We start from the raw sequence: 115065 nt of genomic DNA on the forward strand, positions 1-115065 counted from the left end.
TCCTTTCTGGACTACTCTTCATTTCTAACTCTCTCCATATCAAGGACTGGTGCTACTAACAGAGAGAAATCTGTGAAGTGGTGAGATGTCACTATCAACCTGATGTTGTTATCCAGTCCGTCCTCAAATCTTCTGCATTTATCAACCTCTGTCGGCATCAACTCCAATACATATCCGCTAAGTCTCATGAATTCCCGCTCATATTCGGAGACTGTCAGCTACCTCTGTCTCAGTGCCAGGAATTCTCTCCTTCTGGCCTCCAAGTACACATGACTTACGTATTTCTTTCTGAATTCAGCCAGAAAAAACTCCCAGATGATCTGTGCAGGCTGTAATACTCTAGATACTGTCACCCACCATCTATATGCATCCTTCTGTAGCAGTGACAGAGCACACTCCAACTGCTACTCTGGGGTGCAGTGCAATTGCTGCAATACCCTCTCTGTCCTCTCTAGCCAATACTCTGCTGTGGCTGAATCATCATCCCTCTTACCTCTAAAGTCAATTGCCCCATACTTCCGCAGTCTCTCTAGTGGAGATCTGTGTACAGGTTGCGGCTGTGGGGGTGGAGGTGGCTGTACAGGTGGTGGTGGTGGTGGCGGCTGTGGCTGTGGAGGTGGAGGTGGAGGTGGCTGTGGCTGTGGCTGTGGAGGTGGAGGTGGCTATGGCTGAGGAATGGCTCCAGCGACCTGATGGAACAGCTGTGTCATCTGTTCATAGAAGGCTTGCTGTGCCCTACTCACAGTACCTCTAGATGACTCCGCTCTACTATCACTTCTCCCCTGACTAGAAGCAGGTGCGGGTGTGTGACTCCCTACTTCCTCCTCTATCGATCCTGGAGGTCCGTGCTCTGAAGGATCAGATGCCATCGATCCTATAAAACAGACAAAGAAACAGATCTGCATTAGTGTCACCATGACTCTATTTAAAGATCCATGCATGTGATGCACTCTATCTATTTCTAACTATTTAGGTCTAGGACCGCCTAAACCTCTGCTCTGATACCATTAAATGTGATGCCCCTTACCCGTCTACTGTATAGCTGAGCAAGAAGTGCCACATTCGGTGCCGGAGCACCCTATCTTGTTATATCATATCTATTGTAAACTTTTGAATGTCATTTAAAACATGTATTTTATGTGTATAATTTTTTTTTCTTTTTTTTTTGTAACTTATTTCTATGGAGACCCGAACAGAGCCTCCCCTATTTTATTAGCATCTGGCGAGTTCCACTAATCACCTGTTAACATGTCCATATTCATTTCACACATTTCCATATCATATTCTCTTGTATCATATCATTTACAATTATTAATGAGATCTAAAAATGAAGTATCATCTATTGCATTCATATAGAAATTCATAGATAATAAATTACAAGTTTTCATTTCAATCTCAAAGTTTAATTACAAGTCTAAAATGAAATACATCATGACTAAACATAATGAACCAAAATACTAGTCTATACATAGGCCCTACCAAAATACAAAAGATCAGTGAGGTGACTCTGGACAGTGGTAGATCTGGTCGAAACTCTGTCCGAACACTACTGTGGTGGCTGCTGTTGTGGCGACTACTGATCTTCAGTACCTATGCGATGGAAAATCAACGCGTTAAGCATAACGCTTAGTGGTGCATAATTTATAATAATAATAATTAAACAATTGAATTTATATCTGTAAATCATGATTTCTGGGTCTTTTACGTTTTTATTACTAGGACATTAGTCCCAATTTACATATTCATATCATTTTTAATATTTAATTAGCCTTATGAATATTTTAATTATCATATATAGCATTTTTCCTATGAGCCTTTCTTTAGGTTCATTTTGATGTGTTATCTTTATCTAGGAATTTGACTAGGTTAAGATATCTATTTGGTCACACTTCCTTCATAACAAATGCTCCTCTATATTTAAACTTGAATTTCAGTTTTTGAATCACTGAATATGGGGTTATAGAACTCAAGTTATGGTCAAAATACCATAACTGGTCCCTTTGCCTCTAAGCTGTCCAGAATTTACAATTCCTGGTCAATAAACTTTGACCAATCATTTGATCATTTTATGGTCATTTTTAGACTTAGGTTCCTTCACAATATATGTTCCTCTATGTCTTAGGGACTCCCATATACAATTTCATAATTTTTCAAGCTTGGTATAGTGAGTTATAGTTAATGTATTAACCTGGACTCTTAATTCTATAAAGGCAATAACCAACTTCAGGGCAGTATGTTTGACCCTCTTTTTAGGGTCTTTACACTTAGAATTTGGCAAAGGTGTCTCAATCAATATTGTAGCCCTAAGTATCATGTTTCCAGATCATATTGGCACATCTCAAATGGAATTTCCTAGTGGGAGTTATGGCTAAATGAACAACGGGTATCAAATGGCATTCTGGATTCAACTTAACATTTTCCAGATTTCAATTCCTAATTTTGGCTAATATTTTCCCTAGGATGCAATGATTTCTAGAGCTTGGTCAAAACATAAAAATTATTGTGCTATGTTTTATAAAACTTTTGGCACTAGTTTCGCTTAATTTGCAGCTTTGGAGACCAAGTTATGGCATTGTTACCAAAACTGGTCAAGCATACTAAAGGAATAATATTTTGGATAATTTCTGGGTTGGCAGTTTTAGTGACCCAACTTGTGCTAACAATTTGACTTGGTTAAAGGCAAAACTGGGTCAAGTGGTCTTCATGAAAAGTATAGCCCTATGTCTAAGCTTTCCATTAATGTAAACTTTAGGTCATTTGAACCAGTATAGAGAGAGTTATGACCAAATGAACACGTACTGTTCATTTGGTCATTTTCCGGGTTTCAGTATTTGGTCATCCGGGTTTGGGCAGAGAATTGGTCATGATTTTGGCAAAATTTGGGCATGATGTCTACATGAAAAATGGGATATTTTGAGTCTATTTTCACCTCCAATTGGCCTCATACCAATTGGAGTCACATATTTTCAGTTATGGGTCAATAAACCCACTAGACTCATTAAGTCCAAACCTGCAGAAAATTGAACACTCCCAATATCTCAATTCCTTCAACTTCCTTACTTCAATTTGCATGCAATACACTTCTATAAGCAACAATCTCAACTCAATAAGTCAATTTCAACATTTACACCAAGTCCTCAAGCATTTCCTATATTTTCTTAACATTTATTTCTTCAATTTATGCCTCCTCACTATAGTCTAGGTGTAGTTCTAGATATTTTGACTGTCCGAATAGACATTAGTCGTCAGAATAGTAAAATGTACAGACTACCTATGGTGAGGGCGTTACAAAACGTAATATAAATTTATAGTACACATCTTTATTTTATAATATTTTTCATAAATAAATTGAACATAAAACATTTATAAAAAAAATAATTATCATATTGATTTAAAAAGATAATTATATTAATAGAGCATTTAATTTTGTCAATAAATAAAAAATAAACTACACTTAGTGATTATTTATTGCCTTTTTACAAGTTTAATAAACATGATTTAGGATATAATTTATATTGCTGTTAGTGTTATTGTTGAGAAAAATATATTTTTAAATATATTAGTTAGAAAGTATTAAAAAATTTAAAATTAAATAAATTTTTATCATAAAATATTAAAATGATAAAATAATTTTTTAAAAAATATTTTTTAATAAAATTTAAAATTTTAAAAAATAATTTGGACCTCGAAGCTCACATCATCAATTCATAGAATTTGGAACCAACGTACATTAAATTATTTACACTTTCAATTAAGGACTCGTTTGACATTGCTATTAAAACTGCTGTTGAGAAAATCACTTTTTTAAATATACTAGTTAGAGAGTATTAAAAAATAATTAAAAATTAAATTTGATCAGTTTTTGTCATAAGAATATGAAAATAACAAAACAGCTTTTTTCAAACTATTTTTTTCAACAACATTTAAAATAGTGCTTTTATTCAGAAAAACAGTTTTAGCCTTCAAAACTCAATGCCAAACAAGCTGTAAGTCAATGGAGACAATGTGAAGAGTCATACATTCATAGATGTTTATATATGTGTGTGTGTGTGTATATATATATATATATATATATAATTATGCAAACAATTTTCAATGTGATGTGATCATTTGAGTATAAAATAATTAATTTATGTATTATACTTAAAAAATATACAATTGTTTTTGGTGATTCTTTGGTGATTAGCTAATCTATCATTTTAATTACACTTTCAATTTTAATTTTAAAAGTGTTGTTTAATTCGTTAAGTATTGTCTTTTAATTTTAAGCTTTGTATTTCTTTTTCAACAGTTAAATTTCAAATTTTATTTCAGTACATACAAGCTCTTTAATTTTAGTCTATATCTATTTTGAGTTCAACAATGCATTTCATAATGAAATTGCATTCAATGTAGTTAGTTCATATTTGATTTTAGAAGTTAGAAAGTGCATTTTCTTGATTCACCTACTATCTAATATGCCCATAGGATTCAATCTATTAGCCAATTGATTGCTTTCATAGCAAACACAAGGGGCAATGGGAACAAATTGAAAGTGAGAATGAAAATGAAGGCATAAATCAAGCTAAGGCAATTTCATGTTTTTTAACCATTATCTTTTAATTTCAAGTTTTGTATTTTCTTTTTTGACAGTTAAATTTCAAATTTTATTCAGTATATGCAAACTCTTTAATTTCAGTCTACATCTATTTTGAATTCAACAATGAATTTCATAGCAAACTGTGTTTAGTGTAATCAGTTCACATTTTATTTAAAAATTAGAAAGTGCATTTTCTTGATTAATAGACCTATTAACTGACATGCTCATAAGATTCAATATGTTAGCCAGTTGATTGTTTTCACAATTGATGGGTGTCAAATCCACCAGAAATTAAATTAACTGAAATCACCAATTATGAAATATTTTCTGCAGCAGTTGGTAAATCCAGGTCGAACTCTAGAGACTGAATTATTAAATTTCGTGCACTTGTGTGTAATGGAAAACGAAAGAAACAAAGATTGGGGGGGGGGGGATTTTGTAACACAAAATCAGAAGAAATCAGATATTTAAGAACTAAATATGAAAATCTCAATTTAAACAAACTTCAGTCCAAGGTAATTCGCATTCCAATGCATTGATTTGATCATAGACAAAAGAAATACAATTATCTCTTATTGAATACTTAACGTAGATTTACCAAACAGCAAGGTAAACCCCTGACTTCCCTATACTCATCAATTCGAGCGCAGCACTCTTATTGACTCTAATTATTAACTGAATTGGTATTAAGCAATCCTCATCAAATTAATAACTGCTTTAAGAAAAGGAAGTAGTTAAGCTGAACAACAATTTATGAAGCATAAATCATTTAATCCATCCTATTGTTTCCTTAGGTTATTATCGAAAACTTGGATCCTTAGGTTATTATCGAAAACTTGGATCATAATCAATAAAACCTAATTGCTACTCATGTTCAATCTTACACAACAATTACGGATTATGAAGATGAACTAGCAATTGATCAAATTAAACAATTAACTAATAGGCCTTTTTAACAAATCATTCAATAGATCAAAAACAATTAAATCAGAAAACAATAGATATTCAAAAAGACATAAATTAAATTAAGAACCTGGTCTCACAAATCACACATAAGAACTTGAATACCTTGAACTGAATTAAAAACTTAGCCACTCAAGTTCATGGCTTACAGAAAAATAAAGAAAGATAAAGAAGAAATCTAAAAAGAGAATGGAGAACAAATGTCTTCTGTGGAGAACGAAGGTCTAAATTGAGATGCCCTTAGCTGCTGCCCAAAGACGTATTTATAATAAAAAACCTAATCCCAAAGATAGGAACCAAACTAGAAAAAGTTTTGAAATTCAAAAGGCAGATTTTTAGCCTACATTCACGTCTCTGGAATCAAGGCTAATTTTCAGTGACTTTCTTTCCGAATCTGCCTCTGCCCTCTTTAGGAAAGTTATAGCCTATTTCTTAGCTTTCCAACGGGTATTAATTCGCCCAAATCCGAGGTCTATAGCCCAAGCTATGGCCCAAAAATCGGGACTAGTTCAGACAAACGGTCCAGCCTATAGTGATGACTTCATTGCTATTTTTTACAATTAAAATGGCCTCATTTCGCATTCAGCCCTTCATAGAAGTTGTAGAGGTGGTTCTTAAGGTTCAATTGGGCTTGGCCTTGCTTCATTTGGACATCTGAAACTCCATATACAAAATAAATGCCAAAACTAGTAGTGACACATCAAGTCTAGGCTTTTTTCATTAGATCCATAGCTCATTTTGTCCACCTTGGAGACTGATTTGGGCTTTGGTCCCTATTTATCTTTTGAAGTGCTCTCTCTTAGCTTTTCAATGGATTAAACAGCACTCAATTTGGAGACCAACAACTTTAGAAACACCTAAAAAATACAGCAAAAGTCAAATGCTGAAAATTTCTCCATTTAACACAATTATTCTACAACTATCTAAAAATATGCCTACATGATAAATATATTTTAACCAACTAAATTAAACATAAAAACACACTAAAAACATTAAATGTGATGAGAGTAAACTTAATAAATTATGCACTTATCAACAGCAAACACATGGGGCAATGGGAACAAGCCTGAAAGTGAGAATAAAATTAAGCATAAATCAGACTAAGGCAGTTTCATGTTTTTTATATGTATTTTAGTCAAAGTGACATAATTAATAATTAATAAATTACATAATAAGAGATTTCTTTTACAATAAAAATAATTAATTTTATAATAAATAAACTAGATTTTAAAATCCCTCTATTCTCTTCCCCCTTTAAATATGGATGAAGACCAAAATCTTCTCATATTTTATTAAATCATTTTTTGATGCATGTGCATACCCCAATTGTCTCCATCATGATGAAATTTCGAATTTGAAATTGTAACACCAATTAATAAACACTGACAAGTGACTATAAATTAAGAGAAGTAGTTTATTAATATAATTCAATTTAATATTTAAAACGTTAAATATTTAAAACGTTAATTATTGAAGATGAATGTAATTTGTACGCAATATTTCTTTAGAGTTAAACAATGCGAGATAACCTTAAGGTGACGAATAATTTATTATATATTGGTGTTAGGGTGTTGGGTTGCAGTTCCAATTGGAGTTTATTTAAAAATTATAATCGTATTGAAATTTTAGTATAATTTTAGTTTGATTTTTTCTTTTTTTAATTTCAATTAAACTTGATTGTAGGTTCTTCAATTATAATTTAGTTCGATATAATTGTAATTCGATTCTTAAATTTTTTAAAATAATTTTTATAATTATTTCATAAAAAGTCATACTTATATTAGCATTTAAGTTTTGAAATAAATTGTTAATATATAATATATCATATAATATATTTTTTAGCTACTTTTAATTATATTATATAATATAGTACATCATATAATATAACTTTTATTTATTTAATAGTATGTAATCTTTAACTACAAAATATAATTATAAATTAAGCATATATATAATATAATGATACACTTATAATTAAAAATTATAAGGTGATTTAATATATTTATAATTAAAGTTTGTAAGAAAAGATAGAGAAAAAAATATAATGTTAAGCTGTATGTAGTTCATATATATATAGTAAATATATAATTATATTGAAAATAGAAAATAGATATATAATTAGATTTCGATTTTATTTTAGTACGATTTTGATTCGATTCTTAATAAAAAATCAAAATCAAATCAAATCATCAAATAAATTTAATTCGATTCAGAACTCCAAAAAGCACATCCTTAATTAGTGCTAGGCTATTTATTAAGAAGCATTCTTATCTCATTAGAATTAAAAGTGGCAAACAAGTTAAATAGGACGAATTCAAAATATTTTAAATTCAAATCTTATTTTTCTTTTCTATGGATTATTTTTTTATATATGGGGTTTTCCTAAGAATTAATGTTTGTTTATTTTGAATTATGAGTTAATATAAATTATTCTATAAAGATTTTCGGCCGAATTGAAATCGAAGATTATGAATTTTAAATTAAAATATTAATTAAAAAAATTATTTATTTAATTTTCAAATTAAATTCAAATATTTTTAAATTATATTATTCAAAATCAAATCATTTCAAAATAGTTATAAATTTAAATAAATTAGAAATCAAATCAGGTCATGGGTTTGTATTTGGGAATTTAGGGATTTTGGAAATATTTGTAGTGTTTAGGGTAATTTTATAACCTCAATTATTTTATTATTTTTTTAATAACTTCTCCATGTTAGCACCCTTAATTTATGTCAGTGTGATTGGAGTTTACGCTCTTATTTTTGAGATTCAAAGGATATATATCTTTATTCCATTTTATAAGAGTTGAGGTGTCTATGTCATGAAGTTCTTTAAGAAAATTCGGGATGAAATTATATATTCGGCCTAATTTTAATGTTATAATTAAATAGTGCTGATAGATAAAAGTGACATTAAATATTAATAAGATTTTATAAAATATTTTATTAATATTATAAGTAATTTAATAACTTTTATAATGTTTTTATATTATTAATTATTTTTATTAATTTGAATAAATTTAATTATTTTTCTACTTATTTTTTTATTTTAACTTTAAGGCCATGTCTTTTGTCTTTAAATGGATCATCATCTTGTAGAATTCTTACTCTTATTAATTACTTTAGAGGTTACAACTATACATATATATATATATATATATATATATAGCAGCTACTAGATATATAGAGGAGGTGCAAGATATACACTTAAGGTTATCCTAAGTTATTAGAGATAGAGATAACAACAAATATGATATTTTACAACAAGATATCAGTTGTAACTATTGGATAAACCTTATCACACCCCCTCAATCCGAACTGGGAAGAGGTCGGATTGACAAAAGCTGACAAAGGGCAGTATGTCTTGACCTTGAAATGGCTTTAGTCAAAAGATCAGTCGGTTGATCCTTAGATGCAATGTATCGTATCTGGAGCTGCTTTTTAGATACAAGATCACGAACAAAGTGGAACTCAACTTCAATGTGTTTGGTCCTGGAATGAAATACGGGGTTGCTGGCTAAATACGTTGCTCCGACATTGTCACACCATAATGTGGAGCAAGTAGAGGAAGAAAAACAAATGTCTTGTAAAAGAGATTGAAGCCAAACAAGTTCCGTTGTAGCTGCTCCAACTGACCTGTATTCCGCTTCAGTAGATGAGCGGGCAACTGTGGGCTATTTTCGAGTTGACCAAGATACAAGGTTGGTGCCTAGGTATATTGCATAGCCTGAAACAGACTTGCGATCTTCTGGATTTAAGGCCCAGTCTGCATCAGCATAAGCACTAAGGTGAGGAGTGAAAGATTTGCGAAGGAACAGACCATAGTGTTGAGTATGCTTTAAATAACGCATAATGCGTTTGCAAGCTGACCAGTGATTTTCAGTTAGCTCATGGAGAAATTGAGAGACACGGTGGATGGCATAAGAGACATCAGGTCTGGTCAAGGATAAATATTGAAGTCTGCCGACTATGGTGCGATATAAATGAGGATCAGTTGCCGGACTGGAATCTTGTAAGTGTAACTTGGTTTTGGGACATGCTGGAGTAGCGATACCATTGCAATTCGCCATATTTGCTTTCACCAAGAGATCATCAATATATTTACTCTGAGTGAGTAAAAGACCCGCTGTTAAATGATGAACTTCTATCCCAAGAAAATAGTCTAACTGGCACATATCTTTTAACATAAAGTGCTATTGAAGAGCACTAATCATGTCTGAAATAGCTTTTTCGTTATTCCCTGTGATGATAAGGTCATCAACATAAACAAGACACAACAATCGTGTAGCACCAGAAGTGTAATGGAATAGAGTAGTATCAGCTGTGGATGACTTAAAATGTAGGGCAACTAGTGCTTCTTTAAGTTTTGCATGCCATTGACGAGGCGCTTGGTGAAGACCATATAGACTGCGATTTAGCTTACACACATAATCGGCTTTGTCAACATCCACAAACCCTTGCGGTTGACTCATGTAAACAGGTTCATGAAGATCACCGTGTAAAAAAGCATTCGACACATCTAGTTGTCGAAGAGTCCAGCCATGCGATACTGCAATTGATAGCACAGTTCGAAGTGTTGTGGGTTTGAGAACTGGAGAAAAGGTGTCAGTGAAGTCCACCCCCAGGCACTGATGGTATCCCTTGGCAACTAACCGTGCTTTAAATCGATCAATGGATCCATCCGATTTTTGTTTAATGCGATACACCCATTTATAGCCCACAACATTCAGTTCTTCTATTTTGGGTACCAATGTCCATGTATTGGTTTGAACCAGTGCATTTATTTCATCAGACATTGCTCTTCGCCAGTTTTCATCTAGTACTGCTTTGGAGTAGCATGTGGGAACAAGTGGTAGAGGAGTTGTAGCAGAAAAAGCTTTGGGTTTTAGGTGTCCCATTTTGCTACGTGTAACCATGGGGTGAGTATTTGTGGATTGAGGTAAAGGAGGGTCAGGTGGAATAGCAGACTCAGATTCGGGATATGAGGAGAGATCAACAACGAGAGGTAGACCAGGTATGGAAGTAGGTGGGGATGAGGTGTAGCGGGATAAAAGACGTGATGGAGACAGTGAGACATTGCTGGTTAGGATAGATAACGTGGCTGGAGGTGGAGGAGAAGGTTCGATCAGTGGTGAATTTAATGAGGACTGAGGTGGTGATAATGTAGATGAGACATGTGGTTGTATTGGATTTATTTTGGGAGGTGGGCCTAATATTCCAACTATAGTGTTTGGCAAAGAAGATGGGCATGATGAATTGGTGGAATGATACATAACAGTGTTTGGTAGCAAAGGCAGTGGGTACGGTGAAGTAGTGGCCACGGACTGTAGGTGCAACTTCTTGAATATTCTTATAAGGGAACACATGTTCATAAAAAAGAACATGTCGTAAGATACGGAGTTTAAATGAAACAGAATCTAAACAAAGGTAGCCCTTATGCAATTTACTGTACCCTAAGAAAATACATGGACTAGATCGAGGAGAAAATTTATTTGGAGCATACGGTTTTAACCATGGGTAACACAAACACCCAAAGACTTTTAATTCCTTATAATTAGGGGGTTGTTTAAATAATAGTTCATATGGGGTAATTGATCCAGTAGGAATAGAAGGTAATCTATTAATTGTGAAAACAGTTATTTCGAAGGCATAATTCCAGTATTTATTTGGGACAGCTGAGTGAAGTAAAAGAGCTTGACCTGTTTCTACAATATGACGGTGTTTGCGCTCAGCACAACCATTTTGTTCAGGGGTGTGAGGGCAAGACACACGTTGGGTAATTCCATTATCCCGCAAATAACTGGTTAATGATTGAAATTCTCCCCCCCAATCAGCTTGAAATGACTTTAATGGTAAACCAAAATATCGTTCAACAATGTGATGAAATTTGATGAATATGTTTAAGACTTCAGATTTCTGTTTCATAAAATATATCTAGTAATAACGAGTAAAGTGATCATAGAAAATCACATAATAATGATGTCCATCGACTGAAGGTTCAGGAGATGGAACCCAGACATCAGAACTAATAAGTTGCAAGGGCTGAGTAGTATGAGTGTGTGACTCAAATAAAGGAAGTTTATGACTTTTACTAATGTGACAAGAATTACAAGGCAAATCAGAACCAGTTTTATTAACAGGCAAATTATTAGAAGATAAAATCTGATTAACAATTCGAGCATTAGCATGGGCTAGCCGATCATGCCAGACACTGAATTGCACAAGATGAGCCTACAGAGATGACAAAGAGCTGGTTTGAAGAGGTAACTGGTAGAGACCATTTTCACTCCGGCCTTGGTAAAGAACCTGTTTGGTGGAGATATCCTTCACAAGAAATTTTTCAGGATAAAATTCAAGAGAACAATTATTATGAGCAGTAAAAGCAGAAACTGAAAGTAAATTATGAGCAATATGTGGTGAGTGCAGGATATTTTTGAGAAAAAATTTACGATCATGAATATGAGTAACAAAAGAACCAAAGTGAGAGATGGGTAAAGAGCTACCATTGCCAATAGTTATGGTATCTGGACCAGTATAAGAATGAGGGTGAACGATGTTCCCTTCATCAGCTGTGACATAAAAGTTTGCACCTGAGTCGACAGTCCAAGCTTGAGTAGGATGAGATGTGTTGGAGATAAAATGAGACTGAGGGTTGAATGGTGGTATAGCAGAAGACATTGTAGATTTAGGTGTGGGACATTGACAGGCCAGATGGCCATGACCGTTGCAGTTGTAGCAAATGGTAGTGGAACTGGGAAAAGTTGTGGTGGGAGAGACTGGATGAGTTTGTCCATGTCTACGTCCTTGACCCTTGGAGAAACCTTGCCCACGAGAGGGGGCAGCAGCAACTTGAGCCGTGGGTAATACAGAAGAATCAAGAGAGAGTTTCTCCATCTTTAATTGGCTCTCTTCGCTAAGCAATAAAGCAAACAAATCATCAAAGGAAATTGCTGAATTACGAGCCTCAATTGCCCTGGTGAAAGGACGAAACTCATAACCAAGGCCTTCCATAACATCACTGACGAGGGCTTCTTCAGATATAGGACATTGTAAGGCAGCGAGTTGGTCAGAGATAGACTTGGCACGTCTCATGTACACCTTAATAGAATCCTCTCCTTTGTGTAAATGTTTAAGTTGCTTGCCCAACTGTTGCATTTGGGTGCGAGAACTAGTACCAAAAATACTATGTAACCTCTGCCAGGCTTCTTTAGCTGTAGTTAGGCCAATAATCTGTGGAAGTATATTCTCAGTAATGGAAGAGAATAGCCAGCTAAGGACGAGCTGGTCATATCGAAACCTGCTAGCATAATCAGGATTGTCAGAACCATCAGCAAGTTTGGGGTTTGGAGGAGTGACTGTAGGAGAGATATGCGATGCAAGATTGTGACTATTCAAAAAGGGGAGAAGCTGTGCTTGCCACAGCAGATAATTTGTGGCGTTAAGTTTAATATTCAGAAAAGGTGAGGCATTGGGATAAGAGACAGTACTAGAATTAGAGGCAGAAAGGGAGGAGGACGGCTGAGAAAGGAGTTGTTGTTCAGTAGACATGGTGCCAAAATGCTGTAAAGCTCAAGGCTCAGATACCATGTAGAATTCTTACTCTTATTAATTACTTTAGAGGTTACAACTATACATATATATATAGCAGCTACTGGATATGCAGAGAAGTGCAAGATATACACTTAAAGTTATCCTAAGTTATTAGAGATAGAGATAGAAATAACAATAAATATGATCTGTTACAGCAAGATATCAGTTGTAACTATTGGATAAACCTTATCACATCCAAGTTCTTTAATTGCAGGCCATGATTTCCAAGTCAAAGTCGATGGTTTTGCAAACAATATTATTAATATTAAGGAAGAAAACAACAAAGTGGGAAAAACCAGTCGATACAAAAGAAAAAAAAAAAAAGAGTCGATGCAGCATCCAGATGGACAGATCCCCCACACACCCACTTAAATGCAAAGCCGGCCCTTGTCTCATGTGCGTGGACGTTCTTGCACCAAACGTGGAAAAAATGAAAATAACAAGGGACCAGGCCGAAGTAATTACAGCCAAGCCAGGAGAAATTGCTTAGGCGCATGGCCTAGGTGCGCGTGCTTTCTCCCCACAGTTGAACCCTAGCACTATTTAAGACAAATTTTACATCTGTTAAAGGATCATTAGCCGACACCCCACAACGCTGCAGTGGAGATAGATTAATTTGGATTTTGATTTCTCTACTATTATATGTGAGCTAATTCTTATCTATTGATATTAACTTGACATTTTAATTTATTTTATTTTTCAATTCAATGCACTAATTTATTGTGGAGTTTAACGCATTTGAATATTTATTATTTAAATAATTTTGTTCATTGATTGCCTAGGAAGAGAAGTTTAGTGAATACGAAAGAGCAATAAATTAAACAACCTTAGAATAATAGTTGGGGAGGGAGCAAAAGACTTGACTTGTGGAATTTATATTAAATAATTATGGGATCTAACGAATTAATTAGAAATTATTATTTTTATTCAGGACCAGATAATAAATTTTAATTAATATATTTAATACCACTCAGAAAAAAATATTAAATAAATTTTCTTACATTAGATAATTAAAAGTGAATTATATCAGTCAAATAGATTAAATTGGATTGGCCCAAATGAAATTAAGACTATTTAGTGCTTATCATTATTGGATTTGGGTTGTGTGATTGTGATTATCTTAAATCAATTTTTAAATTTTATTTTTTTATTAATTATTTTGTAAATCTTTTTATTTAATAGTTAAAATAATAATCAGATTAAATAAATTTTTGATATTTAATCACATCAATAATTCACTCATTATTATATTATTGATGACTTAAGTTTTTTTATATTATCCCTTAAAAAGATTATTTCATAGTAATAAATGGCCATAAACTAAGCAGTTGAATGATAATAATTAAAATAAATAGTAGCTTTGCGATAGATATTTAATTGATAATTAAGTGGTGGTTGATGGAAATAAAATTAATTGTAACAAATTCAAAGACTAATTGTAACAAATTCAACACAATTACAACTCGTACCCACTTTACAGAAAATATAATTATGATAAAGATTCATGATGATAATGAATATTATATAAATCTTAACATAATTAGCGATTAAAATATATTTATTATAAAAAACGATCCTTTGTCTCCGCCCCGAATGACATGTTTAAGTTCAATGCAATCACAACTCATACCTATTCTACCAAAAATAAATAACTAGTTTGCTCGTATGTTGACCATGTCATCGAGGACGGAGACAAAGAATAATTTTTTATAATAAATATATTTTAATCGCTAATTATGATAAAATTTATATAATATTTATTATTATTATAAATTTTTAACATAATTAATAATTATAATACAATTAAAATAAATAACTAGTTTGCTCGTATGTTGACCATGTCATCGAGGACGGAGACAAAGAATAATTTTTTATAATAAATATATTTTAATCGCTAATTATGATAAAATTTATATAATATTTATTATTATTATAAATTTTTAACATAATTAATAATTATAATACAATTATTATATATAAAACGATTATATTTTAAAATTTTTAAGATATGAAGAGACTATAGATAATTTTGACATCTCAAATATTTTTAAAATTATTTTAATATATAATAAAATTATTTTTTCATTAATTAATTTTTAAAAATATGTTTTAGCTTTTATAAATATTTAGAAAAAAAATTATATTAAACAGGTGCAATATGTTTTTATTTTTTATTAATTGATCGCTTAAATTTTATATTAATCTCTAATAATTTATATTTTATTATTTAAATTGAAAAATTAAAATTATTTGGTTGTCATTAAATAAGTATAAAAGTTTAATTAAAAAATATATTTAAAATTTTTTATTGGTAGTTGTTATTTTATGAAAATTAAATAAAAATTAATTTAATAATTTCCTTTCACATAATTTAAAATTAGTTGAGATTTTTCTATTTTTATTTTTTCCTAATGATTTCCTAGAATATATATATATATATATATATATATATATATATATATATATATATATATATATATATATATATATATATATATATATATATATATTATAGCTTCCTCTCATACAAATTTTGAATTGATCAACTTAAATATATATTTATTTTTATGTGATATATTTATTTTATTATTTTACTAAATTCTAATTTTCATATATTTTTAATTTTAATAATTATTTTTTTAATTTTATGCTATTATATCATATAATTAGTTATTTTGGATTTATATTTTTTTTTCTTTTAAATCTGTAAAATTTAAATAAATATATTATAAAGTTATATAATAATCAAAACTATATTTTATATTACTTATATTTATTATAGAGATTTTATTATAATTTTTCTTAAATCAATAAATAATTTTTAGAATTTAATATTTTGTATTATTTTTATCCATTATATATTTTATAATAGATGGTCATTACCACAAGCAATTGCAAGACTATGCAATATGGGTCAAGGTCAGTACCACGTGCAAGTGGAAGACGAGGCAGCATGGATGAGTATTGCAATTCCATATTTATATTATTATTATTAAAATCATTATATTCCTTCACAGGTGGTGACGATTATCTGCATGTGTCCTCATCTGGTGGTGGTGGTTATTAGGAATAATTATATAATATAACGGTAACATATATGAAATAATAAATATATAAGAATTAATCATATACAAATAAGTAAATTTTATAAAATTATAATTACTAGATAACTACTAAGTAAAATAAATTTTAAATAAGATATTTAAATTTAAATATTATTTAATGTTATTAATATTATAAGCAATTTTATAAATTTTATAATGTTTTTATATTGTTAATTATTTTTATTAATTTGAATAAATTTAATATATTTAATTATTTTCCACTTATTTTTTTATTTTAACTTTAAGGCCATGACTTTTGTCTTTAAATGGATCATCATCCATGTTCTTTAATTGTAGGCCATGATTTTCCATGATCCTTTAACAGATGTAAAATTTGCCTTAACTAGTGCTAGGATTCAACTGAGGAGAGAAAGCACGCGCACCTAGGCCATGCGCCTAAGCAATTTCTCCTGGCTTGGCTGTGATTACTTCGGCCTGGTCCCTTGTTATTTTCATTTTTTCCACGTTTGGTACAAGAACGTCCACGCGCACGACACAAGGGCCAGCTTTGCATTTAAGCGGGTGTATGGGGGATCTGTTCATCTGGATGTTGCATCGACTTCTTTTTTTTTTTTTTTTTTTTGCATCGACTGGTTTTTCCCTCCTTCTTGTTTTCTTCCTTGATATTAATAATAATAATGTTTGCAAAAGCATCAATCATAGGATCTAACGAATTAATTAGAAATTACTATTTTTATTCAGAACTAGGTAATAAATTTTAATTAATATTTTTAATACCACTGAAGAGAAAATATTAAATAAATTAAATTATTTTTTTTTCTTACATTAGATAATTAAGAGTGAATTAGATCAGTTAAATAGATTAAATTAGATTAGCCCAAATGAAATTAAGATTATTTAGTGCTTATCATTATTATATTTCCATTGTGTGATTGTGATTATCTTAAATCAATTTTTAAATTTAGTTTTTTTATTAATTATTTAGTAAATATTTTTATTTAATAGTTTAAATAATAATACGATTAAATAAATTTTTGATACTTAATCACATCAATAATTCAGTCATTATTATATTATTGATGACTGAAGTTTTTTATATTATCCCTTAAAAATATTATTTTGTCATAGTAAATGGTCATAAACTAAATAGTTGAATGGTAATAATTAAAATAAATAATAACTTTGTGACGGATATTTAATTAATAATTAAGTGGTAGTTAATGGCAATAAAATTAATTGTAACAAGTTTCAAGATTTCATTTATTATATATGGATGTATTTTTCGGTCATACATATGAATAGATTAGTTATTTATTTTCTATAGAGTGGGCACGACGTTGAACCTGTCATCAGGAGAGGAGACAAAGAATAATTTTTTATAATAAATATATTTAAATTACCAACTATGTTGAAATTTACATAACATTTATTATCATCATGAATCTTTATCATAATTATATTTTCTATAGAGTGGGTATGAGTTGTGATTATGTTGAACCTTAAGCATGTCATCGGAGCGAGACAAAGGATAATTTTTTATAATAAATATATTTTAATTGTTAATTATGATGAAATTTATATAATATTTATTATTATTATAAATTTTTATCATAATTAATAATTATAATACAGTTATTGATAATTTTAATCTCTCAAATATTTTTAAAATCATTTTAATATAGAATAAAATTATTTTTCATTAATTAATTTTTACAAATATATTTTAACTTTTATAAATATTTAGAAAATAAATATATTAAATAGGTGCAATATATTTTTTTTTATTAATTGATCGCTTAAATTTTATATTAATCTCTAATAATTTATATTTTATTATTTAAATTGAAAAATTAAAATTATTTGGTTGTCATTAAATAAGTATAAAAGTTTAATTAAAATTTAATTATTTAAAAATTTTTATTGGTAGTTGTTATTTTATGAAAACTAAATAAAAATTAATTTAATAATTTCCTATCACATAATTTAAAATTAGATGAGATTTTTCTATTTTTATTTTTTTCTAATGATTTCATATATATATATATTAGCTTTCTTTCATTTTACTCTTTGTCATTTATTTTATTCTAATTAAAAATTATTTTATTTACACAGGTATAAGTAAATAAAATTATTTATCTCAACTCTCATACCAATTTTGAATTCATCAACTTAAATATATATTTATTTTTATATGATATATTCATTTTATTATTTTACTAAACTCTAATTTTCATATTTTTTAATTTTAATAATTATTTTTTTTTTTAATTTTATGCTATTATGTCATATAATTCGTTATTTTGGATTTCTATATTTTTTTCTTTTAAATTTATGAAATTTATATAAGAATTTAACATAAAACTTTGATGTTACTTATTTTTATTTTTTAAATAATATAATTTATATTATGAAGTTATATAATAATTAAAATTATAATTTATATTACTTATATTTATCATAGAGATTTTATTATAATTTTTTATAAATTAATAAATAATTTTTATAATTTATTATTTTGTATTATTTTTATCTATTCCGAGAATTTAACTTAAAATTATTTAAAGTGGAGAAATAGAAATTACATAATAGATTTCAAATTTTTGTGATAAAAATTTAATTTAAATTGAGTTGAAGTTGTATTATTTTTATCTATTGTATATTTTATAATAGATGGTCATTACCGCAAGCAATTGCAAGACTAGGCAACACGGGTCAAGGTCAGTACCACGTGCAAGTGGAAGACGAGGCAATATGGATGACTATTGCAATTCCTTATTTATATTATTATTATTAGGGGATGGAAGTCTCATATTTTGCCAAATTTAAATCATTATATTCCTTCACCGGTGGTGGCCGTCAGCTGCATGTGTCCTCATCTGGTGGTGATCATCAAGAGTAATTATATAATACAACAGTAATATACATGAAATGGTAAATAAATAAAAATTAATTATATATAAATAAATAAATCTTATAAAATTATAATTATTAGATAAGTATTAAATAATTTTATTTTAAAAATTTAATAACTAAAATTATTTACATATTTAGCTCCTATTAGCTTGTTATTTCATTTAAACTACTTGTATGAAATTAAAGTTTCATATAATTTCTCTTAATTAACTTTCTTATCTCCAATTATATTTTTCACAGAAAATTATTATTTGGATTTAATTAATTATGAAATTAAATATAACATATATATATTTTTTACGAGAAATGTTTTGATAAAAAATTTAGTAATTTATTAATAAAAATCATAAAATAAGTATAGATTAATTTTTTCATAAGATAAAAAAATTACAAATATAAACAATTAACTAAATCTTCTATTTAGAGATGAATTAGGTAAAAGAGAATAATCTTCTTTGATGTAATTGGTCCTTTTTTATTTTAAACGATAAAAAAAAAAAAAAATCTTCTATGGTATTGCTCTTTCGAAAACTTACTACCAACCATCAATGGAGGAACAAACCGCACTACTAGGCTTCATTAATAAAAGAATATTACTCATATCAGATAATCCAAAGTTTCTAATTAAAAGAAATCAACAATCCATGTTATATTTTAAACTATCAAAGAACTCATTTAAATACTGCCAAAAAAAGATGTTTGTCTGTCTAGCCTTTTTTTTTTTTAATTTCTATTTTACTTCTACATTTTGGTGATTTGCTGCTTTCTTTTGTTTGTTTGTCTGGTTTTTTTTTTTTTTTTTTCTTAGCATATATTTCTCTATGTTGGTTTCTTTGGGCTTATTGGCTGGGGTTTAGCAGAGAAATATATGTTAAGTTTTCCTAACACTTTTATATTAATCAATAAATTCTTTGCTTAATATGAAAAAAGATAAATATAACCTAGAGAAAATAAGAACCTAGTAATGGGAAGAATAGGACCCAGCAATGTTAGAAAGAGAACTTTAAATCTATTCTTAACAAACACGAATCTAAGGAGAAAAATTCAAATATATTCCAAACAGACGAGGTTCTGAGAATTTATTAAAAAAAACTAATGAAAAATAGTGAAACAAATAAAGAAAATCAAATAAATAAAGAATCTATCTGAGAGTAGCCACTGGTGAGAAACTTATCAGTGACCACCAAAGAAAAAGATCTAAAAGAGAAAAAGAAAAGAGGAGAAAAGAGAAGAGGAGGGGAAACATATTTTATTTTGTAAAAAAGAGTACTCTAGAAATGCAAAACATACCTTAAATAAGATATTTAAATTTAAATGTTATTTAAATAAATTTGTAAAAAAACAAATGAATCGAAGAGTAGAGCATGCAGTCTGCCTAGTGGTTAATCTACATGCTCTATCGATATTATTCAATCTTTTAAATTCTTTGTATTATTTTTTATATAAATATTTAATATTATATAAATATTTAATATTATTTATATCAAAATATAATACATTAAATTATATTTTATTTTTGACCTTATTTTCAATTAATGAAATATCATTTTTATTTTATAAAAAAAAATAAATTGTCATTTAATTAGTAAGATAAGAATTTGTTTATTTCTTTTTAATAGAAGGCCATCGAATCTGAACTATAAGATAGTAATGTTAATTGTGCAACTCAAAATAATATTTACCATAATAACCGCCCTATAAGGGAATTGCTTGTTTTGAAATTTGAGCCCAGAATTTTTTTTCTACTCAAGCGGACGTAGCGCTTGAAATTTTAGACAATTTTTATTGGTAATTCTCTAATTTTATTCGTATTTCACTTTCATTAATTAATTTTAATTTATTATTAAAAATTTTTAAATTTTAATTTTATTCTATAAAAATCTTTCTAACCTGCTGTGCTGTAGCAAGTTTTTAGATTAAAAAAATAATAAAATTATCTTTTTATTTTATTTTTTTACAAACTTAAAAAAATATTTATCATTCCAATCACAATTTGAACTTATCATAAAAATACAAATATCATCACAATATTTACTTATTAGAAAGATTTAAAATTTACCTTTCACTGAAAACTATCAAAATTACATTTATAAATATCATACTATAATTAGAGGAATTTTTTAATATAAAAATCTGTTATTACATGTTAGAGATATTTTTTTATTAAATAAAATTAAAATTTAGGAATTTCTTAATAATAAATTATAAGATAAAATTTAGAGATAGACTATGAAAATCACCCATTTTAACCAATAGTTGATTAACAAATCATTCGCCCAATTACTGTATCTAGCTAAAAATCTTGAGACACTACGTTGCTAAGTCAATGTCTAAATTTCATTTTTAAAAAATGAAAATAAAAGATCATTGGCTGTTCAATGAGAATGCTTTTCTATAAATGGCCATGTTTTGATCCTTATAACGACCATAAGCAGGCCTTGTCTTGAAATTCTCAAAGAAATGGCAGCGCAAGTAGAGCATTTGGCAAGCAACATGGAGCAAGAGATTTCTCGTCCATTGGCTTACTTCCCCCCTACCGTGTGGGGCTGTGACTTTGCTTCACTTCCTCTGTTTAACTCCGTAAGCCAACATTCAAACTTTTCTTTTTCTGTTTAATTACATGTAATATAGATAACTTGTAATTTTTGATAATCGAAATTATAATTAATTATAATTACAGCCGATTGACTCAAAAACTATGTTTCTCAACCTTCATGCAGGAAATTGAATCATATACTAAAAGGGTGGAGGTGCTAAAAGAAAATGTCAGGGACATACTAATGTCTTCCAAGAAAGATTTGATCAAGAATATTGAGTTTATCAATTTATGATGTCGTCTTGGTATATCATATCACTTTGAAAATGAAATTGAGAACAACTGAATCATATTTTTAATGCCGTCCATGATGATATTAATGATGACTATGATCTTTATCATATAGCGCTTCTGTTTCGAGTTTTAAGACAACATAAATACAAAATATCGTGCAGTAAATGATTATTTACAATAAAAATTTATTGTATTTTATATGTTTCATATTTCATCTTATAAGTTGGGTCCATTTAGGCAAGAAAAATCTCTCTATATATAAATATATATTATTGCTTAATAAAGGTCAATTGTCAAAATGAAAGACGCAAGAAATAATGTGACCTACTAATTAATGAAGTTGGTTGTATGAAGTGGGTGGTGTTGTGATTTGTTAATCAGATGTGTTCAAGAAATTCAAGGACAGCGATGGGAAGTTCAGTAAAGCCATATCCAATGACGTAAAAGGAATTCTTAGCCTTTACGAAGCAAGCTTTGTGAGTATGCGTGGAGAAGATATTCTAGATGAAGCAATTGCTTTTGCAAGGCCACTCTTGGAGTCTCTGGCTATGCAATCAAGCCCACATCTCGCGAAACACATAAATGATGCCTTAAGCATGCCTTTTCACAGAGGCCTGCCACGAGTAGAGGCTAGGAAATTCATCTATTTCTACGAAGAAGAGGAGTCTCACAATGAAACTTTACTTAAGTTTGCCAAGTTAGATTATAATCGAGTGCAGTTACTGCACAAGCAAGAGCTAGGTGTTGTCTCCAGGTACACTTTGTTTGAGAGATCAGAGGCAGATATGTTTTTATGTGTATATGATATTTACATTTGATATTGTTATTTAATTGTGTGTTTGATCAGGTGGTGGAAAGAATTGGATCTTGCAAAGGATCTTCCTTATGTAAGAGACAGAATTGCGGAGGGATATTTCCAATCAGCTGGAGTTCAATTTGAGCCTGACTTCGCTCTTTCTCGTATACATTTAACAAAATGTATTCAGATACTGGCATTGGTAGATGATACATACGATTCGTATGGTACACTTCAAGAACTACAATGCTTTACAGATGCACTGGAGAGGTTTCACATCCTTGCCACCTAACTATTAACCTCTTGTATTATTCATTATGTGTATCAAATTCCTCCTCTGAATCATATTGTCTCTCATTTCCATTTCACAATTCCCAGGGGCAACTCTGATCAGCTACCTGCAGATTATCTGAAGATTCTTTACAAGGCGGTCTTAGATTTTTTTGAGGAATTGGGGGATGACGAAGGCAATGAAGGAAGATCCTATTGTATCAATTATACAAAGGAGAGAGTAAGAACTATATCTCGCGCCATGATTTGTGCTATCAATATACAATTAATTAATCTACGAATACGAACTGATTTTCTTTTCCTTTTTCTTTTTCTTGCTAAATATATGCATGGATTAGTACAAAGAAGTGGTGAGATCTTATCTTGTGGAGGCACAGTGGTTTAATGATCGCCATTTGCCACCATTCAATGAGTACATGCATAATGCATTAATCTCATCCTGTTTTTCCCTACTTCCGCCAGTAGTCTTCCTTGGAGTGGAAAAACTTGCAGGGGTTAAGGAGTTTAAATGGCTAGAAACTAACCCAAAACTTGTTGAAGCTTCCAAATTCTTTGGCCGTTTACTAAATGACATGGTGGCCCGCAAAGATGAAGAAAAGGAAGGACACTGTTTAGCTGGAAATTGCTACATGAAAGAATATGGTGTCTCAAAAGAGAAGGCGATGGAAGAGCTTCGAAAGATGTGTGACAATGCATGGAAGGATATGAATGAGGAGTCCATGAGGCCAACTGCTGTCCCAATGCCTCTTATCACGAGTATAGTAAACCTTGCTCGTATGATGGAAGTTGTTTTCCAGTACGATGATGGATACACCATCGCCTCAAGCTTGAAGGACCATGTCACGTTAATGTTCGTGGAACCAGTACCTGAAGACTGAGATATGTGCTTTCTATGTAGTTTCTTGCTTTTGTTTCCTCCTTATATAGGTGCTATACATAGAAAGTCCAATAGTAGGAAAAATAATAAAATAAGTCTGCACCTTTTTCTAGTCCAAGAAGATGAAATTTCTTGGTGGAAAATAATTATGTGTATCTCTTTCTTAATTTAATTTATATGCTTGTGGTGAATGAATTCCTCCTATAATAAAATAAAAAAATGTTGTGCATACCTTTCTTTTGGAAGTAATTTGTATTTCAGTCGCACTCAATAATTTGTCTATAAATATATATATATATATATATATATATATATATATATATATATATATATATATGATTCTAATAACGTGTAACACCCCAAAATTTTATTAATTATGAGTATTTTTGATATTTTAATTTTATTTGAATTTTAGGAATTTTTTTGAGATTTTTCGGATTTTAAAAATCGGGTTCGATTTTCCGAAAATATAAACTTTGATGATTTTTTTAAAATTAATTTAAAGACCACGTGGCAAAACTAAAAATATATTCGGAGTCTACGTATTTTTCTGAGTTTTCGGGAATTTTTTCGGAATTTTTGGACCTCGTTTTCGGTCCCGAGGCAGAGTAAAAAATTCAAAATTTTGTATTTCGAATCGAACCGGCCGAATCGAACCGGACCGGATCGGACCGGTCGAATCAGACCGGTCTCTTCTCTTTTTCTTCCTCTTCCTCCCGTGCGCGACGCACTCCCCTTCTCTCTCTCTTTTCTCTCTCCTCCTCCTCGGCCACCGCCTCCCTGCGTCCTCTCCTCGCGCCGCCTCCCGGTCCCCGGCAGCCGCCTAACGGGCCGGAACGCGCGATTCTCCCTGCGCGCGCGCCAGCCTTCCTCGGCCAACCGCCGATCCGCCACCGATTGGACCGGGTCTTGTGTCCAAAATCATCTACTCGGCGAGAGCTTTCCATAGACACCAAGAACGCCAAATCCATCGAGCGGATTGTCCGATTTTTGCTCGGAAGATTTTCGCCATTTCACTTTTGGGCTAGATTTCTCGAAAACCGTGAATCCCACGAGAAAACCGAGGCTACCAGCACGCTCCACTCGACGAGGGCTTCGCGGGATATTAATTTCAAAATTTTCCGACAACATTTTTCGGTGGGTCCCACGGAACTTCGCAGTGTTTTTCCGAGCATTAAATGAGCTTAGAAAATTCTGAAAAATTTATGTACTAACCCCCGTGTTATGGGCTTCGTAGGTATCCTCGATTCGCGGAAATTCGGCGATTGATCGGTTCGCAAATTTCGGGCCGCATGCACTGCACGGAAAAGTCTCCGAATTGGACCGAGGTTTTGGCTAGCCCCATTGTCGACGCCCCGAGCGCTGCCTCAAGTCGGAATCGGCAAAGGTAAACCCGAACCTTGTTTTTACGTAATTTTCTAGTGCTTAAATAGGATTAAAAATCCATAAAATATTCGTGGTAGCTTAGAAAATTACGATTCTTTTTGCAATAGCTTAGTAATATTGCTAAGGACCGTGGGGCAAAGTTTTATAATTTTTAGAGCTTGTTTGGGCAGTTTTTGCAAAAATGATCAATAATAAGGACTAAATTGAAATTTTGCGCATTGTGATGGATGATTGATTTGATGGGCCCAGGAGGGGCTGTGTGATATGATTGAACTGTTGATGTATGGATTGTGAATATAGAAGTGCGTTTTTAGCCCTTTTTCAGGTTGGGTAGGTCCTAGGTATAGGGGAGACTCACGATTTTAAACTGACGACTTAGGACGACTTGATCTTTTCTTTGTTGTATTGAGTCAAATTTATTAAATAGATGTAATGTAATTGTCAGGTGAGCTGGGACAGCCTTCTTCCTCCGCCCAGCCACCACAGTGATTTGTCGTCAAGTCTGTGAGTAAAATATTAATTTTAACTGTAATTTCGATATTATTATATGTTCAGCATGCCCATGCATCACTTATATGCATATATTTATGTAGTTAAACTCTAGGCACGAATTATGTTGCATTGATAACTGTTAATGTGCCATGAGTGTTGTTGTGGTAATTTGGAGGCGGTGTGCGTGCGTCGGCGTGCGTGTGATGTGGTGTGGACTATGGATAGGACGGGTAGACACGGCTTGAGTTCTTCATTGACCCGGTCCTTCGGGTAGACACGGCTTGAGTTCTTCATTTGGGACCCGATTTGGTATTTAAGTGGAAGTCCGAATGAGTTCTTCACTGGCACCGTTGGATTTAAGAGAGTCAGATAGGATCGGCTCCCATATACTATGAATGATGTTACAGGTGTGTGAGTGCTCCAAATTACCTTTTGATGCTATGATGTGAATATGGTGTAGATGTTGCATTTCACTCTAGAGGTTGCATTAGTTGCAGATAGTTATAGAGATTATAGTTAAGATTGATATTTTACTCTCTGAGTCGAACGCTCACTCCTGTTCAAAAATTTTTACAGGCCACAGGAGGATATTTTGTTCTGGGTTAACCTGCTTTTCTACCTCGCAGGTTGTTTATCAATATTGTGTAATTTTAATTACTCCTAGAATTTCTGCATGTGTTAGCAGTATTTATTTGAAATAGGTCTTTAAAATTGTTATCATGTTGTAACTGTAAAATTAAATAAGTTATGAATTTTGATGGATTGGATGATGGAGCTGAGCACCCATTAATTTTATGTTGATGAGTATGTGGAGGTTGAGCTGAGCTCCCCAAATGAGTATATATTGTTTTTACAGGTCTGGTGAGTCAAAAAACTCCCCGTTGGAAAGTCCATTTTATGGCCGGACTCTGTCCGTTTGTTTTCTTGAAATTGGGCCCAAATGGGCCTTAGAGTTGGGTTAATGAATAGTTAAGGCTTACTACGGGCCTCGGGGGCTTTAGGCTGGCCCAGGTCCTAGTGCCGGTCCGGCCCATAGGTTGGGTCGTGACAGATGTGGTATCAGAGCTTAGGCTCCAGATTCTTAGGGAATGTTGTCTAAAGTGTTGAGAAGAGTCTAATAGGAGTCACATGCGGAAATATAGGGTCCACATTCGTCTTGCATTGTCATCTTTGCTTCTAGTTTCTGCTCCATATGTTATGTATAAATATGAGTCTATAGAGTCAGATAATATGCGCTTTGAATTTTGTGGGCTAATGTCTTGAATTTCAGAAAATGTGTAGAAGCGGAGAGCCGCATCGCACTGTAACCAGATGTGCCCGACGAAGTGTCGGCACAGGATGAGGCGCCTGCCCCGAGGAGGCGGGGTAGGAGGCCTAGAGCTGCTCAAGTAGAGGAGCAGCCAACCCCAGTACAGGAACAGTCCTTTATGGCACAGGGTCCCATGGACCCCATGGCAGCTACTCTAGCTGGTCTGCAGAGAACCATCGACATGATGGCTCAGTATATGGTCCATCCTCCACAGCAGCAGCAGTCCACCGCACCAAGAGAGGAATCTTACAAACAGATCATAAACTTCAAGAAGTTGGTGCCCGGTACTTATGATGTGTCAGACGACGCATATCGGTTTTTGGATTCCTGCAGACAGGCAGGAACAGAATTACAGTTGACTGATAGAAGATTGATAGAATGTATGCAGCACGTCATGGGGCCCATGCCTAGGCAATGGATGAATGACTACGTGTTACCTCGGATGGAGGGTTTGACATGGGCTCAGTTTGTGGAACTTTTCATCAATCGGTTCGTGCCAGAAAGCTTCAGAGATCAGAAACAGTGGGCCTTTGAGGCCTTAAGACAGAATGGCGGTGCAGTAGATGAATATGCTCTGCACTTTACGAATTGAGCAGATATGCCCTGCAGCGTAGCTACTTAAAAGATGAAGGTGTAAAGATTCCTAAAGTGTCTTGACAGAGGTATGCGAACTGGCCATGATGTCCGATCTTTTGATGTGGTGGTGGATCGAGCGGACATATTGAGGTTAGCTATCTTTGTGGATGACAATGGAAGAGCAAAGAAAAAGCAGGCGAGAGGGTTCTTCAGGTGTTCCCCACATGGGTACTATGGATAGTGGTGGCCAAACTACTTACAGAGGAAGAAGCAGAAATAAGAGGAGTGGTTTTAGACACAAATCCCGAGGGTTCAGACCAGGGTACGGATCCAGCAGTGGTAACAGTTCAGGGCAAGGCAGTTCTGGCTCTGGTTCAGGATCCTCTTTGGCACCGTGTGCACAGTGTGGAAGAGGACATTCAGGACCTTGTTTGATGGGGTCAGGAGTATGCTTCAGGTGTGGCCAACCGGGCCACTTTGCTAGAGATCGCCCGTTTTGATGAGCCACGATGGGTTCACAGTTACATTGCAAATGTTCCTCGACAATTGTATCCGGTGCTTCCAACATGGCAGATCGATTCGATGGCCACAGGCCGAGGACAAGGGGGACGTGGAATTGGAGGCAGATCAGGAGGTAGAAGTCAGTATCAGGGTTCTGCCACTCAGGGTAGGGGACAAGCTCGAGTTTTCACCCTGACCCACCAGGATGCTCAAGCTTCAAATGCAGTTGTGGCAGGTATTCTTCTGGTCTGTTCTTATGAGGCTCGTGTTTTGATAGATCCGGGTGCTACGCACTCATTTGTCTCCCCTGTGTTTGCCATGAGGTTGGGTAGAAACCCTACAACTTTAGAGTGCCCTTTGTCGGTAGCTACCCCACTTAGTGACAACATAGAAGTAGACATGGTATTTCCGGGTAGCCCAGTGGTAGTGGATGGAAAGATCCTCCCAGCAGACTTGGTTCCTCTACCAGTAATGGATTTCGATGTAATCACGGGATGGGTGGTTGGCAGCTCATTATGCCACCTTAGACTGCAGGAACAAAAAGGTGTATTTCCACATACCTGGTGTGGAAGAGTTTAGCTTTGATAGTGACAGGAGCGTGGCTCCATATAATTTGGTGTCAGCAATTAGTGCTAGAAAAATGTTGAGGCGTGGATGCCAAGGGTATTTGGCATTGGTAAGAGATACATCTGTAGAAGGTGTCAGCATGGAAAATGTTCCTGTTGTCAGAGAATTTATGGGTGTCTTCCCAGAGGAGCTTCCAGGGTTGCCACCAGGAAGGGAAATAGAGTTCTGCATTGATGTTATTCCGGGTACAAACCCCATATCCATGCCACCTTACAGGATGGCACCAGCAGAATTGAAAGAGCTGAAGGAGCAACTACAGGAGCTTTTGGACAAGGGTTTCATACGTCCGAGCACTTCACCACGGGTGCTCTGTTCTATTTGTGAGAAAGAAGGATGGGTCATTGAGGTTGTGTATTGACTACAGACAGCTGAACAAGGTGACTGTGAAGAATAAGTATCCACTTCCTCGGATCGATGATCTATTTGATCAGCTCCAAGGGGCTAGATTCTTTTCCAAGATAGACCTGCGATCAGGCTACCATCAGTTGAGAATCAGGGATGAGGACGTGTCCAAAACGGCTTTCAGGACAAGGTATGGTCATTATGAGTTCTTGGTGATGTCTTTTGGACTCACTAATGCACCAGCAGCCTTCATGGACTTGATGAACAGGGTGTTCAAGCCATTTTTGGACCGTTTTGTCATCGTATTCATTGATGACATTCTGGTATACTCTCGGACCGAGGAAGAACACGTGTGGCACTTGAGAAAAGTGTTGCAGACTTTGAGGGAGCACCAGCTATATGCCAAATTTTCAAAATGTGAATTTTGGCTAGAAAGCATCTCATTCTTGGGACATGTGGTTTCTAGTGACGGCATTCAAGTGGATCCCAAGAAAATTGAAGTCAGAATCGATTGGCTTAGGCCTACAACCATCGAGGTGCGAAGTTTTCTGGTTTAGTGGCTACTCTGAGCGTTTTGTGCAAGATTTCTCCAGGATAGCGGCTCCCCTAACTAAGTTGACCAGGAAGAATGTTCCATTCATTTGGACAGATGACTGTGAGGTGAGTTTCCAAAAGCTCAAGGAGTGTCTAACCACTGCCCCTGTGTTGACACTACCTGTGAGTGGTGAAGGATACACCGTGTATTGTGACGCCTCCAGAGTTGGCCTAGGGTGTGTTTTGATGCAGAATGGAAAGGTAGTGGCTTATGCTTCAAGGCAACTGAAGAGACATGAGCAGAACTACCCCACCCATGATTTGGAAATGGCGGCTGTAGTCTTTGCACTAAAAATCTGGAGACACTACCTGTATGGTGAAGTGTGCGAGATATACACCGACCACAAGAGTTTGAAGTACATCTTCCAACAGAGGGATTTAAATTTGAGACAGAGGAGATGGATGGAGCTTACGAAGACTATGATTGCACCATCCAGTACCACCACACTGGGAAGGCCAATGTTGTAGCAGATGCTTTGAGCAGAAAATCTTCTGGTAGTTTGGCGCACATTTCAGCAGAAAAGAGACCACTGATTCAGGAGGTACATGAGTTGATGGATCAAGGTTTAATCCTAGATCTTTCAGATGAGGGGGTATTGTTGGCTCACTTTTCAGTGAGGCCAGACTTGAGGGACAGAGTTAGAGTTTCCCAGCACAGAGACCAACAATTGATGAAGATCATAGAAAGAGTACAGCAAGGTGAAGGTGGTGAGTTTGGATTTGCCAATGATGGCGCCCTAGTGCAAGGTTCTAGGATATGTGTGCCCGATGTGGACAATCTCAGGAATGAAATCATGCAAGAGGCACACTACACATCAGACAAGATCCACCGTGTTCCACCAAGATGTACCATGATGTGAAAGATAGCTATTGGTGGAATGGCATGAAGAGAGACATAGCGGACTTTGTGTCCAAGTGCTTGACTTGTCGTAAGGTGAAGTTTGAACACGAGAGACCGTCGGGGAAGAGCTCCCTATCCCGAGAATGGAAGTGGGAAATGATCACTATGGATTTTGTGGATCGTTGCCTCGTACCACGCGAGGATATGATTCGATATGGGTAATTGTGGACCGCTTGACCAAATCAGCTCACTTCTTACCAGAAGACTACATACTCGTGGCACGGATGCGGCTCTACATTCGAGAAATAGTCAGATTGCATGGAATTAAGCTTCCATAATATCGATAGAGGGCCCCATTCACTTCTCGGTTTTGGAGAAAGTTGCAGAGGCACTTGGCACACTGATTGAACTTGATGCGGCTTTCCACCCTCGAGACAGACGGCGGTCGAAAGGACAATCCAAACATCGAAGACATGCTCCGCATGAGTGTCTTGGATTTTGGAGGTCAATGGGATGAGCAGCTAGCTTTGGTGGAGTTTGCCTACAACAACAGTTATCACTCCAGCATAGGGATGGCACCCTATGAGGCATTATATGGAAGAAAGTGTAGGTCTCCTCTGTGTTGGACAGAAATGGGGGAAGCGAAAGTGCATGATGTAGACCTAGTGCAAGACACCTCGAGGTAGTTCCTTTAATCGAGGAACGATCAAGACAATTTCAAGATGGCGTAAGAGTTATGCAGACCCCAGACGGAGGGATGTGGAGTTTGCAGTGGGCGACTATGTATTCCTGAAGGTATCTCCAATGAAGGGAGTCATGAGATTTGGAAAGAAGGGCAAGTTGGCACCTCGGTATATCGGACCTTTTGAGGTTACTGATAGAGTTGGAGCAGTTGCCTACCGGTTGGAACTACCACCCAACCTTTCTCACGTTCATCCCGTGTTTCACATCTCCATGCTCAGGAAATACATTCCCGATCCTTCTCATGTACTGCAGCCGGATGTGATAGAGCTAAAGGAGAACTTGACATTTGAGGAGCAGCCTGTAGCCATAGTGGACTACCAAGTGAGACAGCTGAGATCCAAACAGATCCCTATGGTCAAGGTTTTGTGGAGGAGTCAGTCAGTGGAAGAGTGCACCTGGGAGTCAGAACGGGACATGCGTAGCAAGTACCCGTATTTGTTCAATGTATAATCATGTGTTTTATTCTGCCTTGTGTAAAAATTCGAGGACGAATTTTCTGTAAGGGGGGAAGAATGTAACACCCCAAAATTTTATTAATTATGAGTATTTTTGATATTTTAATTTTATTTGAATTTTAGGAATTTTTTTGAGATTTTTCGGATTTTAAAAATCGGGTTCGATTTTCCGAAAATATAAACTTTGATGATTTTTTTAAAATTAATTTAAAGACCACGTGGCAAAACTAAAAATATATTCGGAGTCTACGTATTTTTCTGAGTTTTCGGGAATTTTTTCGGAATTTTTGGACCTCGTTTTCGGTCCCGAGGCAGAGTAAAAATTCAAAATTTTGTATTTCGAATCGAACCGGCCGAATCGAACCGGACCGGATCGGACCGGTCGAATCGGACCGGTCTCTTCTCTTTTTCTTCCTCTTCCTCCCGTGCGCGACGCACCCCTTCTCTCTCTCTTTTCTCTCTCCTCCCCTCCCCTGCCACCGGCCAGCCGCCTCCCCTGCGTCCTCCCCTCGCCGGCGCCGCCTCCCGGCCCGTCGGCCAACGCCGCCGGCAGCGGAAAAGCGCGATTCTCCTCGCCTTCCTCGGCCAAATTCGGCCGATCCGGCCACCGATTGGACCGGGTCTTGTGTCCAAAATCATCTACTCGGCGAGAGCTTTCCATAGACACCAAGAACGCCGAAATCCATCGAGCGGATTGTCCGATTTTTGCTCGGGAAGATTTTCGCCCATTTCGACTTTTGGGCTAGATTTCTCGAAAACCGTGAATCCCACGAGAAAACCGAGGCTACCAGCACGCTCCACTCGACGAGGGCTTCGCGGGATATTAATTTCAAAATTTTCCGACAACGTTTTTCGGTGGGTCCCACGGAACTTCGCAGTGTTTTTCCGAGCATTAAATGAGCTTAGAAAATTCTGAAAAATTTATGTACTAACCCCCGTGTTATGGGCTTCGTGTAGGTATCCTCGATTCGCGGAAATTCGACAGTTGATCGGGTCTGCAAATTTCGGGCGAATGCACCGTTCTGGAAAAGTCTTGAATTGGACCGAGGTTTTGGCTAGCCCCATTGTCGACGTCGAGCGCGTTCCCGAAGTCGGAATCGGCAAAGGTAAACCCGAACCTTGTTTTTACGTAATTTTCTAGTGCTTAAATAGGATTAAAAATCCATAAAATATTCGTGGTAGCTTAGAAAATTACGATTCTTTTTGCAATAGCTTAGTAATATTGCTAAGGACCGTGGGGCAAAGTTTTATAATTTTTAGAGCTTGTTTGGGCAGTTTTTGCAAAAATGATCAATAATAAGGACTAAATTGAAATTTTGCGCATTGTGATGGATGATTGATTTGATGGGCCCAGGAGGGGCTGTGTGATATGATTGAACTGTTGATGTATGGATTGTGAATATAGAAGTGCGTTTTTAGCCCTTTTTCAGGTTGGGTAGGTCCTAGGTATAGGGGAGACTCTGCCGGATTTTCGGCACGACTTAGGACGTACTTGATCTTTTTCTTTGTTGTATTGAGTCAAATTTATTAAATAGATGTAATGTAATTGTCAGGTGAGCCGGGACAGCCTTCTTCCTCCGCCCAGCCACCACAGTGATTTGTCGTCAAGTCTGTGAGTAAAATATTAATTTTAACTGTAATTTCGATATTATTATATGTTCAGCATGCCCATGCATCACTTATATGCATATATTTATGTAGTTAAACTCTAGGCACGAATTATGTTGCATTGATAACTGTTAATGTGCCATGAGTGTTGTTGTGGTAATTTGGAGCAGTGTGCGTGCGTCGGCGTGCGTGTGATGTGGTGTGGACTATGGATAGGACGGGTAGACACGGCTTGAGTTCTTCGCTGGGACCCGGTCCTTCGGGGTAGACACGGCTTGAGTTCTTCGCTGGGACCCCGATTTGGTATTTAAGTGGAAGTCCGAGCCGAGTTCTTCACGACACCAGTTGGATTTAAGAGAGTCAGTATAGGGGATCAGCTCCCATATACTATGAATGATGTTACAGGGTGTGTGAGTGCTCCAAATTACCTTTTTGATGCTATGATGTGAATATGGTGTTGATGTTGCATTTCACTCTACAGGTTGCATTAGTTGCAGATAGTTATAGAGATTATAGTTAAGATTGATATTTTACTCTCTGAGTCGAACGCTCACTCCTGTTCAAAAATTTTTACAGGCCACAGGAGGATATTTTGTTTTGGGTTAACCTGCTTTTCTACCTCGCAGGTTGTTTATCAATATTGTGTAATTTTAATTACTCCTAGAATTTCCGCATGTGTTAGCAGTATTTATTTGAAATTGGTCTGTAATATTTTTATCATGTTGGACCTGTAAACTTAAATATGTTATGCATGTTGATGGATTGGATGAGGGAGCTGAGCTCCCATTTATTTTATGTTGATGAGTATGTGGAGGGTGAGCTGAGCTCCCCAATTGAGTATTTATTGTGTTTACAGGTCGGGTGAGTCAAAAACTCCTCGCAGGTAAGACCATTTTATGGCCGGACTCTGTCCGTTTGTTTTCTTGAAATTGGGCCCAAATGGGCCTTAGAGTTGGGTTAATGAATAGTTAAGGCTTACTACGGGCCTCGGGGGCTTTAGGCTGGCCCAGGTCCTAGTGCCGGTCCGGCCCATAGGTTGGGTCGTGACATAACGAGTGAATTTTAGAATTGAATTTTTTAATTTAGAAAGTTTTTGACCTATATGAACATATAACTTAATTGATAGAATCTGGATTGAAGTGGATTGATATCTCTATGTATTTATATTATTAAAAAAATAATTGTAAATTAATGAAATTTAATTTAATAATATTAAAGTTATTTTTTTATAATTATGAGTGTTGAATTAAAATTTTAAATAGCATTTAAAGGGTGTTTGATTTGATTCAGAACATATTTTTTAACTTATGAGTCAAATTAAAAATAAATAGTTAATAATTTTGAAAAATTATTTAAATAAAAAATTTGTAAGTAGTTTAATTATTTTGTTAAAAAGTATTTAAAAATAATTTAATTAGTTAAAATAATTAAAGAAAATGTGTAATTAAGTGTTATCGTTGTTAAAATAGAATAATTTTGATATTTTTTAAAAATTAAAAAAATAATATAACCTTTTACTTGATAAAAAAAAATTATAATTCAAGAAGTTAAAAGGAAAATTAAGTAAAATTTCAATTTAGCAGTAAAAATGAAATTATTTAAAATCAATGCAAGAATATAAATCTCATTGATAATTTTTATTTAGTGGAGCCATGATATTTTTTCGATAATAATAAAAAAAAAAGTAAAAGTTTCATAATATGTAAGCTTTATTTCATGATAAATGATAGATTAAAAAAAAAAAATTGACACCCAGATAACGTGTTTCGAATTAAAACAAAAATAAATCCATTTTCTAGATATATTAAAATTTATAGTATGAAGTTATAATATTCTCATTTTAATATTTTACTTTTAATGTTACTTATTTAATTTAGATTTTTAGTAAGATTATTTTTTTATTACTTTTTGGGATCTGTTTTCTATGGAAAATAAATTAGCTAACATATATAATTAAAATATATCATCACTTATAAAAATAAATAAATAAAATATTAATGCAATAATATTAAAAGGAAAAAGTAAAAAATAATTATATATATATATATACATATTATTTTTTAAAATTTTAAAATATTAATCTAATAATAATAACAACGTTAATTTTTGTAAAAAAAAATAATATCAATTAAAAAATCTTAACTATTTTAAGTTATTATTTATAGAAAAAAAATAAATAAAATGTAAAATAATTTACTAAAACAAATCAATAATTTATTGCTATTATAATAGATGAAAGTTTGATATTTTATTAATATACTGTTCGTTTATAAAATAAAAATAATTCTATCAAATAAATTTATCTTGAAATTAATTTAATTAAGATAATAATAATTAATGCAAATAATTCAAAAGCAATTAAATGACAATAAAAAATCAAATAGTTAAAAAAGAAAAAGGTAATTAGAGTTCGTATACAAAAGATTTATGAGATTTAATAATTAAAATAAAATAAAATAAATATATATTTAAAAATTTAATTAATAAAAGTGAGATGGCATGTAAAAAATTTAAGGACATGCGATGTACAAATTAAAAAGAAAAACTTTATTTTTAATAATAAAACAAAAAATTAAAAAAAAAAGGGTAAAAAGTGAGGAATCGCACTGCACTGGCTCATGCACACTGTCATGTGATTTTATTTTAGCATAATAATAATAATAATAATAATAATAATAATAGTTACTAAATTATTGTAATGTTAACAACCACACTTTTTAGTATATATTTCTTTTCAAATAAATTACTCTTAAAATGTTTTTTTTTTTCTTCCAAGTCTCCAACATTAATAGAAAAATAAAAAATAAATTATTTAAAGCTTTGTGAAACCCATCGGCAATAGCCAAAATGTTTATTTTTGAGGATTGAGCTAGAATACTTACCTCTCCGTGTTTAGCGGGCTTAGTTTAATCGGTTTGATTTTAAAATTTAATTGATTCGATTTGATTTTAAAGAAAAAAAAAATCGATTAAATCTAACCAAACTGAATAGTAATTTTATATATTTAAATTGAATCAAATCGAATCGAATTAATTTTTGAATTAATTTATTTTTATGAGAAATTTATGAATAATATTTAATTTTATATATATATATAAATTGTTTAATTTCATTGATTAATGGTTATTAGGTTCAAACCAAAATCAAAATTAGACCAAATAACTTAAAAATCAATTCTAAATTAAAAAATTAATCAAAAATCAAAACCGATCAATTTGAACTGAATCGAATCGAATCAAAATAAAACTGTTTGGTTCAATTCGGTTTTTATCCATTTCGATTTGGTTCAATTTCTAAAATATATAATTCAATTTTTATAATTTAATTCGATTCGATTTGATTCGATTCAATTTGAACTGAATGCTCACTCCTACCGGCAAGTGTGCAGCTTTTCTATTCCTTCCTTTTTCAAAAAAAAAAATTCAAGTTCTTAATTATTGATGGAAATACAAGCCGCCCATCTCTAAATAGTGTAAACTCTCATTAAAAAAGAAGTTAGAAGGGTAAAATGTCACTTTATTGTTCTTAAGAACTATAAAAGTGTAACTTTTTTTAATAATACATAATAATTAGCATAATGTCATGTTACTTATAATTTTTATTTTTTAATTTAATTTTGAATTACATTATAAATAAGATAAATTATTATTATTAAATTAATTTTAAATTGAATTTTTTTTATTTAATTTAATTTAAATAAATTTTTTACTTGTTATAATAATAAATTTTTAATTAATTTATGATATAATTAATTAAAATACTTATTTATTTTTTTATACATATATTAATAGTAATTTTTATAATTATTTCAATTAAATTGTAATAAAAATACTTTATTCAAAAAATAATTTAAATTTCATGAAATTTTTATATTTTATCTCATAATTTATGTAAATCGATATTTATTTTTTATAAATTACAAGAAATACATTAAATATATTAAATTAATTAGAAAATAATATTATTTTCAAAATATATAAATATAATATTTTTTTGTTATTAATATAATAAAAAATAATATTACTAATAATGAATTGGATTACTTAATTTTAATAATAATGAAAATATATAATATTATTATTAATGAAAAATAATATTTTATTATATTATTTTTTAAAAAATGTTATATCTAAGTGTAAATTTTTTATTAATCTGATATATTTTTTATAAAATAATTCTTTGATAAAAATAGTTATCACTTTATATAAATTTATAATATAAAATAAATACATTAAATAAAAATTAAAATTTTAAAATATGATCATTTATTATTCACATAATATTAAAAATATATATTATTTTTTAAAAGACAGATTATATAATTTTAATACTGTAACTTTAATTATTTTTAATTATTTTTATTTATAACTAAATTTTCGATATAATTTTATTTATAATTTATTTTTGAAATTATACTTCTATATAAAAATATAGTTGAGAGATAATTTATGCATAAAAATATAAATATTTAATTAAAATTTAAAAATAATTTTGTTAAAAATTAATAATAATAAAATATAAATAATTAAAATATTAATTATCATTACATTCGATATATAATTATAATGAAATAAAATATTTAAAAGTTTAAGAAATATTAAATAAAAAATTTATAAAAAAATAATAACTAAATAAATATTATTAAATATATTTTAATAAATAAATTTTAAGAATGATAATTAATAACTTTTGATATAAATAATAAAAAAATATGCAAATAAAAAAAATTAAAAGCATTTAGATAAAATAAAAATTATTTTTAAATTATTATTATAATTATTATTATGATTATTTTAAACTATTATTATTATCATCATTATTATTGTTATCATTATGGAGAGTAACATGTCGTAAATAATATTTTTGTATAAATAAATTTATAAAAAAATAATATAAATAATTTTTAAATATTACATTTAATTATAAAATATCTTAATTTTAAAAAAATAATGATTTAAATCATAAATATTAAGGTAGTATTGTAAATAATAATGATAATTAAAAAAGAAATAAAAAATTAAATAATAATTACTATTTATAAAATAATATGAATAATTTTTAAATATTTTACTTTATTACAAAAGGTCTTAATTTTTAAAAATTAAATTTTAAAGAAAATAATAATTTAAATTATAAATGTTAAAGTAGTGTTATAAAAAATAATGATAATTAAAAGATAAATAAAAATAATAATAATTAGTATAAATGAGAGTATTTATGAAAAGTAACACATAACAAGCTTTTAAAAAAAAGTATCATATGTCATTTTCTTGAAAATATCTTTCTATTTTATATATATACATATATATCCAAAAGTTAGGATAATTTAAGGGTAAACAAGTGACAAGAATCAAGAAAATGTTGCTATGGAACTATACATAAATTTAATAGAAATTAATTTTTCATTTAATTTAGAATTTAATAATCTATTTTCTATAAAAAAAAATTAGTTAACAGATATAATTAAAATATATCAGCACTTATAAAAATAAATAAATTAATTAAATTAAAATTAAAATATTAATGTGATAATATTAAAAGAAAAAAGTAATAAAAAATAATTACTTATATATATATATATATATATATATATATATATATATATATATATATATATATATAATTTTAATATTTTTAAGATATTAATTTAATAATAATAACAACAACATTAATTTTGTAAAAAAAAATAAATCTTACTTAAGGTATTGTTTATAGTAAAAAAAATAATTAAAATAAATCAATAATTTATTGTTACTACAATAAACGAAAGTTTGATATTTTATTACTATAATATTTGTTTATAAAATAAAAATATTTTTTCAAAATAGAAATTAGTTTAATTAAGACAATAATGAATGCAAATCTAATAATTAAATAGTTAATATTTAAAAACAATTTAAATGACAATAAAAAATCAAATAGTTAGAAAAGGTAATATGAGTTCATATACAAAAGACTTATGTGATTTAATAATAAAAATAAAATAAAATGAATATGCATTTGAAAATTTAATTAATTAAAAAAACCTAAATAAAAATTTAAATGGGCTCAAATGTTCTTCTTAATTTAGAATATTCAATTAATTAAAAAGAAAATAAAAGTGAGATGGCATGTAAAAAATTTCAAGGACATGACTTTATTTTTAATAATAAAATAAAATAATTTTAAAAAAATGGTAAAAGTGAGGAATTGCACTGCACTGGATCATATGAACACTGTCATGGGATTTTGTTTTAGTATAATAATAATAATAATAATAATAATAATAATAATAATAATAATGAGAAATTGTAAAAAAAAATCTCAATTTTTGATAATTTTACTTTATTTTTTTTTAACAATTTCACCCTAATCTTTGACACCCAACTTAAGTCTACCCTATTATCAAAATTAATCGTTAAACTTAACAGCAATACCGTGTCACCATATATAATAAGCATTGTAATATTTGATTAACCATGTCATCATGTATAATAAGCATTATAATATTTAATTAACTGCTAATCATATCTGTAAATTATGCTAATAATCCTTAAATTAAAAAGAAAACTCTAGATTTCTAGTCCAAAATTGATTTTGCTCCACAAAATCATTCTTTTTTTGTTTGTTCTTGCTCATGAAAAAATAAGCTAATGGAGTAGAATAGATTTTAGATTATGAATCATAAGCTTTCTTTTCAATTTAAAGATTATTAGGATAATTTAGAGATAAGATTAGTAGTTAATCAAATAATATAATACTTATTAAACATGATAATGTGATGTTACTGTTAAGTTTAACAACTGATTTTAACGGTAGGGTAAAATTAAATGAGTGCTAAAAGTTGTGATGAAATTGTTAAAAAAAAGAATGGGTAAACTTATAAAAATGAGTAAAAGGTTGGGAATTTTTTGATAAATTATTATAATATTAACAACCACACCTTTTAGTATACATTACAACTGTAAAAGTGTTATATAATAATTGTCCAAAAGTTAGGACAATCCAAAGCCCATAAAATGTAAGAAATCCATTGCAAGTTGTGTAACAATTAAATTTGGAAATTATCTACTCGGGAAAATATTATAGAATTGAAAAGTGAAGCACGCAATCTGTTTGATAATTTCAAACATTAAAAAAAAATAATTATATAATTACCAAATTTATATAAAAATACTAAATATTTGATCAATCACCTACAAAAAAATTTATACCTACTAATTATTTATATAATTTTACATTAGAAAAAGATTATTCTGGAGTCTTATTTTAATCGTGAATAAATTTTAATAACTATCCCTAAATTTATATAGTTATAATATTATAATTTTTTAACTTTAAAATGTAACATAAAATCTTCTTAATTTTTAAATTTTACATAATAAGATCCCTCTAACTTTTTATTATTGATTCTTTAATAAGACGCTGACGTAAATAGTTTCAACGTGGTGCTTAATCAATATTTTTCTCTCCTCTCTTATGTAAAGTATAAAATTATTCTATCTACACGTGAAAAATTATTCTCTTTATAGAGAAAATGATTCAATTTACACATTATTTAAGAGAAGAAAGAGAAATGCTAACTAAGCATAATGTTAAAACTATCTAAATCAGTTTTTAATTAAAAAATTAGTGATAAGAAGTTATAAGAAGTTTATTTACAAAAAATTTAACGGTTAAAGAGATTTTATATTAAATTTTTGAATTAAAAATTTATGATATTATAATTTTATAAATTTAAGGAGGATTGTAGTTATTCCAAAACAAACAGCAATATATAAGCCTTCCTTGAATGAATCGGAACGTTAATACACAAGGATTTATGTTAACATCAAATGCTAATTATCATTGATTTGAATCAACATCGCCAAGCTTTTCCATAAGTTTTTAAGCCATATGATTCCTCAGTGTCTGATAGCCAATATATACCTGACATTTTACGTGATGTGTATCCTCCAGATACTGCTGAAAGAGCCACATCTGCATCTTGATGTTCTCATGCTAATCAAAATCTTCTTTTAATTTAAATTATTGGAGAAGTAGAAGACTCTGTGTCATGATTTTAATAATATTAAATTAAAGCTCATGCGTACTGAATACTATGGGAACTGTTGCCACTCCTATAATGTAATAAGCATAAGCTATAGGATGATACCATGTATTTCAAATTATATAATTACAGCTAACTTTCGATATTTATTTAATACAAGATGGATGTATAGACCACTGGGGTATGCTTTTGAAACCGATGTTCTGTGATAACCTATATTAAATTGTACACGTTGCAGAAGGATGCATGTTCTGCAAGCGTCCCTCACTGTAGCTATATAGTGTCGCTTTTATCATATTCTTTTGGGCTTCTGGGTATAATATTATGCAGCGTGACAGAAAATAGTAGTAATTATAAAAGAAATGAAAAATTTTTTTCTTTGAATTAATTTTTTGAGTTGAATTAATTTTTAGATTATCTACAGATATTTATATATACAAATTTCATGATTTAAATATTTATGTCTAAGTGTAAGGAGAATATATTATTCACATCAATTTAAGATTAAAAAAATAAAAATTTATTATTTAATCATTAAATTTTAATAAAATTAACTATTTAATTTCTATATTTTGAAAAATATGTTATTTAATCCTTATATTTTAGTTCTATTAAATTATTTAATCCATTCATCAAATTTTTTATTATTCATGCTATTCAAACTACTATTTAGTCACTTTATCTTAATAAAACTAATTAATTGATTTTTGAATTTTGAAAAACACAACTATCTAGTCTATTTATTTTAGTTAAATTAATTAGTTGGTGAATATATTTTGAAAGTATAACATTTTAAAAAATATAATCTTGAATAAAAATAAAAATTTTGCTATGTGGAGACTAAATTTGAATTATATTTTTTTTTATTTTTAATTCCTTGAACATTGTTTTTATATTCTATCTATTAATAAATAATTTTTGTTAATTACTTAGAAATTTAAGGAAACTGAATTAACAAATGAAGAGGGAGAAAAGTGTGGGCGTAGAGGAGAAGAAATTTGAGAGAAAAATAAGACAACATAAGAGAGAAATAAGGGGAGAGAATTAAAGTAGTTTAGGTATAAAATATAAATGTAAAATTAAATAGTTAATACAGTTAAATAATATAGACTAACTAATATATTTTTTGAAAATATAAAAATTAACTAATTAATTTTTTTAATATAGATATTAAATAGTAATTTAATCACTATTAATTAATAAAAAAATTGATAAAAAAATTAAATAGTTTAACGAAAATAAAATATAATGATTAAATTATATTTTTTAAAATATAAAAATTAAATAATTAATTTCTTTAAAATATAAATATTAAATAATAATTTATTTTAAAAAAATAATATTAAGTATAAAAATTTGATAAATCTCCTTTTTTTTCTAATTTAATCTATTATTAAAATTAAATTAGGTCTAATTCGTTTGAGCGAAGCCACCGCCATCAAATTGCAAACGTCAGGCATGATCCAATTTACATGGTGATTTGCATATATACATTAGATGTGACAAATATCATAATTATATTAATTTTTTTTTCTTAATTACAGTAAATTTTATGAGATAGTTGCTTCGTCAATCTTAATCAAAGACCAATAATACATAGTGCTTATCTCACAAAACTAATGTAATTGAACCACATAATCCATTAGTCAAGACAATGAAATATATATATATATATATATATTTTGGATTTGAGAAGCCATTCGCGTGGCATTATGTATAAGCGTAAGCCTTAAGCAAATAGAAGTTTATCAATTTCATTTGTCTTAATTACTTTATTATTTAATAAATTACACATGATAGCTCACTGATTCTCAGTATTAATTATTTGAAATTAAGAGATGATTGTATGCAAATTTTGACAAAATCACAAATATTGGTCTCTATCACAATTTTTTTTTTAATTAATTTTCAAGAATCATGCTTAATTAAGGAAGGGAGGAATTGGTTTTAGGTCATAATTTACGTAACCCGTGATCTAAAGCCACCACTTGATTACCTATGTATCTTCAATTTTTTATTTATTAATTTAAGAAAATATGAAAATAATACTGCATCTTAATTAATTTTTAAAAAATATAAAAATATAAAGTTTATTGCAAAAAAATTTTACTTTCTTTAACATTTTATAATCATGTAAATGTAGTATTTCAACTTGCAACTTGATGAGAAGAACAATTTATTTTTATATATTTTTTAAATGAGCTCAATATATTATTTGAATATTAAGAACTAAAATTTTAAAAACTTTAACATAACACAAAATTTTTTATAAAAAAAATGATACAAACCTTTCATAAAAGAAATGCAAATCTCTCATCAAAGATATAAAATTAAAAAAAATAATATTTTTAATAATTTGTTTTTTAAAAAATAAAAAAGTGATAATATTATCACTTTGTGAAAAGGTAAAGTGGTAGACAGTAACTTAAAAAAAAAAAAAAAGATAAAATTAAAAAAATAAAATAAAATAAAATAAATTAAAGAAAAAAGAAAAGGAATGAGAGAGCTAAAATGATCGCTGGTAGGTTTGGCAGCTATTATCGATTATGGGAATAAGCCTATTGCCATTGTCAAATTTAGGGTGCTACACGTTCCAATATAAAAATGGAAACCTAACCTGCAATTGCATATATATATATATATAATTTTATTAAAATTTAAATTTAAAATTTTATAATTTTAAAGATTTATTAAGATTCCGCATTAATTTGAAATAGAGTAATGCGCCTCTTATAAGATGTTGCATTAAAGTCTCATCAATTAAATATATAGGCCTTTCATATGTTTTACGCTTGATCCTAAATATAAAAAAGATGTATTAATATTTTATATTGATTTAGGATAAAGGTCATGTATCTCTTATAAAATTTCTTTTATTTTAATTAAATTTTGGAGTTGAGTTAAATCTAACATTTTTTATTAAAAAGATTTGTAATAATATTGAATTAAAATTTATTTGTTAATTTTATTTTATATATATCAAAAGAAATCTCTTCTATCCTAATTGTTTTATATTTTATTATCAAATCCCCTATTTATTCTTTTTCTTCAAAATTTTAAATCTTTCATATAATTAATGTATTCATAAATCAAGAGATTTATAATTTAATTAATAATTTAATAACCAAGTGCATATATTTCATAATGTATTAAAAGTTTATGTTTTAATATTTATTAAATTATCTTTTGCATAACCTAAAAAAAAGAAACTAGCGTTGTTCGTTATGCGGGCCGCTTGGTGAGTATCAAATGCGACATCTGCCCTTTCACTTGAGGTAACTAACAAAATTATAGCAGGCACATATTTTTCTCGATTTATTGAGACAAATTATTTAACATAATTATTATATAATAAGTTTATTTTAATAATTAATTATAATAATTTTCACATATCTTTTACTATTAATAATAATAAAAAATATATATTTATTATGTATATAATAATTACATTGAATAATTAATTATTTATTACACAAAACTCACTTGATTTTTGCTTTTTATTCTAACTAAAAATCAGGAATCAATCCCAAAAACTAAAAATCAACTGCTATTTTTTCTTTTTTTAGGGAAAAATAAATTACTAAAAGGAGGAGAAAAAAATTAAAAAAAAAAGGGAGAAAAATTAAAGGTAACTAAGGAAAAATAATTTGAGTAATAATTAACTAGACCTCACTCTTGCATCAAATAAATTTCAATGACTCGTCTCAAAGAAAAAGAAGAACTTGTCGTGATGGAATTTTTACTAATAAGATGAATTATTAGAGTTGAATTTGGATAACAACTCATATATATATATATATATATATATATATATATATATATATATATATATATATATGTATATTGAGTTATCAGATTATAAATTTAATTTTTTTAAAAAAAAATTGTTAAATTATCTATCACTAAATCAACATATATTGTAATTTATAACTATTTCAAGATGAAAATTATATTTTCTATTCGATAAGTAAAGATAAATAGACTTTAGACTTTACCATATTCTATTTCCATATAGGCATGAGACCAGTGGATGACCACCCTGCAAATGTCCTTGCCGTGTACGTTGGAGACTGTCCGGCAAATCCACCGACTTTGGTGATCTCCCATTGACCAAATACAAAATAACTTTTCTTTATTTAATAATCCCAATAATTTGTTAAAATGGCCTGATTCCACTCCGATTTAAATCTCTATTATAACATAATGTTTAAATATTATTTTTACTTAAGAATATAATGAGAGGTAATAGCGGATTATTTAATGATTCATTTTATTGGTTGTTGTTACAGGCTCAATGACAAATACATTTCTATCAGGTTGGATTAAATTAAAGACGTCAACTGATAATTTCAGACTTCAGACTTAAAGGGTCTATGACCGTATTCAATGAATCTATGTCATATATTTCATCCAGAAGATAAAATGCATTTTACATATGTAGTTTGTTTTTAGCTCAATCAAATTAATTTTGTAAAGTCAAAAAAGGCGTATAAAAAGGAAATACCCACTAACACTGCTTTCTCTCTCTCTCTAAATGAAAAAGATACCAATTTTGATTTAGTCCTTGGGGAAGGTCCGGCCAATTGGCCGTCAACCCTCCCCCTATCTTCTCTTTAGTTAAAGCTCTTTGTTGGTGTTTAAGGGGGTTGCTCTGCATGTTGCAGTATTTCCTGTGGTTCACTATGAAGCTTTAAAGAGCAGATCGTCGACTGGCAGTCAGTGTGGTACCGAGTTTATCTTTCCTTCAAGGCGAGTATGAAAGGCCTATGTTTGCCAAGCTTATTCCCGGTTCATCCGGCACTGGTCCTAGTCCCTGCTATATCCTAGTTTTGTTGCTAATCTCCTCCATTTTCCTCTTAGCTTTTAAACATGGGAGAATTATGAAATGAGTGGTGTACTTAAGCACTCCCTATAACATTGTTTTCCTTTTCCTATGCTTGATTGAGTAAGATCTCCTCTGGTGGTAGCAATGAGTTGTTGATGAAGAGGAGATGAAGTCAGCTGAGGATGACGATGGAATCAGGTCATACCCGATTAAGTCTTAGGATTTCATATCTTTTAAGATTTGGGTTTGTGTTGTAGTTTTGTAGCACTAGGGTTTCATAGTTTTGTAGCAGTTTATTAACAAATGAAAACAAAAAAAAAAAGAATGAGGGGGAGAAGGGTGAAAATTATACGAAAGTAGTAATTTGGTGGTATAAATATATATATGAGTTGTTATCCAAATTCAACTCTACTAATTCATCTTATTAGTAAAAAAAAAATAAATAAATTAAGGGTAACTAAGGAAAAATAAGTTGAGTAATAATTAATTAGACCTAACCCTTGCGTCAAATAAATTTCAATGACTCGTCTCAAAGAAAAAGAAGAACTTGTCATGATGGAATTTTTACTAATAAGATGAGAGTTGAATTTGGATAACAATATATATATATATATATATATTGAGTTATGAGATTCTAAATTTATTTTTTTTTTTAAGTTGTTAAATTATCTCTCACTAACTCAACATGTATTGTAATTTATAACTATTTCAAGATGAAAATTAGATTTTTTATTCGATAAGTAAAGATAAATAGACTTTAGACTTTACCATATTCTATTTTCATATGGGCATGAGACCAGTGGATGACCCACTCTACAAATGTCCTTGCGGTGTACGTTGGACTGTCCGGCAAATCCACTGACTTTGGTGATCTCCCATTGACCAAATACAAAATAACTTTTCTTCATTTAATAATCTCAATAAATTGCTAAAATGGCCTGATTTCACACCGATTTGAATCTCTATCATAGCATAATGATTAAATATTATTTCTATTCAAGAGTATAATGAGAGTCAACAATGGATTGTTCAATGATTCATCTCATTAGTTGTTATCACAGGCTCAATAATAAATCTATTTATGTGAGGTTGGATTAAATTAAAGAGGTTAACGGGTAATTTCAGACTTCAGACTTAAAGTGTCTATGTCCATATTCAATGAATCTATCTTATATATTTCATCTAGAAGATAAAATGCATTTTACATATGTAGTTTGTTTTTAACTCAATCAAATTAATTGTGTATAGTTAAAAAGGGCGTGTGAAAAGGAAATACCCACCAACATTACTCTCTCTCTCTCTCTCTCTCTCTCTCTCTCTCTCTCTCTATAAATAAAAAAGGTACCAGCTCTGACTTCGTCCTTGGAGGAGGCCCGGCTAACTGGCTGTCGACCCTTCCCTTATCTTCTCTTTAGTTAAGGCTACTTTGATAGTGTTTTAGCTGTTTTTTTCTTTTTTCTTCAGTCTCCATTGTTGGAGTTTTAGTACCTTCTTAAGATGATTTTTTTGTTGGTGTTTAGGGGGCTGCTCTGCATGTTGCAATATTCCCTGTGGTTCACTATGAAGCTTTAAAGAGGAGATCATCGGCTGACAGTCAATGTGGTACCGAGTTCTTCTTTTTGTCAAAGCAAGCATGAAAGGCCTATATTTGCCAAGCCCATTCCCGGTCCATTCGGCATTGGTCCTAGTCCCTGCTATTTCCTAGTTTTGTTGCAAATTTCCTCCATTTTCCTCTGAGCTCGAAAGCATGGGAGAATTATGAAATGAGTGGGGTACTTAAGTGCTCCTAGTAATGTTGTTTTCCTTTTCAATGCTTAGTTGAGTTCTGCAGATCTCCTTTGATGGTGGCAGTAAGTTGTTGATGAAGAGCAGATGAAGTCGGCTGAGAATGATGATGGAATCAAGTCATACCCTACTAAGTCCTAGGGTTTCATATCTTTTAAGGTTTGAGTTTGGGTTAAAGTTTTGTAACACTATTATCTCTTGTGGGCTTAGGACTTGCGCTCATATTTCATCTAATAAAATATATTTTTAGATAAAAAAAATTAATAGTGTAAAGTCCTTTAAAAAAAAGGCGTTAAAATATGAGAGTAACTTTAATCTAGGAATCTAGTTAAAGAAAAAAGTGATCATCTTAGTGGAGATAGACACACCCACTTCTTCAGTGGCAAACTCAAGTGTGATAAGAAAATTGGCCACCCTCTTTATGTCTAATTGAAACAAAGTATATCACAATCTCATCATACCATTTAACCATACTTCCTTCTTCTATGCCAACCGAGTGTTAATCATAGTTAATTTAGATAAAGTCGAAATAAAAAAATACGTGTACTTTACTTTTATTTTTGTTATAATTAATTCATTAAAGTTAAATGAAAAGACAAGCTTATAATTTACATGTGAAGTATTGTATAGCAAAAAGAGAGTGTGGAGGCAATCTATTGAAGCAAAGAAAGTAGGTTATAAGATATGCTAATACTATCAAACAATATTCTGTATGGATAAGTCATGGAAACAGAGATTATGATATGATCCTCGTCGGATTGTATTCATTTTCCTGTTTTTTGATAGCTAATTTGATAACAATCTTTGCATTAACGCTACAATTAATTGTTTGTAATAATTTTTGTATTGTCAAAGCTCTATATAAAGGATTTTTTTTTTTACACCTGATCTATTGTATATTCAATACACAAAATATATAATATACAAAATATATAGTGGGATTCAGCTATTAAATATTATTATTATTATTATTATTATATATATATATATATTAATTTTACAAGAAAAATATATTATTTTGCATAATAATCAATAAATCCATCGAAATTAATAATTTTAACTGTAAATATATTCTTTCTTTCTGAATGGATTTTTTTTTTCCTTTACAAGAACAAAACCAATTTGTATTCTTCTTGTTTATCTTTGGAAATCAAAAGGCTAGTATATTTGTTGTTTTCCACTTCAAAAACGAGGGAGATACTATTCTCATATGCTTTATTACATCCAAATACGTGTTGATATTAAACTTGTTTTTTGAAGTACAACTATCTTCTTTAATATAATTTACAGATATACTAAAATTTAAATTTAAATTTTAACTTTTAATGTATTTTATTGTACTTTTTATAGATGATTAAACGGTTAATTTAGGATTTTTTTTTAAAAAAAATTTGAAAGAGTGGAGGTCTTGGCCATGACTACACCCATCTAGGCAATTCAGGAGACTTATTTTAGGTTTTGTTTGATTCAAAGAGTCTATTTTATGAAAAATAAAAAATAACATAATTAGATTTGATAAATAAGTTATTTTTTAAAAGGTGAAGAAATTAAAAGTTTTAACTTCAAAAAATTAAATATAATAGCCAATTAAATAAACTAAATTCTAGCACTCTCTAAGCCTCTATTTAGATATGTGAAAAGAGGAGAGGGAAAAAAATAAATAATTGAAAATAAGGTGAAATTATTACTTTTTTTTTTTTGTAAATGAAAGGAAAATAATATTGATTTTACACTTATTATTTGCCTTCCAATTTGAAGAGAAAATAAATTAATTAAGAGGAAAACATATGTTTAACTCAAAAAAATTACCTATTTATTCATTTTAACTTTTAAATAATTTACAAAATTGAGAATAAAATAATAAATTTTAAAAAATAATATTATTGCCTTTTTCCTCTTATCTCATTATATATATATATAGAGAGAGAATAAAAAATAAACTTTATTTTTATTTTTCTCCCCCATTTTTATCCAAACACAGTGTAAAAGTTTAAAGTTTTTGAATTAAGCTACCCAACCAAACAAAACCCTAATTCAGCTGCAACGCCGGCACGAAGTTGAGCGTCTGAGATGGGGAAGAGAGAGAGGCGTTGAAAAAATTTTGTAAGTTTATTTTTAACCTTAAAACTCTCCAAAAATTAAGAAACGAAAAAAAAAAATTGAATATTCATTGGCCATGTGGCCCCACCAACAACCGAATATTCCCAAAACTATTCTGTGCTTCTCTATAAATCCAAACTAACTGAAAACCAAACTATACTCAAACCAAACCAAAACCAAAACACTCCAAACCCATCACCGGAAATGTGCGACACCTTGAGCTTGAAGAACAACTACCACCTCTGGGAGGAGGTTGGCCGCGGCCGATTTGGCACTATCTCTCGCTGCTTTTCCCCCGTCAAGAACGAATTTTTCGCCTGTAAAATCATCGACAAGAACCTCCTTACCGATCCAACCGACCGCGAGTGCCTCCAGAACGAAGCCAAGATCATGACTATTTTGTCTCCGCATCCAAACATTGTTCAGATCCACGACGTCTATGATACTGATGACTCCCTCACCATGGTCATGGAGCTTTGCGAGCAGTATACTCTTTATGATCGGATCAACAAGAGTAATGGCGGATTATGCGAGGGGAAATCCGCTTCCATTATGAAACAGTTGTTAAATGCGATTGCCCATTGTCATAGATTCAATATCGTTCACAGGGACATAAAGCCAGATAATATATTGTTCGATTCGGGAAACAGGGTGAAATTGGCGGATTTTGGTTCGGCCGATTGGCTTGGGGAGGAGAGGACGATGAGTGGTGTGGTGGGAACGCCGTATTACGTGGCGCCCGAGGTGGTCATGGGGAGGGACTATAATGAGAAATCTGATGTGTGGAGCGCTGGCGTCGTTTTATATGTGATGTTGGCAGGGATCCCACCATTTTACGGCGAGACTGTAGAGGAGATATTTGAAGCCGTTATAAGAGGGAATCTGAGGTTTCCGCCGCGGATTTTTAGGACTGTTTCTGCTGCGGCGAAGGATCTGATGAGAAAGATGATCTGTAGAGATGTTTCACGGCGGTTCTCAGCTGAACAAGCTCTAAGTAAGCTTTCAAAGTCATTTCCTTTTTAATTATTGTGCATTTGAGTTCTGTGAGATTGAATTGAGGAAGCTCACTCCGTTCTGCTACTCTGTTTTGAATTGCAGGACACCCATGGATTGTAAACGGCGGAGAGACAATTTCAATGGACTAATCTGCCCTCGGAAAAAGCAAGAAAATGTAACGGAAAGCCAATAGCTTATCACTGTGTACATACAGGTCTACCTATCAGCCCATGACATCCAAGTGTCCTGTGTAGAACACAAAGCCCCATGATGTGTACTTCCCGAATTTCAGTTTTTGCACGCTAGATAAGGAGCTATCGACAAAAGCATCACATGACAGGCTCTTCTAACAAGAAACCGAGCACTACTTTAATATTTTTTTCTTCTTCCAGGCTTTTGTGTTTTGAGGTAAATATGTAAAGAAAATAATAAAATAAAAGACTGAGAGAAGCCCATCTTTCCCCGCTTTTGCTCCTTTTTTTGGCCGGAGGATGTGAGAAAGCTAACGAGTTGTACTGAGTAAACTGGTTTTGCTTATCTGTTTTCCTCCCTTTTTATGTAAGAATCTTGTTTTGTGAAAAAAGATTTGGATGTTGTACTGGTTCATTTAGATAAAATCTTACTTGAAAGAACCATGAAGCATGTTTAAAGGATGCTTGATTGTAGACTTCGACTGTACTTCAATGGAAGCATATGCCGATACCTTCAATGTTGAAAATGTTAAAGAAATTGAAGTCAAAAGTTCAACACTGCAAACCAAAACCATAACTTGAAGAAAAAGTTTGTGTACCAGCGCCATATGCTTTGATTTATGCCTTCTTTTTTTTTTTCCTGAATTATCTACCCTGTTTTTTGGCTTAATGGGTGAAATCTAATGAGTGAATTGTCAAAGCTTCAAGTATTAGTCTATTCCTAGAAGTTGAAAACGTGTATTTGCATTTGAATTTGCATCCACGGAAGGGGCAAAGCTTCCCTAAATGTTTTCTTGGACCAGCTGAAAAATAAAAATCAGGTGTGAAAGCTCTTTGATAAGTTATCACTTACCATAATTTCTAGTATGGGAATCATAGCAGGTGGGGTAGGACCACCAGTACGTACTGTCTTTGTTTGACTTTAACTATGAATCCATTTCCATGGTCTTCACGTTAGATTGTTTGAATTTTGATAGCAGATCTGATAACCTATATTTTCACGTTACTGCTAGTTTTAGATTTGGAAATGTATGGATCATTCAAAAATTCTTAAATTTCACGTTAAATTTGAATTGGTAAAAAATAAAATTTCTCTTTTTATTAATTTGAATTTAATTTTATTAAAAAAATACTCATAATATAAAAATAAATTAAAAATTTTTAAATTTAAATTCAATTTTGGGATTGAAAATCAACTCTACTCAATCATTTTATTAAAAAAAAAAAAACAATAATCTAAGAACTGATATAATTTGTAGACATTGAAAAAACATCCGAGTTGAATTGATCTATTAAAGCAACGACACATTAGCCCCACTTAAAAGCAGTAGTGAAAGCACTAAGAAACTGTGTTGATGGGGAGAAATAGAACCCTGAACAATGTTAGACCTACTACATGTGCCACTACAGCAGAAATTAGGACCAACCGTGTGACTCATCAATTCTCATCCACATTTCTCAGGCTCAGCTGCCATCATTTTCAGAAGAACTTGGTGGCCAAGCAGTCTCAAACATTGTCTCATTTCCCTATAATTTCTTGAATTGCCTCAGCATTTGGCTTTCGTGACCTCAACGTAAAAAATTAACATTACCTTCCATAGCATTTTTTGTTTAATTATAGATCAATGGTCATTGCATACATCATCTTCTATATTAATAATGGATGACTAACTATAGCAATTAAAATTGACCAGCTATAGATATTGTCAAATTATAGAAGTCTATGAAAATGACACCTTTTCTTTTCTCCCTTGCTTTCCAGCAACTATGGTTACTCTCTACCATTTTCTATTTCTTTTTTCTTTTTTTAAATAAAATTATATAATTTTAAATATATTTTTTTTGTGATGAATGATGGAAAAATGCCTTTGTCTTACAAACAATTAATTTAAAAGTTACCTCCACAACTATAACTTATAATATAAGCGAGTGATCGGTGTTCTTAAACATGTGATGGATAGAGGATTCTAGAAGCTTGTGGGATCAAATAACTTAAAAAGGGAGAGAGGATGAAGAGTTACAATGAGTAGGCTGGACATAAATCCATGAAAGTTTAAGGAAAAAAATTACAATTTAGCTTTTATATTTTAATAAAATTAATTATTTTATTTTTATATTTTAAAAAATATATTATTTAGTCTTTATATTTTATTTCTATTAAATTATTTAATTTTTTCACTAAATTTTCTATTATTTATACTATTTAAATTATTATTTAGTCCCTCTATTTTAAGGCAATTTATTAGTTATCTTTGTATTTTGAAAATTATTATTATTTAGTCTTTTTATTTTAGTAAAATTAAGTAGTTGATTAATGTGTTTTGAAAAATATATTTTTGAATAAAAATAAAAATTTTACTATGCGAAGACTAAATCTGAATTCATATTTTTTTTTAATTTTCAATAATTGCACATTATTTTTATATTTTCTTTACTTAGAAATAATTTTTTTCGATTATTTAGAAATTTAAAGAGATTTATTAACTTTTTTTATATAGATAATTTGTATATTTTTATTGACAAATTAAAACAAAAAGAGAATGAGGGAATGAGGGAAAAAGGGTGCAAATGCCGATAAGGGAGGATAAAAAAGAAATAAAGTAAAGAGAAGAGAATTATATAAGTTTAGGTATAAAAAATAATTATGAAATTAAATAGTTAATTGAGTTAAATTATAGAGACTATCTAATTAATTTCATTAAAATAAATATACTAAATAATAAGTTTATCAATATTAACTAATAAAAAAAATTAAAAAAAGACTAAACAGTTTAATACAAGTAAAATGTATATATTAAATAGTATATTTTTAAAAATATAAAAATTAAATAATAAATATTATTAAAATATATAGTAATTAAATAATAATTTATTCTAAATTTAATTAGATTTGGATTGCGAAATGGTTAGAATAGATTGAATAATTAATTGGATATTCATCTTTATAAACTTTTTAAATTTATTGTAATTTTTATATATGAAATTAGAATGCGAAAACAAAAGGCAGCAGGCTAAGGGCGGTTCCGGGATGCGGTCGTCATCATCTTTTGACGCATCAAATCAAATATTCAATATTGGCAATGTGCATTTTCCACTCCACAGCACTCACACCTGTTGCATTTTTATTTAAATATCACTCACCCACGTAATATTTAAATTTATATAATTCGCTCATAATTTAATTTTTATTTAATTTTTTTATTATTTAAAAAATTTAAAAAATATAAATTATTAATTTTTTTTAATTTAATTAAATTAATAAAAAATAATTATTTATATTAAAAATAATAATTATTTTTATAATTTTTTAAAATTTATTTTATCCTTTCTCTTTTTTTTTATTAAGTAAAATAAAAGATAATTTAATTAAATTAAAAAATATTTTATTATAATTTAAATAATTTAATTTTTTTAATAATACGACAAATAAATATAAATGAAGGGGTATATATATATATATATTAATTAGATTAATAAAAAAATTCACTTTTTAAATTTTCATTAAATTTAAATATAAGAATTTATTAGAAACATGTATATATTCAATCTACTCTTAATTAAAAAATTGAAGTTTTAAAAAGGGATGATCCCTGTCAGAGCCGTTGGATCTGTGTGTGCTTGAGAGTGGGTAGATCACATGAAAGATGCCCATTACCATTTCAAATTAATTTTACTGGTTTTAAGGCGTCAAATATAACGTAAAGAGTTGTGGATAGAAAGAAAGGGCACTCTGGCGGTTCGATAAGTAAAGAGGCATCCTTTTATTATTGCTGTTGTGTGCAATTTGAATTTCTCTCTCCGCTTATGCATTTTTGGAGTCAAACAAAGTGTCCCTTCATTTTGGAGTGTCTGTCCATCTTTTTCTTTCTTTCTTTTCATATGAAAGAAGCTTATCGCAAAATTTCCACAAATAAAATTATTGAACAAACAGCTGGCAAAAGAAGAATATGAAACAAAACAACAAAAAGAATAACGCGTAAAAGATATTTGCAAATTTTAATTCTGATGTTTTTTTTTTACATTAATTATTTTAAATAAAATATGGAATTTTAAACGACACCCATTTGCTATACATTTCAAGCCCATATTTTATAAATTTTTTTTCTATATTTATAAATTCAACCAAAATTCATAATTTTGCCCTATTATCAAAAATCTCATATCGTTTTTTTTTTCTTTTTTTTTTTTGAGTTAAAAGATAAGAAAAAAGATTTCATTAAAATTATTATAATTTTAACGATAATTTAATTTTATTATTAATTCATACTTTTATTTTATTTTGATAAAAAGACTCAAAACGTTACGTTGTCCAGTAAAATATATAATTTTAATCACTAAACCAAGTCAATCTAAACACTTTTTAAAACTTTTCATCCAAGTGCACTGCAATTTCTCTAGAAAAAAACTATTTTCAAAGTGACAAACCAAAAGAAAATCTGTGTGATAAAATCCAACCATTTATGACCTCATTCGCATGTCCTGCTTCATTTCTCAATTACCTCGTCTAATTCAATCCGAGTACACAACCTGTTTCAATATATGAATTGGTTAACATACAAGCGTGATCTTGTGGGAAGTTTCCAGTCGTCCCAATGAAACCATTTCAATCATTTCAGAATCCAAGTTCCATTTTCTCTTCCAATACAAACAAAATGGCTAATTGATAGAAAGTTTTGAATCCTGCAATCTGAACCACTGAAAAATCAACCATACAAGAAAATAGAGATAATTTTAAGGGAGAATATTGCCAAACCAAAAAAAAAAAAAAAACCCACAAACTTCAGTGATCATGAATTGGATTTTTCAATCTTGACTGCAACCCACTGGGTCAAAGAAGGCAAGAACTTCTTTGCCACAGATTCTTCATGTTCAAAAGCAATCTGGGCAAGAAGAAAAAAAATATATCTTACTTGAGAAACAAAACAAGGAAAAAGTCTGAAACTCCCAGCTGCTGGCCTTCATTCAGTCACCATATGAGCTAAAAAGCGTTTTTCACATTCTCCGTTATCTCAGAGATGAGCGAAACATTTAAGGATTATGCGCAACATGGAAATAATTCATAGCAGCAAGTTCAGCAGCTATTAGTGTACAATCAGGAAGAGGATCCGTACAGCCTTCTATCTTCAACCCAACTTTATAAAAGGGGAAAAAAAAAATCTTTTGCATTAGCTTCTATTTTCTCTCTGCCATTTTATACAATTTCAGCATATTATAATGAAACTAAATGGACCCCAAATTTCCTGTCATAGCAATCTCGGCGTGTTCATGATGACTCTAACCGGATGTCGACTTGTCATACTTTTGCACCCAGGAAAGACTGCAAGCCAGAAATGGATTGCTAGAGTTAGCAATAGATGTAATTAACTATACCAGGCAATCATGCATGTAAAAAGCAACATCACACATGTAAGAAGAGTACAAAACCAGTTTAGTTGGCAATATACAAAATGCACCATATCCAACGCATCCAAGCAGAATAACACAAATTTAAAGCTTAAAATGTGTTGGGAATATGAGCTGAGTGATTGAGCTGCTGAGTTGGCAACTTTTGGAGGGAACAGTTGTATTAGTTAGAGAATTGGTTGATTGTAACAGAATAAGATGTTTGGTCACTTGTATTGAGGAATAAAGAGTATAAATACTCTGTATAACTGTACTGTAAAATTCATTGAAGGAATAATACAAGAATCTTTTCTCTCACTAATTCTAATTCTCTCTCTCTTGTTCTCGAAACTTCTTCCTCTCTTCTGTTCTTCTTCTGCTTCTATTTCTCCTCTCTGCCTCTATTCTTCTTCTTCCCTTCTATTTAGTATTCTCCCATTCTGATCTTTTAAGGTCTTGGTTAGGCCTATGTTCAGAAGGCCAGACGAAATGGCATTGGACAAGTAAAATTTTACAAACTGGAACTTTCAGCTATCTAATTCCTTAGTCCAGAAAGGAATGATGTCCTTTTGTGCATAATTAAAAGGACAAGTTCCTAGTATGAAAGCCCTTGTAAATCTAGTTATTTCCTTGCATCCTTTGATTGTTTCTTCTCCACTAAATAACTCCGTCACTTCCGAAATATCTTTTATCTAAAATGCTGCATTCAGGTTATAGTTCCTTTTGCTACCACTCTTTAACAACCCATTGCTAGTGTTAGACAATCATCCTTCATTCTTTCTCAACTTATTAATTATAAATATTCCCTTAATAACAGAAAAATTCCTTATCAGCAACTAGAGACAGTATTTCAATTTCTCAGTGTACTGTTGCTTCAATACTACATCTGTTAATTCTAAATATTCCAATTCATCTTAAAATCGCAGAAGAAAGAACCAGTACACTCAGTAACTTAATATTCATTCTAATGGAATAAAGGGAGAAAATGCACGCATGAGTTTAGGACAACTATGGAGGCCAAAGAATGGACAAATGACAAGCAATAATTAGGCTATAGGAGAACAGGAAATTAATCAGATAGCTTTAAGGTCAAATGTTGGAGAGAGACTACCTATCACTAAACCCTCTAAAACTAAATAAGGTTTTACATATGAACAACACCTACTGCCTACTTATTAAAGCCACACACATAGTTGACATCCTCAACATTCATGGATTATCAAACACAACTATAAAATTATGGGTGTTGCATCATACAATGTCAAGCATTGTAACAGTAAACTTTGGTGAAAATTTTCTATCGTGTTTCAAAGGTTATGCATTTTACCTTGACTCCTGCTGGAGAGTTTCCAGGCTTGGCTGTAGTTGTACTCCCCAAAACACCACCTCCAGAAGTGTTTCCCACCTTTGCTGTGGCTGTGTTCCCAAAGTTAAATTTTGACTTTTTATCAGCAGGCTTTAATATTTGGAAAGAGCACATTAGGGTCTCATCCACACTCATCATGGCACCAGCATTATCAAATTCTCCACAATAATTAGGCGCTGAAAATATAGTTACAAGTTGCCTATCGGCAAAGAACTCATATCCATCCTCCACAACCTGAAACGGCACGGAGAAAATTGAATTACAAGAGTGCTAGCAACAATGAGAAAATTTATCCCCACGAGAACTCAAAGGACAGCAAAGAATGGGCAACCAGAGCCATTACCACCGTGGCCATATGGAATTTATCGAGGGGAATGTTAGGCTCAATTCTCATTGATCACGAAATAAATGAGTCAATGGGCCTAAAAAGTGTTTTAATTAAGAACAGTTCACACAAGATAACTAAATGACTTATGAAAAGATACATATATGGCTCCATATTGTTTATTCTCAACAGCCTTAAAGTAATAGAGAGAATATGAACTTAAATGAAGACTGACAAACAAATTAAACTGTTATGGTAGGTCAAACCTGGTGAGCACGACAAATGAGATCCAAATCATGCTTCTCAAGAAACTCTGTCACCTTGTCAGGACCAAAGGTATATGAAACTCCCCTATCATTCATTCCCCAACCTTGAACATCTTTACTAGGATCTGACCAGAGAAGATCACAAAGTAAACCTGTGTCTGGTACATCAGTGGGGCGTTGTAAGTTTCTAATCTGATCTAAATCATGCACGTCAGGAGAAAGACCTCCATGCATGCAAAGAATCTTCTCATCAATTAGAGCCGCCACTGGTAGACAATTAAAACAATCTGTGAATATCTTCCATAGCCTAACATTAAATCTTCTCTTACACTCATCATAAAAGCCATATATGCGGTTTATAGAGGCACATTCATGGTTTCCCCTCAAGAGGAAGAAGTTTTCAGGATATTTTATCTTATAAGCAAGGAGAAGACATATTGTCTCCAGACTTTGCTTGCCTCGATCAACATAATCCCCCAAAAACAAGTAATTTGCATGTGGAGGTAATCCACCATATTCAAACAGCCTTAGAAGATCAGAATATTGTCCATGAATGTCACCTGCATGTGATAAACAGACTTTATCAGCAGACATTTGCATAACTTTCTCTTCTTTTAAATAAAAAAATGATCCAGCAACCATATTCAGATGTTAAAGGTTTCAAAATATTGTTATTGTTCTCACCAATCAGCCAGTTCCATCATCATCACAAGGCAGACCACACATGAACATTGAAAAGTTTTCAGACCAATGACTTCATAACCACATCAGGGCGCAAAATGCAATTCCATTACCAATGTACCATCAGTAAACAATAAATGAAGGCAGCCAAACACAATATATATATGTGTGTGTGTGTGTGTGAACATTGAAAAGTTTTCAGACCAATGACTTCATAACCACATCAGGGCACAAAATGCAATTCCATTACCAATGTACCATCAGTAAACAATAAATGAAGGCAGCCAAACACAATATATATATATCTGTGTGTGTGTGTGTGTGTGTGTGTGTGAACATTTATAGCACAAAATTCACCATCATATACATTTTTTAGTTTAAGGCTTGTTGAAGAGATGACCAAGGCACAAAAAACTACACCACAGCAAACATTACAGAATATTTCGGACATTCCCTGCAATCATGTCAGGATGCACACAATTATTTTACAAATACTGTCTGTATACCAACAATAGAATGAGTCAAACATCTAATGTTTAAACCATAGATTTTAAAGATAGCCAATTAGATTCAAACAACAGTCATGACTTCACAAATCTGGGCCATATTAATACGAATAAAAGAGTAGAACATCATCACCAGTTGATACATGCCAACTATAGACACCTATTTTTGTGACCTCACCAACATTTTGCCATCAGGGAAGGATTGAAGCACACCATTGGTGTAAATGACAATAGTGCCTTTTTTCCCCCTTCTTCATCAACAAGAACGTATAAATTGCAAGTGGCATGATGTGGGTGGTTGGGCAGGTTACACTAAAAAAATGCAAAAGAAAAGGATAGCAGGGACCTCAACAACCAAAAGGCAAGATTGGGTTAAACCCAGCATTCATCTTCCTAGGATCCTCACACATAGACACAAGTACTATACGCAGGCATGAGCGCACAGATTTTTCTGTGTCAGGTAAGCAACCAAAAGACCTCAAGGGTCTAGCTCCACTTACACTCTCTCTCACACACACACACACACAAAAAGAGAACTGAAACCTCATAACAGGCACTGATATGTCAGCATCCACTAAATAGAAATAACAAAACAAAAGTAGAATCCATGATATAAATCAAACCCTGCATATCAACAAACAGATTTTGTTTTACTATGTGAGAGGGCAAAAATGCAAACAAGATGTCCAAATAAAGCATTTTCTAACACTCAATATCGTGAGAAATCTGAGCATGCAATTCTTTTCATCAATCTGTAATGAGAGCACCTAGTGCATCCAAATTATATATATATATATATATATATATATAGAGAGAGAGAGAGAGAGAGAGAGAGAGAGAGAGAGAGAGAGAGAGTAATGTATTACAATTACATAGCACAGACATTATAAACATACCTATAATGCAACAAGTGGCTCAGCCAATTTCATGCATGCCTTAGTTATAAGGATGCATCACTGAAGGGCCCTTATTCTGTGATGACGATGAGACTGTATTCCATAACATTATCTAATGCAGAGCCAGCATTCTGGTTCAAGTTATCCTAAGTGATATTTATACAATTTTTAGTTATAAAAATAGAGCAATTATACCAAACACATGCCATGTCAGCATCAGAAAATAATTAGAATCTGCCATTGATGACTTTGTACCCCATGCATATAACAGCTATATACATTTATATGGAAACAACTATGGCTCAGAAAAAAATACAGTGCATATCAGATAAGCAGCTGAACACCACTTGAGCGTAGGTCAGGTGGCAGATGCATTTGGTATAGATCATAGGTTCAAGCCATAATACTCTCCTCTTCCACCACATGAAAAATTAAAAATAATGATAGAAAACAATTATACCAATATAGAAATGAACAACTCAACTCAACTAAGCCTTTATCCCAAAAATTTGGGGTCAGCTATATGGATTATCTTTCTCCACTCTAAACAATTTTGGGTTAAATCCTCAGAAATGTGTATTGCTTCTAGATCATGTTGTACTACTCTCCTCCAAGTCAGTTTAGGTCTACCCCTTCTTTTCTTTCTATCCTCTAACCTAATGCGCTCTACTTGTCTAATTGGAGTCTCTATATGTCCACGCTTCACATGACCAAACCACCTCTATCTCCCTTCTCTCAACTTATTCTCAATTGACAACACTCCTACTTTTTCTCTAATACTCTTATTACGGACTTTATCTAGTCCCCAATACAGAAATGAACCCAGCATTAAAAGTCAAAACATGAGTATATTGTATGCTGTTAAAATATTGTTTCCTATAACTCATAATACTTGTAAACTGAGATTCACAAAATAAACCTTTAGCTCAAGCCATTCGATCCATTCAAAATATAGATACAAAATATTTTTATAGGCAAGTTCCCAATTAACTAATGAAGTTAATGCAGATCACAAAGCAAATAAAACCACAATAGAAAACTACAACTAATGCAAAGAATGCCACTTTCAACAAGTCCATGAGAATACAAAATTGAGTTCAACTAATAACTGATAGTATTCCAAGTAAGCACTTAAGTCAATGTCCACAGCATCTATTAATCAGTGAGGTCTTATAGCAATGCAAACCAAACAAAAAGAAAACCAAAAGGGTTAAGCAGTCCACTAATCAACACCAAATTGGGTTCACACTTCACATAGAGCATGCAAAAACAGGAGGGGTTTGTAACTTTGTATATCCACTAGCCACAAACTTGAAACTACAAAAGTAAACAATAACAAACAGAATTGGTCGATCATAATCCCACTTCAAAAGTCCATCCTAAAAAACTGAGACCACTCCACAAATCACAGGCATCATAAAACACCATAAATCCTGATGGGTTCATCATTGTCTCATCAAAACATAAACATGGACCATCAAAAAAAATACTCATATATAAGCATGACCAGCTCACATATTACAATTTGACCTGTACAATCATACCCGAAAGCCAAAACCTTAGCATAAATAGAGTTAATCTCAATAGTTCATCTTAATGCAAATCTGTTTCAGTCAAGTTAAGAAGACAACTTTCTAAACTAAATAAATGATGAAATAAACAACTAAAATACCAGGTAAGTTAAAATGTCCAGCTTCTGTTTGCAGAAAACCAATCCAAATTTAGATGGCTTTATTAGGGACAGCCACAGCTCACCAGAAAACATACAATCCAAAAAAAGAAAAATTGCTCCAGTTGAAGTAATATAAACATAACCAAAACACGAAATGGCCTCAGCATAAACATGTTATCATCAATAATTCAACTTAATGCAGATTTTAGGTTCACTGAAGTTCAGGATACAGCATTCCCAACAAGACAAAACACTTCTGATTTCTGAATAACACACAAAACCCAATCAAACTCTGTACTTCTCAAAATACAACCAAGGGTCACAAAAAGCTCTTAAAAAGCGACAGCTATACCAAAATAAAGGACAGAATAATCTTAATACCAAAAGGGGTTGGCATAAGCAAAGTAAATTTTCATCTAAATATAAATGGGCGCTCCTAAAACACCATGAGCTCAGAGAAAACAAAGCAATTGTAATATGGTTATCCTAAATATAGACTAGATTTCATAAAAATTAACTTCCACCAAGCAAATTAACCATATTTAAACTTCAAACAAAGATTAATAATGGACCAAAAAATGCAAAATAAAAACTAGGAACAGAAATCCCAAGCAAGCAAAATTAACTAAAATAGCATTCAATATTCGAAAACTGAAAGCGTTTAGTCCAATAATCAACACCAAATTGGGTTCACATAAAGCATCCAATAAAGGAGGGGTTTGTATATCCACTAACCACAAACTTGACATCACAAAAGTAAATAATGACCAATAGAATTGGTCAATCATAATCCTACTTCAAAAGTCCATCCTAATAAACTTAGACCTCTCCACAGAGCATACAAAAACAACATAAATCCTGATGGGTTTGAAAAAGTTCAACATAGACAACCAAAAAAAATACTCATATACAAGCATAACCAGCTCACATATTACAATTTGACCTGTAGAATCATACCCAAAAGCCAAAACCTTAGCATAAATAGAGTTAATCTCAATAGTTCATCTCAATGCAAATCTGCTTCAGTCAAGTTAAGAGGACAACTTTCTAAACCAAATAAATGATGAAATAAACAACTAGAATCACCAGGTAAATTAAAATGTCCAACTTCCGTTTCCAGAAAACCAATCCAAATCTAGATGGCTTTGTTAGGGAACAGCCAAGCTCACCAAAAAGCATAAAATAAAAAAATAAAAAAATAAAAAAAAGTGGCCACAGCTCACAAAGCATAGTCCAGTTCAAGTAATATAACCGTACCCAAAACTCGAAATGGCCTCGGCATAAACAATGTTATCGTCAATAGTTCAATTTAATGCAGATTTTAGGGTCACTGAAGTTCAGGATACAGCATTCCGAACAAGACAAAACACTTCTGATTTCTGAATCACAACAAAAACTAATCAAAATCTGCACTTCTCAAAATACAATCAAGGGTCACAAAAAGCACTTAAAACGCAACAGCTATACCAAATTAAAGCACAGAATAATCTTAATAACAAAAGGATTATTAAAATAGGGGCTCCTAAAACAGCGTGATGTCAGAGAAAACACAGCAATAGGGTTATCCTAAATATAAACGATTTCATAAAATTAACTTCCACAAAGCAAATAAACCATATTTAAACTTAAAACAAAGATTAATAATCGGCCAAAAAAAAAGCAAAATAAAAACAAGGAACAGAAAACCCAAGCAAGCAAAACTAACCCAAATAGCATTCAATAGGAAAAAGAATCAAAATACCACAAATCTTGATGGGCGCTTCAAGCTCCAATAAATTAGGCTGCTGCACGAAAATCTCTCTAGAAACGACACAGAGCTGCCGGATCTCAGCCTCGGATAACTGTACCTGCTTGCCGGGCTTGCCCCTGACCTCTAAAAGGCGCCTGATAATATCATCGAGAACTGCTTGGTCCATTATCTGTTATTTTCCCCTGCTTTTAAAAATATCCTTTTTCGTATGTCTAAAAATCAAAGCGGGAAGGAAAATAAGTCAACGGGTATTTCCAATGGATGTGATAGAGAGATGGAAAAGCTGAGGGAGGAGAAGGAGAAGACAGAGAGAGAGAGTGAGGGAATAACATGCCTTAGAGGGAGAGAGAAATGGGCACTGGTGGAGTGACGGTGTCGTTTTGTCGAAGGGAGAAATGCCGTTTTGGGAGAACGTGAAGAATCTAGGTCTGAGACGTGAGGTTTTGTGCTGATAAGAGAAGAGAATAGAAGGGGAAGTGGGCTGACCTAGACTTCGATGCAGAAACCAAGCGAATCCAAGTGCGCCTCTTTTAGTAAATTTCCAGGAAGCCGCTCTTTTTTTCCGCTCTTCTTCCACTTGTTCTATCTCCCGTACCATATTTCCCTTAAAAAGGATAAATTTAAATAATTATCCCCATATTTTAGATATTATAATAAATTTATTTCTAAAATTAAAAATTATAATGAAACTTTAAAATTTAACATAACAAATTTTTTTTAACTTATATAATTTAAAATAATAATAATAATTGAATATGTCTTTTTTTTATATAATAATAATAAAATTAATTATAATTTTTTTATAAATTAATTATAAAAAATTCAATCTTAAGAGTTAAATATATAATGACTTATTAAAGAGATTTTATATTTAAAAATAATTGTAATTGTTTATATTATTGTTATTTTAAATTGGCTACATCAACATATTAATTATAAATTAATTACTGGAAGTTAAAAATATTTTATTATATAAAATTTTAAAATTTAAATAATTTTATATTATATTTTCTGTTTAAGAATATTTTTATTATTATCCCTAAAATTCAAGAACATCTCTTCAAATTTATCTCCTAAAAATACATTATCTTTTTGTATATTTAATTAATAAAAATGTTTTCGCATAAATTAGATAATTACAATTTATGTAAATACTATGATTAAATTTTTAATATTGATTATTGACCGTGATGGACTGGTGATAGACATTTAGTGTTGAATGTATTCAACTTCAATTTAATTTTGGCTCCAAAATTAAAACTAAATATTGTTTTCATTTTATTATATTTTTAAAAAATTTTAAAATTCTTAAATTTTTACTCATGACACTAATCATTTGTTAGCTATTTACATCCCAATATTTTGAAAATTATCTCGGATTTGATAGTAAATATTTTTCTATAATGTTTAATTAAATCAACGGTATTAATAATTGATTATTATTATCATACTTAAATAGATTATGACTATCATCCATAGAAAAATCATAGAAATCATAATTTTTGATATTAAAAAAAATATTGGAATTGTGATAATAATTTATTTGGCAACATTAAAAACTATTTTATTAAATATCAAAATTGAAGGTTCTTTTAATTTAATTTGTCTAATTAAAATTTACATTTATAATTTTAGAAGAACTTCTATAATTTCAGTCAAAAACATGTTGACTCAAGACTCTTTTTTTTTTTCCTCTCCATGATAAAAGAAATTCGAAATTATGGTGAGTATATGTTTTCAAAATATATATATATATATATATATATATATTCTCATTAGTAAATTATCCTCATTTACTTTTCATTTTTTTCATTATTTTTGCCTTTCTCGCATTTTTTTTACTTGTCGTTTTATGTATATATTGTATGGATTGTTTTTTTTTTATTATTTTAATGATATAATTTAATATATATTTTTCCATGTTTTATACTCTTATAATTAATTATAAATTCTTAATAAGAAAGTTTTAATTTTAAGTGTTAATAAATAAATAAATTTATTAATATATTTTTGTTATTTTTGGCATATATAAGTAAAAAAATTAAATAAATAAATATATGTCGCGTGGCAAATTTTGAAGATCATTATTAAAATTCTTAGATTTTGAATATAATAAAAATTATTTTTAAAAAATAAATTCTTAAATTTTATAAATAATTTTTTGGTGAATAATTATTTTTATTTATATGTATAATTTTTTTAAATACAATATTTTTTCTAATTTGATAAAAATCTTAATTAAAAATTTATTAATTTTTAAAGATATTGTGATGAGCAGAAACTTAAGAATTTTAAAATTTTGCAAAGATGTAATTGAAAAAATTTTAATAACTATAAATATTTTTATATGAGAAGATATTTTAACAGTTAAATTTTAAAAAATATGTAGATAAAATTTAATATGTAATATAATAAGTTAAATTTTTATAGAATAAAATTTAAAAATAAAAATAAAGATATATAATTAAAATAATTATTTACTTATTTACATTAATTAAAAAAAAATAATTCACTCTTTGTTTAATTTAGTAAAAAAATTAATTAAAAAGGTTAATTTTTAAAAATATTATGATGAGTAGAATTTTAGAAATTTAAGAATTTTCAAAAGATGTAGTAAAAAAATTTTACATAATTATTAATATTTTTATATGAGATAATATTTTAATAATATAAATTTAAAAATGCTTAGATGAAAGGTAATATTTAATATGATAATTTTAGATCACAAAATGAAAAAAAGGTTATGCCACATGACACATTATTATGAAATTATATTTAAGATTTAGCTATAAATTAAAAAAATTACATACCAAATTTTATTGAAAAATAAAATATAATTAAATCAAACTAAAACAAATCAAAATAAACATTTCATTTAGATTAAAAAATGTCATTTTTTTTTGCTAATTCTTATATTTAAAATGTAAAATTTTACGAAAATTTAATTTAATTAATTTAAGCGTGTATTTATTAAATACATTCAGATGAATAATTTTAAAATAATTTTCAATAAAATCAAATTATAATTAATAAGAAAGTGAAATCCTCTTCTTTGTTAACTAGATTAACGGGCCATGAAATAGATGTCCTATAACGTTTGTTTTTATGTATTAGTCAAGTTAACCTATGAAAAGGACTCATCACCAACTTTGAAATCGACTCTGATGACTCCGATTTTGACGCCCTCAACCTATCCACCACTCCATGAGAAAGTTAAAGTTTGTCAGTTAATAATGTAATAATGTATCCTTCTTTATTTTGTTTTTATTTTATCTACTTTAAGAGTATCAGTAGCTCGTTTCTAACCGGTTGTCTGTAAAGTTAAGAGCCTCTGAGTCTATATAAGGAGTTGCTCTCTTCAGTTGTAATCAGACTATCAAGGTGATTCTAAAGTTGGTCAAGTGACTGCGATAATTAGACTTCCTCTCATACTTATTCAAGGTTAGAGTTTAAACTTGGAAGAAAGAGATTTGGCCTGAATCTCGTATGCAGAGAAGAAGAATCTCCAACGCTAATGTCGTTCTCCTTCTGAATCTTATAGATTATTTTCACTAGCTTCAATTTATGCTACTTTTGGTGCCCAAATTTACCTCCCAGCTTTATTGTGATCCTCATGAGTGTATGGATCTGAGAAATAAGAGTAAAGAGCGCAGGTAGGCTTAGCAACCTCTCTGAAGGACACTTTGAGAGTATAATATGAAATTGATTAGAGAAAGTAATATAATTGCTATCTTTATTGGACTCCTAGTATTTTAAGGAGTATAAATATAGTAGATTATTGTTTGGGGGAAATCCTGGGATGCCAATTTTAAACAGATGGGAATTGCTATCTTTAGTAGATAGAGTTATCCTGTAATTAGGATTTGTAGTTTACAAATCATGGTCTTAACGTAATCATGAATTTTTGGACACTCGAATTGCTGAGTCACATATTTGGATATTTTATGGTGTATAATATCAACATCATATTTGAAAATTTTCCATTTTCTTTGTCAAATATAATCTTCATGCTTTTCCCTTTTTTTTTTTTTACTATCATTTTTTATTAAGAAAATTATTATTTAATTAATATATTTTAATAGAATTAACTATTTGATCTTTGTGTTTTAAAAAATATATTATTTTGTCTCTATATTTTATTTTCATTAAATTATTTAATCACTCCAATAAATTTTTCGTTGCTCATATTATTCAAACTACTTTTTAACCCATCTATTTTAATAAAACTAATTAGTTGATTTATATATTTTGAAAAATACAATAATTTAATTTGTTTATTTTAATAAAATTAATTAGTTGATCTATAATTTTTAAAAAATATATTCTTAAATAAAAAATAGAAATTTGGCTATGTAGAGATTAAATCTAAATTCATATATTTTTTTTTAATTTTAATTATTTGTACATTATTTTTACTTTTTCTCTACTTAAAAATAATTTTCTCTCTACTTAAAAATAATTTTTCTTGATTATTTAAAAATTTAAAAAAATTAATTAACTTTTTTATGTAAACAGTTTGTATCATTTTTATTGATAGGTGAAAACAAATATATAATGAAGAGAAAAATGTGTGGATTCAGAGAAAAAGAAATATATAGGAAGTGAAGTAAGGGAAGATTAAATATTAAGGTAGTTTAAATATAAAAAATAATTATGAAACTAAATAGTTAATTAAGTTAAATAATAATAACTAATTAATATGTTTTTTTAAAATATATAAATTAACTAATCAGTTTCATTAAAATAAAGAGACTAGATAATAAATTGATCAATATTAATTAATAAAAAAAATTAAAAAAGAAATTAATCAGTTAATAAAAATAAAATATAGATATTAAATAATATATTATTAAAAATATAATTATTAAATAATTAATTTTATTAAAATATAAAAATTAAATAATAATCCACTATTTTTTATTTTTAGATTTTACTCAAATTTTATATTCAATCAATATTGGGCTATTATAATTTTAATTCATATAAATAAATAAATAAATAAAATCTTATCAATCTTACACGAGTATATCGTATATCATATACTAAATATTATTTTTATAATAAATAAAATTTTGAGTGAAATTGTTTTTTATTAAAAAATTAAGAATTTACACGTTAACTTAATTACACACGCGTGTGTGTGTATATATATATATATATATATGCGCACACTCACGCGCATCGGTAATTCCTCAGAGAGTTGAGGCTGTTAAAAAGACCTTGAGAAAAGTTTCCTCGCAGGTTTCGCAACCTGAAACGCGGCGAACTCCCGATTCCGAATACTAAAAAAAAAAGCCAAGATTGTAATACCCATTGCCCAGTGATGAGCAGAGGAGGAGGGGGATGGGCAGGAAGAAGGAGCCATGGTAATTACACGAACCCCTGCTTGACCATGCACCAACCATGGGCTTCCTTGTTAGTTTATGGGATCAAGCGCATTGAAGGCAGGTCGTGGCCTGCTCCTATTCGAGGTAAATCAGCCATTCAACTTTTCAATTTGCCGAAATAGCGATACCCAGTTCTATAGGTATCAACGAGGATTTATTTAATTATTTATTTTTTAAGTGCGGAGATTCGTTGCTAGAAGTTTGGAAAATAAGAGTAGAAAAAGACTGGATTTTTGGTGATTAAGGGACTTGGTTTGCTTTTAATTTTTGAATTTCACTGAGCTAGCTGAAACTTACTCCTGGGTTTCTGGCTGAATTATTTTTTGTTTTTATTAATTTAACTGCCTTATTGATGATAGTGATGGAAACTTAATTTGGAAAACAGAAGTTTCATCTTCTGCCATTTTTTTTCCTTTTATTAATGCCTATGTTAGGCTTGTTTTTGTATTTCATTTGGCTGCTATTCACATTAATGAAAGAAGCAACTCCATGCTGCCAAAATCTTAGCGATTAGAAAGACAAGCAGCAAACAAAATTTTTCTTATTTTACCCTTCAATGAAATTATATTTGACAGTGACTATAGCAAAGTGAGAGTGAGATGGTGATGTCAGTCTATTTCTGTGTACTATCCCATAAGTAATTTTGAAAAGTTCTCAAATGAATCTTTATTCAGCGATTTAAATTTTTTTGTTAGTTGATTTAATCATTTGAATTTCAGATTTATTTAAGTGGTAGTTTATAATTTGCAAAATGCTTTTCCTTTTTTATCATTGGTCTGGTCTCTGGAAATTTAAGTAATAAATCCCTTCTCGACGAGACCTATAAAAGAATAAAATATATGAAGAAAAGAAACCTTATTCTATTTGAGTTTGGACTGGAATCTTAGTGTTTACAAACCTAAATGTTTTTATTGAAACAAGCTTAATTTGCTATGAATTACATTGAAACACTATCACTGTGGTTTCTCATCTCATAACCGGGCAAAAGAAATTATATATATATTATGTCTGCACTTCCAAATTGGTTCTTATAGAAATTTAAATTGAGAGCTAAAAAGTGGTCCATGGCATAGTAACAGAAAAACTCAGGCACTCTAATAGAGTTCTTGAGCAGCAAGGCCATGAAATAATTAATTCATTTAAGGTCAAGAGTTGGATTCATAGTTAACATTACAATGTATTATTGCTTTATAGTGCATCCCTCTTTTCGAGTTAAAGATGTTACTAATTTTAAGGAATCATGTCTTGTCTTTTGAAGGCCGCCTTTGGATTCATGCTGCAAGTAAAGTTCCAGAGGAAGCTACAATCAAAGCAATGGAGGACTTTTATAAGGAAATCTATGCAGTGAATGGCATTACTGAAATTAAGTTTCCAGAACATTATCCTGTTTCAAGACTTTTAGGTATTTGGGTTTTGGTATTTTTCAGGACATTATCGCTGTTTGCTTTTTTCTTGGTGAATTCTTTAAATTAATGATATGATTTATTTTGGCTTGCTTGTGCCACCTTGTGTCATTCTGTATTTCTAATTGTGGGTACACTGTGACCTGCTTCTTGCTGTATTGAATATTTTATTTTCCTTCTGTGCAATAAGTATCGTGCCTTACATATCCAAAAAAGTATTGTGCCTTTTTGACAACATTTATTTTATCTAGCAAACTTGGAAATTACTCAAATTTGTGGGGCCAATGACTTGCATAATTTATGTTTACTGAGAAAGGTAGTAAGTTAACTGTGGTTTAAAAATCATGCATTAGGTCTAGCATCATTATTGTTCATTTTGTGACTTGGATTTGTGTCCCTTTTTACTAATGTGGGGATTAATTTGTAGAATAGGTTGCTGAAAAAAAAAAAAAAAAGAAGTGGTGTAACTCATAATGGTGCTTCCACCATGGCCAAAGATGCTACGTTGAGTTCCTGGGCATGCAGATGTTTGCATTGAAATCAATCAAAATTTCAATTTGTAGAATGAACAGGTCTAAATGGAACTTCTTCATCCATTTTGACTTTTTTTTTTTTTTTGGGGGTGGGGGGGGGTGGGTGGTTGGTGGGGGTGGTGTTGTACCATGATGTACCATGGTGTTGAATATGTGCACTCAGAACACTTTATATACCCATGAATGTGATGAACACAGTCTTCTAGGCTTAGGATAACTGGTAGTCAGATCATATTTTACTAAAGTCTTTAAGATCTAGCATGTAGTTCTTGGACTTTAGACTAAAAGAACACCCTGAATTTACTAAACTGTGTAATTTTTTGGGAGCATTCTTAAAATGATTGTTCTTAATTTTTGCTTTCCTTAAGTGTAAAATTTTGATAATTTATAATTTCTTTATTTATTATTTAGGGTGTGTTGAAGTGGTTGGCTGTGTTAGATGTGAAGAACTAGCAAGCTGGGAGGCAGTACCTGAAGGGGTGGGCAAGTTAGCTTTTCTGATGTTTTATTAACCCTGCACTGATTTCAATTGATGATCCTCTGTACTACATTCAATAATTTGGATCGGTTCTTCTCCTACAGGCAAGGTTAGAAGGACAAACAGATTTTTGCTGGCTTTGTGAAGAGCCACAGGTGTGCCCTTTGCACTTACCATACTTTTGAAAGCATAATTGTACAATAATTTCCTGCTTCTTGCATGATGCAGAAATTACTAGTTCCATTTGAGATGCGAGGCTATCAAGGTGTTTATAACTTGGAAAAGAAGGTATTTATTGTGCAAAAAGTTAATGCATCTGCCTCTTCTTGTGATTCAAATTTAATATTGGATGAGTATTGTGTATTTGACAGATATATGAAGCCGCAGTTAGAGGTCTCACACCAGTTAAAGGTCCAATGCCAGTAAAATTTCCCCTTCCAAATCCTCGTGATCCTTTTTCCTTAAAACCAGGGTCTATTTCAATGCTGTTTCCTGAAAAAGCATCTGAAGTGGAGAAATCATCAAGTCTCACAGCAGCTATTGCTGGTGCCCGTGCTGCAGCTACTCAGTTCAACAAGAAAGATCAAGATCTCCTAGTAAATGCTGTCCAGAATAGCAATTCTAATTCCAGAAGGAGCGACCGAGCAAACAGCAAACCTTTGGAAGAACATAAAAAGCCACATTTTAACTTGTATGGAGAACCTTCGGTGTCAAATGAGGCGGATCAAAGCAATTACATCAAGTGTGAAGAAAGCAGTAGCCATAGTCGAACTCGTGCGGATATGAAACAACTTCCTGGAGCTCCTGCTAAGGTGTGAAATTTTATATATATATATATATATATATATATATATATATATATATATATATATATATATATATATATTCCTTTAACCTATCATCTGTAGTACTTTTTTCCCCTTAATTTCTTAAAAATTTTATCTACCATTTGTAGTAGGCTGCTTTATGATGGTGTCTAATTCCCAATTCATTTGGACTCTTGCGTTTGGTCATGGGTAAAAATTATAGGTATTAGATCTAGAAACTCTTCTGCCAGTTCAGATTACCTTGAAATAGGTTCTAATTGGATCTCTGTGCCCTTTTTGGGTGGGTGGGACTATTGTTGCTCTTTGTCCTATGTCATAAGGTCTATTGTGAATGCTCTATATTTTTTAAATTAATGAGAATGTATGATGCTAGCAAAAGCTTACTGTGCTGCTCCTCATGCATGAAGCTCTCTGCTTTGTGAGGGTCAGGGTGGTTTGTATATTAAGGGAGCAACCTTTTGTTCTCTCAGGGCTCTCATGTAATGGAAAATTTGAACTTGGTTGAGAACAAAGTCAATGCTTTCTAAAAGAAACAGAAGACTGCAAAACTGACTTCTTTATTAATTTTCATGTGATTGGTATTTCATTTTCCATTCTTTAAGAAGTGCCATCTTTGGATTTGTAGATTTTTGCTGCTGCAGTTAGAGGGCTGAAGCCATCCTGAATTTATGTTGTTCCTGTTGAGCATTAGTTTTGCACAGTAATTATCCCATACAAGTGGCCTCCAGAAGTTGACCGTATCTTGCAGAGATTCAAGTCAGCCTGCAATCAGTTGAAGATTACTTGTTAGCTGGTTACTTTTTGCTGTATTTATTCTTCAGCACCTGTCAATAGTTTATAACGTATTTGGATTGATCTAGGTTACGATGTATTTACAGAATTGTTGTTAGATGCATGGATTTTTACAGAGTTGAAATTGTCAGAAGGAATGTATCTGGATTCAAACTAGACTACATTGTATTCATAGAATTGTGTTAAGATATGGGAACTTCTACTTGTTTGAATCTGGGAAAGTCTTTCTTGATCTCTTTGGTCACCTGTTCATGTGAGCAGTTGAAGCTGTCCTATAAGCTGTCAGTTCTATTATAGCCATAAGATTACATGCTTTAAAATTAAATCACGTATGGGCGTGAAATTATTGAAGGTCAACAAATCCCAAGGAACGCGTCAAAGAGTCTTTAAGCACATCACTATTGAATTTAATGGAGTGACAACCCAACTACTCTTGATAAGTTCCGTTGACAAATTTGCAACTAGTTTAGGTAACATATTGTGTAGTTTTATGTGAACCATTCAACAAATATAAGGGAAATCTCATTGCTAGCTAGTCCAGCCATCAACTAGGCATCAAAATGAATGTCATGTCATATTTGGTAGCGTTCTTCTTGATTCATGGGTTGCTCTTACAATCTCACGCTAGTTTCACAGGCAAGGTCTCCGCATGGGAAGCCCCTTCCAATGAATTTTCTTCTTATAAGTTGAATGTGGTGACAAGAAAGGTTAGAAGATCCTCGCCTCCATCTCCCAGGCTTAATCCTCCTATTCACTTCAAAAGTCCTCCTCCTCCTCGGCCACCACCACCGCCAGTGTCACCGCCACCACCGCCACCACCCCCATGCAACTGATGCTGCATATGTAACGGTTCAAAAGCTTCTTCAGGATAGTTTTTGACTGCAAGTTCTTTTGCTTTCTTTTTTGTAAGGATATTTGCAATAGCAATGGTACAAAATCGATCTGAGTTGGATTTTCGGATAAATTGGATCAAAGCTTGAACCCTATGTACTTTGAAATTCATATTTTAAGCAGAAAATGATTTGAAATTTCTGACAGTCAACATTTAACACTTCAATCTTTTCATTGATTTCTAACATTCCTTACTAGTTATGTAGCGAAGGCCCTTGAATGGAAAGCCCCTTCTCCTGAATTTTCACATCATTACAAGCTGAAAGGTGATGACCAGAACGCTGGATCATAGAATATCACCACCACCTCCTAGGCTTAAGTCTCTTTCTCATCAGAAGCTGCCTCGGCTTCCACCACCACCGCCACCTTCTCCAATATAATCACCACCGTGTAGACGCTAGATTTCATGGTTCAAAAGCTTGTTTGACAACAGATTTTCTTTTCCAGGTTTTGATTTACTTCCTTGCGTGATCTTGGTATGGTTCTGTAAATTTGCAAATTAATAGTATAAAAAAGAAAGGCTCAATGTAATAGCACACGATCCCTCTCCCTCTAATGGTGGAAAAGCTCATGCGCCTGCGGATTCAATCCATGACCAAGGCAGCAAGAGGGGTGGGCTTGTGAAGGGAACCTTCCACCAAACGAATGGCCTCCTGAGAATCTGACTACAAGACGGCCTCTCTTTCTCTCGTTTTATTTATTTATTTATAAGATAAATTGGTTACTATACATATATGTTGTGTAGTCTTATATATTTACCATTAATTCACCGAATTGCTCACTTGCCTCTTGATCCATGGGCTGCTGCTGCTGCTGCTCTATGGTATAATTTTGCAAGGAAGGCCTTTAAATATGGAAACCCCCTTCAGATGAATTTTCCTGTCATTACAAGTTAAAGGCGGTGACAGAAGGGTTCGTAGAATATCACCACCACCGCCACTCTCTCCAATGTTGACCTTAGATTTCATCGTTCCAGAGTTTGTTTTGCACTACACTTAGAAAAAAAAGAAATAGAAATCAGCCGAATCGATTGTTAATCCATTAAAATCGGTTGCTAATCGATTTAGCAATCGATTTAATCAATTGCAATGAGTCTGATTGCAAATAGCAATTGATAATCAAATTAGTTATAAATAGCAACCGACAATCAAATTGATCGCTAAATTAATTAAACTTAAAAAAATAAAATTTTTAGTAAAAAAACTATCGATTGTTAGCAGCAACAGAATTAACAACTTAAATCGATTGTTAATATCAATCCAAACATAATCGGTTATAAAAAATTTAATATATTTAATTTTATAATTTTACAATTATTTTATAAATCGGTTATTATTTATAACTAATTTAGTAATTGAAAAATGGTTGTTAATTTTAAAAAATTATAAAAAAAATTAAATTTCTAAATAAGAAATAAAAAAAATTCAAATAAATAAAATTTTCAAAAATTAGTAAAATAATATATTATTATGAAAATTAGTATTAAAAATTAATATAAAAATATTATAAAAAATTACTAATAATAACTATTATAAAAAAATTAAAAAAAAATTAAATATAAAAACATATTTATAAAAAAATTACTAAAAAAATTACCATATATTATATATATATATTATAATAAAAAAAATTATTAAAAATTAAAACTACAAATAATTTGCTAACAAAAAATATATTCCTACAAAACTTTTTATTTCATGTCAAAGAAAATAAATTAAATAAAAAAGATGAGAAAGAAAAAAAGATAAAGAAGAAAAAAGACGAAAAAGAAAAAGATGATGAAGAAAATAGATGATAAGGAAAAAAAATGATGAAAAAGAAAATAGATAAAAAAATGAAGAAAATAGATGAGAATGAAAAAATGATGAAGAAAATGAGAGAAAAAAAATGAGTTGTAAGAAAAAAAATGAATAGCAATTTATGTAAGTGAATTGGTAACTGATTTTAGCAATTAATTATCGATTGTTAATTTCTTTTAAAAATTGGATGGAAATTTTTAAGAAGAAAATCGTAGAACTAATTCACAGTTTGTTACAAAATCGATTACTAATAATAACGGATTTCAATTGATTGCAGAAATCAGTTGCTATTAGTAACTGATTTGCAAATGATTACAAATCAAAATGAAAAAAATATATATGCCAAAATTTTTGGGGAGAAAAAATTGGTTGTAAAATCGATTGTTAATAACAACCGATTTTAAGTAGTTTCAATCGATTCGCAAATCGGTTGCTGTTAGCAATCGATTCACAAATCGGTTACAAATAAAAAAAAATTGAATAGAAATTTTTAGAGAAAAAAAATCAGTTACAAAATCGATTGTTATTAAATCGGTTGTAAAAATCGACTATTGTTAGCAATTAATTTGAAAATTGGTTGCAAATAAAAAAAAATCAATTGCAAAATCAGTTGTAAAGCAACAACAGATTTGCAAATAAGTTGCAAATTAAAAAAAAAATTTGAGCAAGAATTTTTTGGAAAAAAAATTTAGCAACTGATTTACAAGTAGTTGCAAAATCAGTTGTAAATAACAACTAATTTTAGCAACTAATTACAAATCAGTTGCTAACTCTGGAGTCAATTAAAATAATTTTTTAATTTAGCAACAGATTTCCTAAATCAGTTGCTATTAGTAACAGATTTTAATAATCGATTAGTAATAAATTTAATAACTAATTATAAAATGGTTGCTAATAACAATCGAAATCACAAATCGATCATAAAATTAATTATTAATAGTAATCAATTTCAGTCAATCATAAAAATAGATTACAAAACTGATTATTTTTTGTAGCGACTGTTTCTTGCATGTTCTCATCTCACCATGGTTTTTAATTTGCTTATACTTAATTTTATGATCATGGTATACATCTATCTTTGAAAATCATTATTTTAAAAGAAAGGCTATACATGGTGCACAGACAGATTATTGTATACTGTTAGCATAATTACAGCAATTAGCATGATTATAGGAGATTTGTGTAGCATAATTACAGCAATTAGCATGATTATAGGAGATTTGTGTAGCATAATTATAGCAATTATTATTCTTGTCCAAATTAGTTCATATTTTCATATATAAATAGATATAATATCTCTGTAAATGAGATACAGACAAATACACAATCCTTTTCTTCATTACTTGTATTCTTTCTTCTAACATGGTATCAGAGCCATAAAGCTTTTATTTCTAGTTTTTGGGATCTCTCTGCTCTCTCTACAACCTGTTATGGTGTCATGGGACGGGAGTTCTAGCCCCGTGCGGCACCTAGGTCCCCCTTGGCCAGGGCCCCCAGGTCAGCCTCCCCCTATCTGGCAAGCTCGCATAAGCCCAAATAATAAGCATCTTCGAGGTTTCTGGCACGTACCTGTACAGATTCACACTAGTTAGCTCCATAGGGCAAGAGACAGCTTGTGACGGCATTGCCAACTGCCAAGAATAGGAGTGGGGAACTTCCGAACCGTTACATTCTCTCCCACCCAATCCCGCAAACGCCCTCGTTTGCGTGCATTCGCGCCGCTTCTCTGCGCAACTTGATCACACTCCCTCGCACATAGGAGTCCATACGCCATTCGTTGCGCTCGCCCAACACAAACACTTGAGCAGCATATTGGCCACCAGTTTGCCAATTCACTCACCCACTTCCGCACGCAGACATCCTCTAAAATGCCTTTGCCAAGATTCATCATGTTGCTCGCCAGATGCATACCAGCTGCTACATGATAGGCCGCACTTGTCCCTCGAATCGACCCCATTCTGGTCCGATGTGGGATTGAGAAAACCCGTGTCTACCTCTGTCCCGTTGAGGCCTGACATTCTCCCCCACCCGATTCTAGCAACACCCTTATCGCCATCGGCACCCTGCCTACCCCTATCCCGTTGGGGCGCTTGGCGTGATTCGGATCGTCTGGGGCCTTGCTCTGATACCACATTGTCACGGGACGGGAGTTCCCCACTCCTATTCTTGGCAGTTGGCAAGGCCGTCACAAGCTGTCTCTTGCCCTATGGAGCTAACTAGTGTGAATCATGCAGTGCGTGCGTAAACCTCGAAGATGCTTATTATTTGGGCTTATGCGAGCTTGCCAGATAGGGGGAGGCTGACCTGGGGGCCCTGGCCAAGGGGGACCTAGGTGCCGCAATGCTTCATTGCGATAATAGAAGTGCCATACAGATTTCTCATAATGATGTATTTCATGAGCGTACCAAACACATCGAAATTGATTGTCATTTTGTACGTCATCATGTTGCTCATGGCACCATATGTTTGATTCCTGTCTCCTCTGTCAGCCAAACCGCTGATATATTCACCAAAACGCATACTCCCGCCGCCAGATCTCTTAAGCAAACTCAAGTTGGCACCTGTGCTACCACCTTGAGTTTGAGGGGGGTGTTAGCATAATTACAGCAATTAGCATGATTATAGGAGATTTGTGTAGCATAATTACAGCAATTAGCATGATTATAGGAGATTTGTGTAGCATAATTATAGCAATTATTATTCTTATCCAAATCAGTTCATATTTTCATATATAAATAGATGTAATATCTCTGTAAATGAGATACAGACAAATACACAATCCTTTTCTTCATTACTTGTATTCTTTCTTCTAACATATACACTGAATATAATGCTTTCTATAAAAATGTAGGCTATTCTTAATTAGAAAGAGTAAATCCCATTCTATATAAATATCAGTGAATATATATATATATAGAGTGTAGTAAATAATTTATTTGATACATCAATATCGATATGCATGGGGCGCTTTTTAATAATTTCTTCCACGAATTTTTTCGTTGGGACCACTTCCTGGAAGATTTTTTTTTATGGTATAAGTTGCAATCAATTATTGATAACTTTAGAAGAGCATGCTCATTTATTTTGAACAAAAAAAGATTATACTTGCAATTAATGCATTAAAAATGTAATTAATTCCTTAAAAATGACAATATAAAAGGCGACAATCATAATTCTACCCAAAAAGAAAGAGGAAAGCAAGAACATGAAAGCTAATATAATTAAAGATTATTCACATGGCATTGCGTATTTTAGCTAGCAGTCACTGTCATTTTCTTTTTTCTTTCTGGGAGTCTTCCCTAGTCAACAGGACAGTAATCCAAGACTAATCTATTAATTCCTCGCCAAAATGATGCTTTCATTTATCTGTAACAAAAACACGTACCATCAACCATATCACAAGTTCTAATTAAAATATCTATGGTGCCTTGTGGAAAGCTTAGTGATACTTCGTTTTCAGGCAATCTCATTCTGATGAACCTTTTGATATGCTCAGTGCTCTTGACAAGGAGATGATCTCCAGACCTATCCCAAGTGTAATTTTTAATACCTTTTATTTCCCATTAATTTATAATCACAGAAGAGCAAATTTCCACAAGAAAATCCAGAGACTAAGAAGAAATTTAAATGGCCGTGGATACAGTTGCAAAAAGTTCTCTCTTAGCTGACCCAAAACCAATGTATGATCGATTTAATGGGTCGAGAATGGAGTCACTATATAATGGATCACTTGCAAGGAGAAAATCAATCTCTTACAGTTGGCTTTAAAACAAGAGATTGTAGAAATGGAAGCCATTTCTTTGTGGTTCTGCAGGTTTTCGTTAATTTATTTTCTTATTTTTTCTCACATGGTCAAGTCAGGAGACGCTTCACGTAAGTTTAAGTTACTCCAAGAGGCGCCGGTGATGACACCACCCACCATTCGACCACCTGAAAAAAACGGATGTGGACCTAATATTTACCCTGGATCGCCGCCGCCACCGAAAATTCCACCACCTGTGGCGTGTACACCACCACCACCACCACCGCCACCACCGCCACCACCGCCTGTGGCGTGTGCGCCACCACCGCCTGTGGCGTGTGCACCACCACCACCGCGGCCATGTTCATGTTCATCATCAGTACCATGTTCATGTTCATCATCAGCACCATCACCACCACCAGTAACACCATCACATACATTTCCACCACCTTCCACTGCAGTCAATCCTTCTTCTCCACCTGAAATCAATCCTCCAATAGTTTCAAGTCCATTTCCATTTCCATTTCCATTTCCATTTCCATTTTCACCACCAGCACCATCTTAATTAGTGTATGCCAATATATATGTGCAACTACACGTACGCCACTATGACTAGAATAACATGGAAAACTTTGTTTTCCTCCGTTTGTGTTTAGCAAGTGCCCTATATGTAATAGCCAGTTCATTATATAATTTCTCTTCCATTTGTGTTTTTAGTCCTTTTACTTCTTAGTTATTGATCAATTGTTGCCAAGTTTTGATGTTCTTTTTCTATTTTAATAAAATTTAATTGCTTATAAAAAATTGTTTTTCTCGAATAATAATTTATAAAAATTATATTATTATAAATATTATATATTTATATTATTTTTATATAATTATTTATCCTGAATACACCAAATTAAAGATCGAAAAGTAATAATGAATATAGTTTAACAGTTACTGCATATATGTTAAAAGAGATTTAAATTCAACTCCTCTATCTCCTACATATATAATAAAAGATTAAAAAAAATTGAAGATGTAGAAGACATCCAAATTGTTGAACATTTATTAAAACAAAAAAAAAATTGATAGCTGACTTATTAATATTTTTTAGTAGATGAACAAGTAACTCAAATTTATTTTAGGGAATGTTATAAAAAAATAAACTATAGTGTATCGACTTATTTCTAATTAAATACAAATTGCCACAAGCAAGACAGAACAATTTGCTGTAGTTAATACCAAATGCAGCCAAATCATAGTTGGCAAAAGTTGACTTCACAATTTTTTTTTTTTGAAGTATTAAAAAGAGGGATGAAATTAAATAAATAAGATTCACATATTTATATCTTAAATTTATTTTCAACTCTCTATTAAAATATAATCATGTGGGGATTGGGAATTGATATAAGATACAAGGACTTGACTTTGTATGAATTTCTGTAATATTTTAAAGATGATGTATTAAATTTGTATATGCACATGATGCCCTTTGTCTAATATTGTCAAGTAAAGATCATAAAGAAGTTGCCCTTTTTATAGTATTGTCAAGTAAAGATAATAAGGAAGTTCCAAATTCGAATTCCTCTAAAAGGAAAATAATTACATATGGTTTTTTAAGTGGTAAAGATTTGTTTATTATTTGTTCATGAAATAATGTATAATTTAATTATTTTCACACAATTTCACAGATTGCAAGCATATATCTTTCCCTTATAAATATGACTCCATGGACAGCTCAAAAATCCCACAATTCAATACGTAGGTCTTCAACCACAAAACAGCAATGGAGGCTCGTCGATATTTGCTTGCAATTATCTTGCTAATTGGAGTTTTCGAGCTAGCTCATGGCGGCAGGGATGTTTTGCACTTTTATAAAATGGAGCATCAAAGAATGGCCTTGGAGGTTGTTAAACGTCTACCAATTAGAAGGACAATTCCAACAGTTCAGCAGTTTTCTGCTCCGGCCGCCGGTATTGCCCGTCGTCAAGGTGCCCCACCACATGCACCACCTGGGGTTAACAATTGAAATCAAATTATGTTACCCTCACTCTATATATATAGCATAGTCAGGGGATTGTCATTGCTGGTTGAATAATTTCATGATTTATATATAAATTTATTCAAATAATATATTTAATATGATGATGATTTATGGCTTCTTGCTCCAATTTTATTGTCTTGACTCTGAGTTTCTTTATGCAGGATCCTAATTAAACCTTGAAGTTATAAATCATTTTCTTTTACAACCTACAATGGTGGAATTCCTCCAAGTCCAAACTCATTTCCATTTTCACCACCTTCCCTTGAAGAAGTTAACAATACACTCATTTCCAAGATAATAATTTGCCATACAAAACTCCAAAAATGTCCAGCCAATCCATAACTGGCAAAGTTGACTTGAGTATCCTTGAATCAATAATCAATAAATGAAGGTTGTGGGATTTCATAGAGATCCATAAAAAGAATAGAGCTTAATTCAGTGGCATTTGACTCATCTCCAAAATTTTAAAGTCTTGAATTTAAATTTTAATTAGAGTGATATATAAATAAAAAAATAAAATGATTTAGAATTTAACTTTATTGACAAAACCTTCACAGACATCCAGCATTTTCTTATAGTCAAGAGAACTTGACTTTATAGTGAAGCTATAACAGGGGTACTCAAAGTAAGTTCAGGGTTGAAAGTCCGCTTTATCTCCTCCTATAAAGCAACGCAAGGTACACTGACTTGCATGTATGAACAGGCACAACCGATCATGGAGGGTATTCGTTCCAAGATATTTGTAATGGTGTTGATTTTTGGCATTATCGTACTTGCTGTCCTTACTTATAATTGTCATGATAAAGACAAGGTTATGCCTGCATCTGCCCATCATCATCAATTGATTCAGGCCAGAAAGACCTTGCGGCTTATGCTTGATTATCACACAGACCTTCTGCAGACAAGGAGGAGAATTCCAGTAGCTCATCGCATTCCAGCTCCCCAGGCCGCTCATTCACGTCAACAAGTGTTTCACCACCCACCACCGCCTCCGCCGCTGCCAAGTCCTGCTCCTTGCGTTGCTTAAAAACTCCTGTTTATTTCACTGTATCTCTATGTGTACAATTTAGTAATTTTTTCTGACAATTTTTTTTAACATTTGTATCCCTCGCCAGAACTTTTATATATTATGTATTTTTTTAATATATTAAATCTATTTCATTTTCAGAATCTAATCAATGTCCTCAGAGACATTAAAGAAACCATCTCCATGTTTTATCATGAAGTACCATTTCTCACTTGTTTTGCACTAAATCTTAGCACAGATCCCATAATGGAGGAAATTTGGTTCTTATAGTGTATAACAGTCCTATATGCCAAAGCATTTGAAGTACCTATCATTAATTTTTATGGCTTTCTCAACAATAGTGATAATCAAAAGTTTATGTTATAGCGGTTCATGGAACATAAGATTATTGAAATAAATAGAGTATAGGAAATACCTCCTGTGCAGGCAATCAAAGTCCACTCTGCTTATTCTTCACCTACTATTTTTCAGAAATTCTAATTGAATGCTTTGATCTCAGAATTATGAATGGAAAATCTATGAAAGTACAATTACCAATCATTGGTAGATGGCAAGCATAAGGACTGAGTTGAACACTCACCTTTGTGTAATAAACAATTACTAGCCCAAAGAAAGAATGATTAACTGTACCTCTCTTGTATCTAAATCGCAAGAAGTTTCACAAATTAGGACCACTGAAGGATGGCTCTTCCTTGATTTAGATCCTACTTTGACACTTGGCCTTAAATCCTTTGGTCCTGACTACACTCATCCTCTTTGACAAGATTCTCATGATCCTATGGACGTGGAACAAGAAGAAACCATTGAAAATGCTGCCTCTCTGAATCCTAAAAAATGACAAAGTCTCTGGTACAAGCATCTGTATAGAAATATTGGGTCTGATGATTAGACTATGATAATTACAACTTCAGCCCTAGCTAAAATTTCATGTGACTGTCTTAGCCTTGGATACTTTTCTATGACCATCACCAATTTATTTGCATTCAACTTTAGTTAGTATCTATACTTAAAAATAATGGTGTATATTATGTATTTTTTTAATATATTACAATATTCTCAGTATTCGGTTTACAGTCTATAAATATTATTCTTTTGAAGTTTGCAATTGCTCCTTTTAAAATCATCTTCTCCAATAATTGAATCTGATTTCTCCCATAAAATCCTAGCAAATTTTAACATTGCACTCAATATTTATTAATTAGATATTATACATTTTGATGATTATTTTTCTTCAATCTTCAAATTTGTTGTTAAGTTTTAGTATCCAACTGTACTAAAAAAAATTATTATTTTTCTGTTAAGAATTAGTAGAGATAGAACTATATTTATGTAATAGTAAATGTAATTTATTTAATTTTATTAATTAAATATTATTACAATTAAAATTTAAAATTATTAACAAAATTATTACTATAACTGAAAAAAATAAAACAACATTATAAAAACATTCAAAATTTTTTACAATCTTTTTATTTATTTATTTATTCATTTTTTTTACCATTAGCCTAAACCAAAACCTGAGCCTTTAGTCTAGTCTATCCTCTTTAGGCCTCTATGAAGTGTCTAGCGTGGCCTGTGGAACACCTAGCAGGATCATTTAGGCAAATTTAGCCCAATGTAAATGGGCCAATGGAAGACCCCAACATGTCCATCTAAAACTATTTTAATCCTTTTGGTGTGAGTTAAAATGGGCATGGGACAAGGTGTTGGGTTTGTGCATTTCCATTATTATTATATTATTAAAATTATTATGTGGCTCCATTATTATATTGTTATTATTTTTTTACTAAAAATAATATTTTATTGATGAAATATGGATTACAAGCCCAAATCAATTAAACATAATGTTGCTACATAAATCAACCCAAACCCATAAATCCAACTCTTAAGAATACGAGAACCCTATGCTTATGGGTATGACCCAAACATATGACCCAAACTATCTTCTTCGTCAGCAAACCAATGTCGACTCCACTTCATCGACCTTTAATGAGTTTCACCAACCTACAACGAGAGATCTGCAAGGTAGCTTGTTAACTGAAGCATGCAGAGAAAAAAAAAACTTCAATATCAGAGCAAGTGCTTAAACCCAAACAACTGAGAAACCTTCCTTGCTCAAAAGCTATCAAACCCAGATGGAAAACAGAGGAAAATGCAGCAGAACCATTAGGCAATCAGGGACTTGGACCATGCCGAATGAACCGGGAAAGGCTAGCAAAGGTGACCTAATAGCGCTCACCTCCGTGACTGCCAGCCGACAAAGCTCCAAATAGTTTCACAGCACATAATAGGGGAGCCAACTACAACATGCAAAGTATCCCTTGTAAACTCAACTACATCCCCATCTAAAAAAGGGGTATTAATACTCCAAAAAGGAGAACGAAAGAAACTAAGAAAGAAAATGAAAAGAAAGCCAGCTGAGAAACCATATGACCCTATCTAAAGAAAGAAAAATGGAGGAGGGTCGATGGCCAGACGGTCGGACCTTTCAGGTACTACACTTGAAAGCTTTTAGACAGGATGGAGTGTAGGGGTGGCAATTTGAGACATGATCCGTGAATACGACATGAACACAACACGAAAATATATGGTTTGCGTTAAATTTATTCATATTCGTGTCGACCTATTTATGACAGGATTATAATGGTGTCGTATTTTTATGAAACGATTTAAAATTCGTGTTATGTTGCCCCGTAACCTACTGACTTATTTGACTTTTGACCCACTATGACCCATGAACCCACTTATGTAGCGTATTAAATGGGTTAAGTCATGTCAACCGTGTTAAATAGGTTATTTCATATTAAATGGGTCGTGTCATATTGAATAGATTTAATACAATTTAATATTAATCGTGCCGTTCGTATAACCCGTGTAATGAAAGAGTTGTGTTCGTATTTAAATTTTTGACGCGATTTATTAATCGTGTCGTGTTCGTGTCGACCCTAATTGTATTCGTATCGCGTGTTGACACGATACGAATAATACCCATCAACCCAAATTGCCATCCCTAATAGAGTGTTTAGAATAGAAAGAGAGGATAGTGTTTTAATTTAGAAAGGTTATTAAATTATTATTATTAAAAATATTATTTACCTCATTATTATTATTATTATTATTATTATTATTATTATTAAAAAATGAGAGTTTGGTTTTTAACAAAGCTTCAATTATCTTGATTGGCATTATATCATTTTACTGCTTATTAAATTAATTTCTATTTGGTGTAGATTAATTAATAATCATTTCTTTTCCTTTGAAATCCATTACATACAGTATTTTCCATCTGGGGATGTGAGGAGAATAAATATATACATATAAATAAATATCTACATATAACCATTTTCAAATTAACACTTCCATTTGATCGTGTATAAACTTGTACGATTCAACCATGTAGACGAAAATTATAATAAATTAAACAAAAAATAGGCACCATTTCCAGTCTTAAGGTAAATCATTACTACTTTTATATATCTGTGGCCAGTGTTGTGTTTGACTTGTTGAATGAATGCATGGGCAGATATGATTTATGGATTAATAACTGTCACTAACTGTCACAGTCTAAGCACAGTTTGCTACTATAAAATAATAATCACTTTAGATTAAACAAAGATTAGTGAGATAACACTTGGTCCCCTCTTTAGCCAAAAGACTACACCACCAATCAAAATCAAACCTTTAACCATATTCCATCGTTCAGCAATGACGCATAAATACAATGAAAGGTCACAATCTCCATCATCTAAAAATTGAACCATTAACTTAAAGAAAGATTAGAAAATGTTTAGACAATGCGATGATATTAATTAATAGTGTCGCCAAAACTAATAAGAACTATTCAACTAATATTAGCATAGAGTGATCACCAAGAAGTGGCAGTCTCCGAGAAGGTTAGAAGCTCCTCCAAGTACTCGGCTCCTAGATCTTCTAATACCACCACATTTTCATTTCTCATTTCCTTGACTTTCTTTTTCTTGCTCTCTCCTTTCCTCTTCTTTGAATGGATCTTTTTCAATGCTAAAACTGGTGAGTAACCCTCCTTGAATTGGTAGTTCATTTCTTGAAATGACTTGAGAACTTTCTCCATAGGAAAATTTAGTATAGCCAGTGGACCTCTTATTGCCAATGCAGCTTGATCATAAGCTAAGGCTGCAGCTTCAGCTGTATCAAATGTTCCTAACCATACTCTTACTCCATTTCTTGTTGAATCCCTAATCTCCGCCGCATATTTTCCCCAAGGACGCCTTCTAACCCCTCTATAAGCAATTTCCTGAGTAGGTTCCTCTTGATAATAATCACCTCTGGAGCTTACCTCCTCGTAGTGGGTAGAGTTGGTGGGAGAAATGGCATCAAAAGAGTTCATGGGGGCTTCATTAAGGACTCCTAAGAGAAGCATTTCCTCGGAGTCATTTTCGTTGAAGGGAAGGGACTGGGCGTAGAAAGACTCAAGGGAGCTGAAGGATGAAGATGATTGATCAGGGGAGAAATGGGAGTAGTTTTGGCATTGAAAGAATGAAGAATCCATTTCTTGAACTTAATTTGAACGAGTGCAAAATCCCTGTTCTCTTTTTGAGCACTCTTAGATGGTGAGGTGGTCTTTGTTCGTAGGAGGATTTAATTTGTTTTTTAGGCAAAAGGTTTATATAGGCACATGAGAGAGGGAAAAGGCGAAAGGGATAAGATTATATGAACATGGCAATTGGTGGGCACTTTCAACATTTTGGTCGTTAGTGGAGCCTACAGAGGAGATATCACACGTGAGTCAAAAAGGTTCCTGTGGGGCAGGGCGGCTAGGTCAAATGAGGGCTCATGGTGACATCAGGTTGATGATTTCATTTCATTTGGGTGGGTCGGATGGTGGCTCCGCCAGTCGGACCAGTCCTTAAGGGGGCCTTGTCCAGCACTCCACTTGGCAAATTATTGATTTGTAATAAATGTCCTTTTACTTGTTTTAGTGTTATCTTCTGCTTGTTATGCTCATCATTGCCAACAAAATGGTAGCTCAAGACTGCAATTGCTAAATACTCCTTTCAGCATTAGAATTAGGTATCTCCATAGTCCTTGGTGGACGTTGTTTGATTACCCATTTAAAGTTCCTTGCACAAATTTTGGTCACTGTTTGATGAGGCAGGGAAATAATAAAGAAATTATTATCCAGATTAATAATTTTAGCTATTAAATATGTGTTTTATTATTAAATTTGTTATTCAAAATTTTAGTAAGATTTAGAGAGATACATTTTCCTAATTTGAGTAGGAGAAGTATTTTTCAATTTGATGGAGTAATGTTTCTTATATATAATATAATTTTTATTATAATATTATTTATAAATTGAGTAAAATTTTTAATTAAATTAGGATAGAAATGAATAGAGTATAATAAAAAAGTTTATTTGACTTCTGGGCATTGATAGGGGCTTTTGCCCATTATAGAGAAAGGGCATAATCCAAAAAAAATAGACTATTTTATATTATAGTCTCACGTGGAGAAAGAATTTCAGACTAAAGTGGAGAAATGGTATAATATTTAAAAGGAAAAAATTTTTTGTCTATTGATGGGCTCTTGTTGAAGGCTAAGAATAATGAGAATGACTCAGTAATATATTTACAATATATTTACAATGAATAGTTATACAGTTAGGATTATATTGAATATAATTTAATTAAAGGCGAGATAATATTGAGTTTATAAATAATAATTTATTTATTAATAGTGAAAGATGATAGTGTTTGTGAATATAACTCTGTGTGAAAATGGTGAGCTATGTAAATATTATTATTAATTTATGTATTTACTTTATTTTTTATGATTTATATATTTATATGATGCACAACATGATAACTATTATTCTTTTTATTTATAAATAATTTAGATTTTCCCATAATTAACTATATGAGTATAATAGGGTCTTTTGAAATATAAACTATTCAAGAATATTAATAAAGATTAAAATATAGTTTGTTAAAAAAAAATAAAATATATAGAGCCTTATCAAAAAAAATATTTAAATATAATGGATTTACCCTTCATTTTAAGTATTAAAAAAAATAATAAATCAAGATAAGCCAAGATTATTATATTTTTTTTCTTAGAAACAGACAAATTGAAGCAAAAAATGCATTCGGATGTGAAAATTTTTTATTTAGACAAAATTTTCTCTTGAAATACGACAACAGTTTTGTAAGGCGCATATTATTTGCAAACAATGGGCGGAATCCCAAATCCTTGACCGGCAAATTAAATGGGTTGAATTTCTTTGGTTTCAAAGACCATGTCTTCTTGGTATATTCCATGCATCTCTTCCAATTCCCTTTTCCCACCACCTGCACCAATCATTCTTTTTGGAGTTTATCAAAATTTGGTGCAAAAATTGTCATCGTCCATGCATAAATTTTAAGGGCCGATCAATATCCTATAAAACGAAAAAAGTTATGAGATTATTACTTCGTCTGTTTTGTTAAGTGTTTGACTATTTAGAAAAATAAGTTAATAAAAAATTATTTTTTATAAAAAAAAAATTAAATTATTTATATAAAAAAGTTTTTCTCTCTTAAAATAATAAAATTATTTTTAAAATTTTAATAATTTTATTAAAATGTAAAAACTTTTACATATACATATATACATAATATAAGTATATACTATTAATTTAATATTATAACTAAATAATAAAAAATATTTTCATGAAAAATATTTTCTTTCATGCACAAATTATTTTTTATGAAATAAATGAAGTATAATTATTTAAATTTAAATTTAATAATAATAATAATAATAATATTATTATTATTATTATTATTATTATTATTATTATTATTATTATTAACATACATAGTAACATTAGATTTAACACATGTACATATGTTTACCACAATAATAGAGCCATCTTAAATACAACTTTGGATATCTCTCTTCAAATAATAACTTGGACGTCTATGAATGAAATTAAGTCTGTGTTTGTTTTGTATAAAATATTTTTGTGAAAAATATTTTTTATATTTATTTAGTGTTTGAGACACTAAAAAATAATTAATAGAAAATATTTTCTTATTAAAGAGAAAATTAAGTTATTATTAAGAAAAATAATTTTTTTTAAAAGAATAAATTATAAAGTAGCTTTTTTTAAAGAATAAATTATTTTTTAGAGATTATTAAAATGTGAAAACACTCATTCATATATACATAATATAAATACATATAATTAATTTGATATTTCAAATGAATAATAAAAAATATTTTTAAAAAAATTTATTGTAATAACCTAAATTTTAAATAAGAAATTTATAAATTTTAATAGTATTTAAATATTATTTTAATATTATCTAACTAATTTACAATTTTGTAATACTTTCATTTATTTATATATATATATTAAATCAAAGCTTTACATTGTGTATTATTTTATTATGTACTTATGTTTTTATTTTCTTGCGAATGGAAGAAAGAAATTTCGTTAAATTTTTGTTATTATCATGAGCAATATAATTCAAAGATATAGCAATTGATATTAGTTATCTTTATTTATTTTTTTTATTATCATTATTAAAATTTAAAGTGTTTATTTAATTTACCTAACATGATTGTTATTACCCAGTAAATTTTTAAATGTGGTATTATTATATTAATTATATTGTCTTAATATATATATATATATATATATATATATATATATATATACGTATATTGCAAACTAGTGCATAGTACATATTTTGAATAATAATAATAATAATAATGTACCATAACCAATAAAAAATCAAGATTCTACCTACCATGGCCACCGAAATGGAGCTACTGCTCCTTCCCTCTCTGCGTCGTCTTCCATAGCAAGGGGATCCTCGCACCAACGAGCCTCACCAATTGGACATGGACAACAGCTAGAAGGCTATTTTAGTGAGGCACTTTCGGGACAACACCCAACAGCAGCTGAATAGAGGTGGAATCCTCCATTCTTTCCGGCGATGCAAAGGGAAGAACGTCCAAAGCTTTTATCTTCCTTCTGCCATTCTAGCCACTTTCCGACCACGTCTCAGCTAGCATTCAACACACCTTAGTCTAAAGAGAAAGATGGCAGCAAGCTTTGCCTATTTTAATGGAGTTCCGACGAGAGAGAGAGGAAAGAGAAAATGGGTATGGCAGTGGCTTTCCGACCACTTTTCCAGTGATTCAACCATTGGATCGGAAATCCGAGACCACCAATGAACTCAGGGCGACGAAATCTTCGAAATGAGACTGGCCCCGCTCTGATCGAACACGTTAGAGAAAGGCATTATCGGACGGTCTATATTGCTAGTGCGATCGGATTAAAGATAGCTCACCCGCGCCATGACCGCATTTTCAGTCAGATTCAGCTGTCTGGCGGCCTGTCTCAGAACATGATCGATATTATAGTCAATCATAACATTTTTAGACGTTTTGGACGAGTTTCAGGTATCAGATTTGGCATAGGTAAACCCAAACTCTATATTGCTCAATTTTTTTGCCTTGTATTGAGTTAGAATAAAATTTATAAAATATTCGTGGATGATCAGAAAAATTATGAATGATTCTTTTTGCAATAGCCTTATAATATTGTTAAGGACCGCGGTGCAAGTTTATAAAATTTTTAAAGTTAATTTGGATAGTTTTTGAAAAATATTAGTTTTGCAGTCTTATAATTGAGTTGTCTAATATTGTGATTATTGTCTGGTTTGGAGGGTCCAGAAGGGGCCATATAATGATGATAAGATATTAGTTTAGTTTAGAAGTGTTCTTTAAATCATTTTTGCTGGTTGGGTAGGTTTCAAGTATAGGGGAAACTCTGTCGGATTTTCGGCATAAATTAGACTGTCTGTTATCTCTTTAGAGTTTTATTGACTTAATACTAATAAATTTATAATATAATTATTTAGTTGATCGAGGTCAGCTATTTTCCTCCATCCAGCAGCCAGAATAGTCCTTAGTGTACTGTGAGTAAAATATTAATTTTGATTATAATTTCGATATTATTATATGTTCAAGTATGCCCATGCATTACTTATAAATATGTATCTATATAGTTAAACACTAGGCACATTTTATATTGCTTTCATAATTAATAAAGTGCCATGGATGTTGTTTGTGGTAATTTGAAGCAGTGTGCGTGCGTGTGGTATGATATTGGATATGGACAGGACGGGTAGACACGGCTTGAGAGACACTCGCTGAGACCCGGTCCTTTATGGATAAGTCGGGGTAGACACGGCTTGAGAGACATTCGCTGGGACCCCGCATTTAGTTTATTAAGCGAAAGTCCGGCTTGAGAGACACTCGCTGGCAGAGGTTGGATTAAGAGAGCTGTATAGGGAATCAGCTTCCATATATGTACTGTTTGAACAGTGTTGGATGGGTGAGTGCTCCAAATTGCGTTTTTATTGTTGTGATGCGATTTGTATGAAATTTATGATGATGTTGCATTTCATTCCTTAGGATGCATTAGCTGTAGATAGTTATAGAAATTGTGGTTAAAATTAGTATTTTATTCTCTGAGTCGAATGCTCACTCCTGTTCACCTATTTTTCCAGGCTATAGGAGGAGTTATTTTACAGAGCAACCTACTTTCTTTCTTGCAGGTTTAACGTTGGTTATTTAATTGTTTTATTTTTTTTTTTTAAATTTGAAATCTAGAACTCTACATGTGTTAGTAGTAGTATGGACTCGAATAAAAATATTTAATTTTATTTACATATTGGGCTTAAGTTTTTGGGCCTTGATTACGAATTTGAGAACAATAAAGTGTACTACGAGTCTCGGTGGCTTTATGTAGGCCCAGATCCTAGCGTCAGTCCAGCTCATAGGTTGGATCGTGACATTTATATATAAATTATTTTTAATAAAACAAACAAAACCTAACGGATTAATCAATTTGACCAGAAACATCAATCAGTGGCACTTTCTGATCCACAACATGACGTCATGAAATCAACAGATAAAAGATAATCGAATAAATTTCAACTTTAAGCTTTGAGTGATCTGAGTCTTCATAATATGCGTGGAGTTTTCTAATCTCAAACTTTGCTTATATATATATATATATATATATATATATATATATATATATATAATTACAGATATAAAATGGAGAATTGAACTTGAGTTTACAGATTCAAGACTAAGCTATACTCATTGTTGCTTTTTTTTCATGAAAAATATTATAACTAAATAATAAAAAATATTTTCATGAAAAATATTTTCTTTCATGCACAAATTATTTTTTATGAAATAAATGAAGTATAATTATTTAAATTTAAATTTAATAATAATAATAATAATAATATTATTATTATTATTATTATTATTATTATTATTATTATTATTATTATTATTATTATTAACATACATAGTAACATTAGATTTAACACATGTACATATGTTTACCACAATAATAGAGCCATCTTAAATACAACTTTGGATATCTCTCTTCAAATAATAACTTGGACGTCTATGAATGAAATTAAGTCTGTGTTTGTTTTGTATAAAATATTTTTGTGAAAAATATTTTTTATATTTATTTAGTGTTTGAGACACTAAAAAATAATTAATAGAAAATATTTTCTTATTAAAGAGAAAATTAAGTTATTATTAAGAAAAATAATTTTTTTTAAAAGAATAAATTATAAAGTAGCTTTTTTTAAAGAATAAATTATTTTTTAGAGATTATTAAAATGTGAAAACACTCATTCATATATACATAATATAAATACATATAATTAATTTGATATTTCAAATGAATAATAAAAAATATTTTTAAAAAAATTTATTGTAATAACCTAAATTTTAAATAAGAAATTTATAAATTTTAATAGTATTTAAATATTATTTTAATATTATCTAACTAATTTACAATTTTGTAATACTTTCATTTATTTATATATATATATATATATATATATATATATATATATATATATTAAATCAAAGCTTTACATTGTGTATTATTTTATTATGTACTTATGTTTTTATTTTCTTGCGAATGGAAGAAAGAAATTTCGTTAAATTTTTGTTATTATCATGAGCAATATAATTCAAAGATATAGCAATTGATATTAGTTATCTTTATTTATTTTTTTTATTATCATTATTAAAATTTAAAGTGTTTATTTAATTTACCTAACATGATTGTTATTACCCAGTAAATTTTTAAATGTGGTATTATTATATTAATTATATTGTCTTAATATATATATATATATATATATATATATATATATATATATATATATATATATATATTAGTGTATACGTATATTGCAAACTAGTGCATAGTACATATTTTGAATAATAATAATAATAATAATGTACCATAACCAATAAAAAATCAAGATTCTACCTACCATGGCCACCGAAATGGAGCTACTGCTCCTTCCCTCTCTGCGTCGTCTTCCATAGCAAGGGGATCCTCGCACCAACGAGCCTCACCAATTGGACATGGACAACAGCTAGAAGGCTATTTTAGTGAGGCACTTTCGGGACAACACCCAACAGCAGCTGAATAGAGGTGGAATCCTCCATTCTTTCCGGCGATGCAAAGGGAAGAACGTCCAAAGCTTTTATCTTCCTTCTGCCATTCTAGCCACTTTCCGACCACGTCTCAGCTAGCATTCAACACACCTTAGTCTAAAGAGAAAGATGGCAGCAAGCTTTGCCTATTTTAATGGAGTTCCGACGAGAGAGAGAGGAAAGAGAAAATGGGTATGGCAGTGGCTTTCCGACCACTTTTCCAGTGATTCAACCATTGGATCGGAAATCCGAGACCACCAATGAACTCAGGGCGACGAAATCTTCGAAATGAGACTGGCCCCGCTCTGATCGAACACGTTAGAGAAAGGCATTATCGGACGGTCTATATTGCTAGTGCGATCGGATTAAAGATAGCTCACCCGCGCCATGACCGCATTTTCAGTCAGATTCAGCTGTCTGGCGCCTGTCTCAGAACATGATCGATATTATAGTCAATCATAACATTTTTAGACGTTTTGGACGAGTTTCAGGTATCAGATTTGGCATAGGTAAACCCAAACTCTATATTGCTCAATTTTTTTGCCTTGTATTGAGTTAGAATAAAATTTATAAAATATTCGTGGATGATCAGAAAAATTATGAATGATTCTTTTTGCAATAGCCTTATAATATTGTTAAGGACCGCGGTGCAAGTTTATAAAATTTTTAAAGTTAATTTGGATAGTTTTTGAAAAATATTAGTTTTGCAGTCTTATAATTGAGTTGTCTAATATTGTGATTATTGTCTGGTTTGGAGGGTCCAGAAGGGGCCATATAATGATGATAAGATATTAGTTTAGTTTAGAAGTGTTCTTTAAATCATTTTTGCTGGTTGGGTAGGTTTCAAGTATAGGGGAAACTCTGTCGGATTTTCGGCATAAATTAGACTGTCTGTTATCTCTTTAGAGTTTTATTGACTTAATACTAATAAATTTATAATATAATTATTTAGTTGATCGAGGTCAGCTATTTTCCTCCATCCAGCAGCCAGAATAGTCCTTAGTGTACTGTGAGTAAAATATTAATTTTGATTATAATTTCGATATTATTATATGTTCAAGTATGCCCATGCATTACTTATAAATATGTATCTATATAGTTAAACACTAGGCACATTTTATATTGCTTTCATAATTAATAAAGTGCCATGGATGTTGTTTGTGGTAATTTGAAGCAGTGTGCGTGCGTGTGGTATGATATTGGATATGGACAGGACGGGTAGACACGGCTTGAGAGACACTCGCTGAGACCCGGTCCTTTATGGATAAGTCGGGGTAGACACGGCTTGAGAGACATTCGCTGGGACCCCGCATTTAGTTTATTAAGCGAAAGTCCGGCTTGAGAGACACTCGCTGGCAGAGGTTGGATTAAGAGAGCTGTATAGGGAATCAGCTTCCATATATGTACTGTTTGAACAGTGTTGGATGGGTGAGTGCTCCAAATTGCGTTTTTATTGTTGTGATGCGATTTGTATGAAATTTATGATGATGTTGCATTTCATTCCTTAGGATGCATTAGCTGTAGATAGTTATAGAAATTGTGGTTAAAATTAGTATTTTATTCTCTGAGTCGAATGCTCACTCCTGTTCACCTATTTTTCCAGGCTATAGGAGGAGTTATTTTACAGAGCAACCTACTTTCTTTCTTGCAGGTTTAACGTTGGTTATTTAATTGTTTTATTTTTTTTTTTTAAATTTGAAATCTAGAACTCTACATGTGTTAGTAGTAGTATGGACTCGAATAAAAATATTTAATTTTATTTACATATTGGGCTTAAGTTTTTGGGCCTTGATTACGAATTTGAGAACAATAAAGTGTACTACGAGTCTCGGTGGCTTTATGTAGGCCCAGATCCTAGCGTCAGTCCAGCTCATAGGTTGGATCGTGACATTTATATATAAATTATTTTTAATAAAACAAACAAAACCTAACGGATTAATCAATTTGACCAGAAACATCAATCAGTGGCACTTTCTGATCCACAACATGACGTCATGAAATCAACAGATAAAAGATAATCGAATAAATTTCAACTTTAAGCTTTGAGTGATCTGAGTCTTCATAATATGCGTGGAGTTTTCTAATCTCAAACTTTGCTTATATATATATATATATATATATATATATATATATATATATAATTACAGATATAAAATGGAGAATTGAACTTGAGTTTACAGATTCAAGACTAAGCTATACTCATTGTTGCTTTTTTTTCATGAAAAATATTATAACTAAATAATAAAAAATATTTTCATGAAAAATATTTTCTTTCATGCACAAATTATTTTTTATGAAATAAATGAAGTATAATTATTTAAATTTAAATTTAATAATAATAATAATATTATTATTATTATTATTATTATTATTATTATTATTATTATTATTATTATTATTATTATTATTATTAACATACATAGTAACATTAGATTTAACACATGTACATATGTTTACCACAATAATAGAGCCATCTTAAATACAACTTTGGATATCTCTCTTCAAATAATAACTTGGACGTCTATGAATGAAATTAAGTCTGTGTTTGTTTTGTATAAAATATTTTTGTGAAAAATATTTTTTATATTTATTTAGTGTTTGAGACACTAAAAAATAATTAATAGAAAATATTTTCTTATTAAAGAGAAAATTAAGTTATTATTAAGAAAAATAATTTTTTTTAAAAGAATAAATTATAAAGTAGCTTTTTTTAAAGAATAAATTATTTTTTAGAGATTATTAAAATGTGAAAACACTCATTCATATATACATAATATAAATACATATAATTAATTTGATATTTCAAATGAATAATAAAAAATATTTTTAAAAAAATTTATTGTAATAACCTAAATTTTAAATAAGAAATTTATAAATTTTAATAGTATTTAAATATTATTTTAATATTATCTAACTAATTTACAATTTTGTAATACTTTCATTTATTTATATATATATATATATATATATATATATATATATATATTAAATCAAAGCTTTACATTGTGTATTATTTTATTATGTACTTATGTTTTTATTTTCTTGCGAATGGAAGAAAGAAATTTCGTTAAATTTTTGTTATTATCATGAGCAATATAATTCAAAGATATAGCAATTGATATTAGTTATCTTTATTTATTTTTTTTATTATCATTATTAAAATTTAAAGTGTTTATTTAATTTACCTAACATGATTGTTATTACCCAGTAAATTTTTAAATGTGGTATTATTATATTAATTATATTGTCTTAATATATATATATATATATATATATATATATATATATATATATATATATATATATATATATATTAGTGTATACGTATATTGCAAACTAGTGCATAGTACATATTTTGAATAATAATAATAATAATAATGTACCATAACCAATAAAAAATCAAGATTCTACCTACCATGGCCACCGAAATGGAGCTCTCGCTCCTTCCCTCTCTCGTCGTCTTCCATAGCAAGGGGATCCTCGCACCAACGAGCCTCACCAATTGGACATGGACAACAGCTAGAAGGCTATTTTAGTGAGGCACTTTCGGGACAACACCCAACAAAGAAATTTGAATAGAGGTGGAATCCTCCATTCTTTCCGCGATGCAAAGGGAAGAACGTCCAAAGCTTTTATCTTCCTTCTGCCATTCTAGCCACTTTCCGACCACGTCTCAGCTAGCATTCAACACACCTTAGTCTAAAGAGAAAGATGGCAGCAAGCTTTGCCTATTTTAATGGAGTTCCGACGAGAGAGAGAGGAAAGAGAAAATGGGTATGGCAGTGGCTTTCCGACCACTTTTCCAGTGATTCAACCATTGGATCGGAAATCCGAGACCACCAATGAACTCAGGGCGACGAAATCTTCGAAATGAGATCGCCCGCTCGATCGAACACGTTAGAAAGGCATTATCGGACGGTCTATATTGCTAGTGCGATCGGATTAAAGATAGCTCACCCGCGCCATGACCGCATTTTCAGTCAGATTCAGCTGTCTGGCGGCCTGTCTCAGAACATGATCGATATTATAGTCAATCATAACATTTTTAGACGTTTTGGACGAGTTTCAGGTATCAGATTTGGCATAGGTAAACCCAAACTCTACATTGCTCAATTTTTGCCTTGTACTGAGTTAGAATAAAATTTATAAAATATTCGTGGATGATCGGAAAAATTATGAATGATTCTTTTTGCAATAGCCTTATAATATTGTTAAGGATCATGTGCAAGTTTATAAAATTTTTAAAGTTAATTTGGATAGTTTTGAAAAATATTAGTTTTGCGATCTTATAATTGAGTTGTCTAATATTGTGATTATTGTCTGGTTTGGAGGGTCCAGAAGGGGCCATATAATGATGATAAGATATTAGTTTAGTTTAGAAGTGTTCTTTAAATCATTTTTGCTGGTTGGGTAGGTTTCAAGTATAGGGGAAACTCTGTCGGATTTTCGGCATAAATTAGACTGTCTGTTATCTCTTTAGAGTTTTATTGACTTAATACTAATAAATTTATAATATAATTATTTAGTTGATCGAGGTCAGCTATTTTCCTCCATCCAGCAGCCAGAATAGTCCTTAGTGTACTGTGAGTAAAATATTAATTTTGATTATAATTTCGATATTATTATATGTTCAAGTATGCCCATGCATTACTTATAAATATGTATCTATATAGTTAAACACTAGGCACATTTTATATTGCTTTCATAATTAATAAAGTGCCATGGATGTTGTTTGTGGTAATTTGAAGCAGTGTGCGTGCGTGTGGTATGATATTGGATATGGACAGGACGGGTAGACACGGCTTGAGAGACACTCGCTGAGACCCGGTCCTTTATGGATAAGTCGGGGTAGACACGGCTTGAGAGACATTCGCTGGGACCCCGCATTTAGTTTATTAAGCGAAAGTCCGGCTTGAGAGACACTCGCTGGCAGAGGTTGGATTAAGAGAGCTGTATAGGGAATCAGCTTCCATATATGTACTGTTTGAACAGTGTTGGATGGGTGAGTGCTCCAAATTGCGTTTTTATTGTTGTGATGCGATTTGTATGAAATTTATGATGATGTTGCATTTCATTCCTTAGGATGCATTAGCTGTAGATAGTTATAGAAATTGTGGTTAAAATTAGTATTTTATTCTCTGAGTCGAATGCTCACTCCTGTTCACCTATTTTTCCAGGCTATAGGAGGAGTTATTTTACAGAGCAACCTACTTTCTTTCTTGCAGGTTTAACGTTGGTTATTTAATTGTTTTATTTTTTTTTTTTAAATTTGAAATCTAGAACTCTACATGTGTTAGTAGTAGTATGGACTCGAATAAAAATATTTAATTTTATTTACATATTGGGCTTAAGTTTTTGGGCCTTGATTACGAATTTGAGAACAATAAAGTGTACTACGAGTCTCGGTGGCTTTATGTAGGCCCAGATCCTAGCGTCAGTCCAGCTCATAGGTTGGATCGTGACATTTATATATAAATTATTTTTAATAAAACAAACAAAACCTAACGGATTAATCAATTTGACCAGAAACATCAATCAGTGGCACTTTCTGATCCACAACATGACGTCATGAAATCAACAGATAAAAGATAATCGAATAAATTTCAACTTTAAGCTTTGAGTGATCTGAGTCTTCATAATATGCGTGGAGTTTTCTAATCTCAAACTTTGCTTATATATATATATATATATATATATATATATATATATATATATATATATATAATTACAGATATAAAATGGAGAATTGAACTTGAGTTTACAGATTCAAGACTAAGCTATACTCATTGTTGCTTTTTTTTTTTAAATAATTAATAATATTAAAATCATCTTAAAAAATTATGAGATTTTGAAAACTAAAGTCAAATAAAAAAAAAGGAGATCCCATTAATAATTGCAAATATTAAATAAAAGAAACAGCAATCTGGTAACTCATCAAGGTAAGTGCAAGAACCTATACGTACAGAGAGAGTTTTGGATCCTTTGCTTATGGCTAATTTATATTTTACACGTTTGGTTTAACATAAAAAGAGGAAGAAAAAAAAAATTATTGGTGTTATTTTTATGTTCTTTTCTTTTTAAGTCACGTGTGTGTTTTGGAAAGGCTCTAAAATATATCAAAAATATTAAAAAATAGTATTTCATATAGAAATAAGAAAAGAGGAAGAAAAAAAAATTATTGGTGATATTTTTATGTTCTTTTCTTTTTAAGTCACGTGCATGTTTTAGAAAGGCTCTAAAATATATCAAAAATATTAAAAAATAATATTTCATATAGAAATAAAAAAATAAGTTGCAATCAATTATTGATAACTTTAGAAGAGCATGCTCATTTATTTTGAACAAGAAAAGATTATACTTGCAATTAATGCATTAAAAATGTAATTAATTCCTTAAAAATGACAATATAAAAGGCGACAATCATAATTCTACCCAAAAAGAAAGAGGAAAGCAAGAACATGAAAGCTACTATAATTAAAGATTATTCACATGGCATTGCGTATTTTAGCTAGCAGTCACTGTCATTTTCTTTTTTCTTTCTTGGAGTCTTCCCTAGTCTACAGAACAGTAATCCAAGACTAATCTATTAATTCCTCGCCAAAATGATGCTTTCATTTATCTGTAACAAAAACACGTAACATCAACCATATCACAAGTTCTAATTAAAATATCTATGGTGCCTTGTGGAAAGCTTAGTGATACTTCGTTTTCAGGCAATCTCATTCTGATGAACCTTTTGATATGCTCAGTGCTCTTGACAAGGAGATGATCTCCAGACCTATCCCAAGTGTAATTTTCAATACCTTTTATTTCCCATTAATTTATAATCACAGAAGAGCAAATTTCCACAAGAAAATCCTGAGACCAAGAACAAATTTAAATGGCCGTGGATACAGTTGCAAAAAGTTCTCTCTTTGCTGACCCAAAACCAATGTATGATCGATTTAATGGGTCGAGAATGGAGTCACTATATAATGGATCACTTGCAAGGAGAAGATCAATCTCTTACAGTTGGCTTTAAAACAAGAGATTGTAGAAATGGAAGCCATTTCTTTGTGGTTCTGCAGGTTTTCGTTAATTTATTTTCTTATTTTTTCTCACATGGTCAAGTCAGGAGACGCTTCACGTAAGTTTAAGTTACTCCAAGAAGCGCCGGTGATGACACCACCCACCATTCGACCACCTGAAAAAAACGGATGTAGACCTAATATTTGTCCTGGATCACCGCCGCCACCGAAAATTCCACCACCTGTGGCGTGTACACCACCACCACCACCACCACCACCACCACAACCGCCTGTGGCGTGTGCGCCACCACCACCGCGGCCATGTTCATGTTCATCATCAGTACCATCACCACCACCAGTAACACCATCACATACATTTCCACCACCTTCCACTGCAGTCAATCCTTCTTCTCCACCTGAAATCAATCCTCCAATAGTTTCAAGTCCATTTCCATTTCCATTTCCATTTCCATTTTCACCACCAGCACCATCTTAATTAGTGTATGCCAATATATATGTGCAACTACACGTACGCCACTATGACTAGAATAACATGGAAAACTTATTTTCCTCCGTTTGTTTTTAGCAAGTGCCCTATATGTAATAGCCAATTCATTATATAATTTCTCTTCCATTTGTGTTTTTAGTCCTTTTGCTTCTTAGTTATTGATCAATTGTTGCCAAGTTTTGATGTTCTTTTTCTATTTTAATAAAATTTAATTGCTTATAAAAAATTGTTTTTCTCGAATAATAATTTATAAAAATTATATTATTATAAATATTATATATTTATATTATTTTTGTATAATTATTTATCCTGAATACACCAAATTGAAGATCAAAAAGTAATGATGAATATAGTCTAATAGTTACTGCATATATGTTAAAAGAGATTTAAATTCAACTCCTCTATCTCCTACATATATAATAAAAGATTAAAAAAAATTGAAGATGTAGAAGACATCCAAATTGTTGAACATTTATTAAAACAAAAAAAAATTGATAGCTGACTTATTAATATTTTTTGGTAGATGAACAAGTAACTCAAATTTATTTTAGGGAATGTTATAAAAAAATAAACTATAGTGTATCGACTTATTTCTAATTAAATACAAATTGCCACAAGCAAGACAGAACAATTTGCTGTAGTTAATACCAAATGGAGCCAAATCATAGTTGGCAAAAGTTGACTTCACAATTTTTTGAAGTATTAAAAAGAAGGGTGAAATTAAATAAATAAGATTCACATATTTATATCTTAAATTTATTTTCAACTTTCTCTATTAAAATATAAAAATATAATCATGTGGGGATTGGGAATTGATATAAGATACAAGGACTTGACTTTGTATGAATTTCTGTAATATTTTAAAGATGATGTATTAAATTTGTATATGCACATGATGCCCTTTGTCTAATATTGTCAAGTAAAGATCATAAAGAAGTTGCCCTTTTTATAGTATTGTCAAGTAAAGATAATAAAGAAGTTCCAAATTCGAATTCCTCTAAAACGAAAATAATTACATATGGTTTTTTAAGTGGTAAAGATTTGCTTATTATTTGTTCATGAAATAATGTATAATTTAATTATTTTCACACAATTTCACAGATTGCAAGCATATATCTTTCCATTATAAATATGACTCCATAGACAGCTCAAAAATCCCACAATTCAATACGTAGGTCTTCAACCACAAAACAGCAATGGAGGCTCGTCGATATGTGCTTGCAATTATCTTGCTAATTGGAGTTTTCGAGCTAGCTCATGGCGGCAGGGATGTTTTGCACTTTTATAAAATGGAGCATCAAAGAATGGCCTTGGAGGTTGTTAAACGTCTACCAATTAGAAGGACAATTCCAACAGTTCAGCAGTTTTCTGCTCCGGCCGCTGGTATCGCCCGTCGTCAAGGTGCCCCACCACATGCACCACCTGGGGTTAACAATTGAAATCAAATTATGTTACCCTTACTCTATATATATAGCATAGTCAGGGGATTGTCATTGCTAGTTGAATAATTTCATGATTTATATATAAATTTATTCAAATAATATATTTAATATGATGATGATTTATGGCTTCTTGCTCCAATTTTATTGTCTTGACTCTGAGTTTCTTTATGCAGGATCCTAATTAAACCTTGAAGTTATAAATCATTTTCCTTTACAACCTACAATGGTGGATTCCTCCAAGTCCAAACTCATTTCCATTTTCACCACCTTCTCTTGAAGAAGTTAACAATACACTCATTTCCAATATAATAATTTGCCATACAAAACTCCAAAAATGTCCAGCCAATCCATAACTGGCAAAGTTGACTTGAGTATCCTTGAATCAATAATCAATAAATGAAGGTTGTGGGATTTCATAGAGATCCATAAAAAGAATAGAGCTTAATTCAGTGGCATTTGACTCATCTCCAAAATTTTAAAGTCTTGAATTTAAATTTTAATTAGAGTGATATATAAATAAAAAAATAAAATGATTTAGAATTTAACTTTATTGACAAAACTTTCACAGACATCCAGCATTTTCTTATAGTCAAGAGAACTTGACTTTATAGTGAAGCAATAACAGGGGTACTCAAAGTAAGTTCAGGGTTGAAAGTCCGCTTTATCTCCTCCTATAAAGCAACGCAAGTAGTACACTGACTTGCATGTATGAACAGGCACAACCGATCATGGAGGGTATTCGTTCCAAGATATTTGTAATGGTGTTGATTTTTGGCATTATCTTACTTGCTGTCATTACTTATAATTGTCATGATAAAGGCAAGGTTATGCCTGCATCTGCCTATCATCATCAATTGATTCAGGCCAGAAAGACCTTGCGGCTTATGCTTGATTATCACACAAACCTTCTGCAGACAAGGAGGAGAATTCCAGTAGCTCATCGTGTTCCAGCTCCCCAGGCCGCTCATTCACGTCAACAAGTGTTTCACCACCCACCGCCGCCTCTGCCGCTGCCAAGTCCTGCTCCTTGCGTTGCTTAAAAACTCCTGTTTATTTCACTGTATCTCTGTGTACAATTTAGTAATTTTTTCTGACAATTTTTTTTAACATTTATATCCGTCGCCAGAACTTTTATATATTATGTATTTTTTTAATATATTAGAATCTGTTTCATTTTTAGAATCTAATCAATGTCCTCAAAAGCATTAAGGAAACCACCTCCATATTTTACCATGAAGTGTCATTTCTCACATATTTTATAATAAATCCTAGCACAGACCTCATAATGGAGGAAATCTAGTTCTTATCAGTCTTATATGCCAAAGCATTTGAAGTACCTGTCATCAATCTTTATGACTTTCTCAACAATGATGATAATTAAAAGTTTCTATTATGACACTTCCTGAAACATAAGATTATTGAAATAAATGGAGTATGGGAAATGCCTCCTGAACAGGAAACCAAAGTCCCCTCTCTGCTTATTCTCCACCTACCATTTTTCAGGAATTCTAACGGAATGCTTTAGTCTTAGAATTATCAATATGAATGGAAAACCTATGAAGACACAATTAACAATCACTGGTAGATGGCAACCATAATGTAACACCCCAAAATTTTATTATTTATGAGTATTTTTGGTATTTTAATTTTATTTGAATTTTAGGAATTTTTTTGAGATTTTTCGGATTTTAAAAATCGGATTCGATTTTTCGAAAATATAAACTTTGATGATTTTTAAAAATTAATTTAAAGACCACGTGGCAAAACTAAAAATATATTTGGAGTCTACGTATTTTTCTGAGTTTTATGGAATTTTTTCGGAATTTTTGGACCTCGTTTTCGGTCCCAAGGCAGAGTAAAAAATTCAAAATTTTGTGTCCTGAATCGAACCGGCCGAATCGAACCGGACCGAATCGGACCGGTCGAATCGGACCGGTTGAATCAGACCGGTCTCTTCTCTTTTTCTTCCTCCCGCGCGCGACGCTCCCTCCCCTCTTCTCTCTCTCGTTTCTCTCTCCTCTCCACCCCCAGCCACCGGCCGCAGCCATTGACCAGGCGGCCGCCTCACCAACCAATACGGCCACGCCGACCACGGAAACGCGCTGAACGCTCTACGCGCGCGCCCAGCTTCTTCCTCACCAACCGCCGATCCGGCCACCGATTGGACCGGGTCTCATGTCCAGAATCATCTACTCGGCGAGAGCTTTCCATAGACACCAAGAATGCCGAAATCCATCGAGCGGATTGTCCGATTTTTGCTCGGGAAGATTTTAGCCCATTTCGACTTTTGGGCTAGATTTCTCGAAAACCGTGAATCCCACAAGGAAACCGAGGCCACCAGCACGCTCCATTCGTCGAGAGCTTCGCAACGACATAAATTTCGAATTTTTCCGACACCGCTTTCGGTGGGTCCCACGGAACTTCGCAGTGTATTTTCGACCATTAAATGAGCTTAGAAAATTCTGAAAAATTTATGTACTAACCCCCGTGTTATGGGCTTCGTGTAGGTATCCTCGATTTGCGGAAATTCGACAGTTGACCGGGTCTGCAAATTTCGGGCCAGACAGACCCGTTACCGGAAAAGTCTCCGAATTGGACCGAGGTTTTGGCTAGCCCCCCATTGTCAGACGTCCCGAGCGCGTTCCCGAAGTCGGAATCGGCAAAGGTAAACCCGAACCTTGTTTTTCGTAATTTTCTAGTGCTTAAATAGGATTAAAAATCCATAAAATATTCGTGGTAGCTTAGAAAATTACGATTCTTTTTGCAATAGCTTAGTAATATTGCTAAGGACCGCGGGGCAAAGTTTTATAATTTTTAGAGCTTGTTTGGGCAGTTTTTGCAAAAATGATCAATAATAAGGACTAAATTGAAATTTTGCGTATTGTGATAGATGATTGATTTGATGGGCCCAGGAGGGGCTGTGTGATATGATTGAACTGTTGATATATGGATTGTGAATATAGAAGTGCGTTTTTTTGCCCTTTTGCAGGTTGGGTAGGTCCTAGGTATAGGGGAGACTCTGCCGGATTTTCGGCACGACTTAGGACGTACTTGATCTTTTTCTTTGTTTGTATTGAGTCAAATTTATTAAATAGATGTAATGTAATTGTCAGGTGAGCCGGGACAGCCTTCTTCCTCCGCCCAGCCGCCACAGTAATTTGTCGTCAAGTTTGTGAGTAAAATATTAATTTTAATTGTAATTTCGATATTATTATATGTTCAGCATGCCCATGCATCACTTATATGCATATATTTATGTAGTTAAACTCTAGGCACGAATTATGTTGCATTCATAACTGTTAATGTGCCATGAGTGTTGTTGTGGTAATTTGGAGCAGTGTGCGTGCGTTGGCGTGCGTGTGATGTGGTGTGGACTATGGATAGGACGGGGTAGTCACGGCTTGAGTTCTTCGCTGGGACCCGTTCCTTCGAGGGGTAGTCACGGCTTGAGTTCTTCAGGGACCCTCGATTTGGTTTATTAAGCGAAGTCCGCTTGAGTTCTTCACTGCACCATGTTGGATTTAAGAGAGCTGTATAGGGGATCAGCTCCCAATATATTATGATTGATGCTACAGGGTGTGTGAGTGCTCCAAATTACCTTTTTGATGCTATGATGTGAATATGATGTTGATGTTGCATTTCACTCTACAGGGTGCATTAGTTACAGATAGTTATAGAGATTATGGTTAAAATTGATATTTTACTCTCTGAGTCGAACGCTCACTCCTGTTCAAAAATTTTTACAGGCCGCAGGAGGATATTTTATTCTGGGTTAACCTGCTTTTATACTTCGCAGGTTGTTTATCGATATTTGTGTAATTTTATTTACTCCTAGAATTTCCGCATGTGTTAGCAGTAATTATTTGAATTTGGTCTGTAATATTATTATCATGTTGGACCTGTAAACTTAATATTTTAAGTCTGTTTTGATGGATTGGATGAGGGAGCTGAGCTCCCATTTATTATTATGTTGATGAGTATGTGGAGGGTGAGCTGAGCTCCCCAATGGATTGTTTATTGTGTTTACAGGTCGGGTGAGTCAAAAACTCCCCGTTGGTAAGTCCATTTTATGGCCGGACTCTGTCCGTTTGTTTTCTTGAAATTGGGCCCAAATGGGCCTCAGCATTGGGTAAATGAACAGTTAGGCTTACTACGGGCCTCGGGGGCTTTAGGCTGGCCCAGGTCCTAGTGCCGGTCCGGCCCATAGGTTGGGTCGTGACACATAAGGACTGAGTTAAACACTCACCTTTATGCAATAAACAATTACTAGCCCAAAGGAAGAATGATTAACTGTACCTCTCTTGGACCTAAATCGCAAGAAGCTTCACAAATTAGGACCACTGAAGCATGGCTCCTCCCTGAGCCAGATCCTACTTTGACACTTGGCCTTAAATCCTTTGGTCCTGACTACACTCATCCTCTCTGGCAAGATTCTCACGACCCTATGGACGTGGAACAAGAAAAAACCATTGAAAGTGCTGCCTCTCTGAATCCTGAAAAAGAACAAAGTCTCTGGTATAAGCATCTGTATGGAAACATTAGGTCTGATGACTCAAACTATGATAATTACAACTTGAGCCCTAGCCAAAATTTCATTTGACTGTCTCAGCCTCGGATACTTTTTTGTGACCATCACCAGTTTATTTGTATTAAACTTTAGTTAGTATCTATACTTAAAAATAATGGTGTATATTGTGTATTTTTTTAATATATTAGAATATTCTCAATATTCGGTTTACAGTCTATAAATATTAATTCTTTTGAAGTTTGCAATTGCTCCTTTTAATATCATCTTCTCCAATAATTGAAATATTAATTCTTTTGAAGTTTGCAATTGCTCCTTTTAATATCATCTTCTCCAATAATTGAATCTGATTTCTCCCATAAAATCCTAGTAAATTTTAACATTGCACCTAACATTTATTAATTATATATTATACATTTTGATGATTATTTTTCTTCCACCTTCAAATTTGTTGTTAAATTTTAGTATCCGACTGAACTAAAAAAAAAATTAAAAATTTATTATTTTTCTGTTAAGAATTAGTAGAGAGAGAACTATATTTATGTAATAGTAAATGTAATTTATTTAATTTTATTAATTAAATATTATTACAATTAAAATTTAAAATTATTAAAAAAATTATTACTACAACTGAAAAAAATAAAACAACATTATAAAAACATTCAAAATTTTTTACAATCTTTATTTTTATTTATTTATTCATTTTTTTTACCATTAGCCTAAACTAAAACCTGATCCCTTTGTCTAGTCTATCCTCTTTATCTTTAGGCCTCTATGAAGTGTCTAGCGTGGCCTGTGGAACACCCAGCAGGACTATTAGAAGATACACAAGAATTAGGCAAATTTAGCCCAATGTAAATGGCCCAATGGAAGACCCCAACATGTCCATCTAAAACTATTTTAATCCTTTTGGTTGGAGTTAAAATGGGCATGGGACAGGGGGTTGGGTTTGTGCATTTCCATTGTTATTATATTATTAAAATTATTATGTGTCTCCATTATTATATTGTTATTATTTTTTTACTAAAAATAATATTTTATTGATGAAATATGGATTACAAGCCCAAATCCATTAAACAAAATGGTTGCTACATAAATCAACCCAAACCCATAAATCCAACTCTTAAGAATACGAGAACCCTATGCTTTATGGGCATGACCCAAACATATGACCCAAACTATCTTCTTCGTCAGCAAACCAATGTCGACTCCACTTGATCGACCTTTAATGAGTTTCACCAACCTACAACGAGAGATCTGCGAGTTAGCTTGTTAACTGAAGCATGCAGAGAAAAAAAAACTTCAATATCAGAGCAAGTGCTTAAACCCAAACAACTGAGAAACCTTCCTTGCTCAAAAGCTATCAAACCCAGATGGAAAACAGAGGAAAATGCAGCAGAACCATTAAGCAATCAGGGACTGGGACCATGCCGAACGAACCGTGAAAGGCTAGCAAAGGTGACCTAATAGCGCTCAGCTCCGTGACTGCCAGCCGACAAAGCTCCAAATAGTTTCACAGCACATAATAGGGGAGCCAACTACAGCATGCAAAGTATCCCTCGTAAACTCAACTACATCCCCATCTAAAAAAGAGGTATTGATACTCCAAAAAGGAGAACGAAAGAAACTAAGAAAGAAAATGAAAAGAAAGCCAGCTGAGAAACCATATGACCCTATCTAAAGAAAGAGAAATGGAGGAGGGTCGATGGACCTTTCAGGTACTACACTTGAAAGCTTTTAGAGACGGGATGGAGCGTAGGGGTGGCAATTTTAGACACGATTCACGAATAAGACATGAACACAACACGAAAATATAAGGTTTGGGTTAGATTTATACATGTTCGTGTCGACTTATTTATGACACGGTTATAATATTGTTGTGTCACGGGATTAATCCGACTTGACACGTTTATGACACGATTTAATGTGTTATGTGTTGACCCGTAACCAACTAACCCATTTGACCCATGAACCCACTCATGTTAAATGGGTTAAGTCATGTCAATCGTGTTAAATAGATTATTTTGTATTAAATGGTTCGTGTCATATTGAATAGACTTAATATAATTTAATATTAATCGTGCAGTGCCGTGTAACTCGTATAATAAAAGGGTCATGTTTGTGTTTAAATTTTTGACACGATTGTTAATAATGTCGTATTCGTGTCGACCTTAATTGTATTCGTGTCGCGTGTTGACACCACACGAACACGGTATCAACCCGAATTGCCACTCCTAATGGAGTGTTTAGAATAGAAAGAAAGGATGGTGTTTTAATTTAGAAAGGTTATTAAATTATTATTATTAAAAATATTATTTACCTCATTATTATTATTATTAAAAAATTAGAGTTTGGTTTTTAAGAAAGCTTCAATTATCTTGACTGGCATTATATCATTTTACTACTTATTAAATTAATTTCTATTTGGTGCAGATTAATTGATAATCATTTCTTTTCCTTCGAAGTCCATTGCTTACAGTATTTTCCATCTGGGGATGTGAGGAGAATAAATATATACACATAACCATTTTCAAATTAACACTTCCATTCGATCGTGTATAAACTTGCAGGACTCAACAATGTAGACGAAAATTATAATAAATTAAACAAAAAATAGGCACCATTTCCAGTCTTAAGGTAAATCATTACTACTTTTATATATCTGTGGCCAGTGTTGTGTTTGACTTGTTGAATGAATGCATGGGCAGATATGATTTATGGATTAATAACTGTCACTAACTGTCACAGTCTAAGCACAGTTTGCTACTATAAAATAATAATCACTTTAGATTAAACAAAGATTAGTGAGATAACACTTGGTCCCCTCTTTAGCCAAAAGACTACACCGCCAATCAAAATCAAACCTTTAACCATATTCCATCATTCAGCAATGACGCATAAATACAATGAAAGGTCACAATCTCCATCATCTAAAAATTGAACCATTAACTTAAAGAAAGATTAGAAAATGTTTAGACAATGCGATGATATTAATTAATAGTGTCACCAAAACTAATAAGAACCATTCAACTAATATTAGCATAGAGTGATCACCAAGAAGTGGCAGTCTCCGAGAAGGTTAGAAGCTCCTCCAAGTACTCGGCTCCTAGATCTTCTAATACCACCACATTTTCATTTCTCATTTCCTTGACTTTCTTTTTCTTGCTCTCTCCTTTCCTCTTCTTTGAATGGATCTTTTTCAATGCTAAAACTGGTGAGTAACCCTTCTTGAATTCGTAGTTCATTTCTTGAAATGACTTGAGAACTTTCTCCATAGGAAAATTTAGTATAGCCAGTGAACCTCTTATTGCCAATGCAGCTTATTAGAACTAAAACAGCAAAAACAGAAATCAAACAACAGCAGATAGAGGAAAAAAAACTTTTTTTGCTATTTTTGTTATTAGACTTTTTTATATATATTTCAAACCTCTAAATTACTCCCCTCTTTATAGTCTGTAGAGGGAGTTTGTTACAGAAAAATCAGCAATTATTATGCTAAAAAATAGTTTCTACATGTAGTGTTTGACTCCACTTTTATTGTCCACTACTCCTACATACTAGCGTAAGAAATAACAAATAAACTCAATCAAAAACAATGACAAGAACATTTAAATTTATTCACAAGTTTATAACGGTAACAATCACCCTCTTAAACTTGCTTGACTCCTATCTTGTCCCTTAGCTCCGTAAATCTCTGTCTTCCCAACGGTTTAGTCGTAATATCTGCATACATTGCTGCTCGTGTAATCTATCTTGACATCTCCATTTTCTGACATCACGAATGAAGTGGAACCTTGTGTCGATATGTTTACTTCTTTCATGATGTACTGGATTGTTGGCTAACGAGATTGCTGACTTGTTGTCTATCTTTAGAATAGGTTTGACTTGATTATCGCCTCTTAAACTTGCAATTATCTTTGTAAGCCATATTCCTTGACATGTACCTCCTGTTGCTGCAATGTACTCGGCTTCGCATGACGAAAGTGCAACAATTCTCTGTTTTTGTGAAACCCTAGTGATTGGACTTTCACCAAGGAAAAATAAAATTCCAATTGTGCTCTTCCTGTCATCTGTATCTCCTCCAAGATCACTGCCACTATACCCAATCAGCGCCTCACACTCTTGATTCTTCTTGTACACAATTCCAAGATCAAGAGTTCCTTTCACATATATAAGAATCTGCTTAACAGCATTCATATGTGATGTCGTTGGAGACTCCATGTATCGGCTAACCACCCCAACTAAATAGGCTAGATCAGGACGGGTATTCACCAGATATCGCAGACTTCCAATAATGCTCCTGTATGTTGTAGCATCAACTGGTGGTTCCTCATCATGCTTAATCAGTTTGCATCTTGGATCCATGGGTATACTACAGCTATTGCAATCCGACATCCCTGCTTTCTCAAGAATCTTGCTGGCATAACTTGATTGGCATAAAGTTATAGATTCTGAGTTTTGTTTCACCTCGATTCCCAAGTAGTAACTTAGGAGTCCCAAGTCGCTCATCTCGAACACCTTCTTCATTTCATGCTTGAATTTATCAATTAAAGTTGCACTTGATCCTGTGAGGATAAGATCATCTACGTATACTCCCACCACAGTAACATCATTTTCTGTTTCCTTCATGTAGACCGCATGCTCGAATGGGCATTTTCTGAAATTTAGTGATATGAGACTTCGGTCCAGCTTGGCATTCCATGCTCTTGGGGCCTGCTTTAGGCCATACAAGGCCTTATACAGTCTAAGCACCTTCTGCGGATGATTCTTGTCAATAAATCCTTCAGGCTGCAGCACGTACACCACCTCTTCAAGTTCACCATTTAGAAATGCTGTTTTGACGTCCATATGATGAACTTTCCATTGCCTTTGTGCTGCATATGCAAGAATTGTTCTTACCGTCTCAATCCTCGCAACTGGAGCAAACACCTCTTTGTAATCGACTCCATATTTCTGCACATAGCCCTTTGCTACAAGTCGGGCTTTATGCTTGATTATCTTTCCATTTGGATCTTTCTTCAGTTTATAAATCCATTTGAGCCCTACAGCTTTGTGATTCTTAGGCAAATCGGCAAGCTCCCAAGTTTCATTCTTCTGAATTGACTCAATCTCCATCTCCATTGCTTGTCGCCAATTTTGATTGCGATTTGCTTCCTCAAATTGTGTTGGCTCCTCCATCGACAAGAAACACAACCCAATCTCTGCTTCGACTTCTCTGGTTTCATTGTAGATTTCCTGCAATGATCTGAATTTTCGAGGTGGAGTGGAGTTGGTAGAGTTTGAATCTGACTCTGATTCTGATGTACTGGTAGGAGAGATTTGTGCCGTGGATTTAGGTGACACTTCCCCCTCCTCCGATACCGTTGTAGCACCCCCTGCATCTCTTAATTTTACAGTGAAAATATCGACATTTTCCAGCTCCTCTTCTTTCTTTTCGGACTGCCATGGCCAGCTCTTTTCTTCTTCGAAAATGACATCTCTACTTATTATTAGTTTCTTTTTAACTGGATCATAGAGACGATAGGCTTTTGATCCTTCCTCATATCCAATCATCACTCCTTTTACACTCCTGTCTTCAAGTTTGGTGAGATGAGGTGATGTTACCTTGATGTGAGAAAGACACCCAAATACACGAAGATGGTGTATATTTGGAATCTTCTTACACCAAGCTTGATATGGTGTCATCCCCTCTACACTTTTTGTCAGACACCTGTTTAACACATAAACTGAAGTTTTAACAGCCTCACCCCAGAAATCTGCAGGTACCGATTTACTTTTCATTATGCATCTCGCCATCTCAAGAACAGTCTGATTCCTTCTCTCCACGATGCCATTCTGTTGTGGGGAGAATGGTGCCGTGAGATGTCTCTTCACACCTTCCTCTTCGCAGTACTTCTTGAACTCAGATGAATTAAATTCACCCCCGCGATCTGTTCTGAAGCACTTTAATCTTTTTCCACTTTCAGATTCGGCCAATTTCTTGAACCGTTTGAAAACTTCAAATGCCTCACCTTTCCACTTTAATAGAAAAATCCACATAAAACGTGAATAATCATCAACCAAGAGCATAAAGTATTTGTTACCTCCTGGTGTTGTTGGTGAAATCGGACCGCAGAGATCTCCATGAATCAAAGCAAAGTTCCTCTGCTCTAAATGTTGCGAGATGTGGGAATGGCGATGCGTGTTGTTTTTCCCACTACACAACCATCACACACTGATTAGTTTGTGTAATTTACGGTCCCTCCACCATTCTTTGTTTTGACATTCTCATCAATGCTTGCAAATTCAGATGCCCACATCTTGCATGCCATAGCCAATTCTGATCTGACATATGTGTCATTAAACATACTTTCTCGGCAACCTGGAGCTTTGCAACAAACAATCTGTTAGGTTGTCTCTTCACCTTGATTGTGAGCCGATTTAGATCATCATACACCCTCAAAATTCCTCCTTCAATAATCACACGTCCGCCATTTTCATCGATTTGTCCTAGGCTAATGATATTGCTTTTCAATTTTGGTATATAATATACATTTGTTAGTGTTAAGTGTTCTCCATTTTTGCATTGGAATAACACTGAGCCTAACCCATGTATATTAATTACAGACTCATCACCGAATTTTACTTTACCAAAAATTGACTGATCAATTTCAGAAAAATAATTTATATCACCTGCCATGTGATTACTGGCTCCAGTATCGAGGTACCACCCGGCTTCCTTCATAAGACTTCCTCCTGTTGCAGCTACATATACTTCCCCTTCAGTAACTTCACAGGTTTCAATCATTAACAAAGAAGGTTCTTCAATGTAAATTTCTTCCTTCGAAACATTCAGCTCGCAATTCTCAATTAATAAAAGAGCCGGTTCTACCTCTTCAGTTTCTGTCAAATTGGCTTGTTCATCTTTCTCTTTTGACAAGCACTCCGATGCAAAGTGTCCCATCTTTCCGCAGCCGTAACATTTAATTTTTGATTTGTCGAATTTCTTCTTTTGTGGTTTCGACTCA

At 31.6% G+C, this 115065-nt stretch overlaps 4 protein-coding genes, 2 long non-coding RNA genes and 1 pseudogene across 8 annotated transcripts; 5 read left to right on the plus strand and 2 right to left on the minus strand.

The window, feature by feature from the left end:
• Positions 1-21572: 21572 nt before the first annotated feature.
• Positions 21573-24118, plus strand: LOC131180205 (probable terpene synthase 6; annotated as a pseudogene).
• Positions 24119-32351: 8233 nt separating this feature from the next.
• On the plus strand, positions 32352-107501 carry LOC131179874 (uncharacterized). Its single transcript, XR_009148776.1, has 4 exons — positions 32352-32628; positions 106041-106198; positions 106647-106705; positions 107280-107501. It is a non-coding gene; the product is annotated as an uncharacterized LOC131179874 (long non-coding RNA).
• LOC131179875 (uncharacterized) lies at positions 32848-34221 on the plus strand. The gene is made up of 3 exons (XR_009148777.1): positions 32848-32879; positions 33327-33385; positions 33958-34221. It is a non-coding gene; the product is annotated as an uncharacterized LOC131179875 (long non-coding RNA).
• On the plus strand, positions 50260-51722 carry LOC110663068 (phosphoenolpyruvate carboxylase kinase 2). Its single transcript, XM_021822276.2, has 2 exons — positions 50260-51114; positions 51219-51722. The coding sequence occupies exons 1-2, from the start codon at positions 50325-50327 to the stop codon at positions 51263-51265; spliced, it is 837 nt and encodes a 278-aa protein (XP_021677968.2). The 5' UTR covers positions 50260-50324; the 3' UTR covers positions 51266-51722.
• On the minus strand, positions 56092-64744 carry LOC110663069 (serine/threonine-protein phosphatase PP1). Of its 3 annotated transcripts, none has more exons than XM_021822277.2 (5): positions 64486-64718; positions 64143-64363; positions 58647-59206; positions 58017-58289; positions 56092-56624 (listed from the first exon to the last, which is right to left on the minus strand). In XM_021822277.2, the coding sequence occupies exons 2-5, from the start codon at positions 64315-64317 to the stop codon at positions 56601-56603; spliced, it is 1032 nt and encodes a 343-aa protein (XP_021677969.1). In that variant the 5' UTR covers positions 64318-64363; positions 64486-64718; the 3' UTR covers positions 56092-56600. The 3 variants fall into 3 exon arrangements, with proteins under 3 accessions (XP_021677969.1, XP_021677970.1, XP_058002681.1); XM_021822278.2 differs by lacking the exon at positions 64486-64718 and adding an exon at positions 63659-63780 and having other exon boundaries at positions 64143-64281; XM_058146698.1 differs by having other exon boundaries at positions 64143-64744.
• LOC110663070 (uncharacterized) lies at positions 69325-74599 on the plus strand. The gene is made up of 7 exons (XM_021822279.2): positions 69325-69622; positions 70797-70940; positions 71886-71953; positions 72057-72107; positions 72181-72240; positions 72324-72764; positions 73405-74599. Exons 1-7 carry the CDS (start codon positions 69475-69477, stop codon positions 73441-73443), a joined length of 951 nt encoding a protein of 316 aa, XP_021677971.2. The 5' UTR covers positions 69325-69474; the 3' UTR covers positions 73444-74599.
• Positions 86797-87617, minus strand: LOC131179872 (ethylene-response factor C3-like). Its single transcript, XM_058146699.1, has one exon. The coding sequence runs from the start codon at positions 87585-87587 to the stop codon at positions 86925-86927; it is 663 nt and encodes a 220-aa protein (XP_058002682.1). The 5' UTR covers positions 87588-87617; the 3' UTR covers positions 86797-86924.
• Positions 107502-115065: the final 7564 nt, after the last annotated feature.

Source organism: Hevea brasiliensis, chromosome 5, assembly GCF_030052815.1.
Source record: "Hevea brasiliensis isolate MT/VB/25A 57/8 chromosome 5, ASM3005281v1, whole genome shotgun sequence".
Lineage (NCBI taxonomy): Eukaryota > Viridiplantae > Streptophyta > Magnoliopsida > Malpighiales > Euphorbiaceae > Hevea > Hevea brasiliensis.

Coding starts and splice junctions, on each gene's coding strand:
- LOC110663069 (XM_058146698.1), bottom strand. CDS start 64,317: ATGGACCAAGCAGTTCTCGATGATATTATCAGGCGCCTTTTAGAGGTC. Junction 59,207..64,142: donor AGCGCCCATCAAGATTTGTG/GTATTTTGATTC, acceptor TATCACATGCAG/GTGACATTCATGGACAATAT. Junction 56,625..58,016: donor ACTCTCCAGCAGGAGTCAAG/GTAAAATGCATA, acceptor TCTGGCTTGCAG/TCTTTCCTGGGTGCAAAAGT.
- LOC131179872 (XM_058146699.1), bottom strand. CDS start 87,587: ATGGATTCTTCATTCTTTCAATGCCAAAACTACTCCCATTTCTCCCCT.
- LOC110663068 (XM_021822276.2), top strand. CDS start 50,325: ATGTGCGACACCTTGAGCTTGAAGAACAACTACCACCTCTGGGAGGAG. Junction 51,115..51,218: donor CTCAGCTGAACAAGCTCTAA/GTAAGCTTTCAA, acceptor TTTGAATTGCAG/GACACCCATGGATTGTAAAC.
- LOC110663070 (XM_021822279.2), top strand. CDS start 69,475: ATGAGCAGAGGAGGAGGGGGATGGGCAGGAAGAAGGAGCCATGGTAAT. Junction 70,941..71,885: donor TCCTGTTTCAAGACTTTTAG/GTATTTGGGTTT, acceptor TTTATTATTTAG/GGTGTGTTGAAGTGGTTGGC. Junction 72,765..73,404: donor TTCCTGGAGCTCCTGCTAAG/GTGTGAAATTTT, acceptor TTGGATTTGTAG/ATTTTTGCTGCTGCAGTTAG.